Consider the following 144179-nt stretch of genomic DNA (forward strand, 5'->3'; position numbering starts at 1 on the left):
GATGATGAATAAATACTTCTATGAATAGGTAGTGTGTTAAAACACATTTCTGTTAATACTCTGTTCATTTTTCACATTTGTTTTTATTAGATGTGACCATACTTTTCCCTTAAAGCCACGCTCTATACGATACAAATCGTGATACTACATGATACTAACATTTCCCCTATACCCATCATGTAACAGCGATAGGTTTAGGCTGCTACATGATACTAACATTTCCCCTATACCCATCATGTAACAGTGATAGGTTTAGGCTGCTACATGATACTAACATTTCCCCTATACCCATCATGTAACAGCGATAGGTTTAGGCTACTACATGATACTAACATTTCCCCTATACCCATCATGAGGTAGCAACGTAGCTTATGAATGAAAGTTTAGAATGTAGTGGTCAAGTTCCTCAGTGCTCCGTTCCTCTCCTGGCTTCTTTTATATGCTGTTCTCCACTGTTTACGCTTCTCATTTTAATATTAATGAGTTAAAATGAATTGGAATAACAAGGTTTAAATTAATTATATATTTATTTCAATTCATTATACTGGACATTTCAATTTATATACAGAATCAGTCAGTGGGACTGAAATATTACCAGAGCTCAAGAATGACCCAAATACTGTTAGAATAGAAATGGTTTTCTCTGTCTGTTATTTTTTCACATCTAAATGTGGCCATACAACTCCCTTAAAGTGAAGGTAGCTAAATGTAACCACATGTAACATATGGATCTGCATTAGTATAGCATCACAAGTCCCAATGCAAAGTTACACCTCTCTTTTCTATTTTTCCAGTACATAAAACCCATCAGAATTCCAAAGAATGCCGAAGTCATGTCAGAATTGTTTTTTTTACAGGCTGTGAAGTAATATGGAGGACCTGGCTAGCCAGCCTATCCCCTACAATGTCAACTCTGACAGAAATATCTTCAAATAGATTACTTCAAATTAAACCAAATCGTGTGCACTCATGACTAGTGGTTGTCTGTCATAGTTGAAGTGTACCTATGATGAAAATGACAGGCCTCTCTCATCTTTTTAAGTAGGAGAACTTGCACAATTGGTGGCTGACTAAATACTTTTTTCCCCCACTGTATATATATTTATACACAGTGGGGAGAACAAGTATATGATACACTGCCGATTTGCAGGTTTTCCTACTTACAAAGCATGTAGAAAAGCATGTAGAAAAGCATGTAGGGGTCTGTAATTTTTCCAGCATGGAGTACACGTCCTGGTAATCCGTCTGGCCCTGCGTTGTGATCTGAGGACCCATACCAAACCTTTTCAGTCTCCTGAGGGGGAATAGGTTTTGTCGTGCCCTCTTTATATAGCCAAATTATTTTCACCCAGGAAGCTCGGGTAAACAGTGCACTGCTTACCACTACCAGGCCTGGAGTACATTTTGACTTTGTTGATACGAGCTTGTGTCAGCGCAGCGAGTTTAGCGCAGCGAGCTTGTGTCAGCGCAGCGAGCTTGTGTCAGGTCAGCGAGCTTGTGTCAGCGAGCTGTGCAGCTAACTGCCTATGTAACAGTATAACTTTAGACCAGGGACCCTCTGCACACATCCACAACAGCCACCCACGAAGCATCGTTACCCATCGCTCAACAAAAGCCGCGGCCCTTGCAGAGCAAGGGGAACCACTACTTCAAGGTCTCAGAGCAAGTGACGTCACCGATTGAAACGCTATTTAGCGCGCACCCCTAACGAAGCTAGCAGTTTCACATCCGCTACACCTTCAGATCAACCTATTGTGTGTATTGAACATTCATACTGGACAGTTTTACATATAGAGTAGCACCACCACCCATTCTCTTGAAGTCAAAGCCACAGTGTATTGTTGCTGTAGGAGTTTCTGATTAAACGAGAAGTGGCGGTATTAATCCTTTATGCGCAAATATTGATTTAATAACGATAATATCTTAGTTAACTTGAAGTCCCGTGATGATATATTGTGTGGTCCTCCCACTACGACTTGGGAAACCATGCAGTTTATTAGGCTACAGATTAAATAAATGATGAACTTCACAGGGTGGTGAAAGTGCATGTGTTGAGCTTGATGCTCCTTTCCAATACATTTTGAGGGTCTTCTTCTGGTGACATGATGATGATTGATGCTTGGTTGCCATTTGACAAATAAAATAATGTCGCTCTCATCCATAATAATCTCATCATGTAGGTAGCCTACCAACACTGTATATGTGAGCTGTTGGCTACAGTGCACGGGACAAGAGGACTTTTGCTATATAACTCAACGGTTTTTCAAAACCATCAGTAGAGTTGAAAATGCGATGGAAACCCATTTAACTTGCATTTTTCATTCAGTACATGGGAATTCAACAGGAAAACATTTTTTCCGTGCATTACGTCATCACGCAGACTTTTATCCGCAATAAATCTGTTTGATGCAAACATTTCCGGTGGGAAAATGTGTATATTGTTTTGTGCAGATTTGAGAATATTCACATGAAAATCTGTCGCAAATTACATGGAAATTTAGCTACTAAGGTGGATATTGATCCAACACCTGCCGCTTATTCAAACCAGCCCACTTGGCAAAGATCTCAGTTCAACATTGAGTTTCTCGTTACATTTCTTTGAAACGGATTTAGGTTGCAAGTTGGGTGAAACACAAAATGTCACCAGTCACTGGATTTAGGTTGCCAGTTGTGTGAAAATTAGATGGTTAATAAAAATACCTTACCTTTTTTACAAATCCAATCCGTTTTCCACATTGATCAAACATCATCACATGGATTTTTTTTTGTTTTTTTGTTTTGTTCAAATCAAATCATGTTATTGGTCACATACACATGGTTAGCAGATGTTTTTGGTCACATACACATGGTTAGCAGATGTTTTTGGTCACATACACATGGTTAGCAGATGTTATTGGTCACATACACATGGTTTGGCAGATGTTAATGGTCACATACACATGGTTAGCAGATGTTATTGGTCACATACACATGGTTAGCAGATGTTATTGGTCACATACACATGGTTAGCAGATGTTATTGTGAGTGTAGTGAAATGCTTATGCTTCTAAGTCCAACAGTACAGCAGTATCAAACAGATAATATCTAACAAATTCCACAACTAAACCTAATACACATAATCCAGTAAAGGAATGGGAAATATAGAAGTATAAAACATGGATGAGCAGAAACACAGCAGCTAAGATGCAATATATAGTGAAGAATAGATAGTGAAGGATACAGTATTTACAGTTGAAGCTAAAGATTACATACACTTAGGTTGGAGTCATTAAAACTCATTTTTCAACCACTCTACAAATGTCTTGTTAACAAACTATAGTTTTGGCAAGTCGGTTAGGACATCTGTGTTAATGACACAAGTCATTTTTCCAACAATTGTTTACAGACAGATTATTACACAATCCCAGTGGGTCAGAAGTTTACATACACTAAGTTGACTGTGCCTTTAAACAGCCTTGGAAAATTCCAGAAAATTATGTCTATAGCTTCTGATAGGCTAATTGACATCATTTGAGTCAATTGGAAGAGCACCTGTGTATGTATTTCAAGACCTACCTTGAAACTCAGTGCCTCCTTACTTGACATCATGGGAAAATAAATACAAATCTGCCAAGATCTCAGAAAAAAATGGTAGACCTCCACAAGTCTGGTTCATCCTTGGGAGCAATTTCCAAATGCCTGAAGGCGTCCTCTGGTCTGACGAAACAAAAATAGAACTGTTTGGACATAATGACCATCGTTATGTTCGGAGGAAAAAGGGGGATGCTTGCAAGCCGAAGAACACCATCCCAACCGTGAAGCACACAGGTGGCAGCATCACGTTGTGGGGGTGCTTCGCTGCAGGAAGGACTGGGGCACTTCACAAAATAGATGGCATCAATGGGTGAGGAAAATTATCTGAATATATTGAAGCAACATCTCAAGACATCAGTCAGGAAGTTAAAGCTTGGTCGCAAATGGGTCTTTCAAATGGACAATGATGCCAAGCATACTTCCAAAGTTGTGGCAAAATGGCTTAAGGACAACAAAGTCAAGGTATTGGAGTGGCATCACAACGCCCTGACCTTAATGCTATAGAAAACAGATCATTTTTACCCTTTTTAAAAATAGTTATAGGGGGAGGTCCGGGGGATGTCTGTCTTTGAAAGGGTCATTGTAATATTTAAGATGTCCCCTTTACTGATGACCTAAACCTAAAAGTCAAGGGGTCTGAATACTTTCCAAAGAAACTGTAAGTGATTGAGGAGAGAGGATAATTGCTATATTTTAATTACAATCATTGACCCATAAGGGACCACATGACCAAAGCAATGCGTGACCCATGCAGAATTAAAACAATATTCATCTTAATGAGAAATATAATCTAATAAACAAATGTTTGCATAACCAAAGACATGAAAACGGGTGGGAATATTGTATTTAGCTAGGATTTCATAAGGCCAGGAATGTCATTGAGAATAACAATAGACAACAGTTAATGTTGCTAGTTTAGGGATGAAGATAGTGAAGGTTTATCTATGTTAAGGATGTTTTTTAATTTGACGTGGAAACAACGTTTATTCAACCAGTGGGAGGCTTGTAAATGCCCACAGGAAAGTGGAATGAGGAACTCTTTATTGAGACAATCATGAAACAGCGATCTGTGGGTGAGTTGTAGTGGATATTATAATATAAGGATCTGCTGGAGTCCAAGTCAAATCAAGATTCTTTATTTCTGAGCTCAGAGAGAACAACAGAGTTTGGTATTTGGTATTTTACTAGGATCCCCATTAGCTGTTGCAAAAGCAGCAGCTACCCCTCCTGCGGTCAACACAAAACATGACACAATTGTCACGTAACTCGTCGGAAGGCATGGACCAAAGCGCAGCGTGGTAAGTGTTCATGATTTTTATTTAATCAAAAAACATTCGAACAAAATAACAAAGAGAAGAACGAACAGTTCTGTAAGGCAAATCAACTATACAGAAAACAACTACCCAAAAAACACAGGTGGAAAAAGGCTGCCTAAGTATGATTCACAATTAGAGACAACGATAGACAGCTGCCTCCGATTGGGAACCACACTCGGCCAAAAACAAAGAAATACAAAAACACAGAAAAAGGAACATAGAATGCCCACCCTAGTCACACCCTGGCCTAACCAAAATAGAGAATAAAAGCTTCTCTATGGCCAGGGCGTGACAGCCGCTCTGTTCTGGGCCAGCTGCAGCTTTACTAGGTCTTTCCTTGCAGCACTGGACCACACGACTGGACAATAATCAAGATTAGACTAAACTAGAGCCTGCAGAACTTGCTTTGTGGAGAGTAGTGTCAAAAAAGCAGAGCATCTCTTTATTATGGCTAGACCTCTCCCCAGCTTTACAACCATTGAATCTATATGTTTTGACCATGACAGTTTACAATCTAAGGTAATGCCAAGTAATTTAGTCTCCTCAACTTGTTCAACAGCCACACAATTCATTACCAGATTCAGCTGAGGTCTAGAACTTGAGGAATGATTTGTACCAAATACAATGCTCTTAGTTTTAGAGATGTTCAGGACCAGATTATTACTGGCCATGCATTCCAAAACAGACTGCAACTATTTGTTAAGGGTTTCAGTGACTTCATTAGCTATGGTTGCTGGTGCTTATATAGTTGAATCATCAGCATACATGGACACACATGCTTTGTTTAATGCCAGTGGCAGGCCATTGGTAAAAATAGAAAAGAGTAGAGGGCCTAGAGAGCTGCCCTGCGGTACATCACACTTCATATGTTTGACATTAGAGAAGCTTCCATTAAAAACCCTCTGAGTTCTATTAGATAGATAGCTCTGAATCCACATTATGGCAGAGGTTGAAAAGCCATAGCACAAACATTCTTAAACAACAGGTTATGGTCAATAATATCAAAGGCTGCACTGAAATCTAACAATAGAGCTCCCACAATCTTCTTGTTATCAATTTCTCTCAACCAATCATCAGTCATTTGTGTTAGTGCAGTACATGTTGAGTGCCCTTCTCTATAAGCATGCTGAACGTCTGTTGTTCTTTTGTTTACAGAGAAATAGAATTACATTTGGTAAAACACCATTTTTTTCCCAACAGGTTGCTAAGAGCTGGCAGCAAGCTTATAGGTCTGCTGTTAGAACCAGTAAAGGCCGCTTTACCACTCTTGGGTAGTGGAATTACTTTGGCTTCCCTCCAGGCCTGAGAACAAAGACCTTCCTCTAGGCTCATATTAAAAATATGTCAGATAGGAGTGGCTATAGAGTCAGCTACTGTCCTCAGTAGCTTTCCATCTAAGTTGTCAATGCCAGGAGGTTTGTCATTATTGATCGATAACAATTTTTCCACCTCTCCCACACTAACTTTACAAAATTCAAAACTTGCACTGCTTTTCTTTCATTATGTTTTTTTACAAGTTTTTTTCCATCATTCTTTATATCATTGATCTTGGCTTCATAATAAAGTTGATTATTTTTGTTGAGTTTGGTCACATAATTTCTCAATTTGCAGTACATAAAACAGCCAGCCAGATGTGCAGCCAGACTTATTAGCCACTCCTTTTGCCCCAACTCTTTCAAACATACAGTTTTTAAATTCCTCATCAATCCATGGAGCCTTAACATATCTAACAGTCAGTTTCTTAACAGGTACATGTTTATCAATAATTGGAAGAAGCAATTTCATCTGGTAAAAACAGGTAAACACATTATAAGGCAACAATATAAGACAACGGGAGCACTGTGTATGTTCTCTGATGAATTGTAAGAAAAATGAGATGTGAAATATCAATATACACGCTAAGAGAAGTAATTTCTCTCTCCTGTGTGGATTCTCGAATGACGTTTAAGTGATTGTTATGAGTAATATGTTTTCCCAAAGTCTGAGCTTTTGTAAGTCTTCTCCTCTGTGTCATGTTCTTTCAGGCTTCCTAAATGGGCAAAAGCTTTGCACCCTGGTAGGAGTGGTAATACATCTCCCCTCGGTGTATTTTCTCATGTCGTTTCAGGCTCCCTAACTGGTTAAAACACTTGCCACACTGGGAACAGTGGTAAGGCTTCTCCCCTGTGTGTACTGCTCGTGCTGTTTCAGGCCCCTGACTGGTTGAAACACTTGCCACACTGGGAGCAGGCTTCTCCCCTGTGTATGTATTCTCAATGTGAAACACTTTCAGATTCCCTTAAAACACTTTCCACACTGGGAGCAGTGGTAAGGCTTCTCCCCTGTGTGTATTCTCTCATGTTTCAGATTCCCTTTCACTGGGAGCAGTGTAAGGCTTCTCCCTAACATGTTTCAGATCTCCCTTAACTAAAACACTTTCCACACTGGGAGCAGTGGTAAGGCTTCTCCCTGTGTGTATTCTCTCATGGGTTTCAGGCAGTGGTAAGGCTTCTTCCCCTTCGTTTCAGGTCCTAACTGGTTAAAACACTTTCCACACTGGGAGCAGTGGTAAGGCTTCTCCCCTGTGTGTATTCTCTCATGTTGTTTCAGATTCCCCTAACTGGTTAAAACACTTGCCACACTGGGAGCAGTGGTAAGGCTTCTCCCCTGTGTGCTTTTTCAGATTCTGTGTCTGGGTTTCAGCTCCCATGTTAAAACACATGTTGTTTTTGGGAGCAGTGGTAAGGCTTCTCCCCTGTGACTCGGTTTCAGAACCGGTTAAAACACTTCCACACTGGGAGCAGTGGTAAGGCTTCTCCCCTGTGTGTATTCTCTCATGTTGTTTCAGGTTCCCACTAACTGTGTGTTACAAGGTCCCCCATTTACAACCCTTTCCACAGTGGGAGCACTGGTGTCTTCTTGCTGGTTTGGACGTCCCTGGCTCTGGTTCCACTGAGTCTGGTCTTTCTCCTGCCAAAGACAGTTTTAAAAGAAAAATAGATACCCGAATGAAACCTCCACATGATAAAACAACAGTGCTACGAGAGTAAATCCTAATCAGATCTCTCAATAACCTGAGGCCAGTTTTAACAAACTTAGTGTGATTTTAAAACAAATGTAGAGCTTCCTGGTGTTCACACTACTTGATTTATTCATCCTGTTTTACAAGTCAGAACACAAAAAAACAAAACAGTTCTTGGACACTGAAGACACAGACTTTGCTAGATTCCAATCGAGCAGGTGGTTCTAAATATATAACTTTCATAGCTGTATGATACAGAATGTGACCTACACACTTCCTTAAACATAAAATAACTAAATAAGTAATTTTGTGTAATAGTCAAAAACTTGTTTTTACATCGAAGACACAAAGCACATCAGTAACATCTCCCCGTTGTTGAAAGGGTTCGACACAATGTTTAAATGGCCCAATTTCTTATTTAGACGTTCACAGGTTTTCAACATTTTGACTATCGCTGATGTCATATTTTGGGTAAAGTAAAAAATAAGGTGAAATATTTGGAAAGATGTTCCCAAAACTGACAGTAACTACAATAAACAAATTATAAACGCAACATGTAAAGTGTTGATGTTTCATGAGCTGAAAAAAAAGATTGCAGAATGTTCTACATCCCTGTTAGTTAACATTTATTCTCTGCCAAGATAATCCATCCACCTAACAGGTGTGGCATATCAAGAAGCTGATTGAACAGCTTGATTATTACACAGGTGCACCTTGTGCTGGGGATAATAAAAGGCCACTCTAAAATGTGCCGTTTTGTCACACAACAATGCCACAGATGTCTCAGAGGGAGCGTGCAATTGGCATGCTGACTGCAGGAATGTCCATTTGTATATATATTTTTACATTGGAGACACAAAGCACACCAGTAACATTTGCCCGTTGTCGATAGGGTGGACACTGAGAAAAATTACAAGATTGTATTTATACTGTTTAGCCATCGAATAGCTTTGATGGGTACTCTCTCATCTGTGTCTATGGGACTGAGTTGGGCCTCTGGAGCTTGAGCTGACAATTGATTAATGACTTGCTGATAAAAACCTACAGCTGGTATTACATAGACAAGATTGTGTGTGTGTGTGGGGGGGTGTAACCGAGATAGCCTGGAGGATTACAACAAAATCCCTTATTGTTTTAAAAGTCATCCTGGCATCTGGGCTGGGTTGGGGGTTAAAACAACACCAGGTGCATATGACCACAGGATGAACCCAGGATGGCTTGTGATGCCCCCAATCAGCATGGGAGGGTTGGAACCAGCCCTGACTAAGCATTTATAAGAGCTCTGTTTTTCATTCAAGGTTAAGCTCTCAGCAACACACTCAAGCGTGTGGGGTCAAACGCTTCATTATTGCAATAATTAATCAATATTAAATAAAATGATTGTTTGAAGAAACTACAAAGTCTCTCTCAGTATACAAATTTCCATGACAACGCACCTGCTGTAAATATTTTATTTACATGTTCACAAACTTTCAACATTTTGACTATCACAAATGTCATGATATTTTGTGTAAAGTAAAAAAATAATTTTGGGGTAGATGTTGCTAAAGATATAAAACAACATGTAAAGTGTTGGTCCCATGTTTCATGAACTGAAATAAAAGACCCCAGTTTTTTCCAAATACTCAGCTTATTTGAAAAAATGTTGTGCACAAATTTGTTTACATCCCTGTTAGTAAACATTTATTCTCTGCCAAGATAATCCATCCACCTGACAGGTGTGGCATATCAAGCTGATTGAACAGCTTGATTATTACACAGGTGCACCTTGTGCTGGGGATAATAAAAGGCCACTCTAAAATGTGCCGTTTTGTCACACAACACAATGCCGCAGAATGTCTCAAGTTTTGAGGGAGCGTGCAATTGGCATGCTGACTGCAGGAATATCCACTAGAGCTGTTACCAGATAATTGAATGTTCAATTCTCTACCAGAAGCCGTCTCCAATGTCGTTTTAGAGAATTTGGCAGTATATCCAACTGGCCTCACAACCACAGACCACATATAACGACGCCAGACCAGGATAGAAAACACTGAAGTTTCTAAAACTGTTTGAATGATGCCTGTGAGTATAACAGAACTCATATGGCAGGCAAAACCATGAGAAGAAATCCAAACAGAAAGTGAGAAGTCGAATTTCAAAACAGTGCCTATTTAAATCCCTGATAGTTATGGATGTGCTTGCACTTCCTATGGCTTCCACTAGATGTCACCGTCTTTAGAACCTGTTTTGAGGATTCTACTATAAAGGAGGGGCTCATAGGAGCTATTTGAGTGAGTGGTCTGGCAGAGAGCCTGAGTCTCATGACGCGCGCTCCCGAGAGAGTTAAAATCAAATCAAATTTTATTTGTCACATACACATGGTTACCAGATGTTAATGCGAGTGTAGCGAAATGCTTGTGCTTCTAGTTCCGACGATGCAGTAATAACCAACGAGTAATCTAGCTAACAATTCCAAAACTACTACCTTATACACACAAGTGTAAAGGGATAAAGAATATGTACATAAAGATATATGTATGAGTGATGGTACAGAGCGGCATAGGCAAGATGCAGTAGATGGTATCGAGTACAGTATATACATATGAGATGAGTATGTAAACAAAGTGGCATAGTTCAAAGTGGCTAGTGATACATGCATTACATAAAGATGCAGTAGATGATATAGAGTACAGTATATGTATACATATGAGATAAATAATGTAGGGTATGTAAACATTATATTAAGTAGCATTGTTTAAAGTGGCTTGTGATATATTTTTCATCAATTCCCATTATTAAAGTGGCTGGAGTTGAGTCAGTGTGTTGGCAGCAGCTACTCAATGTTTACTTTCAGTGCAGCAAACTCTCTCCAGAAGTTCAGTGAGGATCTCTGAATGATCCAATGTTGACCTAAATGACTAATGATGATAAATACAATCCACCTGTGTGTAATCAAGTCTCCGTATAAATGCACCTGCACTGTGATAGTCTCAGAGGTCCGTTAAAAGCGCAGAGAGCATCATGAAGAACAAGGAACACACCAGGCAGGTCCGAGATACTGTTGTGAAGAAGTTTAAAGCCGGATTTGGATACAAAAAGATTTCCCAAGCTTTAAACATCCCAAGGAGCACTGTGCAAGCGATAATATTGAAATGGAAGGAGTATCAGACCACTGCAATTCTACCAAGACCTGGCCGTCCCTCTAAACTTTCAGCTCATACAAGGAGAAGACTGATCAGAGATGCAGCCAAGAGGCCAATGATCACTCTTGATGAACTGCAGAGATCTACAGCTGAGGTGGGAGACTCTGTCCATAGGACAACAATCAGTCGTATATTGCACAAATCTGGCCTTTATGGAAGAGTGGCAAGAAGAAAGCCATTTCTTAAAGATATCCATAAAAAGTGTTGTTTACAGTTTGCCACAAGCCACCTGGGAGACACACCAAACATGTGGAAGAAGGTGCTCTGGTCAGATGAAACCAAAATTGAACTTTTTGGCAACAATGCAAAACGTTATGTTTGGCGGAAAAGCAACACAGCTCATCACCCTGAACACACCATCCCCACTGTCAAACATGGTGGTGGCAGCATCATGGTTTGGGCCTGCTTTTCTTCAGCAGGGACAGGGAAGATGGTTAAAATTGATGGGAAGATGGATGGAGCCAAATACAGGACCATTCTGGAAGAAAACCTGATGGAGTCTGCAAAAGACCTGAGACTGGGACGGAGATTTGTCTTCCAACAAGACAATGATCCAAAACATAAAGCAAAATCTACAATGGAATGGTTCAAAAATAAACATATCCAGGTGTTAGAATGGCCAAGTCAAAGTCCAGACCTGAATCCAATCGAGAATCTGTGGAAAGAACTGAAAACTGCTGTTCACAAATGCTCTCCATCCAACCTCACTGAGCTCGAGCTGTTTTGCAAGGAGGAATGGGAAAAAATGTCAGTCTCTCGATGTGCAAAACTGATAGAGACATACCCCAAGCGACTTACAGCTGTAATCGCAGCAAAAGGTGGCGCTACAAAGTATTAACTTAAGGGGGCTGAATAATTTTGCACACCCAATTTTTCAGTTTTTGATTTGTTAAAAAAGTTTGAAATATCCAATAAATGTCGTTCCACGTCATGATTGTGTCCCACTTGTTGTTGATTCTTCACAAAAAATACAGTTTTATATCTTTATGTTTGAAGCCTGAAATGTGGCAAAAGGTCGCAAAGTTCAAGGGGGCCGAATACTTTCGCAAGGCACAGTAAATAAACAACTCCAGGTGAAAGACAAAGGCCATAGCTGTAATAAAATAACAAATTAACTGGCAAAGCAGCAGAGCGAGGCCCGCATCCAGCAACGTCCCAAGTCACGTTTTTGCAGCCGTTTCAGTACAGCACAACAGGGAGAGAGAGGGAGAGCAGCTGTTTCAGTACAGCACTACAGGGAGAGAGAGGGGGAGAGCAGCTGTTTCAGTACAGCACTACAGGGAGAGAGAGCGGGAGAGGGAAAAAAATCCAGTGGACTAGTTTTAATGTATGGAATCACTTAGGAGTTTCTGGATTTTGGGTAAACTTCTCCTTTAAAGCATCAGACACCATAGTAATTCATCATTAGATGCTACAGTCCTCCTTTAATTGGGATAGGGGGCAGCATTTTCACTTTTGGATGAAAAGCGTGCCCAGAGTAAACTGCCTCCTAATCAGTCCCAGGTGCTAATTTGTGCATATTATTAGTAGTACTGGATAGAAAACACTCTAAAGTTTCTAAAACTGTTTGAATGATGTCCGTGAGTATAACAGAACTCATATGGCAGGCAAAAACCTGAGAAAAAATCCAAACAGGAAGTGGGAATTCCGAGGTTTGTAGTTTTTCAACTCAGCCCCTATTGAAGATACAGTGGGATATTGGTTATGTTGCACTTCCTAATGCTTCCACTAGATGTCAACAGTCTTTAGAACGTTGTTTGATGCTTCTACTGTGAGGGGGGGCTGAATGAGAGGGGAATGAGTCAGAGGTCTGGCAAAGTGCCTTGGTCTTGTGACGCGCGGTCATGAGAGAGTTAGCTCTTGTTCCATTGCTTTTCTACAGACAATGGAATTCTCCAGTTGGAACATTATTGAACTTTTATGATAAAAACATCCTAAAGATTGATTCTATATATCGTTTGATATGTTTATACGACCAGTAATATAACTTTTTGGAATTTGTCCGATCTTTCCGCAGGAAGTTGCACGCGCGTTTCGATTTGTTTACCAAACGCTAACAAAAGGAGGTATATGGACATAAATGATGAACTTTATCGAACAAATCAAACATTTATTGTGGAACTGGGATTCCTGGGAGTGCATTCTGATTAAGATCATCAAAGGTAAGTGAATATTTATAATGCCATTTCTGACTAATGTTGACTGCGCAACATGGTGGATATTTCTTTGGCTGATTTGGGCTCTGAGCCCCGTACTCAGATTATTGCATGGTATGCTTTTTCCGTAAAGTTTTTTGGGGAATCTGACACAGCGGTTGCATTAAGGAGAAGTTTATCTAAAGTTCCATGCACTTGTATTTTCATCAACATTTATAATTCGTATTTCTGTAAATTGATGTGGCTCTCAGCAAAAACCACATGTTTTGGAACTACTGAACATAACACGCCAATGTAAAATGAGATTTTTGGAAATTAATATGCACTTTATCGAACAAAACATACATGTATTGTGTAACATGAAGTCCTGTGAGAGTCATCTGATGAAGATCATCAAAGGTTAGTGATACATTTTTATCTCTATTTGTGCTTTTTGTGACTCCTCTGGCTGGAAAAATGGCTGGGTTTTTCTGTGAGTTGATGGTGACCTACCATAATAGTTTGTGGAGCTTTCGCTGTAAAGCATTTTTTAAATCAGACACTGTGGCTGGATTAACGAGACTTGTATCTTTAAAGTGGTGCCTAATACTTGACTGTTTGAGGAATTTGATTTATGAGATATCTGTAAATTTGTATTTGGCGCCCTGCAATTTCATTGGCTGTTGGCGGCAGAACCCCGTTCCCATACAGATTAAGACTCCATAATGTGTCATCATTATATGCTACAGTCCTCCTTTAAGACTCCACAATGCTTCATCATTAGCTGTTACAGTCCTCCTTTAAGACTCCATCATGTTTAGAATGTGTCTGGAAGCGCTACTCTATTCTACTCTCATCCTTTCAGTTTTAATAATATTTAATAATAATGTAATAACAGGTAATAACTAACTTTAATAACTAGGGTTAATACCTGCCTGGCGCTCCAACAAAATATTTCTTTACCCCCCTCTAACAATACCGCTACAGAATTAGCATAGTAGGCCATGTAATTTAAGGTAATCTGAAATATTTAGGACTAACTTATTCCTTGCCACCCATTCTGAAACTCACTGCAGCTCTTTGTAAGTGTTGCTGTCATTTCAGTTGAAAAAAAAGCTGCATTGAAGTCTAGCAAAACTGCCCCAACAATATTTTAATCATCATCAATTTCTCTCAACCAATCAGTCATTTGTAAGTGCTATGCTTATTGAATGTCCTTCCCTATAAGCTGAAAGTATCAATTTGTTTACTGTAAAATAGCATTGTATCTACAACTAACTATTTTTTTCAAAAAATATAAGGGTTGGTAATAGGCTGATTGGTCGGCTATTTAAGCCAGTAAAGGGAGCTTTACTATTCTTGGGTAGTGGAATGACTTTAGCTTCCCTCTAGGCCTGAGGGCACACACTTTCTAGTAGGCTTAAATTAAAGACAAGGCAAATAGGAATGGCAATATTGGCCGCTATTATCCTCAATTTTCCATCCACGTTGTCAGACACCGGTGACATGTCATTGTTGATTTGTTTTCCAAAAATGTAATTGAAGACGCTCCAAAGATTTTTACTATCATCCTTCATGTAATTTATTTTTGTTTCATAGTGTAGTTTCTTCTTTTTATTCAGTTTAGTCACATGATTTCTCAATTTGCAATACGTTTGCCAATCAGTTATTCAGCCAGACCTATTTGCCATCTCTTTTGCCTCCCTCTTCATCATACCATTTTGTAATTCCTCATCAATCCACGTGGATTTAACAGTTTTTAAAGTCATTTTCTTAATGGGAGCATGCTTATTAGTAACTGGGATAAGCAGTTTCAAATGTGTCAAGGGCAGTGTCTGGTTGCTCATCATTACACACCACGGACCAACAAATATTATTTACATCAACAACATAGGAATCACTACAAAAAATGTATGACCTCTTACACACAATATTAGTCCCAGCCTTAGTAACGGTGTTTTTTCTAGACATGGCTACTATATTGTGATCACTACATCTGATGGATCTGGATGCTGCTTTAAAACCCATTTCTGCAGCATTAGTAAAGATATGATCAAAACATGTTGATGATTTCATTCCTCTACTGTTTGTAACTACCCTGGTAGGTTGATTGATAACCTGAACCAGGTTGCCAGCACTGGTTACAGTTTGAAGCTTTCTCTTGAGTGGGCAGCATGATCACAGCTTTCCTCCAGTATTAGTTAATTAATTAACAGTGTCTTGAGTTTAGTTTTCCTGTTCTACAGTCTAGTAAAGATAGGGGGGTTGACTGGGACAGCCAATGTAATATCCATAATGTTTTAAGGAAAAGTTTTTGGAAAACAAGCACCTTACATTGGATCATCTTGAAACTTTCTCTCTGAAGCTAACTTTCATCAAGGTTTTAATATGGTCTATTGGTTTCTCTCTTTTCATTGGCAGAATCCTTTTTCAGTGTTATGATATTCATAACATCCATATCCACCAGTCTATCTTCCTGTCAACTAACAGAACTCCACTGATTGTCCTGGTAACAGATACCAGTGGGCAGATCTATTGTATTTGTTCAAACTAAACTACAGCACTTACTTTGATGTGTCAAATCTGATCCTTTCATCTCTTCTCCTCCTCTCACAGTTCCACTCAGCCCCGTTGTTTTCCTGCAGTCCACCAGCAGCACAGACAATCTCTTCATACCCAGCAGTAAGGTGCTACCAGGAGAGGCACGACACATGGACTCCGGGAGGGTGGAAGGGCTAGCATTGTCCTGGTAACCATAAAGAGGAGACACAGACACACATCATTATGGATGCTGATGTCACTGTTGTCATAAAGTGCTCTACAGAAACCCAGCCCAGGCCCCGATAGAGCAAGCTGTATGCTAGACCAGACCAAGCTGTACCATCTGGTGTTCTGATCTGGAGAGACTCTTCTCAGCCTCGTCAGCATCAGGATGTTGTTGAGGCTCCCCAGAGGATCCACGATAGTCATGTCTCTCTCCTGTGTGAATGAGAACATCAAACAGATGGTAAACTTCTGATCATCTATTGCATGGGTGTCAAACTCTGGCCCGTGGGCCAAATTTGGCCCGCGGGGTAATTATATTTGGCCCGCGAGACAATACCAAATTACTACTAGAGCTGGCCCGCCGGTATTATACAGCGCATTCACCACTAATACTACGAATCCCATAATGCTCTGCTGTTTTCGCGCGCCAATCAGGACAGGACCCAGATACGCTCTCTCCTCTGTGACAGTAGTCATAGCAACATAGACGCTACAACTGTCAGCGAGCTAACCCTTCCCAAAAATGGCGAAAAGAAAGGCAGAAAACAGGAGCTTTCTGGACAAGTGGGAGGCAGAATATCTGTTTACATATGTAAAAGACAAACCTGTTTGTCTTGTTTGTGGAGTCAACGTGGCTGTAAGTAAGGAGTACAACATTAGACGACACTATGAAACGAAACACCATGACAAATACAAGGACCTGGACATGACTCAAAGGAGCCAGAAAGTTGAGGAGATGAAAAGAAGTTTGGTTTCACAACAGAATATGTTTAAAAAAGCCACATCACAAAGCGAGGCTGCTGTAAAGGCTAGTTATATAGTGGCAGCAGAGATCGCAAAATCAGCCCGGCCCTTTAATGAGGGAGAGTTCATGAAAAAGTGCATGATGAAGGTTTGTGACCTCGTATGCCCAGAGAAAAAACAAGCATTTTCAAACGTGAGCCTGAGCAGGAACACAGTAGCTGATCGCACATGTGATCTTGCCAATAATCTGTATGACCAGCTGATGGAAAAGGGAAAAGATTTTGTTGCGTTCTCCCTCGCTGTGGATGAGAGCTGCGACGCATCTGATACTGCTCAGCTGTCAGTCTTCATCCGTGGAGTGGACTCAAATCTGTGTGTTACGGAGGAGCTATTAGGATTCAAATCAATGCATGGCACAACCACAGGAAAGGAAGTCTTTGAGGAGGTTTCCAAATGTGTAACTGAAATAAAGCTGCCGTGGGATAAACTCGTTGGATTAACGACAGATGGTGCGCCAGCGATGTGCGGTAAAAAGAGTGGACTGGTGGGCATGGTTCGGGAGAAGATGCGGGAAGAGAACTGTGCAGGTGAGCTAACTGTTTACCACTGCATCATACATCAGGAAGCACTGTGTGCCAAAGCCCTAAAGATGGAACATGTTATGACCACAGTAACACAGGTAGTTAACTTTATAAGAGCCAAAGGTCTAAATCACCGCCAGTTTAAATCTTTTCTGGAGTAGTGTGGTTCGGAATACGCAGACGTGTCACACAGAGGTGAGATGGCTAAGCAGAGGAAAAGTACTGAACAGATGTTTCGAGCTGCGTGAGGAAATATGTCAATTCCTGGAAACCAAAGGGAAGGATACAGCAGAGCTCCGGGAGCAAAAGTTCCTGTGTGAGCTGGCCTTTCTCTGTGACACCTCGAGCCATCTCGATGCGCTGCACCTGCAGCTTCAGGGGCGGGGGCGCATCATCACAGACATGTACGCTGCAGTGAGGGCCTTCAAAACTAAACTGTGCCTGTGGGAGAATCAGATGCTGCAAGGAAACCCTTGCCATTTTCCCTGCTGCCAATCCATAAAAGCGCAGATCTCTACTGCCGTGTTCCCATGCGCACAGTTTGCTGAAAAACTCAGTGTTCTCGCCGCTGAGTTTAGCCGGCGATTTGCTGACTTCGATGCCCAGAAATGCAAGTTTGAACTGCTTAGTAATCCCTTCACAGTTGATGTGGAAAATGCACCAACCAACATCCAAATGGAGCTGATTGAACTCCAGTGCAACGACACGCTGAAGTCAAAGTATGATCCTGTGGGCGCCGCACAGTTTCCACGGTTCATCCCTGACACAATGCCTCAGCTCCGCACCCAAGCTGCTCAGATGCTCTCCATGTTCGGCAGCACTTATCTATGCGAGCAACTTTTCTCCTCGATGAAGATGACCAAAACAACTCACAGGAGACGTCTGACTGATGAACATCTTCGCTCGATACTGAGGATTTCTTCAGCTCAGAGCTTGAGCCCAGACATTGATGAACTAGCATCCAAGAAGAGATGCCAGGTATCTGGCTTGGGCACATCAGATTAGACCAGTGTGCAATAATTAACGTTTTCTTTATGCACTTTTTCTTGCTACAAGGCATGGGCTTGAATGGTTGATTGATTTATTATCATTTTATTTGTAAAATTATTAGCCAGTGGAAAAAGTTTATTTTGGTATTTAAATCAGAAGGCTGCAAATAGAAAAGAGGCATACAATTTTTATTTAAATTTGATTTATTTAATAAATGAATGCCATTGATGTGTTTTTTCATTTGAAATTCGATTTTGCATGTCTCCACTATTAAATTATATATTGTATGGTAATAAGCGATGCTTGTTCCATATTCAATGTTAAAGCAAAACTTGTTTGGGTCCATATTAAAAGGTTAATTTGTTCAATGTTGGCCCATGACTTTGTTCAGGTTTTACATTTTGGCCCACTGGGTATTTGAGTTTGACACCCCTGATCTATTGCAATCACAGAGTCTTACAAGAGGCATGAATATGTCTAAAAAGGGCCTAAAATGGCCACTTTCATCATGATTTCCGAAAATATTGTTTGTGATGCAAATGTAAAAGGCTCGTTCCACAAATTGGTTGGCTTTTGCATCCCATTGATCTTTTAAGTAGAAAATATGCACCAATATTGAATTTTAAAAGACTGTTATATTAGACGAGGTGCACTTTAATGTAGACCACATGGAGAATTCAATAAATCTAATTTAAAAGTCATAGTTTGTGGGGCATAGTTTGTGCCCCTGTTTAAGACAGTACTCACTGGTGTTAATCTGATATTCTGTCTCCTCTTTCACTCTCAAAACGTCTTCCTCCTTCACCTTTATTGAGATAGCATCCTCTTCCTCTCTAAACGGTTCTTTCTCTTCTTTCACTGTAACAGCCTCCTCTTCTTTCACTATAACAGCCTCCTCTTCTTTCACTGTAACAGCCTCCTCTTCTTTCACTATAACAGCCTCCTCTTCTTTCACTATAACAGCCTCCTCTTCTTTCACTATAACAGCCTCCTCTTCTTTCACTATAACAGCCTCCTCTTCTTTCACTATAACAGCCTCCTCTTCTTTCACTGTAACAGCCTCCTCTTCTTTCACTGTAACAGCCTCCTCTTCTTTCACTGTAACAGCCTCCTCTTCTTTCACTGTAACACCCTCCTCTTCTTTCACTGTAACACCCTCATCTTCCACGACAATGTTCAGTCCCAGAGCTTCTTTTTCCGTCCAGCAGACCACCTCTTCTTTAGCAAGGGAGGAGTAGTTTAGTGAACTCATGGTCAGGGATGTTAGCTAGTTAGTTAGCATTAGCGACTAGCCTAGTGCTAACCTCAGTATCAATCTTTAACACGTTTTCAAATTTAACAAGAACATTAGGTTAAAGGTCACCAGATGATAAGTAAACAAAGAAATGCGTTTAAAACACTGAGATTAGCTAATGTTCACAAACACGGTGTAAAGCGTCAATCTTCAGTTTTATGTTGGCTAGCAAGCTACCGAGGTGGTTGAAAGAGTAGCCGTGTTGTTGTTCCTGAAGAAGCGTCCCGTCCAGTCCATTATACGTCACGCAAGAAGCATCACCTGAAAGACGCCCATCGCCATCTGCTGACTGGAGTGGGTAACGCAGTTTGGAAACAATAGTTACTACACTTTTGTATTGGAAAGAACGTCATAATAATTTAACAATAAACTGATATATTTTCTCTTGCGTCTTACAAATAATACTTTCCTGTACACAGACGTAGAAGCTTAATATGAATATGTAGATGATGAATAAATACATCTATGAATAGGTAGTGTGTTAATATACATTTGCTCTGTTCATTTTCACATTCGTTTTTATTAGATGTGACCATACTATTCCCTTAAAGCCACGCTCTATAAGATACAAATCATCCTGTAAACAACAGAACAAATGCATCACATGCAAATAGCACTTGATTATCTGTAGTGCTTTACACTGAGTATACAAAACATTAAGAACACCTGCTCCTTCCATGACTTAGACTGACTAGATGAATCCAGGCTAAAGCTATGATCCCTTATTGATGTCACTAGTTAAATCCACTTCAATCCGTGTAGATGAAGGGGGGAGACAGGTTAAATAAGGAATTTTAAAGCCTTGAGACAAATGAGACATGGATTGTGCATGTGTGCCATTCAGAGGGGGAATGGGGAAGACAAAATAGTTGATACCTGTTAGGGATGATGCAGATTTTCGCAGCTTTTCGCAACTTTTTGTTAAAAATCGCACAACATTTCAACGTCCTGCTACTCATGCCAGGAATATAGTATATGCATATGATAAGTATGTGTGAGCCTTTGAACAGGGTATGGTAGTTGGTCTCAGGCGCAGGTTTGTGTCAAGAACTGCAATGCTGCTGGGTTTTTCCAGCTTCCCATGTGATTTGTTTTCTCATGAGCATGGCCTTATTTCTATTACAGCATATTGGATGACTGTCATTCATATTCCATTCACCCTGTTCAATGTAACAGCAACAGGTTTAGGCTACTATATGATACTAGAATTTTCCCTATACCCATCATGAGATTGCTACAACCTAGCCTATGAATGGAAGTTTAGAATGTAGGTGCACACAGGTCGAGATACATTTTTTAGGTGACAGACAGTGACACATGGACAGACAGTCGTGAAGACATCACCAACTAATCACCAACTAATTACCATGGTCCAAACACACCAAGACAGTCGTGAAGAGGGCACGACAACAACTTTTCCACCTCAGGAGAGTGAAAAGATTTGGCATGGGTCCCCAGATCCTCAAAACGTTCTACAGCTGCACCATCGAGAGCATCGGTTGCATCACCGCCTGGTATGGCAACTGCTCGGCATCTGACCGTAATGCACTACAGAGGGTTGTGAACATCACTGGGGTCAAGCTTCCTGCCATCCTGGACCTATATAAAGAAAGCCCAACAAATTGTCAGATACTCCAGTCACCCAAGTCATAGACTGTTTTCTCTGCTCCTGCACGTCAAGCAGTACCGGAGCGCCAAGTCTAGAACCAAAAGGCTTCTTAACAGCTTCTACCCCCAAGCCATAAGACTGCTGAACAATTCATTAAATGGCCACCGGACTATTTACATTGACCCCTCCATTTTGTTTTGTCCACTGCTGCTACTCGCTGTTTATTATCTATGAAATGTCACTTCACCCATACCTACATGTACAAACTACCTCGACTAATTTGTACCCCCGCACACTGACTCGGTACCAGTACCCCCTGTATATAGCCTTGTTATTGTTATTTTATTGTGTTACTTTTTATTATTTTTTACTTTAGTTCATTTGCTCAAATGTTCTTAACTCTTCTTGAACTCTACTGTTAAGGGCTTGTAAGTAAACATTTCACTGTAAGGTCTACACTTGTTGTATTCGGCGCATGTGACAAATAAAGTTTGATTTTATTTGACAAATTCAGGTATGTTTATCCTGTTTGTTTCTGTTTAAGAAACCTTTGTCAACAGATGTCTCTGAATGTCCTTGAGTGGCCCAGCCAGAGCCCGGATTTGAACCCGATGGAACATCTCTGGAGAGACCTGAAAATAGCTGTGTAGCGATGCTCCCCATCCAACCTGACAGACCTTGAGAGGATCTGCAGAGAAGAATGGGAGAAACATGAGGCTCCTGCTGCCCTCAAGGGCACATTTACATATTTTTCACCTAGTCGTCTCTGGGATTCAAACCAGAGACCTTTCAGTTACTGGCCCAACACAATTAACCGCTAGGCTACCTGCAGCAGGAGCCCCATGTTGACAGGAGAGCCCACCTTTATTTCTCCCTCATTATGAACATTCATATTGGTCAACAGTCCTACTGTGTGTATTGAACATTCATATTGGACAGCCTTACCTATAGAGTAGCACCACCACCCATCAGCCCATTCTCTTCTTGATGTCAAAGCTGCAGTGTATTGTTGCTATAGGAGTTTATGATTAATAATCCTATTTATTTCAAGCCCTACTAAGATGTCACCATACTATTCCTTTAAAGCCCCTCTGTCAGATATACATTTTATTTATTTATTTTATTTTTATTTCACCTTTATTTAACCAGGTAGGCAAGTTGAGAACAAGTTCTCATTTACAATTGCGACCTGGCCAAGATAAAGCAAAGCTGTTCGACACATACAATGACACAGAGTTACACATGGAGTAAACAAACATACAGTCAATAATACAGTATAAACAAGTCTATATACGATGTGAACAAATGAGGTGAGATAAGGGAGGTAAAGGCAAAAAAAGGCCATGGTGGCAAAGTAAATACAATATAGCAAGTAAAACACTGGAATGGTAGATTTGCAATGGAAGAATGTGCAAAGTAGAAATAAAAATAATGGGGTGCAAAGGAACAAAATAAATAAATAATTTAAATACAGTAGGGAAAGAGGTAGTTGTTTGGGCTAAATTATAGGTGGGCTATGTACAGGTGCAGTGATCTGTGAGCTGCTCTGACAGTTGGTGCTTAAAGCTAGTGAGGGAGATAAGTGTTTCCAGTTTCAGAGATTTGTGTAGTTCGTTCCAGTCATTGGCAGCGGAGAACTGGAAGGAGAGGCGGCCAAAGAAAGAATTGGTTTTGGGGGTGACGAGAGAGATATACCTGCTGGAGCGTGTGCTACAGGTGGGAGATGCTATGGTGACCAGCGAGCTGAGATAAGGGGGGACTTTACCTAGCAGGGTCTTGTAGATGACATGGAGCCAGTGGGTTTGGCGACGAGTATGAAGCGAGGGCCAGCCAACGAGAGCGTACAGGTCGCAATGGTGGGTAGTATATGGGGCTTTGGTGACAAAACGGATTGCACTGTGATAGACTGCATCCAATTTGTTGAGTAGGGTATTGGAGGCTATTTTGTAAATGACATCGCCAAAGTCGAGGATTGGTAGGATGGTCAGTTTTACAAGGGTATGTTTGGCAGCATGAGTGAAGGATGCTTTGTTGCGAAATAGGAAGCCAATTCTAGATTTAACTTTGGATTGGAGATGTTTGATATGGGTCTGGAAGGAGAGTTTACAGTCTAACCAGACACCTAAGTATTTGTAGTTGTCCACGTATTCTAAGTCAGATCCGTCCAGAGTAGTGATATTGGACAGGCGGGCAGGTGCAGGTAGCGATCGGTTGAAGAGCATGCATTTAGTTTTACCTGTATTTAAGAGCAATTGGAGGCCAAGGAAGGAGAGTTGTATGGCATTGAAGCTTGCCTGGAGGGTTGTTAACAGTGTCCAAAGAAGGGCCAGAAGTATACAGAATGGTGTCGTCTGCGTAGAGGTGGATCAGTGACTCACCAGCAGCAAGAGCGACCTCATTGATGTATACAGAGAAGAGAGTCGGTCCAAGAATTGAACCCTGTGGCACCCCCATAGAGACTGCCAGAGGTCCGGACAGCAGACTCTCCGATTTGACACACTGAACTCTATCAGAGAAATAAATAAATCATCAGAGTGGGAAACCAACTGACATGGAAACAATGTAGCAAATGTATCACTATCAGAGGGGTGTATTATGACATCATATAGAACTACTCAGACATTCCAAATATCACTTGATTATCAGAGGGGTGTATTATGACATCAGATAGAACTACTCAGACATTCCAAATATCACTTGATTATCAGAGGGGTGTATTATGACATCAGATAGAACTACTCAACCATTCTAAATCAGGCTTCATCCACATCATGAAGGTGGATATTGATCCAACCATTTCAAAAGTAATAACCGGGGTTGCTTCTCAGCCAAGGGTGTGGGCTCACTCACAATGTTGCCTAAGAACACAGCCATGAATAAAGAATGGTACCAACACATCCTCCGAGAGCAACTTCTCCCAACCATCCAGGAACAGTTCGGTGACGAACAATGCCTTTTCTAGCATGATGGAGCACCTTGCCATAAGGAAAAAGTTATAACTAAGTGGCTCGGGGAACAAAACATCGATATTTTGGGCCCATGGCCAGGAAGCTCCCCAGACCTTAATCCCATTGAAAACCTGTAGTCAATCCTCAAGAGGCAGGTGGACAAACAAAACCCCACAAATTCTGACAAACTCCAAGCATTGATTACGCAAGAATGGGCTGGGACAATTGCAACAATATCGAATGAACAATGAACACTTTTATTTTAACTGAATAGAATGCATATTATGGGCTTTTGATGGGTGTTCTTAAGGTGATTCCACAGGTTGGTGGTATTTTTTGATTTAGCCGTTGCTGACCCCATGCTTACATCTTTATCACAAATAGGACACCTTGCTTTCCCTGGTGCCAATTCCATGTAACCGTCCCACACTGGTGCTCTGCTTTTCTCTGCCATCTGTAAAACAAACACACACACACACACACACAGCTCTGAAGTGACAATGATACTGAAGAGTCTGCTTAGGAGACAAACACTCTCAACTGTTTGAATAAAAATAGTTGAAGTTACCTGTGATGAATGTTGAAAACAAAAACTGTCATTTCTATATGCAGGAAATCCTATTTTAATAATGGGCATGGTAAGAATTGACTACCAAAGTGCGAGTCATAATTCCCATGACACCTTCTAGCAACATCTGAAAAGCAGTTCCTTCATTCATTTATTCCATAGGATATTTTTAGATTCACTTCAAATAAGGTCTGTGTTTCGTGTAGGATTACACCACCTTGCCAATTTTATAACTGTGTATATATCCATAGGACAAGGTAACTCTGATCAATATTGGCTAAATATAAGTGAAGATCATTTTTTTGTAGAGTGGATTTATGAAAATATGTTGACAAACGTTACCTTATCCTAGTGAGATTTACATGGGTATCAAAACGCAGAGGTGGTTTAAGCACGAAACACAGACCTTATTGGAAGTAGATCAAGACATTCTCTATGGAAGACATGAACGGTAAAATAACGAAGGAACCCCTTTCAAGTTAAATAAAGGTGAAATAAATAAATAAAGTTCAGCCGCAAGTTATTACAGGAATTATAACGCATCGACTATTTCTCTCTAAACCACATACCTTTGACTATTACGAGTCTGCTGCTGCCTACCACCCCTCAGTCAGACGCTCTATCAAATATCAAATCATAGACTTAACTATAATAAAGACACCCGAAATACGAGCCTTAGGTCAAATCCCGAAACAAACACCTCGAAACAAAACGTTAATTCCGTTCCGTGTTTTATCTGACGGGTGGCATCCATGAGTCTAAATATGCCTGTTACATTGTACAACCTTCAATGTTATGTCATAATTACGTAAAATACTGGCAAATTATTTCGCAAAGAGCCAGGCGGCCCAAACTGTTGCATATGTTTACTGTTTACCCATATTTACTTTCTATCTCTTCTTGATTTTTAATCTGTTTATACCTTTCCGGAAACCTGCCTCACCCAATGTGATACGGAATCGCTATTATTTTTAATTTTTAGAACACACTCAAGAACCTCCAGAAGCTAACCAGCTAACTAGCTACAAGCTATTTAGTCATTGTTAACTTTTTTTCAACCTGGATAACACTCGCCAGTCCAGCTTCCCTGCCCCATCCACCGCTCCCTGGACACTGATCTCTTGGCTACATAGCTGATGCACTCTGGACTGTCCATTAATCACGGTACTCCATTCTGCTTGTTTATGTTTTATCTGTCGGCCCCGTTGCCTAGTCAACGCCATTTTACCTGCTGTTGTTGTGCTAGCTGATTAGCTGTTGTCTCACCTACTGTTTAAGCTAGCTTTCCCAATTCAACACCTGTGATTACTGTATGCCTCGCTGTATGTCTCTCTCAAATGTCAATATGCCTTGTATACTGTTGCTCAGGTTAGTTATCATTGTTCTAGTTCACAATGGAGCCCCTAGTTCTACTCTTCATACCCCTGATAACTCCTTTGTCCCACCTCCCACACATGCGGTGACCTCACCCATTACAACCAGCATGTCCAGAGACACAACCTCTCTCATCATCACCCAGTGCCTGGGCTTACCCCCGCTGTACCCGCACCCCACCATACCCCTGTCTGCGCACTATGCCCCGAATATATTCTACCATGCCCAGAAACCTGCTCCTCTTATTCTCTGTCCCCAACGCTCTAGGCGACCAGTTTTGATAGCCTTTAGCCGCACCCTCATACTACTCCTTCTCTGTTCCGCGGGTGATGTGGAGGTAAACCCAGGCCCTGCATGTCCCCAGGCACCCTCATTTGTTGACTTCTGTGATCGAAAAAACCTTGGTTTCATGCATGTCAACATCAGAAGCCTCCTCCCTAAGTTTGTTTTACTCACTGCTCTAGCACACTCTGCTAACCCTGATGTCCTTGCTGTGTCTGAATCCTGGCTCAGGAAGGCCACCAAAAATTCAGAGATTTCCATACCCAACTATAACATCTTCCTTCAAGATAGAACTGCTAAAGGGGGAGGAGTTGCAGTCTACTGCAGAGATAGCCTGCAAAGTAATGTCATACTTTCCAGGTCCATACCCAAACAGTTCGAACTACTAATTTTGAAAATTACTCTCTCCAGAAATAAGTCTCTCACTGTTGCCGCCTGCTACCGACCCCCTCAGCTCCCAGCTGTGCCCTGGACACCATTTGTGAATTGATCGCCCCCATCTAGCCTCAGAGTTTGTTCTGTTAGGTGACCTAAACTGGGATATGCTTAACACCCCGCCAGTCCTACAATCTAAGCTAGATGCCCTCAATCTCACACAAATCATCAAGGAACCCACCAGGTACAACCCTAACTCTGTAAACAAGGGCACCCTCATAGACGTCATCCTGACCAACTGGCCCTCCAAATACACCTCCGCTGTCTTCAACCAGGATCTCAGCGATCACTGCCTCATTGCCTGTATCTGCTACGGAGCCGCAGTCAAACGACCACCCCTCATCACTGTCAAACGCTCCCTAAAACACTTCTGTGAGCAGGCCTTTCTAATCGACCTGGCCCGGGTATCCTGGAAGGACATTGACCTCATCCCGTCAGTTGAGGATGCCTGGTCATTCTTTAAAAGTAACTTCCTTACCATTTTAGATAAGCATGCTCCGTTCAAAAAATGCAGAACTAAGAACAGATACAGTCCTTGGTTCACCCCAGACCTGACTGCCCTCGACCAGCACAAAAACATCCTGTGGCGGACTGCAATAGCATCGAATAGTCCCCGGGATATGCAACTGTTCAGGGAAGTCCGGAACCAATACACGCAGTCAGTCAGGAAAGCTAAGGCCAGCTTCTTCAGGCAGAAGTTTGCATCCTGTAGCTCCAACTCCAAAAAGTTCTGGGACACTGTGAAGTCCATGGAGAACAAGAGCACCTCCTCCCAGCTGCCCACTGCACTGAGGCTAGGTAACACGGTCACCACCGATAAATCCATGATTATCGAAAACTTCAATAAGCATTTCTCAACGGCTGGCCATGCCTTCCGCCTGGCTACTCCAACCTCGGCCAACAGCTCTGCCCCCCGGCAGCTCCTCGCCCAAGCCTCTCCAGGTTCTCCTTTACCCAAATCCAGATAGCAGATGTTCTGAAAGAGCTGCAAAACCTGGACCCGTACAAATCAGCTGGGCTTGACAATCTGGACCCCCTATTTCTGAAACTTTCCGCCGCCATTGTCGCAACCCCTATTACCAGCCTGTTCAACCTCTCTTTCATATCGTCTGAGATCCCCAAGGATTGAAAGCTGCCGCAGTCATCCCCCTCTTCAAAGGGGGAGACACCCTGGACCCAAACTGTTACAGACCTATATCCATCCTGCCCTGCCTATCTAAGGTCTTCGAAAGCCAAGTCAACAAACAGGTCACTGACCATCTCGAATCCCACCGTACCTTCTCCGCTGTGCAATCTGGTTTCCGAGTCGGTCACGGGTGCACCTCAGCAACACTCAAGGTACTAAACGATATCATAACCGCCATCGATAAAAGACAGTACTGTGCAGCCGTCTTCATTGACCTTGCCAAGGCTTTCGACTCTGTCAATCACCATATTCTTATCGGCAGACTCAGTAGCCTCGGTTTATCGGATGACTGCCTTGCCTGGTTCACCAATTACTTTGCAGACAGAGTTCAGTGTGTCAAATCGGAGGGCATGCTGTCCGGTCCTCTGGCAGTCTCTATGGGGGTGCCACAGGGTTCAATTCTCGGGCCGACCCTTTTCTCTGTATATATCAATGACGTTGCTCTTGCTGCGGGCGATTCCCTGATCCACCTCTACGCAGACGACACCATTCTATATACTTTCGGCCCGTCATTGGACACTGTGCTATCTAACCTCCAAACAAGCTTCAATGCCATACAACACTCCTTCCGTGGCCTCCAACTGCTCTTAAACGCTAGTAAAACCAAATGCATGCTTTTCAACCGATCGCTGCCTGCACCCGCATGCCCGACTAGCATCACCACCCTGGATGGTTCCGACCTTGAATATGTGGACATCTATAAGTACCTAGGTGTCTGGCTAGACTGCAAACTCTCCTTCCAGACTCATATCAAACATCTCCAATCGAAAATCAAATCAAGAGTCGGCTTTCTATTCCGCAACAAAGCCTCCTTCACTCACGCCGCCAATCTTACCCTAGTAAAACTGACTATCCTTCCGATCCTCGACTTCGGCGATGTCATCTACAAAATGGCTTCCAACACTCTACTCAGCAAACTGGATGCAGTCTATCACAGTGCCATCCGTTTTGTCACTAAAGCACCTTATACCACCCACCACTGCGACCTGTATGCTCTGGTCGGCTGGGCCTCGTTACATATTCGTCGCCAGACCCACTGGCTCCAGGTCATCTACAAGTCCATGCTAGGTAAAGCTCCGCCTTATCTCAGCTCACTGGTCACGATGGCAACACCCATCCGTAGCACGCGCTCCAGCAGGTGTATCTCACTGATCATCCCTAAAGCCAACACCTCATTTGGCCGCCTTTCGTTCCAGTACTCTGCTGCCTGTGACTGGAACGAATTGCAAAAATCGCTGAAGTTGGAGACTTTTATCTCCCTCACCAACTTCAAACATCAGCTATCTGAGCAGCTAACCGATCGCTGCTGCTGTACATAGTCTATTGGTAAATAGCCCACCCATTTTCACCTACCTCATCCCCATACTGTTTTTATTTATTTACTTGCTCTTTTGCACACCAATATCTCTACCTGTACATGACCATCTGATCATCTATCACTCCAGTGTTAATCTGCAAAATTGTAATTATTCGCCTACCTCCTCATGCCTTTTGCACACATTGTATATAGACTCCCCCTTTGTTTTCTACTGTGTTATTGACTTGTTAATTGTTTATTCCATGTGTAACTCTGTGTTGTCTGCTCACACTGCTATGCTTTATCTTGGCCAGGTCGCAGTTGCAAATGAGAACTTGTTCTCAACTGGCCTACCTGGTTAAATAAAGGTGAAATAAAAAAAAAAAAAAAAAAAAATGTAACAGTATAACTTTAGACCGTTCCTTCGCGGGCGTGAACCAGGGACCCTCTGTACACATCAACAACAGTCACCCACGAAGCATCGTTACCCATCGCTCCAAAAAAGCCGTGGCCCTTGCAGAGCAAGGGGAACTACTACTTCAAGGTCTCAGAGCAAGTGACGTCACCGATTGAAACGCTATTTAGCCTCACCCCCCTTTTGACCTCCTCCTTTTTCCGCAGCAACCAGTGATCCGGGTCACGGCACCAATATACCCTGAATCTGCGTGCACTGAACACAAGAGAAGTGACACAATTTAACCTGGTTAATATTGCCTGCTAACCTGGATTTCTCTTAGCTAAATATGCCGTTTTAAAAATATATACTTGCATATTGATTTTAAGAAAGGAATTTATGTTTATGGTTAAGTACACATTGGAGCAACGACAGTCGTTGATTGATTGTTTTTTATAAGATAAGTTTAATGCTAGCAAGCAACTTACCTTGGCTTACTGCATTCCATAACAGGCAGGCTCCTCGTGGAGTGCAATGTCATCAGGTAGTTAGAGTGTTGGACTAGTTAGCTGTAAGGTTGCAAGATTGAATCCCCCGAGCTGCCCCTGAACGAGGCAGAACGTTCCTAGGCCGTCATTGAAAATAAGAATGCTTTCCTATCTGACTAGTTAAATAAAGGTGTAAATAAATCAAATTAAAATATTGGCGCCCAAAAATGCCAATTTCCAATTGTATGAAAACTTGAAATCGGCCCTAATTAATCGGCCATTCCGATTAATCGGTCGACCTCTAATTAAAATGTTCCATTACAGAGTCTGTGAACATTTTCATGTCATTAAATCATCAGTGGGCTACAATGCAGATGTCAACAATGGAACAAATGCATCACATCCAAATATCCCTGTATTATCTGTAGTGCTGGAGGAATGACACACCCAGATAAACACACAGAGTTTAAAAAAGGACCATTTAAACACATGGAATCTGATCTACTCTATATTCAAACTGACATACTCCATATTCAATTCATGTTTTCTAATAAAAACATACAAATATATGTTTGAATATACGTTGTACAATTACATTTCATCTGGTATAAACAGGTAAACACATTGTCAATCAACAATATAAGACAACGGGGCCACTGTGTATGTTCTCTGACGAAGTCAATGTGAAGTGAAATATCAATATTCACACTAGAAGTAATGATTCTCTCCTGTGTGGATTCTCACATGACTTTTAAGTGACCGTGATGAGTAATATGTCTTCCCACAGTCTGAGCATTTGAAAGGCTTCTCCCCTGTGTGTATTCGCTCATGAGTTGTCAGCATTCCTGAGACCATGAGTTGTCAAAACTCTTTCCACACCAGGCGCAATGGTATGGCTTCTCCCCTGTGTGTATTCGCTCATGACATTTCAGTTGTCCTAAGCGGCTAAAACTCTTTCCGCACTGGGCGCAAAGGTATGGCTTCTCCCCAGTGTGTATTCGCTCATGAGATTTCATGTTTCCTAAGTGGTTAAAACTCTTTCCACACTGGGCACAATGGTATAGCTTCTCTGCTGTGTGTTTCCTCACATGTCTTTTCAGACTTCCTAACTTGGTAAAACTCTTTCCAATCTGGGAGCAGAGGTGTCGTCTTGCCGGTTTGGATGTCCCTGGTTCCTCCGGGTTTGTTTTTTCTCCTGCCAAAGACAGTGTTTATTTAAAGAGAGACCTGAATGAAACCTCTACATTATAAAACTAGCTGTATGATATAGAACACGACCTACACACTTCCTTAAACCTAAAATAGGTAAAGAAGTAATTTTGTGTGGAAGTCCAAAACTTAGAGACAGACACAAAGCACAGTAAGATCTCCCCATTGTGGATTTGGGAAGATGTTACAAAAACTATAAATACAACATGTAAAGTGTTGGACCCATGTTTCATGAGCTGAAAAAAAAGATCACAGAATTCTTCACTTATTCACAAAAGCTTCATTCTCTCAAATTTGGTGCATACATTTGTTTATAACCCTGTTAGTGAACATTTATCCTTTTACAAGATAATCTATCCTCCAGGTGTGGCATATCAAAAAGCTGATTAAACAGCATGATCATTACACAGGTGCACCTTGTGCTGGGGAGAATAAAAGGCCACTCTAAAATGTGCAGTTTTGTCACACAACACCACAGATGTCTCAAGTTTTGAGGGAGTGTGCAATTGGCATGCTGACTGCAGGAATATCTACTGGAGCTGTTGCCAGAGAATGTAATGTTAATATCTCTACCATATGCCGCCTCCAACGTTGTTTTAGAGAATTTGTCAGTACATCAGACCGGTCTCACAACCGCAGACCACATATTGGAATTTTCCAAACTGTTTAAAGGCACAGTCAACTTGGTGTATGTAAACTTCTGACCCACTGGAATTGTGGTACAGTGAATAGTGAATTATAAGTGAAATAATCTGACTGTAAACAATTGTTGGAAAAATTACTTGTGTCATGCACACAGTAGATGTCCTAACCGACTTGCCAAAACTATAGTTTGTTAAACTATACATTTTTGGAGTGGTTGAAAAACGAGTTTTAATGACTCCAACCTAAGTGTATGTAAGCTTCCGACTTCAACTTTATGTCCATCTTCTCAAGGGTCTGTTTCACAAGGTCCACAAAGTCCTGTCCAGTCGATGACTCAGTCAATGACCGCAATGAGTCTCTCGTGGACAACATCAGTGACATATCGCAGAACTACTGCACACTGGTCTTTGGATGTTAAATCCTGTGTTGTGCCCATTTGTACTGAGAACATCCCCGCTGAGAACATCCCTGCCTTTCTCACTTCAACAGCAATTGTCTGCTGAATCGACATTCTGATGACTTCAATTACTTTATTTGCTGTTTTGGGCAAAATAATCAAATGGATTTTCAGTGCTTTCGCTGTCCCTTTCTATTTCCCTGTACTGGGCACTGAACCTCTCTCTCTCTCTGAACATCTGGTTGCTCTGAACCTCTCTCTCTCTCTGCACATCTGGTTGCTCTGAACCTCTCTCTCTCTCTGCACATCTGGTTGCTCTGACATCTGGTTGCTCTCTCTCTCTGCACATCTGGTTGCTCTGAACCTCTCTCTCTCTGCACATCTGGTTGCTCTGAACCTCTTCTCTCTCTCTCTGCACATCTGGTTGCTCTGAACTCTCTCTGCACATCTGCTCTGAACTCTCTCTCTCTCTCTGCACATCTGGTTGCTCTGAACTCTCTCTCTCTCTGCACATCTGGTTGCTCTGAACTCTCTCTCTCTGCACATCTGGTTGCTCTCTCTCTCTCTGCACATCTGGTTGCTCTGAACCTCTCTCTCTCTCTGCACATCTGGTTGCTCTGAACCTCTCTCTCTCTCTGCACATCTGGTTGCTCTGAACCTCTCTCTCTCTCTGCACATCTGGTTGCTCTGAACCCTCTCTCTCTCTGCACATCTGGTTGCTCTGAACCTCTCTCTCTCTGCACATCTGGTTGCTCTGAACCTCTCTCTCTCTCTGCACATCTGGTTGCTCTGAACTCTCTCTCTCTCTGCACATCTGGTTGCTCTGAACCTCTCTCTCTCTGCACATCTGGTTGCTCTGAACCTCTCTCTCTGCACATCTGTTGTTGCACATCTCTGAACCTCTCTCTCTCTGCACATCTGGTTGCTCTGAACTCTCTCTCTCTCTCTCTGCACATCTGGTTGCTCTGAATCTGGTTGCTCTGAACCTCTCTCTGCACATCTGGTTGCTCTGAACATCTCTCTCTCTCTGCACATCTGGTCTGCTCTGAACCTCTCTCTGCACATCTGGTTGCTCTGAACCTCTCTCTCTCTCTCTGCACATCTGGTTGCTCTGAACCTCTCTCTCTGCACATCTGCTCTGCACATCTGGTTGCTCTGAACCTCTCTCTCTCTCTGCACATCTGGTTGCTCTGAACCTCTCTCTCTCTCTCTCTGCACATCTGGTTGCTCTGCAGAATGAGATTAACATTGTAAATAACCTACACTTAAACGTGTATTACTTGTGCAAGTCATCGATTGTATGCCCCCAGATTACAGTCCTACTGATAATCTCATAAAGCACATATTAATCTAAAATCCCCCAAAAAAGCCTAGATGTTTAGGTTTGTGCTCTTAAGTTGTACCGGAAGGTTCCTGCTCTGAGTCTGACTCTGACCACCATCTCCAGTTCAGCAGGATCACCTGAAGCTCTAGTGCTGCTGCTTCCTTCCTTCCTCCACCTTTGCAAAGAAAATACTCTTGTCATACTCACTATCATTAGTGTATCAGTAGGCTACATTAATACATTGCAGGGAAAAATTGGAGAGACCCGATGTCCTTTTTGGCACGTGGACACTGCAACGAGAGCGTGAGAGTCGTGCCTGATGCATGGATTCTGCATCAACTCATTTCTGCTCGCTATATTAACGCTGGTCAAGTTGACCATTCATGGCAGGCCAAAACGACCCTCAGGCCAAAACGACCCTCAGGCCAAAACGACCCTCAGGCCAAAACGACCCTCAGGCCAAAACGACCCTCGGGCCACCAGGAAATGTCCCGGGGCTCCCGACGGCAAGTCTGCTGTCAGGAGTTTTGCTTGCCTGTTCTAGAGTCTTGTAAAGATAGGAGTTTGACTGGGACAGGCAATGTAACATCCATAACGTTCTCAGGAAAAGGTTTTGTAAAACAAGCCCCTTACATTGGATCATCTTGAAACTTTCTCTCCAAAGCTAACTTTCATCAAGGTTTTATATGGTCTATAATTGGTTTCTCTCGAAAGCTAACTTTCATCAAGGCTTTATATGGTCTATTGGTTTCTCTCTTTTCATTGGCAGAATCCTTTTTCAGTGTTATGATATTCATAACATCCATATCCACCAGTCTATCTTCCTGTCAACTAACAGAACTCCACTGGTTGTCCTGGTAACAGATACCAGTGGGCAGATCTATTGTATTTGTTCAAACTAAACTACAGCACTTACTTTGATGTGTCAAATCTGATCCTTTCATCTCTTCTCCTCCTCTCACAGTTCCACTCAGCCCTGTTGTTTTCCTGCAGTCCACCAGCAGCACAGACAACTTCTTCATACCCAGTAGTAAGGTGCTACCGGGAGAGGCATGACACGGGGACTCTGGGTGGGAGGAAGGCCTAGCGTTGTCCTGGTAACCATAAAGAGGGGACACAGACACATATCATTATGGATGCTGATGTCACTGTTGTCATGAAGTGTTTTACAGAAACCCAGCCCAGACCCCGATAGAGCAAGCTGTATGCTAGACCAGACCAAGCTGTACCATCTGGTGTTCTGATCCGGAGAGACTCTTCTCGGACTCGTCAGCATCAGGATGTTGTTGAGGCTTCTTCCCAGAGGATCCACCATAGTCATGTATCTCTCCTGTGTGAACAGGGCCTAAAATGCAAGTGTAAAAGGGTAGTTCCACAAAATGGGTGCCTTTTGCATCCCTTTGATATAAGTTTTAAAAAAAATTTTAAAGCCTGTTGTATTAGATGATGTGTGATTTAATGTTGACCACATGGATAATTAAATAAATCTAATTTGAAAGTCCCAGAAATATATCTACCAAACTGAAACTTCAACAATTCCTACAGTACTGAACAACATATTCAAGTGTAGAACTTCAGTAGAATGCCCCTTTAAAACCCCACATTAGTTCAACAACGGCATAGTTTGTGTCCCTGTTTAAGACAGTACTCACTGGTGTTAATCTGATATTCTGTCTCCCCCTCTTTCACTCCCAAGACGTCTTCCTCCTTCACCTTTATTGAGACAGCATCCTCTTCCTCTCTAAAAGGTTCTTCCTCTGTTTCCTCAATAACATCATCTTCATCTTCCACGACAATGTTCAGTCCCAGAGCTTCATTCTCCATACAGCAGACCTCCTCTTCTTTAGCAAGGGAGGAGTAGTTTAGTGAACTCATGATCAGGGATGTTAGCTAGTTAGCATTAGCGACTAGCCTAGTGCTAACCTCAGTATCAATCTTTAACACGTTTGCAAATTAAACAAGCAAATTAGGTTAAAGTTAACCAGTTGACACGTCAACTGAACTGTGTGTACAACACTGAGATTAGCTAATGTACATTAACATGGTCTAAAGCGTCAATGTTTCAGTTTTATGTTGGCTAGCAAGCTACCGAGGTGGTTGAAAGAGAAGAGAAGCTGTTCCTGAAGAAGCGTCCGTCCAGTCCATTATACGTCACGCAAGTAGCATCACCGGAAAGACGCTCATCGCCATCTGCTGACTGGAGTGGGTGACGCAGTTTGGAAACAATAGTTACGACACTACACTTCTGTATTGGAAAGAACGTTATAATAATTTAACAATAAGCTGATATATTTTCTCTTCCGTCCTGTACACAGACGTAGAAGCTTAATATGAACATGTAGATGATGAATAAATACTTCTATGAATAGGTAGTGTGTTAATACACATTTGCTCTGTTCAATTATTTACATTCGTTTTTATCTAGTTTTTATCTAGATGTGACGGTACTCTTCCCTGAAAGCTACGCTCTTTAAGATACAAATCATCCTGTAAACCACACTTTTTCTCCATCCCTAACAAACACAGCTGATTAATCAAACTGCATTCTAAACTGAAGAGCATGATTTGGTGATTATTGGAGTCTGGTGTGTTAGCTGGGGCTGGGGTAAAACTGTGACACTAATCAGGCCCTCGAGGACTGGAATTTCCCAACCCCGCTGTAAACAAGAGAGCAAATGTATCACATGCAAATAGCACTTGATTATCAGAGGTGTGTATTATGACATCAGATAGAACTACTCAGACATTCCAAATATCACTTGATTATCAGAGGGGTGTATTATGACATCAGATAGAACTACTCAGACATTCCAAATCCAAATCCGGCTTCATCCATATCATGAAGGTGGATATTGCTCCAATCATTTCCAAAGTAATGACCGGGCTGATGGAAACAGGATATGCTTTTACAATTTTATAAATGAAGACAGACAATTTGTTGGTTTGTTTAACATGGTGGGTCTTTTTGTGTCAGTAAAAATGAATAAGTGAGAAATGGCAGTGGAAACTCCTTTATGCGCAAATATTTATATAATAACCATCATATCAAAGTTAAACGTGGAGTCACGTGATGAAATGTTGATTGTTCCTCCCACTACGATTTGGGAAACCATGCAGTTTATTAGGCTACAGATTAAATAAATGATGAACTTCACAGGGTGGTGAAAGTGAAGGTGTTGAGCTTGATGCTCCTTTCCAATACATTTTGATGGTCTTATTCTGGTGACATGATGATTGATGCTTGGTTGCCATTTGACAAATAAAATAATATCTCTCTTATCCATAATAATCTCATCATGTAGGTAGCCTACCAACACTGTATATGTGAGCTGTTGGCTACAGTGCACGGGACAAGAGCACTTTTGCTATATAACTCAACGGTTTTTCAAAACCATCAGTAGAGTTGAAAATGCGATGGAAACCCATTTAACTTGCATTTTTCATTCAGTACATGGGAATTCAACAGCAAAACTTTTTTCCGTGCACTACTTCATCACGCAGACTTTTGTCCGCAATAAATCTGTTTGATGCAAACGTTTCCCGTGGGAAAATGCGTATATTGTTTTATGCAGATTTGAGAATATTCACATGAAAATCTGTCGCAAATTGCATGGAAATTTAGCTACTAAGGTGGATATTGATCCAACACCTGCTGCTTATTCAAACCGTCCCACTGGGCACAGACATCAGTTCAACATCTAGTTTCTATTTACATTTCTTTGATTCGTCAACTAAAGTGAATTCAACATGAAATCTACACAAAATGTCCACCGTCATTGGATTTAGGTTGCCAGTTGGGTGAAACACAAAATGTCACCAGTCACTGGTTACCAGTTGTGTGAAAATTAATAAAATACCTTTTGTAGATGGATTTTACGAATCCAATCCGTTTTCCACATTGATCAAACATCATCACATGGATTTGTTTTGTTCAAATCAAATCAAATCAAATGCTAATGGTCACATACACATGGTTAGCAGATGTTATTGGTCACATACACATGGTTAGCAGATGTTATTGGTCACATACACATGGTTAGCAGATGTTATTGGTCACATACACATGGTTAGCAGATGTTTTTGGTCACATACACATGGTTATCAGATGTTATTGGTCACATACACATGGTTAGCATATGTTATTGGTCACATACACATGGTTATCAGATGTTATTGGTCACATACACATGGTTAGCAGATGTTATTGTGAGTGGAGTGAAATGCTTATGCTTCTAGATCCGACAGTGCACTCATTTTTCAACCACTCTACACATTTCTTGTTAACAAACTATAGTTTTGGCAAGTCGGTTAGGACATCTGTGTTAATGACACAAGTCATTTTTTCAACAATTGTTTACAGACAGATTATTTCACAATCCCAGTGGGTCAGATGTTTACATACACTAAGTTGACTGTGCCTTGAAACAGCCTTGGAAAATTCCAGAAAATTATGTCATAGCTTTCGTAGCTTCTGATAGGCTAATTGACATCATTTGAGTCAATTGGAAGAGCACCTGTGTATGTATTTCAAGACCTACCTTGAAACTCAGTGCCTCTTTACTTGATATCATGGGAAAATAAATACAAATCTGCCAAGATCTCAGAAAAAAATGGTAGACCTCCACAAGTCTGGTTCATCCTTGGGAGCGATTTCCAAATGCCTGAAGGCGTCCTCTGGTCTGATGAAACAAAAATAGAACTGTTTGGCCATAATGACCATCGTTATGATCGGAGGAAAAAGGGGGATGCTTGCAAGCCGAAGAACACCATCCCAACCGTGAAGCACACAGGTGGCAGCATCATGTTGTGGGGGTGCTTCGCTGGAGGAAGGACTGGGGCACTTCACAAAATAGATGGCATCATGGGTGAGGAAAATTATGTGAATATATTGAAGCAACATCTCAAGACATCAGTTAAAGCTTGGTCGCAAATGGGTCTTCCAAATGGACAATGACGCCAAGCATACTTCCAAAGTTGTGGCAAAATGGCTTAAGGACAACAAAGTCAAGGTATTGGAGTGGGCATCACAACAACCTGACCTTAGTGCTATAGAAAACAGATCATTTTTACCCTTTTAAAAATAGTTATAGGGGGAGGTCCGAGGGATGTCTGTCTTTGAAAGGGTCATGTAATATTTAAGATGTCCCCTTTACTGATGACCTAAACCTAAAAGTCAAGGGGTCTGAATACTTTCCAAAGAAACTGTAAGTGATTGAGGAGAGAGCATAATTGCAATATTCTAATTAAAATCATTGACCCATAAGGGAACACACGACCAAAGCAATGCGTGACCCATGCAGAATTAAAACAATATTCATCTTAATGAGAAATATAATCGAATAAACAAATGGTTGCTGGTGGGAACATCAACATTGTATTTAGTCAGGATTTCATAAGGCCAGGAATGTCATTGAGAATAACAATAGACAATAGTTAATGTTGCTAGTTTAGGGATGAAGATAGTGAAGGTTCATCAATGTTAAGGATGTTTTTTTAATTTGATGTGGAAACAATGTTTATTCAACCAGTGGGAGGCTTGTAAAAGCCCACAGGAAAGTGGAATGAGGAACTCTTCATTGAGACAATCATGAAACAGCAATCTGTGGGTGAGTTGTAGTGGATATTATAATATAAGGATCTGCTGGAGTCCAAGTCAAACCAAGATTCTTTATTTCTGAGCTCAGAGAGAACAACAGAGTTTGGTATTTTACTAGGATCCCCATTAGCTGTTGCAAAAGCAGCAGCTACCCCTCCTGGCTAGACCTCTCAACACAAAACATGAATCTATATGTTTTCATGACAGTTTACAAGGCATGGACCAAAGGTAATGCCAAGTAATTTAGTCTCCTCAACTTGGATTCAGCCACACATTCATTAACAAGATAACAGCTGAAGAATGAACAGTTTTGTAACCAAATCAACTTAGTTTTAAAGAAAACAACTACCCAAAAAGACTGCACACTCTTTGTGGAAAAGGGTTTCAGTGACTTCATTAGCTGTGGTTGCTGGTGACAGCTGAATCATCAGCATACATGGACACACATGCATTGTTTAAAAACAAGGCCATTGGTAAAAATAGAAATAAAGAAACTGGAAGCTGCCCTGAGTCATCACACTTCATAACCAAATTAGAGAATCCAAAAAACCCTCTGAGTTCTATTAGATAGATAGCTCAGAAACATTCAAGCTGAGGTTGAAAAGCCACAGCACAAACATTCTTAAACAACAGGTTATGGTTTTATCAAAGGCTGCACTGAAATCTAACAATAGAGCTCCCACAATCTTCTTGCATACTGATATCTACACACATTAAATCCATTTCTCTCAACCAATCATCAGTCATTTGTGTTAGTGCAGTACATGTTGAGTGTTGTCTCTATAAGCATGCTGAAAGTCTGTTTGTTCATTTGTTCATTTACAGAAATATAGCAGCATATTTGTTCAAAGATTTTTCCAACAGTTTGCTAAGAGCTGGCAGAACTTCCAGTCTTACTTTACCACTCTTGGGTAGTGGATTAATTTGGCTTCCCTCCAGGCCTGAGAACAAAGACTTTCCTCTAGGCTCATGTAAAAAATATGACAGATAGGAGTGGCTATAGAGTCAGCTACTGTCCTCAGTAGCTTTCCATCTAAGTTGTCAATGCCAGGAGGTTTGTCATTATTGATCGATAACAATTTTTCAATACTTGCACTGCTTTTCTTTCATGATGTTTTTTTACATCATTCTTTATATCATTGATCTTGGCTTCTTAATAAGTTTATTATTTTTGTTGAGTTTGGTCACATAATTTCTCAATTTGCAGTACGTAAGCCAGCCAGATGTGCAGCCAGACTTATTAGCCACTCCTTTTGCCCCAACTCTTTCAAACATACAGTTTTTAAATTCCTCATCAATCCATGGAGCCTTAACATTTCTAACAGTCAGTTTCTTAACAGGTACATGTTTATCAATAATTGGAAGAAGCAATTTCATCTGGTAAAAACAGGTAAACACATTATCAGTCAACAATATAAGACAATGGGAGCACTGTGTATGTTCTCTGATGAGTTGTGAGTCAATGAGATGTGAAATATCAATATACATGCTAAGAGAAGTAATTTCTCTCTCCTGTGTGGATTCTCTAATGACGTTTAAGTGATTGTTATGAGTAATATGTTTTCCCAAAATCTAACCTTCTGTAAGCCTTCTCCTCTGTGTCTCATGTTCTTTCAGGCTTCCTAAATGGGCAAAAGCTTTGCATCCTGGGAGGAGTGGTAATGCATCTCCCCTGTGTGTATTATCTTGTGCTGTTTCAGGGTCCCTAACTGCTGGTTAAAACACTTGCCACACTGGGAGCTTCTCTCCTGTATGTAGTGTTTTTCAGGATCCCCTTCTGAAACACCCTGGGAGCAGTGGTGTGTATTCTTTCGTGTTTTTTTTGCCCAGGTGACTTTCCACACTGGGAGCATTGGTAAGGCTTCTCCCCTGTGTGAATTTTCTCATGGGCTTTCAGGTGTCCTTTCTCGCTATACATCTTTTCACATTGCGAGCAATGGTAAAACATCGTTTGTTAAAACCCTTTCCACACTGGGAGCAGTGGTAAGGCTTCTCCCCTGTGTGTATTCTCTCGTGCTGTTTCAGAGCTCCCTGACTGGTTGAAACACTTTCCACACTGGGAGCAGTGGTAAGGCTTCTCCCCTGTGTGTATTCTCTCATGTCGTTTCAGACCCCCCAAATCATTAAAACCCTTTCCACACTGGGAGCAGTGGTAAGGCTTCTCCCCTGTGTGTATTCTCTCGTGTCGTTTCAGCTTCCCCAAATCTTTACAAAACCCTTTCCACACTGGGAGCAGTGGTAAGGCTTCTCCCCTGTGTATTCTCTCGTGTCGTTTCAGCTTCCCCAAATCGTTAACACCCTTGCCACACTGGGAGCAGTGGTAAGGCTTCTCCCCTCTGTGTATTCTCTCATGTCGTTTAAGCTCACTTAAGTGGTTACAACCCTTTCCACAGTGGGAACACTGGTGTCTTCTTGCTGGTTTGGACGTCCCTGGCTCTGGTTCCTCTGAGTCTGGTCTTTCTCCTGCCAAAGACAGTGTTTTTTAAAATAGAGACCCGAATGAAACCTCCACATGATAAAACGGCCTTGCTACGAGGGTAAATCCTAATCAGATCCCTCAATAACCTAAGGCCAGTTTTAACAATCTTAGTGTGATTTTAAAACAAATGTTGTAGAGTTTCCTGGTAATTACTGACAATGTTTACACTACTTATTTATTCATTCTGTTTTCGTCAGAACACAAAAAACTAAACAGTTCTAGGACACTCAAGACACAGACGTCACTGGATTCCAATCGAGCAGGTAGTTCTAAATATATAACTTTAATAGCTGTATGATACAGAATGCGACCTACAGTCATGGCCAAAAGTTTTGAGAATGAAAAATATTAATTTGCACAAAGTTTGCTGCTTCAGTGTCTTTAGATATTTTTGTCAGATGTTACTATGGAATGCTGAAGTATAATTACAAGCATTTCATAAGTGTCAAAGGCTTTTATTTACAATGACATGAAGTTGATGCAGTGTCAATATTTGCAGTGTTGACCCTTCTTTTTCAAGACCTCTGCAATCCGCCCTGGCATGCTGTCAATTAACTTCTGGGCCACATCCTGACTGATGGCAGCCCATTCTTGCATAATCAATGCTTGGATTTTGTCAGAATTTGTGGGTTTTTGTTTGTCCACCCGCCTCTTGATGATTGACCACAAGTTCTCAATGGGATTAAGGTCTGGGGAGTTTCCTGGCCATGGACCCAAAATACTGATGTTTTGTTACCCGAGCCACTTAGTATCACTTTTGCCTTATGGCAAGGTGCTCCATCATGCTGGAAAAGGCATTGTTCGTCACCGAACTGTTCCTGGATGGTTGGGAGAAGTTGCTCTCGGAGGATGTGTTGGTACCATTCTTTATTCATGGCTGTGTTCTTAGGCAACATTGTGAGTGAGCCCACACCCTTGGCTGAGAAGCAACCCTACACATGAATGGTCTCAGGATGCTTTACTGTTGGCATGACACAGGACTGATGGTTGCGCTCACCTTGTCTTCTCCGGACAAGCTTTTTTCCGGATGCCCCAAACATTCGGAAAGGGGATTCATCAGAGAAAATGACTTTACCACAGTCCTCAGCAGTCCAATCCCTGTAACTTTTGCAGAATATCAGTCTGTCCCTGATGTTTTTCCTGGAGAGAAGTGGCTTCTTTGCTGTCCTTCTTGACACCAAAAGTCTTCGCTTCACTGTGCGTGCAGATGCACTCACACCTGCCTGCTGCCATTCCTGAGCAAGCTCTGTACTGGTGGTGCCCCGATCCCGAGCCCTTTTTGTGCAAAGCAATGAGGACGGCACATGTTTCCTTGCAGGTAACCGTGGGTGACATATGAAGAACAATGATTCCAAGCACCACCCTCCTTTTGAAGCTTCCAGTTTTGGGGGGGACTCAGTTCAATTGCATGGAAAATAGGGACTTTGCAATTAATTGCAATTCATCAGAACACTCTTCATAACATTTTGGAGTATATGCAAATTGCCATCATATAAACTGAGGCAGCAGATTTGGTTAAAATTAACATTTGTGTCATTCTCAAAACTTTTGGCCACGACTGTACACACTTCCTTAAACATAAAATATGTAAATAAGTAATTTTAAGTGGAAGTCCAAAACTTGTTTTTACGTCCAAAACACAAAGCACATCAGTAAAATCTCCCCGTTGTTGAAAGGGTTCGACACCTGCTGTTTTAGTGGCCCAATTTCTTATTTAGACGTTCACAGATTTTCAACATTTTGATTATCACTGATGTCATATTTTGGGTAAAGTAAAAAATAAGTGAAATATTTGGAAAGATGTTCCTAAAACTGATAGTAACTACAATAAACAAATTATAAAACGCAACATGAAGTGTTGGATGTTTAATGAGCTGAAAAAAAGGATTGCAGAATTTTTTACATCCCTGTTAGTTAACATTTATTCTCTGCCAAGATAATCCATCCACCTGACAGGTGTGGCATATCAAGGAGCTGATTGAACAGCTTGATTATTACACAGGTGCACCTTGTGCTGGGGAAAATAAAAGGCCACTAAAATGTGCAGTTTTGTCACAATGCCACAGATGTCTCAGAGTGGGCGTAAAATTGGCATGCTGACTGCAGGAATGTTCATTTTTATATATATTTTTTTACATTGGAGACACAAAGCACATCAGTAACAAGACAAGGTCCTGAAAAAGATCCGTACATTTTTTTGCTGAGTTTATTTTGTATATGTTGAAAAGTGTTTTTTTCTCAAACATAAACAAACAACTCCAGGTGAAACACAAAGGCCATAGCTGTAATAAAATAACAAATTAACTGGCAAAGCAGCAGAGCGAGGCCCGCATCCAGCAACGCCACGAGTCACGTTTTTGCAGCCGTTTCAGTACAGCACTACAGGGAGAGAGAGGGAGAGCAGCTGTTTCAGTTACAGGGAGAGAGAGGGAGAGCAGCTGTTTCAGTACAGCACTACAGGGAGAGAGAGGGAGAGCAGCTGTTTCAGTACAGCACTACAGGGAGAGAGAGGGAGAGCAGCTGTTTCAGTACAGCACCACTAGCAGCTGTTTTACAGCACCACAGGGAGAGAGGGAGAGCAGCCGTTTCAGTACAGCACTACAGGGAGAGAGAGGGGGAGAGCAGCCGTTTCAGTACAGCACCACAGGGAGAGAGAGGGGGAGAGGGAAAAAATCCACGGGACTAGTTTCAATGTATGGAATCACTTAGGAGTTTCTGGATTTTGGGTAAACTTCTCCTTTAAAGCATCAGACTCATTAGACTACAGGTTAAGCTTAAATTTGGTGTATTGCACTTGTGAATGCATGAAAGTTACATATTTCAAAAAAATCTTTTTGAATTTCGCGCTCTGCCTTTTCAGCGGAATGTTATCCATTAGAAGTTAAGACCCCATAATGTTTCATCATTAGATGCTACAGTCCTCCTTTAAGACTCCATAATGTTTCATCATTAGGTTCTACAGTCCTCATTTAAGACTCTATAATGTTTCATCATTAGGTGCTACAAGCCTCCTTTAAGACTCCATGTTTAGAATGTGTCTGGAAGCGCTACTCTATTCTACTCTCATCCTTTCAGTTTTAATAATATTTAATAATAATAATGTTATAATAGGTAATAACTAACTTTAATAACTAGGGTTAATACCTGCCTGGCGCTCCAACAAAATATTTCTTTACCCCCCTCTAACAATACGCTACAGAATTAGCATAGTAGGCCATGTAATTTAAGGTAATCTGAAATATTTAGGACTGACTTATTCCTTGCCACCCATTCTGAAACTCACTGCAGCTCTTTGTTAAGTGTTGCTGTCATTTCAGTTTCCGTGGTAGCTGACGTGTACAGTGTTGAGTCATCCGCATACAGACACACACTGGCTTTACTCAAATGTCGTTGGCATGTCGTTGGTAAAGATTGAAAAAGGTAGGTGCCAAACAGCTGCCCTGGGGAATTCCTGATTCTACCTTGATTGGATTTAACCGTTTTTACAGTCATTTTCTTAATGGGTGCATGCTTATTAGTAACTGGGATAAGCAGTTTCAAATGTGTCAAGGGCAGCGTCTGGTTGCTCATCATTACACACCACGGACCAACAAATATTATTTACATCAACAACATAGGAATCACTACAAAAAAATGTATGACCTCTTATACACAATATTAGTCCCAGCCTTTGGAACTGTGGTTTTTCTAGACATGGCTACTATATTGTGATCACTACATCTGATGGATCTGGATACTGCTTTAAAACCCATTTCTGCAGCATTAGTAAAGATATGATCAAAACATGTTGATGATTTCATTCCTCTACTGTTTGTAACTACCCTGGTAGGTTGATTGATAACCTGAACCAGGTTGCCAGCACTGGTTACAGTTTGAAGCTTTCTCTTGAGTGGGCAGCCTGATCACAGCTTTCCTCCAGTATTAGTTAAATAGATCATCTTGACATTTTTTCTCTGAAGCTAACTTTCATCAAGGTTTTATATGGTCTATTGGTTTCTCTCTCTTCATTGGCAGAATACTTCTTCAGTGTTATGATATTCATAACATCCATATCCATAAGTCTATCTTCCTGTCAACTAACAGTACTCTGCTGGTAGTCCTGGTAACAGATACCAATCTATCTTCATGTCAACTAACAGAACTCTGCTGGTTGTCCTGGTAACAGATATCAGTGGGCAGATCAATTGTATTTGTTCAAACTAAACTACAGCACTTACTTTGATGGGTCAAATCTGATCCTTTCTTCTCTTCTCCTCCCCTCACAGTTCCACTCAGCCCCGTTGTTTTCCTGCAGTCCACCAGCAGCACAGACAACCTCTTCATACCCAGCAGTAAGCCAATACCGGGAGAGGCACGACACGGGGACTCCGGGAGAGAGGAAGGGCTACTGTTGTCCTGGTAACCATAAAGAGGGGACACAGTCACATGATGATATGGATGCTGATGTCACTGTTGTCATAAAGTGCCTTGCAGAAACCCAGATCCCGATAGAGCAAGCTGTATGCTAGTGTAACAGAATAACTTTAGACCGTCCCCTCGCCCATACCCGGGCGCGAACCAGGGACCCTCTGCACACATCAACAACAGTCACCCTCGAAGCATCGTTACCCATCGCTCCACAAAAGCCACGGCCCTTGCAGAGCAAGGGGAACTACTACTTCAAGGTCTCGTTGATTGAAACGCTATTTAGCGTGCACCGCTTACTAAGCTAGCCGTTTCACATCCGTTACACTAGACCAGACCAAGCTGTATGCTAGACCAGACCAAGCTGTATGCTAGTCTAGACCAAGCTGTACCATCTGGTGTTCTGATCTGGAGATACTCTTCTCTGCCTCATCAGCATCAGGATGTTGTTGAGGCTCCCCAGAGGATCCACGATAGTCATGACTCTCTCCTGTGTGAACGAAAACATCAAACAGATGAACTTATGACCATCTACTGCAATCACAGAGTCTTACAAGAGGCATGAATATGTATTTAAAAAAGTGCCTATAATGGCAACTTTCATCGTGATTTCTTAAAATATTGTTTGTGTTGCAAATGTAAAAGGGTCGTTCCACAAAATGGGTGCCCTTTGCGTCCCTTTGACAATTTAAGTAGAAATTATGCACCAATGTTGAATTCTGAAAAGCCTGTTTTATGAAGTGCACTTTAATGTGGACTACGTGGATATTTCAATAAATCTAATATAAAAGTCTAAATATATGTACCAATGACGGATTGCACCTTTAACAATATATTGAGTACTGAACAACATATTAAAGTGTAGAACTTCAGTAGAATGCCTCTTTAAACCCCACATTAGTTCAAGAAATGCATAATTTGTGCCCGTTTTTAAGTCAGTACTCACTGGTCTTAATCGAATTTTCAGCCTCATCCCTTTTCACTCCCAAAACGTCTTCCTCCTCCCCTTTAATTGAGATAGCCTCCTCTTCCTCTTTTACTCCAAAAGGTTCTTCCTCTTCTTTCAATGTTATGGCATCTTCCTCTTTTTTGATTCTGAAAGCTGCTACCTCCTCCTCTTCCACAACCTCTTTCCCATATTCCTCTTTCACTGTAATATCATCCTCTTCTTCTTTCAATGTGATAGCCTCCTCTTCCTCCCTTTTCATCCTGAAAGCTTCTTCCTCTCCTTTCATCAGAGCTTCTTTCTCCGTCGAGATTAGTGAGCTCATGTTTCGGGCGACTAGCCTAGTGCAGTATCAATTTACCACATTAGCTAATTTAACAAGCAACCTACGTTTCAATGAACGAGTAGATATGTAAACAGAATTGTGTTTAAAACACTAAGAATAATATACACAATATGTGTCTTAAACGCTTCAATGTTTCGGTTTAATGTTCGCTAGTAAACCACCACGTTGGTTAAATCAGAAGCCTTTTGTCGCTGTTGAAGAAACCTCCAGTTCCGTCCACTAGATTGTACGTCACGCAAGAAGCATCACCTGAAAAACTCATATCGCCATCCGCTGACTGGAATGGGTAACGCAGTTTGGAAAAATATTAATTACAATGTTTATTCTGGCAAGCAATGTCATCAGAAGTAATTTTAAAACAAATTAAATTATGTTTTCCTCTTCCTTCTTACACCAATACTTTCCTCCAGGATTGGCCGGCCCATTAGGCAGGATTAGGTGACAGATTGACGAGGGTGGCATAAATTACTTTACTCAACATATTGTGCAGCTTTCTGTTGAGGGATCTTTTTATGGGGGGGTGCCCTTTTTGTTGACACTTCACACACATGGTTATGGGCTTAACAAAGACACCAGTAGCATGTCAGATATAGTTTAAATGTATTTGAGTTTGCATCCCAATATGAAACTTCAAATACATCACAGAAGACTGAAATGTAACAAAACGACTATTGTATTTAATGAACTGTACACTGAGATGCTCAGTTGGTCAACATTCCCCTCCAGTGATTCCCCAACATCAGGTCAACATGCGCCCCACAAATGGAGCAGATATCTTATACCAGTCCTTCTTTATAGACATGTATCCATAACAAGGCTGTTTTCTATAGTGTCCATTTCTTAAACATCTTTATTTTCATGCAAATAACTTGTCAAAAAGCATTTTTATGACCAAATTCACATTCTTTAGTGTAGACAGTAGTTTCCTCATGTTGTTTTCATGAATGTTTGAGATGAGGTCCCCTAATGGTCAAAAACCTCTTCAAGTAGAAGTACGTTTATAACACAGAATATCTTACAGGTGGACCCTCTCTCACTCTCTCTCATCATGTCACAAGCTGTCAGGCTCCCAGAGGCAGGGCAATAAAAGGCCCCAGCTCACTCAACTGCCCCTCCCTCTCCAACAGCCATCAACCCAGAACATCCTGAAGACAGAACATCTAAAAGATCATCTGGGAATCCTTTCTTCCTCATGGAGCTTTTTGAAAGTGAGTTCAATTTTCAATGTTTGTTCAGTGCCTTCGTAAAGTATTCAGACACCTTTACTTTTTCCACATTTTGTTATGATACATATGATGCCCTCTTCAAAAATGTATTAATTACATTTGTTCCTCATCAATCTACACACAAAACCAAATAATAATTTAATTTACCACAAGTGGACTCCAATCAAGTTGTAGAAACCCCTCAAGACTGATCAATGGAAACAGGATGCACCTGAGCTCAATTTGGAGTCTCATATCAAAGGGGTCAGTTTGTTATATCTGGAGTACTTCTCCTGTCCTATCCGGTGTCCTGTGTGAATTTAAGTATGCTCTTTCTAATTTTCTCTTTCTCTCTTTCTTTCTCTCTCTCAGAGGACCTGAGCCCTAGGACCATGCCTCAGGACTACCTGACATGATGACTCCTTGCTGTCCCCAGTCCACCTGGCCGTGCTGCTGCTCCAGTTTCATCTGTTCTGCCTGTGATTATTATTATTTGACCATGCTGGTCATTTATGAACATTTGAACATTTTGGCCATGTTCTGTTATAATCTCCACCCGGCACAGCCAGAAGAGGACTGGCCACCCCACATAGCCTGGTTCCTCTCTAGGTTTCTTCCTAGGTTTTGGCCTTTCTAGGAAGTTTTTCCTAGCCACAGTGCTTCTACACCTGCATTGCTTGCTGTTTGGGGTTTTAGGCTGGGTTTCTGTACAGCACTTTGAGATATCAGCTGATGTACGAAGGGCTATATAAATACATTTGATTTGATTTACGTAAATAAGCTTTCTTTTTTTTATACATTTTTTTATACATTTGAAAAATGTCTAAAAGCCTTTTATCGCTTCATCATTATGGGTTATTGTGTGTAGATTGATGAGGAAATGTTTAATTTAATCCATTTTAGAATAAGATGTAACGGGGTCTGAATACTTTCCAAAGGCATTGGAAGTGATTGAGGAGAGAGCATCATTACTATATTCTAATTAAAATCATTGACACATAAGAGAACACCTGACCAAAGCCAGGCGTGACCCATATAGAATTAAAACAACATTATTCTTAATGAGAAATATAATCTAACAAACAAATGTTTGCTTAATAACCAAAGACATGAAAACTGGCACCAACATTGTATTTAGCTAGGATTTCATATGGCCAGGAAGGTCATTGAGAATAACAATAGACAATAGTTATTGTTGCTAGTTCAGGGATGAAGATAGTGCAGGTTCATGAATGTTAAAGATGTGTTCACAGTGTGGATGTTGACAGAGGGGGATTCGAACCCCAAAGTAATAGTGGTACAAAATATTATAAAGGTCATTTAACATTTTCGGTTTCGGGGAAATAACTTTATGGAAACCACTATTCACACTGTGTACAGACATAGAAAACCATCACATCAAGGAGGTGTAACAGTGATGAATGACTATTCAATGGACAACAGTAGTCTTCTGTAACAAGCAATATCTGGTAAATATGTTTACTGTAGTTCAGATAGAGCCTGATCAGCAGACTGTAGTTCAGATAGAGCCTGATCAGCAGACTGTAGTTCAGATAGAGCCTGATCAGCAGACTGTAGTTCAGATAGAGCCTGATCAGCAGACTGTAGTTCAGATAGAGCCTGATCAGCAGACTATAGTTCAGATAGCGCCTGATCAGCAGACTGTAGTTCAGATAGAGCCTGATCAGCAGACTGTAGTTCAGATAGAGCCTGATCAGCAGACTGTAGAGTTCAGACTGAGTTCAGAGCCTGATCAGCAGACTGTAGGGTAGAGCCTGGCAGACTGTAGTTCAGATAGAGCCTACACAGAAGTTGATAGAGCCCGATCAGCTGCAGACAGATGCATACAGAGCAGGTAACAGTTTATTTTGACAAAACAATATTGTTAATGTAAACAATATAGTTGTTTATTAGACATTCTAACATATAACACAATGCCGAGGTACTAAAGATTTTATACAACATTTGAACAACAATTTCGACCACCCCTGGGTTATGATGTATATGACATTCTAACAACAATTTGACCACCCCTGGGTTATGATGTATATGACATTCTAACAACAATTTGACCATTTGATGTATATGACATTCTAACAACAATTTGACCACCCCTGGGTTATGATGTATATGACATTCTAACAACAATTTGACCACCCCTGGGTTATGATGTATATGACATTCTAACAACAATTTGACCACCCTGGGTTATGATGTATATGACATTCTAACAACAATTTGACCACCCCTGGGTTATGATGTATATGACATGACAAGATACACTGGCTACTTTAGGCATCTTTTTTTAATGACATGTTTATAATCCAAAAGTATGTTTTTAGAGGGGAGGGAAATACTGTTTATGTTAAACTGTAGAGAACAAGAACCTTTGGTGAATCAAGGAGTCCCTGATATTTTACATACTACACATGTCCAGAAGGCTGGTTCTGGTTCCGTACTGTGGTACTACACTATTACACTGTTATGTACTACTAATGTACTAGTATCTAAGAGGATAAGGAATATCTACAAGGGGAACATGTACACAATATAACACATTACCAAAGCATCTAAGGATGCAAACACTGACACTGACATTGTATTATGTTGTGTGACTCTGACATTGTATTATGTTATGTGACTCTGACTCTGACATTGTATTATGTTATGTGACTCTGACTCTGACATTGTGTTATGTTATGTGACTCTGACTCTGACATTGTATTATGTTATGTGACTCTGACTCTGTATTGTGTTATGTGACTCTGACTCTGACATTGTGTTATGTTATGTGACTCTGACTCTGACATTGTGTTATGTTATGTGACTCTGACATTGTATTATGTTATGTGACTCTGACATGGTATTATGTTATGTGACTCTGACATTGTGTTATGTTATGTGACTCTGACATTGTGTTATGTTATGTGACTCTGACATTGTGTTATGTGACACTGACATTGTATTGTGTTATGTGAATATAAATATATATATATAAATATAAATATATACAGTTGGTTTACAAAGTCAGAGTCTGGAATATAATTATATACAGTTTGTTTACAGTGTATATGATGGTGTGTCTAGACATTATGGACCGTATATTAATATAAAAGGTGTGTACAGCAGTAGTTATATAGGATGAGCCTTGACTAGAATACAGGGTGGAGTACTGGGTGGTTGATAGCTAGTAACAGTGACTAAAGTTCAGGACAGGGTACTGTGAGCAGGCCGGCTTGAGGTGACTATTTAACAGTCTGATGACCTGGAGATAGACCACACATTAACCACACAACAAGTATTGTGGTGGCAGCATCATGTTATGGGTATGCTTGTCACCGGCAGGGACTGGGGAGTTTGTCAGGATCAAAATAGATATGAAAGGAGCAAAGCCCAGGTAAAAAGTTAAAGGAAAACCGACCTCAGTCGTCTGAAAACCTGTTTCCATCACATCTGTTGTGAGTTTTTTATAAGGTATGACTTTACACACATAACATTTGGTTAATCAAGCAAAATACAGCCTAATTTTTTTCTAATCAGGAAGCTCCGGTAAACAGTGGTTGTTGTACACTGCTGCCACCACAAGGCCTGGAGGGGATTTTTACTTTGTTGATAGCTAGCTACTGTGTGGACAAAGACGTAGCAGCTAGCTAACTGGCTACCGATCAACCTATTGTGTGTATTGAACATTCATATTGGACAGCCTTACCTGTAGAGTAGCACCACCAGCCATCAGTCCATTCTCTTCCTGACGTCAAATGGAAACAATGGAGCAAATGCATCACATGGAAATATCACTTGATTATCAGAGGAGTGTATTATGACATCAGCTAGAACTACTCAGACATTCTAAATATCACTTGATTATCAGACAGTGTATTATGACATCAGATAGAACTACTCAGACATTCCAAATCAGGCTTCATCCATATCATGAAGGTGGATATTGATCCAACCATTTCAAAAGTAATGACCGGGCTGACGGAAACAGGATATGCCTTTCCAATTTTATAAATGCAGGCAGACAATTTGTTCGTTCGTATGACATGGTGGGGTCTTCATGTGTCAGTTAACATGTATAAGTGAGAAATGGAGGTGGGAACTCCTTTCTGTGCAAATATTTATATAATAACCATCACATCTTAGAGCTGCTGACTACAGTCCACGGGACAAGAACACGTTTTCTATTTCACGCAACAGTTTTAAAAACCATCAGTAGAGTTGAAAATGCGATGGAAACCAATTTAACTTGTATTTTTCATTCGGTACATGAGAATTTAACAGCAAACGTTGTTTTGAAAATGTTTATGTTTTATGCAGGTTCTAGAATATTCACATGGAAATCTGTCGCAAATTGCATGGAAACTTAACGAAGGTGGATATTGATCCAACACCTGCCCCGTATTCAAACCAGCCCACTGGGCACAGACGTCACTTGAACGTCTAGTTTCTATTTACATTTCTTTGAGTCCTCAACTAAAGTGAATTCAACATGAAATCAACACAAAATGTCACCTGTCATTAGACAAGCCCACTGGTGTCAGTTAAACATCTAGTTTCTATTTACATGTTACATAAAGTCAATTCAACATGAAACCAACAAGGGATTTAGGTTGCCAGTTCGGTGAAAAAAAAAAAAAACCTGATGTTCATGGCTTTTTACAAATCCAATCAGTTTTCCACATTAATCAAACATCACATGGATTTATTTAGTTGAAATTACATGGAAACAACATTTATTCATACAGTGGGAGGCTTGTAAATGACCCCAGGAAAATAAAACAAAGAACTCTTCATTGAGACAATGATAAACAGCAATCCGTGGGAGAGTTGTGGTGGATATTATAAAATAAGGATCTGCTGGAGTACAAGTCAAACCAAGATTCTTTATTTCTGAGCTCAGAGAGAATAACAGAGTTACACAGCGCAGTGTAGACAGTCTGAATTCTGAAGCATTGGGTGATGAGCACATATCTTTACCGTTTCCTGTTCCTGGGAGGGACATTATTCATACAAGGGCACAGGTGCAGCTGGTCTGCAACACAGGATGATATTCCCAGGAACAGGAGATTATAATAGGACAGTTTCACATGGTTAGTCACATACTCAGATATGTGGACACATACAATTAACATTTTGCATTACAGACACTGTGAACATTTTAACGTCATTAAATCATCAGTGGGCCACAATGAAAATGTAAACAATGGAGCAAATGCATCACATCCAAATATCCCTGTATTATCTGTAGTGCTGGAGGAATGACATCCCCAGATAAACACACAGAGTTTAAAAAAGGACCATTTAAACACATGGAACCTGATCTACTCTATATTCAAACTGACATGATCCATATTCAATTCATATTTTCTAATAAAAACACACAAATATATGTTTAAGAATACTTTGTACAATTCAATTTCATCTGGTAAAAACAGGTAAACACATTCTCAGTCAACAATATAAGACAATTGGAGCACTGTGTATGTTCTCTGATGAATTTTAAGTCAATGTGATGTAAAATATCAATATTCACACTGGGAGAAGTAATTATTCTGTCCTGTGTGGATTCTCACGTGACTTTTAAGTGACTGTGATGAGAAATATGTCTTCCCACAGTCTGAGAATTTGTAAAACTTCTACCCTGTGTGTATTCTCTCATTTTTTCTCCAAGAAACCTTTCTGTTTAAATCTTTTTTCACACTGGCAACACCCCTGTGTGTTTTCTCTCATGTTTTTTCAGATCCCCTGACTGGTTGAAGCACTTTCCACACTGGGAGCAGTGGTAAGGCTTCTCCCCTGTGTGTATTCTCTCGTGTCTTTTCAGGCTCCCTAACTGGTTAAAACTCTTCCCACACTGGGAGCAGTGGTAAGGCTTCTCCCCTGTGTGTATTCTCTCGTGATGTTTCAGGGACCTTATTAGGTTAAAACACTTGCCACACTGAGAGCAGTGGTAAGGTCTCTCTCCTGTGTGTATTCTCTCATGATTTTTGAATTCCCCTAAATGGTTAAACGTCTTTCCACACTGGGAGCAGTGGTACGGTTTCTGCCCTGTATGTATACGCTCATGATATTTGAGGGCGTGTAACCGATTAAAACTCTTCCCACACTTGGAGCAGTGGTAAGGCTTCTCCCCAGTGTGTATTATCTCGTGTTGCTTCAGGGCCCCTAACAGGATAAAACACTTGCCACACTGAGAGCAGCGGTAAGGTTTCTCCCCTGTGTGTATTCTCTCGTGTATTTTCATGTTACCTGCCTGGCTAAAACTCTTTCCACACTGGGAACAGTGGTAAGGCTTCTCCCCTGTGTGTATTCTCTCATGTAGTTTCAGCTTCCCCAAATCGTTACAACCCTTTCCACACTGGGAGCAGTGGTAAGGCTTCTCCCCTCTGTGTATTCTCTCGTGTCGTTCCAGCTTCCCCAAATCATTAAAACGCTTTCCACACTGGGAACACTGGTGTCTTCTTGCTGATTTGGACGTCCCTGGCTCTGGTTCCTCTGAGTCTGGTCTTTCTCCTGCCAAAGACAGTGTTAAAAAAAAGAGACCCAAATGAAACCTCCACATGATAAAACAACATTGCTACGAGTAAATCCGAATCAGATCTCTCAATAATCTGAGGCCAGTTTTAACAATCTTAGTATGATTTTAAAACAAATGTAGAGCTTCCTGGTAATTACTGATATGTTTACACTACTTATTTTATTCATCCTGTTTTACAAGTCAGAACACAAAAAACTAAACAGTTCTAGGACAAAGACGTCGCTGGATTCCAATCGAGCAGGAAGTTCTAAATATATAACTTTCATAGCTGTAAGATACAGAATGCGACCTACACACTTCCTTAACTTCTTCGATATAAGGGGCGCTCTTAATTTTTGGACAAAAAAACGTTCCCGTTTTAAACAAGATATTTTGTCACAAAAAGATGCTCGACTATGCATATAATTAACAGCTTTGGAAAGAAAACACTCTGACGTTTCCAAAACGGCAAAGACATTGTCTGTGAGTGCCACAGAACTAATGCTACAGGCGAAACCAAGATGAAATTTCATACAGGAAGTGCCCCAGATTTTGAATGCGCTGTGTTCCAATGTCTCCTTATATATATATATATTTTTTTAACCTTTATTTAACTAGGCAAGTCAGTTAAGAACAAATTCTTATTTTCAATGATGGCCTAGGAACAGTGGGTTAACTGCCTGTTCAGGGGCAGAACGACAGATTTCTACCTTGTCAGCTCGGGGGTTTGAACTTGCAACCTTCCGGTTACTAGTCCAACACTCTAACCACTAGGCTAAGCTGCCGCCCCGTGGCTGTGAATGCGCCAGGAATGAGCCTACACTTTCTGTCGTTTCCCCAAGGTGTCTGCAGCATTGTGACGTATTTGTAGGCATATCATTGGAAGATTGACCATAAGAGACTACATTTACCAGGTGCCCGCTTGGTGTCCTCCGTCGAAATTATTGCGTAAGGAGAAACCAAACTGCCACAAATGATTTATCATCGAATAGATATGTGAAAAACACCTTGAGGATTGATTCTAAACAACGTTTGCCATGTTTCTGTCAATATTATGGAGTTAATTTGGAAAAAAGTTTGGCGTTGTAATGACTGAATTTTCAGTTTTTTTTCTTAGCCAAACGTGATGAACAAAACGGAGCGATTTCTCCTACACAAATAATATTTTTGGAAAAACTGAACATTTGCTATCTAACAGAGTCTCCTCATTGAAAACATCCGAAGTTCTTCAAAGGTAAATGATTTTATTTGAATGCTTTTCTTGTTTTTGTGAAAATGTTGCCTGCTGAATGCTAGGCTTAATGCTATGCTAGCTATCAATACTCTTACACAAATGCTTGTGTAGCTATGGTTGAAAAGCATATTTTGAAAATCTGAGATGACAGTGTTGTTAACAAAAGGCTAAGCTTGTGAGCAAATATATTTATTTATTTCATTTCATTTGCGATTTTCATGAATAGTTAATGTTGCATTATGGTAATGAGCTTGAGGCTATAATTAAGCTCCCGGATACGGGATTGCTCGACGCTAGAAGTTAAACATAAAATAACTAAAGAAGTAATTTTGTGTGATAGTCAAAAACTTGTTTTTACATCAAAGACACAAAGCACATCAGTAACATCTCCCCGTTGTCGAAAGGGTTTGACACAATGTTTAAATGGCCCAATTTCTAATTTAGACGTTCACAGGTTTTCAACATTTTGACTATCGCTGATGTCATATTTTGGGTAAAGTAAAAAATAAGGTGAAATATTTGGAAAGATGTTCCGAAAACTGATAGTAACTACAATAAACAAATTATAAACGCAACATGTAAAGTGTTGGATGTTTCATGAGCTGAAACAAAACATCCATGTTAGTTAACATTTATTCTCTGCCAAGATAAACCATCCACCTGACAGGTGTGGAATATCAAGAAGCTGATTGAACAGCTTGATTATTACACAGGTGCACCTTGTACAGGGGATAATAAAAGGCCACTCTAAAATGTGCAGTTTTGTCACAACAATGCCACAGATGTCTCAAGAGGGAGCGTGAAATTGGCATGCTGACTGCAGGAATGTCCATTTTTCTATATTTTTTTACATTGGAGAGAGACACAAAGCACATCAGTAATATTTGCCCATTGTCGATAGGGTGGACACTGAGAAAAATTACAAGATTGTATTAATACTGTTTAGCCATCGAATAGCTTTGATGGGTACTCTCTCATCTGTGTCTATGGGACTGAGTTGGGCCTCTGGAGCTTGAGCTGACAATTGAATCATGACTTACTGATAAAAACCTACAGCCGGGTTGGGGGGTTAAAACAACACCAGGTGCAGATGACCACAGGATCAACCCAGGATGGCTTGTGATGCCCCCCGATCAGCATGGGAGGGGTGGAACCAGCCCTGACTAAGCATTTATAAGAGCTCTGTTTTTCATTCAAGGTTAAGCTCTCGGCAACATACTCAAGAGTGTGGGGTCAACAGCTTCATTATTTCAATAATTAATCAATATTAAATAAAAAATGATTGTTTGAAGAAATGACAAAGTCTCTCTCAGTATACATGAATTTCCACGACAACGCCCGCTGCGTCAATTTCTTTTATTTAGACTTTCACAAATTTTGTACATTTTGACGATCACAAATGTCATGATATTTTGTGTAAAGTAAAAATAATTTTGGGGTAGATGTTGCTAAAAAATATATAAAACACAACATGTAAAGTGTTGGTCCATGTTTCATGAACTGAAATAAAAGACCCCAGAATTTTTCCATAAGCAAAGATGCTTATTTCTCAAAAATATTGTGCACAAATTTGTTTACATTCCTGTTAGTGAACATTTCTCCTTTGCCAAGATAATTAATCCACCTGACAGGTGTGGCATTTAAATGTAAAGTCCATAGATTAGGGCCTAATTTATTCCTTTACAATGACTGACTAAAATTAACTGTAAATCGTTGAAATTGTTGTTTATATTTTGGTTCAGTATACACACACAGTGCATTCATTAAGGATCCAGACCCCTTCAACTTTTTCATATTTTGTTACATTTCAGCATTATTCTAAAAATCTTAGTTTTTCCCCCTCGCCAAACTAAACTCAGCAAAAAAAAGAAACATCCTCTCACTGTCAACTGCGTTTATTTTCAGCAAACTTAAGATCGATCCAACAGGTCCCAGACGTGCTCAATGGGATTGAGATCCGGGCTCTTCGCTGGCCATGGCAGAACACTGACATTCCGAACAAAACATAAATGTATTGAGTGATGAAGATTATCAAAGGTTAGTGATTAAACCCTTTCCAATGAAGATCAGTGATGTTATTTGGAATTTTACAAATAATCTTCGAAAGACAAGGTCCTGAAAAAGATCCGTAATTTTTTTTGCTGAATTTATTTTGATATGTTGAAAAGTGTTTGTTTTTTCTCAGACATAAATAAACAACTCCAGGTGAAAGACAAAGGCCATAGCTGTAATAAAATAACAAATTAACTGGCAAAGCTGCAGAGCGAGGCCCGCATCCAGCAACGTCCCAAGTCACGTTTTTGCAGCTGTTTCAGTACAGCACTACAGGGAGAGAGAATCCACGGGAAAAAGTCCACGGGACAAGTTTCAATGTATGGAATCACCTAGGAGTTTCTGGATTTTGGGTAAACTTCTCCTTTAAAGCATCAGACTCCATAGTAATACATCATTAGATGCTACAAGCCTCCTTTAAGACTCCATAATGTTTAATCATTAGATGCTACAGTCCTCCTTTAACAAAAGGAGGTATTTGGACATAAATGATGGACTTCATCAAACAAACAAAAAACATTTATTGTGGAACTGGGATTCCTGGGAGTGTATTCTGATGAAGATCATCAAAGGTAAGTGAATATTTATAACGCTATTTCTGACTCCACAACATGGCGGGTATCTGCATGGCTTGTTGTTGTGTCTGAGCGCCATACTCAGATTATTGCATGGTTTGCTTTTTCCGTAAAGCTTTTTTGAAATCTGACACAGCGGTTGCATCAAGGAGAAGTATATCTATAATTCTGTGCATAATACTTGTATCTTTTATTAAAGTTAATATGAGTATTTCTGTAAATTGACGTGGCTCTCTGAAAATTCGCCGGATGTGTTCGAGGCACAACATAACTGACCATAAAGCGCCAATGTAACCTGAGATTTTTGGATATATATATGAACTTTTTCGAACATAACATACATGTATTGTGTAACATGAAGTCCTATCTGATGAAGATCAAAGGTTAGTGATTAATTTTCTCTCTATTTTTGCTTTTTGTGACTCCTCTCTTTGGCTGGAAAATGGCTGTGTGTGTTTTTGTGACGAGGCTCTGATCTAACATAATTATATTAACAACAGGTTAAGCTTAAATTTGGTGTATTGCACTTGTGAATGCATGAAAGTTACATATTTCAAAAAAATATTTTTTAATTTTGCGCTCTGCCTTTTCAGCAGAATGTTAGCCATAAGAAGTTCAAACTCCATAATGTTTCATCATTAGATGCTACAGTCCTCCTTTAAGACTCCATCATGTTTAGAATGTGTATGGAAGCGCTACTCTATCTATTCTACTCTCATCCTTTCAGTTTTAATAATATTTAATAATAATAATAATAATGTTATAATAGGTAATAACTAACTTTAATAACTAGGGTTAATACCTGCCTGGCGCCCCAACAAAATATTTATTTTCCCCCCTCTAACAATACCGCTACAGAATTAGCATAGTAGGCCATGTCATTTAAGGTAATCTGAAATATTTAGGACTAACTTATTCCTTGCCACCCATTCTGAAACTCACTGCAGCTCTTTGTTAAGTGTTGCTGTCATTTCAGTTTCCGTGGTAGCTGACGTGTACAGTGTTGAGTCATCCGCATACAGACACACTGGCTTTACTCAAATGTCGTTGGCATCTTTGATGAAAACCTGCTCCAGAGCAGAACCTGCTACTTGAACAGAGTTCTGAGTAGAGGGTCTGAATACTTAAGTAAATGTAATATTTCAGTTTTGTATTTTTTTTTTAAAATGAATTTGCAAAAATATCAAACAAAAATGTTTTTGCTTTGTCAGTATGGGGTATTGTGTTTTTAGAATAAGGCTGTAACCTAAGAAAACGAGGAAAAAGTCACGGGGTCTGAATACTTTCCGGAGGCACTGTACTCTCCGATGCCAAGTCTAGGATCATCCCTCAGTGGTCCCCACTCTACTCACTGTATGTGTAGTGATGTCCAGTCAGTAGAACCTCATGAAGGTTCATCACCACAACATGCATCATTACAGATCTCTTGAACAGAGATGCCTTTGAACAAGGCCTATGATGTAGCCATACCTCTGGTGGATTGAGCCATCAAGCCCTCCGTAGGTGTCAGATCCTTGCTGCTATAGAACCTCATGAAGGTATGGGGGTGGAACTCATTATACGGATGTAATGGCTAAAGTAAAAAGGTTTTAAACAAGATAAATCTCATTTCTATTCTTTCCAGCGGCTCCAACAGCGGAAATGGCCTCAAGCACAAGATAAAAATCCCAGGATGGGACTAGCTGTTTGGGTACCGGGAGTAGGTGACCCTTCATAAAACAACAGATCAGGGGGTTCCACTGTATCGTTGTTGCAGCCTAAATGACCAAATACACCTTTAGAGTTGAAAAGGCTTCCCTTCGTCAGAAAGCAGCTCTGTTTTAGACTGATAGACTTTAGACTGATTTGTTTCTGATCTCAGCATCTGTTAAATGCACAGACCCCTTATTGTGCTGTAGTGAGTGTGTGGCTCTAGCACTCTGAATAGAGTTCATTATCAAGGAGGACGGTCACGTGTGTTGAGAAGCAGAGGATCACTAGTTTGAGTCCAGTATGGGGACAGTGGAGGAAACTAAACTGTTAGCAGCACACTGTCGTCAGTTACATATGAAATCAATAAAGTTAGTAATTTCCAAATGAAACCATGTTCTTTAAGGTCTATATGTTGGAGTTCAGGCTTTATTTGACCTGTTAGAGTAGGAAATTAAATTAATTTTGTCCATTACAGAGATGGAGGCCAAGACAACAAAAAAATAAGCTTGTTTTAAAATATATATTTGCCATGTTTAACAAGTCCTGTAGATCAGATGTTAATGAAGCAATACAGACCACATTGAAGTGTCTGGAGTTTAGTTTGTATGTTCTACAGTCTGGTAAAGATAGGGGGGTTGACCGGGACAGACAATGTAACATCCATACTGTATTTAGGGAATTTTTCTGGAAAACAAGCACCTTACATTGGTTCATCTTGAAAACTTTCTTTCTAAATCTAACTTTCATCAAGGTTTTATATGGTCTATTGGTTCCTCTCTAAAGCTAACTTTTATCAAGGTTTATATGGTCTATTGGTTTCTCTCTTTTCATTGGCAGAATCCTTTTTCAGTGTTATGATATTCATAACACCCATTTCCACCAGTCTATCTTCCTGTCAACTAACATAACTCTGCTGGTTGTCCTGGTAACAGATACCAGCCTATCTTCCTGTCAACTAACATAACTCTGCTGGTTGTCCCAGTAACAGATATCAGTGGGCAGATCAATTGTATTTGTTCAAACTAAACTACAGCACTTACTTAGATGAGTCAAATCTGATGCTTTCTTCTCTTCTCCACCTCTCACAGTTCCACTCAGCCCCGTTGTTTTCCTGCAGTCCACCAGCAGCACAAACAGCCTCTTCATACCCAGCAGTAAGTTGCTACCGGGAGAGACACGACATGGGGACTCCGGGAGAGAGGAAGGGCTAGCGTTGTCCTGGTAACCATAAAGAGGGGACACAGACACATATCATTATGGATGCTTATGTCACTGTTGTCATGAAGTGCTTTACAGAAACCCATCCCAGACCCCGATAGAGCAAGCTGTATGCTAGTCCAGATCAAGCTGTACCATCTGGTGATCTGATCTGGAGAGACTCTTCTCTGCCTCGTCAGCATCAGGATGTTGTTGAGGCTCCCCAGAGGATCCATAATAGTCATGTCTCTCTCCTGTGTGAAAAAGAACATCAAACAGATAGTTAACTTATGACCGTCTATTAAAATCATAGGGTCTTAGACGAGGTATTAATATCTCTAAACAGGGCCTAAAATGCAAATGTTAAAGGGTAGTTCCACAAAATGGGTGCCTTTTCCGTCCCTTTGATATTTTAAGTATAAATTATGCTCCAATATTGCATTTTAAAAGCATGTTATACTAGATGAGATGCACTTTAATGTAGACCACATGGAGATTTTAATAAATCTAATTTAAAAGACCCCAAAATATATGTACCAAAGGCAGATTGACCCTTTAACAATTTATACAGTACGAAACAACATATTCAAGTGTAGAATTCCATTAGAATGCCCCTTTAAAACCCCACATTAGTTCAACAACTGCATAGTTTGTGCCCCTGTTTAAGACAGTACTCACTGGTGTTAATCAGATATGCTGTCTCCTCCTCTTTCACACTCAAAACGTCTTCCTTCTTCACCTCTTCTGCGATAGCATCCTCTTCCTCTCTAAAATGTTCTTCCTCAATAACATCATCTTCTTCTTTCACGACAATGTTCAGCCCCAAAGCTTCATTCTGCAGACAGCAGACCTCTTCTTTAGCAAGGGAGGAGTAGTTTAGTGAACTCATGGTCCGGGATGTTAGAATTAGCGACTAGCCTCGTGCTAGGCTCAGTATCAATGTTTAACAACTTTGCAAATTGAACAAGCAAATTACGTTAAAGTTAACCAGTTGATACGTCAAATGAACTGCGTTTACAACACTGAGATTAGCTAATGTACATTAATAATGTCTAAAGCGTCAATCTTTCGGTTTTATGTTGGCTAGCAGGCTACCGAGGTGGTTGAAAGAGATGGCGCCTTGTTGTTCCTGAAGAAGCGTCCCGTCCAGTCCATTATACGTCACGCAAGAATCATCACCTGAAAGACGCCCATCGCCATCTGCTGGCTGGAGTGGGTAACGCAGTTTGGAAACAATAGTTATTACACTTTTTGTATTGGATAGAGCATCATAATAATTTAACAATAAGCTGATATATTTTCTCTTACGTCTTACAAATAATTATTTCCTGTACACCGAAGTAGAAGCTTAATGGATTTGTAAATGATGAATAAATACTTCTATGAATAGGTTGTGTTTTAATACACATTTGCTCTGTTCATTTTTCACATTCGTTTTTATCTAGATGTAACGGAACTAATCCCTTAAAGCTACGCTCTTTAAGATACAAATCATCCTGTAAACCAGGGGTGGGCAACTCCAGTCCTCGGGGCCTGATTGATGTCACACCTTTTCTCCATCCCGCAAACACCGCTGATTAATCAAACTGCATTCTAAACTGAATATCATGATTAGGTGATCATTGGAGTCTGGTGTGTTAGCTGGGGCTGGGGTAAAACTGTGACACTAATCAGGCCCTCGAGGTCTGGAATTTCCCAACCCCGCTGGAAACAATAGAGCAAATGCATCACATGCAAATAGCACTTGATTATCTGTAGTGCTTTACACGGAGTCTACAAAACATTAAGAACACCTGCTCCTTCCATGACTTAGACTGACTAGATGAATCCAGGCTAAAGCTATGATCCCTTATTGATGTCACTAGTTAAATCCACTTCAATCAGTGTAGATGAAGGGGAGGAGATGGCTGAAATAAGGATTTTAAAGCCTTGAGACAAATGAGACATGGATTGTGCATGTGTGCCATTCAGAGGGGGAATGGGGAAGACAAAATAGTTAAGAGCCTTTGAACAGGGGATGGTAGTTGGTCCCAGGCGCAGGTTTGTGTCAAGAACTGCAATGCTGCTGGGTTTGTCCAGCTTCCCATGTGATTTGTTTTCTCATGAGCATGGCCTTATTTCTATTACAGCATATTGGATGACTGTCATTCATATTCCATTCACCCTGTTCAATGTAACAGCAACAGGTTTAGGCTACTATATGATACTAGAATTTTCCCTATACCCATCATGAGATTGCTACAACCTAGCCTATGAATGGAAGTTTAGAATGTAGGTGCACACAGGTCGAGATACATTTTTTAGGTGACAGACAGTGACACATGGACAGACAGTCGTGAAGACATCAGCAACTAATTATCATGGTCCAAACACACCAAGACAGTCGTGAAGACATCACCAACTAACATCAGCAACTAATTATCATGGTCCAAACACACCAAGACAGTCGTGAAGAGGGCACGACAACAACTTTTCCACCTCAGGAGAGTGAAAAGATTTGGCATGGGTCCCCAGATCCTCAAAAAGTTCTACAGCTGCACCATCGAGAGCATCCTGACTGGTTGCATCACCGCCTGGTATGGCAACTGCTCGGCATCTGACTGTAATGCACTACAGAGGGTTGTGAACATCACTGGGGTCAAGCTTCCTGCCATCCTGGACCTATATAAAGAAAGCCCAAAAAAATCAGATACTCCAGTCACCCAAGTCATAGACTGTTTTCTCTGCTCCCGCACGTCAAGCGGTACCGGAGCGCCAAGTCTAGAACCAAAAGGCTTCTTAACAGCTTCTACCCCCAAGCCATAAGACTGCTGAACAATTAATGAAATGGCCACCTGGACTATTTACATTGACCCCTCCATTTGTTTTGTACACTGCTGCTACTCGCTGTTTATTATCTATGAAATGTCACTTCACCCCTACCTACATGTACAAACTACCTCGACTAACCTGTACACCCGCACATTGACTTGGTACAAGTACCCCCTGTATATAGCCTTATTATTGTTATTTTATTGTGTTACTTTTTATTATTTTTTACTTTAGTTCATTTGCTAAAATTTTCTTAACTCTTCTTGAACTCTACTGTTAGTTAAGGGCTTGTAAGTAAACATTTCACTGTAAGGTCTACACTTGTTGTATTCGGCGCATGTGACAAATAATGTTTGATTTTATTTGACAAATTCAGGTATGTTTATCCTGTTTTTTTCTGTTTAAGAAACCGTTGTCAACAGAATCGGCAGAATGAATACACCACAGTTCACTTTCATAACAGACACGTTGTATTCCTTCTCACCTTTTCCCTTCGCTTCTGGACTGCAATGCACAACACATCAGCTGTATGTGAGCAGGAAAGAAAACATTTACAAGCCAAACCATATCATAACTGAAACACACAGCTTACATTGTTGTCACCATATTAGCTAAAATAACATCATAGTCAACAGAGCTAATAGAACTAACGCGTTAGTAAACCTGCTACAATCATGCAGTAACGTTACAGTGTACAGTCAGTAAGCAGTTTAGCATTTACATTGGTGGGCCCCGGTGGCAATACATTTATAAAACCAAAAGCTTACCTTGACTTGACACAATTGTGGGAAACATTGGAGTCAACGTGTGCCAGCATCCCTGTGGAACGCTTTGGACACCTTGAAGAGTTCATGCCCCACACGAATTGAGTCTCTTCTGAGGGAAAGGGGGAGGTTCCTAGTCCATATTAGGACGTTTTTTTTCCTGTAAATGTCTGGTATGATCAGTGTATATATAAAAAGAAAATATTGCATGACCAAAAGCACAATTCTATTTTTTTTAATAGACTAGAGTACAAGCATATGTGTGTTCTCTCAAGAGCTTTAAGTAGCCTATATTTGATGTGATATTTTCCCTTGGAGACAGGATTGCGATTGTTTGGTTCACTTCTGGGGAAGTGAACCAAACAGTATTGAAGGTCCCCATCATTCTTAAAAGGAAGAAGTTTGAAACAACCAAGACCCTTCCTACTGCTGGCTGCTCCAACAAAACAAACAATCGGGGGAGAAGGGCCTTGGTCAGGTAGGTGACCAAGAACCCAATGGTCACTCTGACAGAGCTCCTCTGTGGAGATGGGAGAACCTTCCAGATGGACAACCATCTCTGCATCACTCCACCAATCAGGACTTTATGGTAGAGTGGCCAGACGGAAGCCACTCCTCAGTAAAAGGCACATGAAAGCCTGCTTGGAGTTAGCCAAAAGGCACCTAAAGGACTCTCACACCATGAGTAACAAAATTCTCTGGTCTGATGAAACCAAGATTGAACTCTTTGGCCTGAATGCCAAGCATCACGTCTGGAGGAAACCTGGCACCATCCCTACGGTGAAGTGTGGTGGTGGCAGTAACATGCTGTGGGGATATTTTTCAGCAGCATGGACTGGGAGACTCGTCAGGATCAAGGGAAAGATGAACGGAGCATTGTTGAAAACTTGCTCCAGAGCACTCAGGACCTCAGACTGGGGCAAAGGTTAACCTTCCAATAGGACAACGACCCTAAGCACAAAGCCAAGACAACTCAGAAGTGGCTTTGGGAGATGTCTCTGAATGTCCTTGAGTGGCCCAGCCAGAGCCCGGATTTTAACCCGATCGAACATCTCTGGAGAGACCTGAAAATAACTGTGTATCGATGCTCCCCATCCAACCTGACAGACCTTGAGAGGATCTGCAGAGAAGAATGGGAGAAACATGAGGCTCCTGCTGCTCTCAAGGGCACATTTACATATTTTTCACCTAGTCGTCTCTAGGGTTCAAACCAGAGAACTTTCAGTAACTGGCCCAACACCATTAACCGCTAGGCTACCTGCAGCAGGAGTCCCATGTTGACAGGAGAGCCCACCTTTATTTCTCCCTCATTATGAACATTCATATTGGTCAACAGTCCTATTGTGTGTATTTAACATTCATATGGGTCAACAGTCCTATTGTGTGTATTTAACATTCATATGGGACTGTAGCAGCTAGCTAACTGGCTACTGATCAATCTATTGTGTGTATTGAACATTCCTATTGGACAGCCTTACCTATAGAGTAGCACCACCACCCATCAGCCTGTTCTCTTCTTGATGTCAAAGCTGCAGTGTATTGTTGCTATATGAGTTTATGATTAATAATCCTATTTATTTCAAGACACACTAAGATGTCACCATACTATTCATTTAAAGCCCCACTGTCAGATATAAATCATCAGAGTGGGAAATTCCAACTGACATGGAAATAATGGAGCAAATATATTACGATCAGAGGGGAGAAGCATAACCAGAGAAGCATTTTCCTGTGGTCTCTTGTGTGCACATAGGGCAGAATTCCCTTACAGACTATGCAAACAATTTGGGATTTTCAACACATTCATGTTTCTTATAAAAAGAAGTGATACAGTCAGTCTCTCCCCAACTCTTAGCCAAGAGAGACTGGCATGCATAGTATTTATATCAGCCTTCTGATTACAATTAAGAGCAAAACAAGCCACTCTGTTCTGGGTCAGCTGCAGCTTAACTAGGTCTTTCCTTGCAGAACTGGACCACACGACTGGACAATAATCAAGATTAGACTAAACTAGAGCCTGCAGAACTTGCTTTGTGGAGAGTAGTGTCAAAAAGCAGAGCATCTCTTTATTATGGCTAGACCTCTCCCCATCTTTACAACCATTGAATCTATATGTTTTGACCATGACAGTTTACAATCTAAGGTAATGCCAAGTAATTTAGCCTCCTTGTTCAACAGCCACACAATTCATTACCAGATTCAGCTGAGGTCTAGAACTTGAGGAATGATTTGTACCAAATACAATGTTCTTAGTTTTAGAGATGTTCAGGACCAGTTTATTACTGGCCACGCATTCCAAAACAGACTGCAACTCTTTGTTAAGGGTTTCAGTGACTTCATTAGCTGTGGTTGCTGGTGCTTAAATGGTTGAATCATCAGCATACATGGACACACATGCTTTGTTTAATGGAGTGGCAGGTCATTGGTAAAAAAATAGAAAAGAGTAGAGGGCCTAGAGAGCTGCCCTGCGGTACATCACACTTTATATGTTTGACACTAGAGAAGCTTCCATTAAAAACCCTCTGAATTCAATCAGATAGATAGCTCTGAACAGAGGTTGAAAAGCCATAGCACAAACATTCTTAAACAACAGGTTTTGGTCAATAATATCAAAGACTGCACTGAAATCTAACAATAGAGCTCCCAATCTTCTTATCATCAATTTCTCTCAACCAATCACCAGTCATTTGTGTCAGTGCAGTACATGTTGAGTGCCCTTCTCTATAAGCATGCTGAAAGTCTGTTGTTCATTTGTTTACAGAGAAATAGCATTGTATTTGTGCCCTTCTTTTTTTACATTTTTTTCATCATTCTTTATATCATTGATCTTGGGTTCATAATAAAGTTTATTATTTTTGTTGAGTTTGGTCACATCATTTCTCAATTTGCAGTACAGATGTGCAGCCATACTTATTAGTCACTCCTTTTGCCCCATCTCTTTCAAACATACAGTTTCTAAACTCCTTATCAATCCATGGAGCCTTAACAATTCTAACAGTCAGTTTCTTAACAGGTACATGTTTATCAATAATTGGAAGAAGCAATTTCATCTGGTAAAAACAGGTAAACACATTAGTGGTAAGGCTTCTCTCCTGTGTGTATTCTCTGATGTTGTTTCAGGGGCCCTAACTGGTTAAAACACTTTCCACAATGGGAGCAGTGGTAATGCTTCTCAACTGTGTGAATTTGCTCATGGGCTTTCAGGTATGCTTTCTGGTTAAAGCTCTTTACACACTGCGAGCAGTGGTAAGGCTTCCCCCTGTGTGTAATCTCTCATGAGCTTTCAGGTTTCCTTTCTGGTTAAAACTCTTTCCACACTGCATGCAGTGGTAAGGCTTCTCCCCTGTGTGAATTTTCTCATGAGTTTTCAGGTTTCTTTTATGCCGAAAACTCTTTCCACACTGCATGCAGCGGTAAGGCTTCCCGCTTGTGTGTATTCTCTCATGAGCTTTCAGGTTTGCTTTCTGGTTAAAACTCTTTCCACACTGGGAACAGTGGTAAGGCGTCTCCCCTGTGTGTATTCTCTCATGTCGTTTAAGCTCATTTAAGTGGTTACAACCCTTTCCACAGTGGGAACACTGGTGTTGTCTTGCTGGTTTGGACGTCCCTGGCTCTGGTTCCTCTGAGTCTGGTCTTTCTCCTGCCAAAGACAGTGTTTTTTAAAATAGAGACCCGAATGAAACCTCCACATGATAAAACGGCCTTGCTACGAGGGTAAAGCCTAATCAGATCCCTCAATAACCTAAGGCCAGTTTTAACAATCTTAGTGTGATTTTAAACAAATGTTGTAGAGTTTCCTGGTAATTACTGATAATGTTTACATTACTTATTTATTCATTCTGTTTTCGTCAGAACACAAAAAACCTAAACAGTTCTAGGACACTCAAGACACAGACATCACTGGATTCCATCGAGCAGGTAGTTCTAAATATATAACTTTCATAGCTGTATGATACAGAATGCGACCTACAGTCATGGCCAAAAGTTTTGAGAATGAAAAATATTAATTTCCACAAAGTTTGCTGCTTCAGTGTCTTTAGATATTTTAGTCAGATGTTACTATGGAATGCTGAAGTATAATTACAAGCATTTCATAGGTGTCAAAGGCTTTTATTTCCAATGACATGAAGTTGATGCAGAGTCAATATTTGCAGTGTTGACCCTTCTTTTTCAAGACCTCTGTAATCCACCCTGGCATGCTGTAAATTAACTTCTGGGCCACATCCTGACTGATGGCAGCCCATTCTTGTATAATCAATGCTTGTAGTTTGTCAGAATTTGTGGGTTTTTGTTTGTCCACGCGCCTCTTGATGATTGCCCACAAGTTCTCAATAGGATTAAGGTCTGGGGAGTTTCCTGGCCATGGACCCAAAATATTGACGTTTTGTTACCCGAGCCACTTAGATATCACTTTTGCCTTATGGCAAGGTGCTCCATCATGCTGGAAAAGGCATTGTTCATCACCGAACTGTTTCTGGATGGTTGGGAGAAGTTGCTCTCGGAGGATGAGTTGGTACCATTCTTTATTCATGGCTGTGTTCAACATTGTGAGTGAGCCCACTCCCTTGGCTGAGAAGCAACCCCACACATGAATGGTCTCAGGATGTTTTACTGTTGACATGACACAGGACTGATGGTTGCGCTCACCTTGTCTTCTCCGGACAAGCTTTTTTCCGGATGCCCCAAACAATCGGAAAGGGGATTCATCAGAGAAAATGACTTTACCCCAGTCCTCAGCAGTCCAATCCATGTAACTTTTGCAGAATATCAGTCTGTCCCTGATGTTTTTCCTGGAGAGAAGTGGCTCCTTTGCTGCCCTTCTTGACATCAAAAGTCTTCGCTTCACTGTGCGTGCAGATGCACTCACACCTGCCTGCTGCCATTCCTGAGCTCTGTACTGGTGGTGCCCCGATCCCGCAGCTGAATCAACTTTAGGAGACGGTCCTGGCACTTGCTGGACTTTCTTGGGTGCCCTGAAGCCTTCTTCACAACAATTGAACCGCTCTCCTTGAAGTTCTTGATGATCTGATAAATGGTTGATTTAGGTCCAATCTTACTGGCAGCAATATCCTTGCCTGCAAAGCCCTTTTTGTGCAAAGCAATGATGACGGCACGTGTTTCCTTGCAGGTAACCATGGGTGACAGATGACGAACAATGATTCCAAGCACCACCCTCCTTTTGAAGCTTCCAGTTTTGGGGGGGGGGGATTCAGTTAATTTGCATGGCAAAGAGGGACTTCATCTGAACACTCTTCAGAACATTCTGGAGTATATGCAAATTGCTATCATACAAACTGAGGCAGCAAACGTTGAAAATTAACATGTGTCATTCTCAAAACTTTTGGCCACGACTGTACACACTTCATTAAACACAAAATAAGTTAATAAGTAATTTTAAGTGGAACTCGAAAACTTGTTTTTACGTTGAAAACACAAAGCACATCAGTAAAATCTCCCCGTTGTTGAAAGGGTTCGACACCTGCTGTTTTAGTGGCCCAATTTCTTATTTAGACGTTCACAGATTTTCTACATTTTGACTATCGCTGAAGTCATATATTGGGTAAAGTAAAAAATAAGGTGAAATATTTTGGGTAAGATGTTCCTAAAACTGATAGTAACTACAATAAACTAAATATAAACGCAACATGTAAAGTGTTGGATGTTTAATGAGCTGAAAAAAAGCAGAATTTTTTACATCCCTGTTAGTTAACATTTATTCTCTGCCAAGATAATCCATCCACCTGACAGGTGTGGCATATCAAGAAGCTGATTGAACAGCTTGATTATTACACAGGTGCACCTTGTGCTGGGGATAATAAAAGTCCACTCTAAAATGTGCAGTTTTGTCACACAACAATGCCACAGATGTCTCAGAGGAAGCGTGCAATTGGCATGCTGACTGCAGGAATGTCCATTTTTATATATTTTTTACATTGGAGACAGACACAAAGCACATCAGTAACATTTCCCCGTTGTCGATAGGGTGGACACTGAGAAAAATTACAAGATTGTATTAATACTGTTTAGCCATCGAATAGCTTTGATGGGTACTCTCTCATCTGTGTCTATGGGACTGAGTTGGGCCTCTGGAGCTTGAGCTGACAATTGATTCATGACTTACTGATAAAAACCTACAGACAGGTTGGGGGGTTAAAACAACACCAGGTGCAGATGACCACAGGATGAACCCAGGATGGCTTGTGATGCCCCCCGATCAGCATGGGAGGGGTGGAACCAGCCCTGACTAAGCATTGATAAGAGCTCTGTTTTTCATTCAAGGTTAAGCTTGAATGAAAAATATAAAACATGCATTACCTTTGACAAGCTTCTTTTGTTGGCACTCCAATATGTCCCAAAAACATCACAATTGGTCCTTTTGTTCGATTAATTCCGTCCATTTATATCGAAAATATCCATTTATAAAGCGCGTTTGATCCAGAAAAAACAGCTTACAAAAACACAACGTCACTACAAAATATTTCAAAAGTTGCCTATAAACTTTGCCAAAATATTTCAAACTACTTTTGTAATACAACGTTTGGTATTTTTAAACGTTAATAATCGATCAAATTGTAGACAGGGCAATCTGTATTCAATACAGGAACAAAAAGAAACCAGCACTTTGCTTTTCACGTCTTGCGCAACTCACAAAAGTGTCCCCAGTTCCGAGTTGGCCTACTTCTTCATAGCACAAAGGAATAACCTCAACCATATTCCAAAGACTGGCGACATCGTGTGGAAGCGGTAGGAACTGAAAATAGGTTCCTATTAAATATCCAATGGCAAAGACAATTTAGTGAACAGAGAGGGGGAAAAAGAAAGAAATCGGAACAGTTAGTCCTCTGGGTTTTGCCTGATACATAAGTTCTCTTATACTCACAGACATGATTCAAACAGTTTTAGAAACTTCAGAGTGTTTTCTATCCAAATATATGAATAATATGCATATCTTATATTCTTGGCATGAGTAGCAGGAAGTTGAAATTGGGCATGCTATTTATCCAAAAGTGAAAATTCTGCCCCCTAGCTTTAAGAGGTTAAACCTTTTATGGCTGCGATCCCCGTACAGGGATCAACATCAGGGGAAATTTCAGGGTGACAACTAAAAATACAACTTCGTAACATTAAACATCCTTGAAAATGCAAGTGTCTTACATCCTTCAGAAGATTACGATCTTGGTAATCAAACTACATTTTCCGATTTAAAATAGCTATTACAGAGAACAAATACCATGCTTTTGTTTGAGAAGAGCAATCAACAACAAAAACATTTTCCGCCATGACATTCCCATCTGAAAGTAAAATTATGACTTACATTCTGATATCTTGCTCTTATTTCTCTTCCTGGGGGTCCCAGTGATCAAATGAAGTCCCGTTCAATTTTTATAAATCGAAACATTTTGTAACCCGTTTGTGCCGTGAATTCCATCTCTATCATTTTTTTCCGGAGCATTCAACGTAATTACACACGGTGAACAATCGTTTATCTAGTCGTGGTTGGTTTCAGTGCATTCCTCTGGATGTTTGCAACACAGCCAAACGTCATTGTTTTTTTTTTTGCTGTGAGTATTGACCGAAGTGAACTGATTTGAAGACAACGAGCAATGACTACCTTGCGCACCAATAATTTTAGTTGACTGTATTTCTGCCCAATGACCACTGATCTTTTTGAAATCTAGCTAGATAGCCAATGAGCTGAGGTAAATGCCAGTATGTAATGGTTTTGGTTTGGACCACCATTCCTTGTTTGTAAATGCATAACGAACTCCATTCTCACCTTGACTATCAGAGGAGTTGCTGTGACGCTTGTTTACGTGCAGCAGTATTTTGTATTTTCAACGATTTCATTGAAGACATCAAGGCAAATAAATCAGGAAAAGTGAAGTCAGTCTAAAGTGAAAGTGAAAAAGTGAAAGTGAGAGATTTTTTGTTTGAGGAATCTTTGAGTGTTATGATTCAAACAGGAGCTGAGGAGCTCTTTCGGCAAGGACAGGACGTACTTCTGGACGGGTAAGTGCTAATGCCGTTTTATGAAATATAAATATATATATTTTGCAATTAAATGTGTGGTTTGTTTGTTTGGGTATGTGTGTATATATGTATAAGTGTGTATATGTATATATATATATATATATATATTCCATGTCAGATATATACACTGCTCAAAACAAATAAAGGGAACACTAAAATAACACATCCTAGATCTGAATGAATGAAAAGTTCTTATTAAATACTTTTTCAAATCACACAAAAATTATCAATGGAAATCAAATTTATCAACCCATGGAGGTCTGGAGTCACACTCAAAATTAAAGTGGAAAACCACACTACAGGCTGATCCAACATCCTTAAAACAAGTCAAAATGAGGCTCAGTAGTGTGTGTGGCCTCCACGTGCCTGTATGACCTCCCTACAACGCCTGGGCATGCTCCTGATGAGGTGGCGGATGGTCTCCTGAGGGATCTCCTCCCAGATCTGGACTAAAGCATCCGTCAACTCCTGGACAGTCTGTGGTGCAACGTGGCGTTGGTGGATGGAGCGAGACATGATGTCCCATATGTGCTCAATTGGATGGGGAACTGGCGGGCCAGTCCATAGCATGAATGCCTTCCTCTTGCAGGAACTGCTGACACACTCCAGCCACATAAGGTCTAGCATTGTCTTGCATTAGGAGGAACCCAGGGCCAACCGCACCAGCATATGTTCTCACAAGGGGTCTGAGGATCTCATCTCGGTACCTAATGGCAGTCAGGCTACCTCTGGCGAGCACATGGAGGGCTGTGCGGCCCCCCAAAGAAATGCCACCCCACACCATGACTGACCCACCGCCAAACCGGTCTTGCTGGAGGATGTTGCAGGCAGCAGAACGTTCCCCACGGCATCTCCAGACTCTGTCACGTCTGTCACATGTGCTCAGTGTGAACCTGCTTTCATCCGTGAAGAGCACAGGGCGCCAGTGGCAAATTTGCCAATCTTGGTGCTCCCTGGCAAATGCCAAACGTCCTGCATGGTGTTGGGCTGTAAGCACAACCCCCACCTGTGGACGTCGGGCCCTCATACCACCCTCATGGGTCTGTTTCTGACCGTTTGAGCAGACACATGCACATTAGTGGCCTGCTGGAGGTCATTTTGCAGGGCTCTGGCAGTGCTCCTCCTTGCACAAAGGCGGAGGTAGCGGTCCTGCTGCTGGGTTGTTGCCCTCCTACGGCCTCCTCCACGTCTCCTGATGTACTGGCCTGTCTCCTGGTAGCGCCTCCATGCTCTGGACACTACTCTGACAGACACAGCAAACCTTCTTGCCACAGCTCGCATTGATGTACCATCCTGGATGAGCTGCACTACCTGAGCCACTTGTGTGGGTTGTAGACTCCGTCTCATGCTACCACTAGAGCACCACCAGCATTCAAAAGTGACCAAAACATCAGCCAGGAAGCATAGGAACTGAGAAGTGGTCTGTGGTCACCACCTGCAGAACCACTCCTTTATTGGGGGTGTCTTGCTAATTGCCTATAATTTCCACCTGTTGTCTATTCCATTTGCACAACAGCATGTGAAATTTATTGTCAATCAGTGTTGCTTCCTAAGTTGACAGTTTGATTTCACAGAAGTGTGATTGACTTGGAGTTACATTGTGTTGTTTAAGTGTTCCCATTATTTTTTTGAGCAGTGTATATTTTCCATTTTTTATTCAAATGGAATGGAGTAGAACAGCAAACACACACATGGCCACTGCGCCTGCTACTCCTCTCCATTTCCATATGAAATAGCCATTGGGTGCTGTCGGGGGAGGGCAGGCCCACAACAATGGCCGGAGTTGAATGAAACAGCACTTCACCTTAGTGACTGTTCCCTCTGCTCTATACAATACATTTCTGTTTATTTTATGTGATGATAAAAGGCTCTTACAATACAAACATTTGTTTTTAAAAGTTTCCTTTTACAGTGATAGCGACTCCGACTGGGAGCCCCAGGTGCCAAGCTGCCCGCTCTACCTCTGCCCCCAGTGGTGTTCATATGCCACAGTTCATTACTGCAGGCATGACTGTGCCTCAGGGCCAAAAGGGCACAGCATGGAGGCGTCGTTGTGTTCTGTGTCGCATGACCTGCAACACTTGTTCAGTTTGTCTCTGCTTTACATCAGAAAGAGACAGCCTTGGGACATGGCACAGGCAGCAAAATATTGTGTAGAGGACTTCCAAAGGGTGTACTGTTTTTTAAAAATATTTTTTTTTAAATATTTTTTTGTAACAATTTTTTTCGTGTGTGTGTTAGAATCGTTACAAAATCTATTTTATTTGTTCAACCTAAACTCCAGCACTTACTTCGATGAGTCAAATCTGATCCTTTCTTCACTTCTCTCACAGTTCCATTCAGCCCCGTTGTTTTCCTGCAGTCCACAAGCAGCACAGACAACATCTTCATACCCAGCAGTAAGGTGCTACCGGGAGAGGCATGACACAGGGACTCCGGGAGGGAGGAAGGGCTAGCGTTGTCCTAGTAACCATAAAGAGGGGACACAAACACATATCATTATGGATGCTGATGTCACTGTTGTCATGAAGTGCTTTACAGAAACCCAGCCCAGACCCCGATAGAGCAAGATGTATGCTGGACCAGACCAAGCTGTACCATCTGGTGTTCTGATCTGGAGAGACTCTTCTCTTCCTCGTCAGCAGGATCAGGATGTTGTTGAGGCTCCCTAGAGGATCCACAATAGTCATGTCTCTCTCCTGTGTGAATGAGAACATTAAACAGATGGTAAACTTATGATCTACTATTGCAATCACAGAGTCTTACAAGTGGCATGAATATGTCTAAAAGGGCCGAAAATGCAAACTTTCACATGATTTTGTAAAATATTGTTTGTGATGCAAATGTAAAAGGGTCGTTCCACAAAATGGTTGGCTTTTGCATCCCTTTGATATTTTAAGTAGAAAATATGCACCAATATTGAATTTTAAAAGCCTGTTATATTAGATGAAGTGCACTTTAATGTAGGCCACATGGATAATTCCATTAATCTAATATAAAAGTCACAAAAATATACATACCAATGACGGATAGCACCTTTAACAATTTATTCAGTACTGAACAACATATTAAAGTGTAGAACTTCAGTAGAATGCCTCTTTCAAACCAACCCCACATTAGTTCAAGAAATGCATATTTTGTGCCCGTTTTCAAGTCAGTACTCACTGGTGTTAATCGGATCTTCAGCCTCCTCCTCTTTCACTCCCAAAACGTCTTCCTCCTCCTCTTTAATTGAGGTAGCCTCCTCTTCCTCTTTTACTCCAAAAGGTTCTTCCTCTTCTTTCAATGTTATGGCATCTTCCTCCTTTTTCATTGTTAAAGATTCTACCTCCTCTCCTACTCTGACAACCTCTTTCCCATCTTCCTCTTTCACTGTAATAACATCCTCTTCTTCTTTCAATGTGATAGCCTCCTCTTCCTCCTTTATCATCCTGAAAGCTTCTTCCTCTCCTTTCATCAGAGCTTCTTTCTCCGTCGAGATTAGTGAGCTCATGCTCCGGGCGATTAGCCTATTGCAGTATCAATTTAACACATTTGCAAATTTAACAAGAAAATTACGTTTAAATGACCCAGTAGATAGGAAAACAGAATTATATTCAAAACACTACGAGTAATATACACAAGATTGGTCTAAAGTGCTCCAATGTTTCGGGTTTAAATTCGCTAGCAAACATCCGCGTGGTTGAATAGGTAATCTATTGTCGTGTTGAAGCCTCCTGTCCCGTCCACTAGATTATACGTCACGCAGGAAGCATCACCTGTAAAACTCACATCGCCATCTGCTGACTGGAGCGGGTAACGCAGATTGGAAAAGCATTCATTACATTGTTTATTCTGGCAAACAATGTCATAAGAAATCATTTAAAAATAACCAGCTGTTATGTTTTCTCTTCCTTCTTATAGCAAATACTTTCCTCCAGGATTGGCCTGCACATTAGGCAGGATTAGGTGACAGATTGACGAGGGTGGCATAAATTGACCAAGGTTTATCGGTAACAACACATAATAACACCTCAAATAAAGCTGCCCCAAAACAATGAAAACTTCCCTCACCCAGCGGCATATGGGCTATTTAGGTGAGTGTTGGTGTTGCCACATAAAGCAGAGCCCACTTTGCAAAAGGCAACATGGACAGATAGGACTCTACCTGTGTAGAGCACATGCCCTTTTGCCCTTCCTGTCTCTAAAGTGCCCTTTTGTGTGGTGATATAATTTGTATTCATTTTTTGTCATAGTTATTCTAAACCCTCTGCCTGCAAATCGTCATTAAATTATCCTGATTTGTATTTTCCTTAAAGTTTCTGAAGATGAAACAGCCCGGAAATGCCTCTGTCTGAGTGCATTTGTCTACCACTATGTGTAGCTGTTAGCGGTGATGCTGATGACAACCATCAGAAAATGTCTTAGATTTTTCTCAGACTTCAAAAGTGGTCTCCTGATGTGGTTTAAGTGTTGTTGTGGACTTATAACATCCAATGTTGTTGTTTTCTATTAACAGTGTAATTTAAAGAGAAAAACTGAAAAACAGGGACAAATTAGAAACCTGGAAAAACTAAACAGAGAAAACATAATTTTCTAATTCAAAATTTAATGGAACAAAAAACAGAATTAGGTAAAAAAATAAAATGGATTTGATAGGGTCCTAAATATTCTATACATTTTCTCTCATTACTGTATTATCTAGGGATAGTGTAGAGTAACAGCTGTTTCCTGAAGTGACCTTTAACCTCCCTGCTCCTCAATACTTCTTCCACTGGATCAAAGCTTCAGCCAATGAGGATACATGATAGTGGCAACACATGGAGGTGGGTTGGATATAGTCATGGTAGGTTACATGATAGTGACAACACATGGAGCTGGGTTGGATATAGTCATGGTAGGATACATGATAGTGACAACACATGGGGTGGGTTGGATATTTTAAATTTTACCTTTATTTAACCAGGCAAGTCAGTTCAGAACAAATTTATATTTTCAATGACGGCCTAGGAACAGTTGGTTAACTGCCTGTTCAGGGGCAGAACGACAGATTTGTACCTTGTCAGCTCGGGGGTTTTGAACTTGCAACCTTCCGGTTACTTGTCCAACGCTCTAACCACTAGGCTAACCTGCCGCCCCAGGATATAGTCATGGTAGGATACATGATAGTGTCAAATCAAATCAAATGTATTTATATAGCCCTTCGTACATCAGCTGATATCTCAAAGTGCTGTACAGAAACCCAGCCTAAATCCCCAAACAGCAAGCATTGCAGGTGTTGAAGCTACGTTGGCTAGGAAAAACTCCCTAGGACAGTGCACCGTCGAGCCATACTCCCAAGTACTTGTATGAGGTGACTACCTCAAGCTCTAAATCCTCAGAGGTAGTAATCACACCTGTGGGAAGAGAGGCATTCTTCTTACCAAACCACATTACCTTTGTTTTGGAGGTATTCAGAACAAGGTTAAGGGCAGAGAAAGCTTGTTGGACACTAAGAAAGCTTTGTTATAGATCATTTAACACAAAATCCGGGGAGGAGCCAGCTGAGAATAAGACTGTATCAAATCAAATCAAATTTATTTATATAGCCCTTCGTACATCAGCTGATATCTCAAAGTGCTGTACAGAAACCCAGCCTAAAACCCCAAACAGCAAGCAATGCAGGTGTAGAAGCACGGTGGCTAGGAAAAACTTCCTAGAAAGGCCAAAACCTAGGAAGAAACCTAGAGAGGAACCAGGCTATGAGGGGTGGCCAGTCCTCTTCTGGCTGTGCCGAGTGGAGATTATAACAGAAAATGGCCAAGATGTTCAAATGTTCATAAATGACCAGCATGGTCAAATAATAATAATCACAGGCAGAACAGTTGAAACTGGAGCAGCAGCACGGCCAGGTGGACTGGGGACAGCAAGGAGTCATCATGCCAGGTAATCCTGAGGCATGGTCCTAGGGCTCAGGTCCTCCGGGAGAGAGAAAGAAAGAGAGAAAGAGAGAATTAGAGAGAGCATACTTAAATTCACACAGGACACCGGATAATACAGGAGAAGTACTCCAGATATAACAAACTGACCCTACCCCCTGACACATAAACTAATGCAGCATAAATACTGGAGGCTGAGACAGGAGGGGTCAGGAGACACTGTGGCCCCATCCGATGATACCCCCGGACAGGGCCAAACAGGAAGGATATAACCCCACCCACTTTGCCAAAGCACAGTCCCCACACCACTAGAGGGATATCTTCAACCACCAACTTACCATCCTGAGACAAGTCCGAGTATAGCCCACAAAGATCTCCGCCACGGCACAACACAAGGGGGGGCGCCAACCCAGACAGGAAGATCACATCAGTGACTCAACCCACTCAAGTGACGGACCCCTTCTAGGGACGACATGAAAGAGCACCAGTTGGCCAGTGACTCAGCCCCTGTAATAGGGTTAGAGGCAGAGAATCCCAGTGTAAAGAGGGGAACCGGCCAGGCAGAGACAGCAAGGGCGGTTAGTTGCTCCAGAGCCTTTCCGTTCACCTTCACACTCCTGGGCCAAACTACACTCAATCATATGACCCATTGAAGAGATGAGTCTTCAGTAAAGACTTAAAGGTCGAGACCGAGATTGCGTCTCTCACATGGGTAGGCAGACCATTCCATAAAAATAGAGCTCTATAGGAGAAAGCCCTGCCTCCAGCTGTTTGCTGAGAAATTCTAGGGACAATTAGGAGGCCTGCGTCTTGTGACCGTAGATATAGTCATGGTAGGATACATGATAGTGACAACACATGGAGGTGGGTTGGATATAGTCATGGTAGGATACATGATAGTGACAACACATGGAGTTGGGTTGGATATAGTCATGGTAGGATACATGATAGTGGCAACACATGGAGTTGGGTTGGATATAGTCATGGTAGGATACATGATAGTGACAACACATGGAGTCGTGGTTGATATAGTCAGGGTAGGATACATGATAGTGACAACACATGGAGTAGTGTTTGATATAGTCATGGTAGGATACATTATAGTGAGAACACATGGAGTTGTGGTTGATATAGTCATGGTAGGATACATGATAGTGACAACACATGGAGTAGGGTTGGATATAGTCATGGTAGGATACATGATAGTGGCAACACATGGAGTTGGGTTGGATATAGTCCCATATCTATTGGGTGAAATTCCACAGTGTGCCATCACAGCAGCAAGATTTGTGACCTGTTGCCACGAGAAAAGGGCAACCAGTGAAGAACACACACCATTGTAAATACAACCCATATCTATGCTTGTTTATTTTATCTTGTGTCCTTTACCATTTGTACATTGTTAAAACACTGTATATATATATATAATATGACATTTGTAATGTCTTTATTGTTTTGAAACTTACTGTAAATACTGTAGTTCAGATAGAGCCTGATCAGCAGACTGTAGTTCAGATAGAGCCTGATCAGCAGACTGTAGTTCAGATAGAGCCTGATCAGCATACTGTAGTTCAGATAGAGCCTGATCAGCAGACTGTAGTTCAGATAGAGCCTGATCATCATACTGTAGTTCAGATAGAGCCTGATCAGCAGACTGTAGTTCAGATAGAGCCTGATCAGCAGGGTGGGCAATACAGTACACAACTGTATCGTCTGCAGACAGATGCAGGTAACAGTTTATTTTGGCAAAACGACATTGTTAATGTAAACAATATAGTTGTTTATTAGACATTCTAACATATAACACAATGCCTAGGTACTAAAGATTTTATATGCAACATTTGAACAACAATTTGACCACCCCTGGGTTATGATGTATATGACATTCTAACAACAATTTGACCACCCTGGGTTATGATGTACAGTGCCTTGCGAAAGTATTCGGCCCCCTTGAACTTTGCGACCTTTTGCCACATTTCAGGCTACAAACATAAAGATATAAAACTGTATTTTTTTGTGAAGAATCAACAACAAGTGGGACACAATCATGAAGTGGAACGACATTTATTGGATATTTCAAACTTTTTTAACAAATCAAAAACTGAAAAATTGGGCGTGCAAAATTATTCAGCCCCTTTACTTTCAGTGCAGCAAACTCTCTCCAGAAGTTCAGTGAGGATCTCTGAATGATCCAATGTTGACCTAAATGACTAATGATGATAAATACAATCCACCTGTGTGTAATCAAGTCTCTGTATAAATGCACCTGCACTGTGATAGTCTCAGAGGTCCGTTAAAAGCGCAGAGAGCATCATGAAGAACAAGGAACACACCAGGCAGGTCCGAGATACTGTTGTGAAGAAGTTTAAAGCCGGATTTGAATACAAAAAGATTTCCCAAGCTTTAAACATCCCAAGGAGCACTGTGCAAGCGATAATATTGAAATGGAAGGAGTATCAGACCACTGCAAATCTACCAAGACCTGGCCGTCCCTCTAAACTTTCAGCTCATACAAGGAGAAGACTGATCAGAGATGCAGCCAAGAGGCCCATGATCACTCTGGATGAACTGCAGAGATCTACAGCTGAGGTGGGAGACTCTGTCCATAGGACAACAATCAGTCGTATATTGCACAAATCTGGCCTTTATGGAAGAGTGTCAAGAAGAAAGCCATTTCTTAAAGATATCCATAAAAAGTGTCGTTTAAAGTTTGCCACAAGCCACCTGGGAGACACACCAAACATGTGGAAGAAGGTGCTCTGGTCAGATGAAACCAAAATTGAACTTTTTGGCAACAATGCAAAACGTTATGTTTGGCGTAAAAGCAACACAGCTCATCACCCTGGACACACCATCCCCACTGTCAAACATGGTGGTGGCAGCATCATTATTGTTAAAACACTGTATATATATATATAATATGACATTTGTTTTGGGCCCTGCTTTTCTTCAGCAGGGACAGGGAAGATGGTTAAAATTGATGGGAAGATGGATGGAGCCAAATACAGGACCATTCTGGAAGAAAACCTGATGGAGTCTGCAAAAGACCTGAGACTGGGACGGAGATTTGTCTTCCAACAAGACAATGATCCATAACATAAAGCAAAATCTACAATGGAATGGTTCAAAAATAAACATATCCAGGTGTTAGAATGGCCAAGTCAAAGTCCAGACCTGAATCCAATCGAGAATCTGTGGAAAGAACTGAAAACTGCTGTTCACAAATGCTCTCCATCCAACCTCACTGAGCTCGAGCTGTTTTGCAAGGAGGAATGGGAAAAAAATTTCAGTCTCTCGATGTGCAAAACTGATAGAGACATACCCTAAAAACGACTTACAGCTGTAATCGCAGCAAAAGGTGGTGCTACAAAGTATTAACTTAAGGGGGCTGAATAATTTTGCACGCCCAATTTTTCAGTTTTTGATTTGTTAAAAAAGTTTGAAATATCCAATAAATGTCGTTCCACTTCATGATTGTGTCCCACTTGTTGTTGATTCTTCACAAAAAAATACAGTTTTATATCTTTATGTTTGAAGCCTGAAATGTGGCAAAAGTTCGCAAAGTTCAAGGGGGCCGAATACTTTCGCAAGGCACTGTATATGACATTCTAACAACAATTTGACCACCCCTGGGTTATGATGTATATGACATTCTAACAACAATTTGACCACCCCTGGGTTATTATGATGTATATGACATTCTAACAACAATTTGACCACCCTTGGGGTATGATGTATATGACATGACAAGATACACTGGCTACTTTAGGCATCTTTTTTAATGACATGTTTATAATCCAAAAGTATGTTTTTAGAGGGGAGGGAAATACTGTTTATGTTAAACTGTAGAGAACAAGAACCTTTGGTGAATCAAGGAGTCCCTGATATTTTACATACTACACATGTCCAGAAGGCTGGTTCTGGTTCCGTACTGTGGTACTACACTATTACACTGTTATGTACTACTAATGTACTAGTATCTACAGGTGGAACATGTACACAATATAACACATTACCAAAGCATCTGAGGATGCAAACACTGACTCTGACATTGTATTATGTTACGTGACTCTGACATTGTATTATGTTATGTGACTCTGACATTGTGTTATGTTATGTGACTCTGACATTGTATTATGTTATGTGACTCTGACATGGTATTATGTTATGTGACTCTGACATGGTGTTATGTGACTCTGACATGGTATTATGTTATGTGACTCTGACATGGTATTATGTTATGTGACAGTAGCATAAGTTTACAGTACCAGTCAAACGGTGGACACACCTGCTCATTGAAGGGTTTTTCTTTATTTTTTACTATTTTCTACATTATAGCATAATAGATGAAGACATCAAAACTATGAAATAGCAGTGAAGTCCTATTACCAGTCAGATAGGAAGTAGCAGTGAAGTCCTATTACCAGTCAGATAGGAAGTAGCAGTGTCAACACTGCCAAGTGGCTGGGATGTCCTCCACTGAGTCCACAGTCCTCTCCACCATAAACACCATCTGTTGTCTGCACACCTCTGACCACAGATCAAATCAAATGAAATTAAATGTTATTGGTCTCATACACACATTTCTCTGATGTTATCGCAGGTGTAGCGAAACAGTGCAGTAATATCTAACAAAACAACACATGCAAATCCCCACAATTTCTTTTAAGAAATGGATGAAGAAATATTGAGAAATAGTAGACCGAGCAATGTCAGAGTATGGAATATAAATATACAGTTTGTTTACAATGTATATGATGGTGTGTATAAACATTATGGACCGTATTTTAATAGGAAAGGTGTGAACAGCAGTAGTTATATAGGATGAGCCTTGACTAGAATACAGGGTGGAGTACTGGGTGGTAGACGGCTAGTAACAGTGACTAAAGTTCAGGGCAGGGTACTGGGCAGAGGCCGGCTAGAGGGGACTATTTAAGTCTGATGACCTGGAGATATACCACATATTAACCACACAATAAGTATTGTGGTGGCAGCATCCTGTTATGAGTATCCTTGTCACTGGCAGGGATTGGGGTTTGTCAGGATCAAAATAAATATGAAAGGAGCAAAGCCCAGGTAAAAAGTTAGAGGGAAACCCACCTCAGTCTTCTGAAAACCTGTTTCCATCACATCTGTCTTGAGTTTTTGTATAAGGTATGACTTGACTCAAATAAAAACTTTGGATGGAAATGTGGTTAATCCGGTAAACAGTGGTTGTAATGCACTGCTGCCACCACCAGGCCTGGAGTCCATTTTGACTTTGTTGATAGCTAGCTGCTGTGCGGACAAAGATGTAGCAGCTAGCTAACTGGCTAGCAATCAACCTATTGTGTGTATTGAACATTCATATTGGACTTGCATTTGTAAGGCTTCTCACCTGTGTGCAGTTTCATGTGTTCTTTCAGCTTTCCTGAATGGTTAAATCTCTTTCCACAGTGGGAGCAGTGGTAGGGCTTCTCCCCGGTGTGTATTCGCTCATGAGCTTTCAGGTTTCCTAACTGGGTAAAACGCTTTCCACACTGGGAGCAGCAGTAAGGCTTCTCTCCTGTGTGTATTCGCTCATGAACTTTCAGGCATCGTAAATGGGTAAAATGCTTTGTGCACTGGGAGCAGTGGTAAGGCTTCTCCCCTGTGTGGACTCTCTCGTGACTTTTAAGTGACTGTGATGAGTAATATATCTTCCCACAATCTAAGCATTTGTAAGGTTTCTCACCTGTGTGTACTCGCTCATGAGCTTTCAGGTTTCCTAACTGAGTAAAACTCTTTCCACACTGGGAGCAGCGGTAAGGCTTCTCCCCTGTGTGTATTCGCTCATGAGCTTTCAGGCTTCCTAAATGGGTAAAACGCTTTGCACACTGGGTGCAGTGGTATGGCTTCTCCCCTGTATGTATTCGCTCATGACCTTTAAGGGTTCGTAGCAATTTGAAACTCTTTCCACACTGGGAGCAATGGTGTGGCTTCGCTCCTGTGTGTGTCCGCTTATGTCTTTTCAGGCTTTCTAACTTGGTAAAACTCTTTCCAATCTGGGAGCAGAGGTGTCGTCTTGCTGGTTTGGACGTCTTTGGTTCCTCCAAGTTTGGTTTTCCTCCTGCCAAAGACAGTGTTAATTATTGTGTGGAAGTCCAAAACCTTCGGGTTTTTTTACTACATGAATATTGAAAAATATAAACATGAATATTGAAAACAAATGTTTGCATTATTTTTAAATAGTTGAACATAATATACTTTAAGGGTATATCAGTTCCAGGATCTCTGCCAGTGTTAAAGTTATGGGCCATTTTATACAGAGAAATTAGCAAAGTAGGCCATGTAATTTAAGGTTACCTAACATAACCCCTGTTCTATGATATTATAAGCCTCGTTAGTGGTGTGGGGACTGTGCTTTGGCAAAGTGGGTGGGGTTATATCCTTCCTGTTTGGCCCTGTCCGGGGGTGTCCTCGGATGGGTCCACAGTGTCTCCTGACCCCTCCTGTCTCAGCCTCCAGTATTTATGCTGCAGTAGTTTATTTGTCGGGGGGCTAGGGTCAGTTTGTTATATCTGGAGTACTTCTACTGTCCTATTCGGTGTCCTGTGTGAATCTAAGTGTGCGTTCTCTAATTCTCTCCTTCTCTCTTTCTTTCTCTCTCTCGGAGGACCTGAGCCCTAGGACCATGCCCCAGGATTACCTGACATGATGACTCCTTGCTGTCCCCAGTCCACCTGGCCGTGCTGCTGCTCCAGTTTCAACTGTTCTGCCTTCTTATTATTCGAACATGCTGGTCATTTATGAACATTTGAACATCTTGGCCATGTTCTGTTATAATCTCCACCCGGCACAGCCAGAAGAGGACTGGCCACCGCACATAGCCTGGTTCCTCTCTAGGTTTCTTCCTAGGTTTTGGCCTTTCTAGGGAGTTTTTCCTAGCCACCGTGCTTCTACACCTGCATTGCTTGCTGTTTGGGGTTTTAGGCTGGGTTTCTGTACAGCACTTTGCGATATCAGCTGATGTACGAAGGGCTATATAAATAAATTTGATTTGAATTTGATTTGGTTAGGGGCGGAGTCTAGGGAGATCCAGTCAAACAACGTCAATCGAGCAACGGCCAATAGCAGACCATGCCACTTCCATATAAGGGACATAGCCGCTCCCGTCTTCCATGTGTGAAAGGTAACCTGGTGAAAATCATAGAATCTATTTTAAGTTCTCTTTCAATGACTCGTTAGTCTTTCACTTTCGGGATAGAGTCAACTACCATAGAGCTCATATATTCTCCGATGCCAAGTCTAGACAGGATCATCCCTCAGAGGTCCCCACTCTACTCAACGTATGTGTAGTGATGTCCAGTCAGTAGAACCTCATGAAGGTTCATCACCACAACATGCATCATTACAGATCTCTTGAACAGAGATGCCTTTATCCTTGCTACTATAGAACCTCATGAAGGTATTTTTTTATTTGTATTTAAACTTTTTTTTGTGTGTTGAGAAGTAGAGGATCACTAGTTTGAGTCCAGTATGGGAACAGGAACAATGGAGGAAACTAAACTGTTAGCAGCACACGGGCGTCAGTTACACATGACATCAATGAAGTTAGTAATTTCAAAATTAAGACATGTTCTGTTAAGGTCTATATGTTGGAGTCCCCCCCCCCAAAAAATAATGCTTTTCATTCAATCAAATTTCATAGCTTTTAGAAAAGGCTTACAGAACTTGTTTTAAAATACATATACCTTGATGAAGACAGCTTGGCTGTCAAAACGTTGGATATTTTTGCATCTGAGCTCCTAGAATGTGATCTGAGCTCCTAGAATGTGATCTGATCTCCTAGAATGTGATCTGAGCTCCTAGAATGTGATCTGAGCTCCTAGAATGTGATCTAAGCTCCTAGAATTGTGATCTAAGCTCCTAGAATGTGATCCGATCTCCTAGAATGTGATCCGATCTCCTAGAATGTGATCCGATCTCCTAGAATGATCTGAGCTCCTAGAATGTGATCTGAGCTCCTAGAATGTGATCCTGTGATCTAAGCTCCTAGAATGTGATCTGAGCTCCTAGAATGTGATCTGAGCTCCTAGAATGTGATCCGATCTCCTAGAATGTGATCTGATCTCCTAGAATGTGATCTGAGCTCCTAGAATGTGATCTGAGCTCCTAGAATGTGATCTGAGCTCCTAGAATGTGATCTGAGCTCCTAGAATGTGATCTGATCTCCTAGAATGTGATCTGAGCTCCTAGAATGTGCGGTTCTCCTTTATTTTCAAGTCTTCTACTCAGCACCTCGACCAAAATAGGTTTGCGTGTCTTTTTCTTCTAGATGAAAATATACATTTGCCATTTTTAACGAGCTGTAGATCAGATCTGTAGATCAGATGTTAATGAAGCAATACAGACCACATTGAAGTGTCTGGAGTTTAGTTCTAGAGTATTGTAAAGATAGGGGGGTTGACTGGGACAGGCAATGTAACATCTATGTTTTTAGGAAAACATGAACCTTACATTGGATCATCTTGAAACTCTCTCTCTAAAGCTACCTTTCATCAAGGTTTTATATGGTCTATTGGTTTCTCTCTTTTCATTGGCAGAATCCTTTTTCAGTGTTATGATATTCATAACATCCATATCCACCAGTCTATCTTCCTGTCAACTAACAGAACTCCACTGGTTGTCCTGGTAACAGATACCAGTGGGCAGATCTATTTCATTTGTTCAAACTAAACTACAGCACTTACTTTGATGAGCTAAATCTGATCCTTTCTTATCTTCTCCTTCTCTCACAGTTCCACTCAGCCCCGTTGTTTTCCTGCAGTCCACCAGCAGCACAGACAACCTCTTCATACCCAGCAGTAAGGTGCCACCGGGAGAGGCACAACAAGGAGACTCCAGGAGGGAGGAAGGGCTAGCGTTGTCCTGGCAACCATAAAGAGGGGACACAGACACATATCATTATGGATGCTGATACCACTGTTGTCATGAAGTGCTTTACAGAAACCCAGCCCAGACCCAGATAGAGCAAGCTGTATGCTAGACCAGACCAAGCTGTATGCTAGACCAGACCAAGCTGTACCATCTGGTGTTCTGATCTGGAGAGACTCTTCCCTGCCTCGTCAGCATCAGGATGTTGTTGAGGCTCCCCAGAGGATCCACCATAGTCATGTCTCTCTCCTGTGTGAACGAGAACATCAAACAGATGGTAAACATATGATCTACTATTACAATCACAGAGTCTTACCAAAGGCATGAATACTTCTAAAAGGGCCTAAAATGGCCACTTTCATCATGATTTTGTAAAATATTGTTTGTGATGCAAATATAAAAGGGTCGTTCCACAAAATGGTTGGCTTTTGCATCCCTTTGATATTTTAAGTAGAAAATATGTGCCAATATTGCATTTTTAAAAGACTTATATTAGATGGGGAACTTTAATGTAGACCACATGGATAATTCAATAAATCTAATTTAAAAGTCCCCAAAATATATGTACCAACTGCAGATTGAACATTTAACAATTTATAGAGTACAAAACTTATTCAAGTGTAGAACTTCAGTAGAATGCCCCTTAAAAACCCCACATTAGTTAAACAACGGCATAGTTCGTGCCCCTGTTTAAGACAGTACTCACTGGTATTAATCTGATATTCTGTATCCTCCTCTTTCACCTTTATTGAGACAGAACCTTTTAGAGAGGAAGAGGATGCTATCTCTTCTTTCACTGGAACAGCCTCCTCTTCTTTCACTATAACAGCCTCCTCTTCTTTCACTACAACAGCCTCCTCTTCTTTCACTACAACAGCCTCCTCTTCTTTCACTGTAACAGCCTCCTCTTCTTTCACTGTAACAGCCTCCTCTTCCACGACAATGTTCAGTCCCAGAGCTTCTTTCTCCGTCCAGCAGACCACCTCTTCTTTAGCAGGGGAGGAGTAGTTCAGTGAGCTCATGGTCAGGGATGTTAGCTAGTTAGCATTAGCGACTAGCCTAGTGCTAACCTCAGTATCAATCTTTAACACGTTTGCAAATTGAACAAGCACATTAGGTTAAAGGTCATCAGTTGATAAGTCAACAGAAATGTGTTTAAAACACTGAGATTAGCTAATGTACACAAACACGGTGTAAAGCGTCAATCTATTATTTTCATGTTGGCTAGCAAGCTACCGAGGTGGTTGAAAGAGTAGCCGTGTTGTTGTTCCTGAAGAAGCGTCCCGTCCAGTCCATTATACGTCACGCATGAAGCATCACCTGAAAGACGCCCATCGCCATCTGCTGGCTGGAGTGGGTAACGCAGTTTGGAAAATAGTTACTACACTTTTGTATTGGAAAGAATGTCATAATAATTTAACAATAAGCTGATATATTTTCTCTTACAAATAATACCGTCCTGTACACAGAGGTAGATCTTAATATGAATATGTGGATGATGAATAAATACATCTATGAATAGGTAGTGTGTTAATAAACATTTTTTACATAAGGTTTAATATAGATGTGACCATACTATTCCCTTAAAGCCACGCTCTATACGATACAAATCGTCCTGTAAACAACAGAACAATGCATCACATGCAAATAGCACTTGATTATCTGTAGTGCTGTACACTGGGTAGACAAAACATTAAGAACACCTGCTCCTTCCATGACATAGACTGACCAGGTGAATCCAGGCTAAAGCTATGATCCCTTATTGATGTCACTAGTTAAATCCACTTCAATCAGTGTAGATGAAGGGGGGAGTTAGGTTAAATAAGGAATTTTAAGCCTTGAGACATGAGACATGGACTGTGCATGTGTGCCATTCAGAGGGTAAATGGGGAAGACAAAATATTTAAGTTACTTTGAACGGGGTATGGTAATAGGTGCCAGGCGCACCAGTTTGTGTCAAGAACTGCAACGCTGCGGTTTTTCAGCTCAAGTTTCCCATGTGTACCAAGAATGGTCCACCACCCAAACAGTGGTGGTCAGTGCCATTTAAGATGAGGGAGGATAATTTTGTTTTTCATGAGTCACCGATTGTATACTATGTATTTTTTATTAGCAAAGTAATAAATGGCAAATGCAACTTTTGTATATACGGGCTCTCTGTAATACCACGCAGGGCAGAACAGAGAACTGACAAGATGTATGTAAACAGTATTCTTATACTGTGATGGACATAGTTCCAACCCGTCTGTTGGCCTATCACAGTAGAGGTTGGGCGTGGTTTAAATTTGCTCAGCCTATTGCAGACGCTCAGGCGGGTCCCCGCCTCTTGGCGCTTCTTGGAGTCCTCCCTCCGTCGATGTATAGATTCTTACTGTTCTGGTATCGCAGCCTAGTTATAACAGTTGCTCAGTTCCTCATTCCTTACTACACCATATTGGATGACTGTCATTCATATATAATATAACAGCAATAGGTTTAGACCACTACATGATACTCACATTTTAATTATTATTTGGTGACGTGATTATCTTTACTATAGTTTTATCGTCATCATTTATCATTGGGAAGCATTGAAGACAATGGGCCAGCATCCTGTGGAAAGCTTTCGACACCTTGTAGAGTCCATGCCCCGACGAATTGAGGCTGTTCTGAGGGGAAAAGGGGAGGGTCCAACTCCATATTAGGAAGGTGTTCCAAATGTTTGGTATAATCAGTGTATATATCTGCCATTTAGCAGACACTTTTATCCAAAGGGATTTGCAGTCATGTGTGCAAACACTTTACATATGGGTGGTCCCAGGAATCAAACCCACTACCCTGGTTTTACAAGCACCATACTCTACCAACCGAGCTACAGGACCACAAGGAATGATCAAGGAATGACGCAGATAAACTGTCTGATCTTCATTCCTACAGCCTTCATCTCCGTCCCTGAAGTCTCTTCACTGTCTGATCTTCATTCCTACAGCCTTCATCTCCGTCCCTGGAGTCTCTTCACTGTCTGATCTTCATTCCTACAGCCTTCATCACCGTCCCTGGAGGTTCTTCGCTGCACATCAGACAAGTTCTGAAGAGTTGCAGAAGCTGTACTTCATCTCCTTGTTAGGAGCAGAGTTTCAGCCTCTCTGAAATTATCAAAGGTAAGACCCAGGTGCAGACAGTGACCCAGGTGCAGACAGTGACCCAGGTGCAGACAATGTCGAAATTACCTTTATTACTCGAAAATGGGCAGGTAAAAGGACAGGTCGAGGGTCAGGCAGAGGTCAGCAATCCAGATAGGTGGGGCAAAGGTGCAGAACGGCAGCCAGGCTCAGGCAGAGGTCAGTAATCCAGATGGGTGGGGGTGGAGACAACCACAAAGACAGAGAACACAGGTATGAATACACAGGGACAATGGGCAACACCTGGAGAGGGGTGGAGACAACCACAAAGACAGGTGAAACAGATCAGGGTGTGACAGCAATACATCAACAGCACAAAGTTAATGTTACTATGTGCAGTAATGTGTAACCAATAAGAAACCTGTCCCTTTCCACTTGTCTATTATCTTTGTTTAGAAATAGTCATTTGTGATGACTTACTGATGCTTCTAGTGTGTCTCCTCAATGAAGAGAGCTGCGTGACCATGTGACACCATCCTTGATGTGGGGAAGAGTGTTGGACAGGCACATCCTGTTACTGTTAAGACACCTGGCCAGCTGAGTGCAGGTGGGCTCTCCTGTCAACATGAGGCTCATACCATGGACAGATTTTTCACCTAGTGTTACGTCTCTTGGAAGAGGGAACGCAACACCCTGCTACAACGCAACTCCCCGTGGAGTGAAAAAGCTATGGGATTGTAGATGTGAGTAAGGATGACAAAGGCAGATCATTTATTGCTTCCTTCACACGGTCATTTTGGGGAAAAGGGGCTGAACTGAATCAAAGAAAGTAAATGTCAAAGCCCCTCTCCTACCTTACCTGCCTACCCACTACTTACCTAACTTAGCACCACCTGGTGCGCTAACCAAAATACAGGGGGGGGTGGTCCACCCAGGTCTTACCTAGTGTGCATAGACAGTAAATACTACGGGTTATGTATGCTCATAGGCCTCTTGCCTAAGCACTCCTTAGGTGCCTTCCCCTTCCCCCCTGGGAACAAATTAAACAGAATAATACAAACGTAAGTAAACAATTTCAAGAATCAAAAACACTGTGCCCTATTGGTACACATATACTTTAGATCAGCAGCTACAAAATACTTAACAAAAACCTCTGAGCAACAACCAACACAAGACATATCAATGAGCAACAACCAACACAAGACATATCAATCAGCAACAACCAACACAAGACATATCAATCAGCAACAACCAACACAAGACATATCAATCAGCTCTCTCCAAACAAAGGAACACTTGCTTTTCTAGCTTCAGAAGGAATCGGTAATTGTAGACAGCTGTTTCTGACGCCAATCATCAATGGGGCCGACCAATCAGCTGCTTAGAAGAATCCAGGAAGCCATTTCCTGAAATACAAACCCATAACACACAGAAACTGGGGAATGTAACACCAAGTCGTCTCTGGGATTCAAACCAGAGACCTTTCAGTTACTGGCCCTGCAGCAGGAGTCCCATGTTGACAGGAGAGCCCACCTTTATTTCTCCCTCATTATGAACATTCATATTGGTCAACAGTCCTACTGTGTGTATTGAACATTCATATTGGTCAACAGTCAACCTATTGTGTGTATTGAACATTCATATTGGACAGCCTTACCTATAGAGTAGCACCACCATCCATCAGCCCGTTCTCTTCTTGATGTCAAAGCTGCAGTGTATTGTTGCTATAGGAGTTTATGATTAACAATCCTATTTATTTCAAGCCCCACTAAGATGTCACCATACTATTCATTTAAAGCCCCTCTGTCAGATATAAACCATCCGAGTGGGAAACCAATTGACATGGAAACAATGGAGCAAATGTATCACTATCAGAGGGGTCTATTATGACATCAGAGAGAACTACTCAGACATTCCAAATATCACTTGATTATCAGAGGGGTGTATTATGACATCATATAGAACTACTCAGACATTCCAAATATCACTTGATTATCAGAGGGGTGAATTATGACATCATATAGAACTACTCAGACATTCCAAATCAGGCTTCATCCATATCATGAAGGTGGATATTGATCCAACCATTTCAAAAGTAATGATGGAAACAGGATATGCCTGTACACTTTTCTAAATGCCTCCAGAAGATTTGTTGGTTTGTTTAACATGGTGGGTCTTTTTGTGTCAGTAAAAATGAATAAGTGAGAAATGGCAGTGGAAACTCCTTTATGCGCAAATATTTATATAATAACCATCATATCAAAGTTAACTTGGAGTCACGTGATGAAATGTTCATTGGTCCTCCCACTGTGACTTGGGAAACCATGCAGTTTATTAGGTTACAGATGAAATAAATTATGAACTTCACGGGTGGTGAAAGTGGAGGTGATGAGCTTGATGCTCCTTTCCAATACATTTTGATGGTCTTATTCTGGTGACGTGATGATCGATGCTTGGCTGCCATTTGACAAATAAAATAATATCTCTCTTATCCATAATAATCTCATCATGTAGGTAGCCTACCAACACTGTATCTGTGAGCTGCTGGCTACATGCCAAGAGCACGTTTGTTATATAACTCAATGGTTTTTCAAAACCATCAGTAGAGTTGAAAATGCGATGGAAACCCATTTAACTTGCATTTTTCATTCAGAACATGGGAATTCAACAGGAAAACATTTTTTTCCGTGCACTACGTCATCACGCAAATACTTTTATCCGCAATAAATCTGTTTGATGCAAACATTTCCGGTGAATGCGTATATTGTTTAATGCATAGGTGAATTTAACAACAGACGTTATTTTGTTGTGCACTACGTCATCACGCTCAGCATTTTATCCACAATAAGTCTGATGGAAACATGCATATATTGTTTGAAGCAGATTGGAGAATATTCACATGAAAATCTGTTGCAAATTGCGTGGAAACTTAGCAACTAAGGTGGATATTGATACAACACCTGCCGTATATTCAAACCAGCTCACTGGGCAAAGAAGTCAATTGAACGTCTAGTTTCTATTTACATTTCTTTGAGTCCTCAACTAAAGTGAATTCAACATGAAATCTACACAAAATGTCACCTGTCATTGGATTTGGGTTGCAAGTTGGGTGAAAAATAAATATAAATACCTGATGTTGATGTCTTTTCACAAATCCAATCAGTTTTCCACATTGATCAAACATCACATGGAATTATTTTGTTGAAATGTGGAAACAAAGTTAATTCAACCAGTGGGAGGCTTGTAAATGACCCCAGGAAAGTAAAACAAAGAACTCTTCATTGAGACAATGATAAACAGCAATCTGTGGGAGAGTTGTGGTGGATATTATAAAATAAGGATCTGCTGGGGTCCAAGTCAAACCAAGATTCTTTATTTAATCCGTGGGCGAGTCAGTGTACATTTTCATGTCATTAAATCATCAGTGGGCAAACGATGCAAATGTGAACAATGGAGCAAATGCATCACATCCAAATATCACTTGATTATCTGTAGTGCTGGAGGAATGACACACCCAGATAAACACACACATGGAGTTTAAAAAAGGACCATTGGACACATGGAATCTGATTTACTCTGTATTCAAACTGACATACTCCATATTCAATTAATATTTTCTAACAAAGACATACAAATATATTTTAGAGTATATTTTTTACAATTGAATTTCATTTTATATGGTATAAACAAGTAAACACATTCTCAGTCAACAATAGAAGACAATGGGAGCACTGTGTATGTTCTCTGATGAACTTAAAGGTGATGTGAAATATCAGTTTACACACTAGGAGAAGATATTTTTCTGTGGATTCTCACATGCCTTTTAAGTGACATTTGTAAGGTGTGTATTCGCTCATGAGCTTTCAGCTTTCCTAACTCCGTAAAACTCTTTCCACACTGAGCACGATGGTATGGCTTCTCCCCTGTGTGTATTTCGCTCATGATATTTCATGTTTCCTAACTGGTTAAAACTCTTTCCACAATGGGTGCAATGGTATGGCTTCTCCCCTGTGTGAATTCGCTCATGAGATTGTAGGTTTCCTAACAAGCTAAAACTCTTTCCACACTGTGCGCAATGGAAAGGCTTCTCACCTGTGTGTATTCTGTCATGTCTTTTCAGGTTTCCTAAATGGTTAAAACTCGTTCCACACAAGGCGCAATGGAAAGGCTTTGCTTTGGTGTGTGTCCTCTCATGTCTTTTCAGGCTTCCTAACTTGGTAAACTTAGTTCCACACTGAGAGCAGTGGTAAGGCTTATCCCCTGTGTGTATTTGTTCATGAGATTTCATGTTATCTAACTTGTTAAAACTCTTTCCACACTGTTCGCAATGGTATGGCTTCTCCCCTGTGTGTATTCGCCTATGAGCAATTAGGCTTCCTAAGCGGTTAAAACTCTTTCCACAATGTGAGCAGTGGTAAGGCTTCTCCCCGGTGTGTATTCGGCTGTGAGCTTTCAGGCTTCCTAACTGGCTAAAACTCTTTCCACAATGGGAGCAATGGTAAGGCTTCTCCCCTGTGTGTATTCGCTCATGAGCTTTCAGGCTTCCTAACTTGATAAAACTCTTTCCACACTGAGAGCAGAGGTGTCGTCTTGCTGGTTTGGACGTCTCTGGTTCCTCCGAGTTTGGTTTTCCTCCTGCCAAAGACATTGTTTATTTAAAGAGAGACCAGAATGAAATCTCCACATGATAAAACTGCCTTGCTATGAGGTTTAATCCAAATCAGATCCCTCAATAACCTGAGGCCAGTTTTCAAACATTTCATAATTTAAAACAATCTTTGTGTGATTTTAAAACAAATCATGTTGAAGAGCTTCCTGGTAATATAGTTACATTACTCATTCAGTTTTAGTAGTCATAACACAAAACACAGTTCTATCACACTCAAGACACAGACATAGCCGGATTCCTATCAAGCAGGTGGTTCTAAATATATAACTTTCATAGCTGTATGATACAGAATGTGACCTACACACTTCCTTAAACCTAAAATAAGTAAAGAAGTCATTTTGTGTGGAAGTCAAACACTTGTTTTTTACATTGGAGACAGACACAAAGCACCTCAGTAACATCTCCCTGTTGTCTCAAGGGTTTGACACGCTGTTCACAAATGTTTAACATTTTGAATAATCACTAATGTCATGATATTTTGGGTAAAAATAATGAAATATTTGATGTATATAAAAGAAAAATATTAATATTTTTTACCCCCCTTTTCTCCCCAATTGTTGTCAATTGGTGGTTACAGTCTTGTCTCATCGCTGCAACTCCCGTACGGATTCGGGAGAGGCGAACGTCAAGAGCCAACCCGGAAGCCAGCCGCACCAAGGTGTCGGAGGAAACACTGTACACCTGGCAACCGTGTCAGCGCGCATGCGTCCGGCCCACCACAGGAGTCACTATAGCGCGATGGGACAAGGACCGACCGGCCAAAACCTCCCCCAGCCCGGATGACGCTGGGACAATTGTGCGTCGCCTCATGGCTCTCCCGGTCGTGGCCGGCTACGACACAGCTGGGTATTGAACCAGAATCGGTAGTAACACAGCTAGCACTGCGATGCAGTGCCTTAGAACGCTGCGCCACTCGGGAGGCTGCATTTATATTTCTGTTCAGTCAAAAGTTTGGACACACCTACTCATTCAAGGGTTTTTCTTTATTTTTGCTATTTTCCACATTGTAGAATAATAGTGAAGAATCCAAAAATCCAAATATATTATATATTTGAGCTTCTTCAATGTAGCCCCCCTTTGCCTTGATGACAGCTTTGTACGCTCTTGGCATTCTGTCAACCAGCTTCACCTGAAATGCTTTTTTCAACAGTCCTGAAGGAGTTCCAACATATTCTGAGCACTTATTGGTTGCTTTCTTTGGTTGCTTTCTTCTTTCTATCTCAAATGGGTTGAGGTCGAGTGATTGTGGAGGCCAGGTCATCTGATGCAGCATTCAATTACTCTCCTTGGTCAAATAGCTCTTACACAGCCTGGAGGTGTGTTTTGGGTCATTGTCCTGTTGAAAAACAAATGATAGTCCCACTAAGCCCAAACCAGATGGGATGGCGTCTCGCTGCAGAATGCTGTGGTAGCCAACCTGGTAAAGTGTGCCTTGAATTCTAAATAAATCACTGACAGTGTCACCAGCAAAGCACCCTCACACCATCACACCTCCTCCTCCACGATTCACGGTGGGAACCACACATGCGGAGATCCTCTAATTCACCTATTCTGCGTCTCACAAAGACACGGGGATCGGAACCAAAAATGTCACATTTGGATTCATCAGACCAAAAGGACTGATTTCCACCAGTCTAATGTCCATTGCTCGTGTTTCTTGGCCCAAGCAAGTCTCTTCTTATTATTATTGGTGTCCTTTAGTAGTGGTTTCTTTACAGCAATTCACGCAAGTCTCCTCTGAACAGTTGATGTTGAGATGTGTCTGTGAAGCATTTATTTGGGCTGCAATTTCTGAGGCTGGTAACTCTAATGAACGTATCCTCTGCAGCAGAGGTAACTCTGGGTCTTCCTTTCCCGTGGCGGTCCTCATGAGAGATAGTTAACTCTAATGAACGTATCCTCTGCAGCAGAGGTAACTCTGGGTCTTCCTTTCCCGTGGCGGTCCTCATGAGAGATAGTTAACTCTAATGAACGTATCCTCTGCAGCAGAGGTAACTCTGGGTCTTCCTTTCCCGTGGCGGTTCTCATGAGAGCCAGTTTCATCACAGCTCTTGATGGTTTTGGCGACGGCACTTGAAGAAACTAAAAGTTCTTAACATTTTCCGAATTGACTGACCTTCGTGTCTTAAAGTAATGATGGACTGTCATTTCTCTTTGCTTATTTGAGCTGTTCTCTCCATTATATGTACTTGGTCTTTTACCACATAGGGCTATCTTCAGTATACCAACTTATATCAACTTTTAACAGGGCACATATGTTAATTGAAAGGCATTCCAGGTGACTTCCCCATGAAGCTGGTTGAGAGAATGCCAAGACTGTGCAAGGCAAAGGGTGGCTACTTTGAATAATTTGTTTAACACTTTTTTGGCTACTATATGATTCCATGTGTGATATCCATGTATCATAGTTTTGATGTCTTCACCATTATTCTACAATGTAGAAAATAGTAAAAATAAAGAAAAACCTTGAATGAGTAGTTGTGTGTCCTAACTTTTGACTGGTAGTGTATATGGTCGATTCTGTGGGAAAGTCAACCTGAACATGTGTAACGGAGGTGAAAACGTGCCGTAAACTCACTCCACAGCTACCTTGAAACGTCACAGATGGAGCAAGTACCAACTGGTACCTTTTCTATAGCTCCATCGGTTCATTGTCAAGGAGAGTGGTCACATGTGATGAGAAGCAGAGGATCACTAGTTTGAGCCCAGTATGGGGACAGTGGAAGAAACTAAACTGGTAGCAGCACACTGGCGTCGGTTACATATTAAATCAATAAAGTGAGTCATTTCCAAATGAAACCATGTTCTTTAAGGTCTATATGTTGGAGTTCAGGCTTTATTTGACCTGTTAGAGTAGGAAATTAAATTAATTTCGTCCATTACAGAGATGGAGGCCAAGTCTCACAAGAAAAGCTTTTCATTCAATCATATTGCATAGCTTTTAGAAAAGGCTTACGGAGCTTGTTTTATTTAATATATTTGAGTCATTTTTAACAAGTTCTGTAGATCAGATGTTAATGAAGCAATACAGACCACATTGAAGTGTCTGGAGTTTGTTTGCCTGTTCTACAGTCTTGTAAAGAACGGGGGGGTTGACTGGGACAGGCAATGTAACATCCATAATGTTTTAAGGAAAAGTTTTTGTAAAACAAGCAGCTTACAATGGATCATCTTGAAACTTTCTCTCCAAAGTCAACTTTCATCAAGGTTTTATATGGTTTATTGGTTCCTCTCTTTTCATTGGCAGAATCCTTTTTCAGTGTTATGATATTCATAACATCCATATCCACCAGTCTATCTTCCTGTCAACTAACAGAACTCTGCAGTTTGTCCTGGTAACAGATACCAGTGGGCAGATCTATTGTATTTGTTCAAACTAAACTACAGCACTTACTTTGGTGAGTCAAATCTGATCCTTTCTTCTCTTCTCCTCCTCTCACAGTTCCACTCAGCCCGTTGTTTTCCTGCAGTCCACCAGCAGCACAGACAACCTCTTCATACCCAGCAGTAAGGTGCTACCGGGAGAGGAACGACACGGGGACTCCGGGAGGGAGGAAGGGCTAGCGTTGTCCTGGTAACCATAAAGAGGGGACATAGAGATATATCATTATGGATGCTGATGTCACTGTTGTCATAAAATGCTTTACAGAAACCCAGCCCAGACCCCGATAGAGCAAGCTGTATGCTAGACCAGACCAAACTGTACCATCTGGTGTTCTGATCTGGAGAGACTCTTCTCTGCCTCGTCAGCATCAGGATGTTGCTGAGGCTCCCCAGAGGATCCACAATTGTCATGTCTCTCTCCTGTGTGAATGACAACATCAAACAGATGGTAAACTTATGACCATCTATTGCAATCATAGACATTCAGATCTAAAATAGACTCTAAAATGTAAAAGAGTCGTCCCACGAAATGGGTGACTTTTATGTTTTTTTTTAAATATTTTAAGTAGAAATTACACACCAATATTGAATTTTAAAAGCCTGTTGGCAGCAGGTAGCCTAGTGGCAAGATTAACGGGTTGCAAGATCGAATCCCCGAACAAGGTAAAAAAATCTGTCATTTTGCCCCTGAACAAGGCAATTAACCCACTGTTTCTAGGACGTCATTGAAAATAAGAATTAGTTCTTAACTGACTTGCCTAGTTAAATAAAGGTCAAATAAAATAAAAGATGAGGGAACTTTAATGTCGACCACATGGAGAATTCAATACATCTAATTTAAAAGACCCAATAATATATGAACCAATGGCAGATTGACCCTTTAACAATTTATACAGTACTGAACAACATATTCAAGTGTAGAACTTCAGTAGAATGCCCCTTTAAAACCCCACATTAGTTCAATAACTGCATAGTTTGTGCCCCTGTTTAAGACAGTACTCACTGGTGTTAATCTGATATTCTGTCTCCTCCTCTTTCACTCCCAAAACGTCTTCCTCCTTCACGTTTATTAAGATAGCATCCTCTTCCTCTCTAAAAGGTTCTTTCTCTTCTTTCACTATAACAGCCTCCTCTTCCTCCTTTTTCATTCTGAAAGATTCTTTCTCCTCTTCTTTACCAGGGGAGGAGTAGTTCAGTGAGCTCATGGTCAGGGATGTTATCTAGCTAGGTAGCATTAGCGACTAGCCTAGTGCTAACCTCAGTAACGTTATATTCAACACGTTTGCAAAATGAATAAGCAAATTAGGTTAAAGTTAACCAGTTGATACGTCACCAGAAAAGTGTTTAAAACACTGACGTACAACGCTAATGTACAATAACATGGTCTAAAGCGTGAATCGTTCAGTTTTATGTTGTCTAGCAAGCTACCGAGGTGGTTGAAAGAGTAGCCGTGTTGTTCCTGAAGAAGCGTCCCGTCCAGTCCATTATACGTCACGCAAGAAGCATCACCTGAAAGACGCTCATCGCCATCTGCTGGCTGGAGTGGGTAACGCAGTTTGGAAACAATAGTTACTACACTTTTGTATTGGAAAGAACGTTATAATAATTAAACAATAAGATGATATATTTTCTCTTACGTCTTACAAATAATACGTTCCTGTACACAGACGTAGACGCTTAATATGAATATGTGGATGACTAATAAATATGTCTATGAATAGGTAGTGTGTTAATATACATTTGCTCTGTTCATTTTCACATTTGTTTTTATCTAGATGTGACCATACTATTCCCTTAAAGCCACGCTCTATAAGATACAAATCGTCCTGTAAACAACAGAACAAATGCATCACATGCAAATAGCACTTGATTATCTGTAGTGCTTTACACTGGGTAGACAAAACATTAAGAACAACTGCTCCTTCCATGACTTAGACTGACTAGATGAAAATCCAGGCTAAAGCTATGATCCCTTGATGATGTCACTAGTTAAATCCAGTTCAATCAGTGTAGATGAAGGGGAGGAGACAGGTTAAATAAGGATTTTTACACCTCGAGACAATTGAGGCATAGATTATGTGTGTGTGCCACTCAGAGGGTGAATGGGGAAGACAACATATTTAAGTGTCTTTGAACAGGGGATGGTAGTAGGTGCCAGGCGCACCGGTTTGTGTCAAGAACTGCAACGCTGCTGGGTTTTCAGCTCAACAGTTTCCCATGTGTACCAAGAATGGTCCACCACCCAAACAGTGGCGGTCAGTGCCGTTTAAGATGAGGGAACCATTTTGTTTTTCATGGGCCTTATTTTTACTACAGTATGTTGGATGACTGTCATTCATATTCCATTCACCCAGTTCAATGTAACAGCGATAGGTTTAGACCACTACATGATTCTCAGATGTTCCCTATCATGAGGTAGCTACAACCTAGCCAATGAATGAAAGTTTAAAACATACAGTATATCACAAAAGTTTTTAAAATTTTTGTAAAATATTAGGGGTGTACTCACTTTTGTTGCCAGCGGTTTAGACATTAATGGCTGTGTGTTGAGTTATTTTGAGGGGACAGCAAATGTACACTGTTATACAAGCTGTACACTCATTACTTTACATTTTAGCCAAGTGTCCTTTCTTCAGTGTTGTCACATGAAAAGATATACTCAAATATTTACAAAAATGTGAGGGGTGTTCTCACTTTTGTGATATACTGTATATGCACACAGGTCGAGAGAAACATGTCCATTCCGCCTTGCACACTCTTTCTTGCATCTTGCTGAAATATAGGGTGTAACCATTAGTCAAACAGTTTCAAACAAGAGATTCTATTGGACAAATTCAGGTATGTTCATTCCGGTTTTGTTTCGTTTAAGTAACGTTTGTCAACAGAATCGTCGGAATGAATACACCCCTGATCACGTGTAAACACAGTTCACTTTCATTACAGCCACGTTATATTCCTTCTCTCCTCCTCTCACCTTCTCCCTTTGCTTCTGTACTTCAATGCACGACACATCAGCTGTATGAGACCAGGCAAAAAAAACTTTCCAAGCCAAACCATTTCATAACTGAAACACACAGCCTACATCGTTGTCATCATATTAGCTAAAGTAACATCATAGTCAACAGAGCTAATAGAACTAACGGGTTAGTAAACCTGCTACAATCATGCAGTAACGTTACAGTGTACAGTCAGTAAGCAGTTTAGCATTTACATTGGCGGGCCCCGTGGCAATAAATTAGTAAAACCAAAGGCTTACCTTGACTTCTCTGATCCTTTCATTGGTTGGACAACATGTCAGTTCATGCTGCAAGAGCTCTGATAGGTTGGAGGACATCCTCCGGAAGTTGTCATAATTACTGTGTAAGTCTATGGAAGCCTTGAGAACCATAAACCTCCTAGGTTTTGTATTGTAGTCAATGTACCCAGAAGAGGACGCAAAATAGTATGTTTTAATCAATTATTTTGTGACGTGATTATATTTAGTATAGTTTTATCTAAAAAGGATAACTTTTGAAATGTATTATAATTTTTATTTTTCTGAAAATCACTGAGGTTGGTGCTCCCCTTCCTCCTCTGAGGAGCCTCCACTGCACCCAAAGGACATCCAGCCAACTTGACACAATTGTGGGAAGAATTACAGACAACATGGGCCAGCATCCCTGTGGAAAGCTTTCGACACCTTGTAGAGCCCCGACGAACTGAGGCTGTTCTGAGGGAGAAAGGGGAGGATCCAACTCCATATTAGGAAGGTGTTCCAAATGTTTGGTAGAATCAGTGTACATTGAAAATAAAAGAGAGCCGCACACTCTAAGAGCTCAGATGCAAAAATGTAATACCAACGTTTCGACAGCCAAGCTGTCTTCATCAGGGTATAATCACAAACACTGCGGGATGACTCGTTTATATAGTGTCAAAAGACACAGGTGTCTGTAATCATGGCCAAGAGTGGCCTAATATCATTGGTTAATAATCAAATATTAAAATGTCATACAAAGAACAGCATACAAACAACAAATGGATATAGCATACGATCATAGATTAATTTAACTACACAAGTTTACAAACAATTACAATGGCAAAGTCACAATAGTCACAAGAATGGCTTCAGATCAAAGTCTACGTTGAGACCGAAGGGCGCAAGTGTCTTTAAATTAAAGATCCAGGCAGCCTCTCATTTTAACAATAAATGATCAAGGCCACCCCCTCTCCTAGGGAGGGTGACATGTTCGATGCCAATATAACGCAGAGACGAAATCGAGTGGCCTGCCTCCAAGAAGTGGGCCGCAACTGGATAAGTAACGTTTTTACACCTAATGGTGCTACGATGCTCTGAGATACGTACTTTTAATTCGCGCTTTGTTTTACCTACATAATTTTTACCACAAGGACAAGTTATAAGATAAATAACTGCCTTAGTGGAGCAGCTAATAACACCTTTTATTGGGATCGATTCCCTGTTTGTGGGTGTTTGAAGGATCTACATTTACAAGTGCCATTGCATTGAGCACAGCCATTACATTTGTAATTTCCATCCAGTAGGGGCGCAAATAGACGTTGTTCAGGAATATCTTGGGGTGGTAAATCAGAGTTTACCAATTGATCTCTGAGATTTCTGCCCCGCGAGAATACGACCAAGGGAAGGTCCGAAAACACATTACCGAGACTATCATCGGATTTTAGGATGTGCCAATGTTTGAACAATTCCCTTAATTTGTTCAGAGCACTTTGAATAGCGGGTAGTTAGAACGCAAGAATGCGTCTTTTTGCGAGACTGACCTTGAAAAAGGTCATGTCTCGTTTTGTTTTGAATTTTCTCAATGGCAATATTAATCTGATCATTCTTGTAGCCCGTCTCCTTGAACTTTCTTTGCATCTCAGCCATATTTCTGTCGAAATCGGATTGTTTTTTGCAAATTCTTTTGATTGGACAGAATTGGCTGTAGGGCAAACTATTTTTCAAGGGAAGTGTAGTGACAGCTATCAGCCCTCAACAAACTGTTACGATCAGTAGGCTTCCTGTAAAGATCAGTGTATAAAACATTATCTTCACACAAGATCAGAAGATCAAGAAAACTGATTTGATGTGTATCAGATTGCATAATAAATCTCAGATGCTCAGAACAGGAGTTAAGAAAAGCATGGAAGGCCTGGAGCTGTTTGGCATCACCCCTCTATAGAACAAAAATATCATTAATATACCGTTTCCACATAATGATGTGAGGCAAGAAAAACTTTTTGAGAGGAATCAGTGTACATATCTGCCATTCAGCAGACACTTTTATCCAAAGGGATTTGCAGTCATGTGTGCAAACACTTTACATATGGGTGGTCCCAGGAATCAAACCCACTACCCTGGTTTAAGAAGCACCATACTCTACAAACTGAGCTACAGGACCACAAGGAATGATCAAGGAATGACGCAGATAAAACACACACACACACACACACACACACACACACACACACACACACACACACACACACAACACACACACACACACACACACACACACACACACACACACACACACACACACACACAGCCTTAGTTTGAAAAATACAATTTAATCAAAGACCGTAACATTGAAACTGACATACTCCATATTTAGTTCAAATCAAATGTTATTTGTCACATCAATACAACAAGTGTAGACCTTACTGTGAAATGCTGAATACAACAAGTGTAGACCTTACTGTGAAATGCTCACTGACAAGCCCTTAACCTTAACCAAAATTGATACTATTCTAAACCTTCTGCCTGCAAGTTGTCGTTATTTTCCTTCAAGTTTCTGAAGAGGAAACAGCCCAGAAATGCCCTTGTCTGAGTGCATTTGTCTACCACTATGTGTAGCTGTTAGAGATGATGCTAATGATCCACTATGTGTAGCTGTTAGCGATGATGCTAATGATCCACTATGTGTAGCTGTTATAGATGATGCTAATGATCCACTATGTGTCGCTGTTAGCGATGATGCCTATGATCCACTATGTGTAGCTGTTAGCGATGATGCTAATGATCAACTATGTGTAGCTGTTAGCGATGATGCTAATGATCCACTATGTGTAGCTGTTAGCGATGATGCTAATGATCCACTATGTGTAGCTGTTAGATGATGCTAATGATCCACTATGTGTAGCTGTTAGCGATGATGCTAATGATCCACTATGTGTAGCTGTTAGAGATGATGCTAATGATCCACTATGTGTAGCTGTTAGCGATGATGCTAATGATCCACTATGTGTAGCTGTTATAGATGATGCTAATGATCCACTATGTGTAGCTGTTAGCGATGATGCTAATGATCCCCTATGTGTAGCTGTTAGCGATGATGCTAATGACAACCATCTTCTGGTTGATAGAAAAGCTTTCCCAAAAACCTTGTCAATTAAATGTTAACTACAAAGTAGTCTATGCCTCCATGGCAGAATGATATCATATGTGTGTATATATATATATATATATATATATATATAGAGAGAGAGAGAGAGAGAGAAGGTAATCAGGGAGGTAATGGAGTCCAGGTGAGTCTGTTGACGAGCAGGTGCGTGTAATGATGACAGGTGTGCACCATAATGAGCAGCCAGACGACCTCGAGGCCGGAGAGAGAGACACATGACAACACGTTTTCTGTCTATGAAGGAATAAATGGTAGTCAGGATATAGAACACAAAACAAGAAAAAGGTCATTTTACCCCCATTAATAACCTTTTACTGCAGGGGGCTAAATCAGGGGCACGTCCATTAATAACCTTTTACTGCAGGGGGCTAAATCAGGGGCACGTCCATTAATAACCTTTTACTGCAGGGGGCTAAATCAGGGGCACGTCCATTAATAACCTTTTACTGCAGGGGGCTAAATCAGGGGCACGTCCATTAATAACCTTTTACTGCAGGGGGCTAAATCAGGGGCACGTCCATTAATAACCTTTTACTGCAGGGGGCTAAATCAGGGGCACGTCCATTAATAACCTTTTACTGCAGGGGGCTAAATCAGGGGCACGTCCATTAATAACCTTTTACTGCAGGGGGCTAAATCAGGGGCACGTCCATTAATAACCTTTTACTGCAGGGGGCTAAATCAGGGGCACGTCCATTAATAACCTTTTACTGCAGGGGGCTAAATCAGGGGCACGTCCATTAATAACCTTTTACTGCAGGGGGCTAAATCAGGGGGGGCACGTCCATTAATAACCTTTTACTGCAGGGGGCTAAATCAGGGGCACGTCCATTAATAACCTTTTACTGCAGGGGGCTAAATCAGGGGCACGTCCATTAATAACCTTTTACTGCAGGGGGCTAAATCAGGGGCACGTCCATTAATAACCTTTTACTGCAGGGGGCTAAATCAGGGGCACGTCCATTAATAACCTTTTACTGCACGTCCATTAATAACCTTTTACTGGGGCTAAATCAGGGGCACGTCCATTAATAACCTTTTACTGCAGGGGGCTAAATCAGGGGCACGTCCATTAATAACCTTTTACTGCAGGGGGCTAAATCAGGGGCACGTCCATTAATAACCTTTTACTGCAGGGGGCTAAATCAGGGGCACGTCCATTAATAACCGTTTACTGCAGGGGGCTAAATCAGGGGCACACCGAGAGTTTTCTTGGTAGTCTTAAACAAATCTACTGTGAAACAAAAGTATCCACATCAAAAAAGAAGACAGCAGTACTGGGTCAGATATAGATTCCATCTATTTATATTTGAGTTTGCATCCCAATATGACACCTTAAATAAACTCAGCAAAAAAAATAAACTTCCCCTTTTTCAGGACCCTTTATCTCTTTCAAAGATCATTCGTAAAAATCTTAGACAAAGCAATATTGTTAATGTATATAATAGTTGTTTAATAGACATTCTAACAACAATTTGACCACCCCTGGGTTATGATGTATATGACATTCTAACAACAATTTGACCACCCCTGGGTTATGATGTATATGACATTCTAACAACAACCCCTGGGTTATGATGTATATGACATTCTAACAACAATTTGACCACCCCTGGGTTATGATGTATATAACATTCTAACAACAATTTGAACCACCCCTGGGTTATGATGTATATGACATGACATGATACACTGGCTACTTTAGGCATCTTTTTTAATGACATGTTTATGATCCAAAAGTTTGTTTTTAGAGGGGAGGGAAATACTGTTTATGTTAAACTGTAGAGAACAAGAACCTTTGGTGAATCAGGGAGAGAGAGAGAGAGGCAGAGAGAGAGAGAGAGAGAGAGAGAGAGAGAGAGAGAGAGAGAGAGAGAGAGAGAGGCAGAGAGAGAGAGAGGCAGAGAGAGAGGAGAGAGAGAGAGAGAGAGAGAGAGAGAGGCAGAGAGAGAGAGAGGCAGAGAGAGAGAGAGAGAGAGAGAGAGAGAGAGAGGCAGAGAGAGAGAGGAGAGAGAGAGAGAGAGAAAGAGAGAGGCAGAGAGAGAGAGGCAGAGAGAGAGGCAGAGAGAGAGAGAGAGAGAGAGGAGGCAGAGAGAGAGAGAGAGAGAGGCAGAGAGAGATCAGCGAGTCCCCGATTTCTTAAATACTACACATGTCCAGAAGGTTGGTTCTGACAAATGCATTTCAAAGTTTAAATCACATAAATCCAACACCATCACGTGGATTTGTTTTGTTGAAATGACGTGGAAACAAAGTTAATTCAACCAGTGGGAGGCTTGTAAATGACCCCAGGAAAGTAAAACAAAGAACTCTTCATTGAGACAATGATAAACAGCAATCCGTGGGAGAGTTGTGGTGGATATTATAAAATAAGGATCTGCTGGAGTCCAAGTCAAACCGAGATTCTTTATTTCTGAGCTCAGAGAGAATAACAGAGTTACACAGCGCAGTGTAGACAGTCTGAATTGCTGAAGCAGTGGGTGATGGGCACATATCTTTATAGTTTCCTGTTCCTGGGAGGGACTTTATTCATACAAGGATGCAGGTGCAGCTGGTTTGCAACACAGGATGATACTCCCAGGAACAGGAGATTATAATAGGACAGTTTAACAAGGTTAGTCATACTCAGTTATGTGTGACACATATAATTAACATTTTACATTACAGAGTCTGTGATACATTTAATTTCAAATGCATCACATCCAAATATCACTTGATTATCTGACCATTTAAACACAAGGAATCTGATCTACTCTTTATTCAAACTGACAAACTCCATGTTCAATTCATGTTTTCTCCCCTGTGTGGACTCTCACATGTCTTTTAAGTGACTGTGATGAGTAATATGTTTTCCCACAGTCTGAGCATTTGTAAGGCTTCTCCCCTGTGTGTATTCGCTCATGAGCCATCAGGCTTCCTAACTCGCTAAATCTCTTTCCACACTGGGAGCAGTGGTAAGGCTTCTCCCCTGTGTGTATTCTCTCATGTTTTTTCTGATTACTTAAGTGGGTAAAACGCTTTCCACACTTGGAGCAGTGGTACGGCTTTTCTCCTGTATGCATTCTCTCGTGTATTTTCAGGCTCCATAATGTTGTAAAACTCTTTCCACACTGGGAGCAGTGGTACGGCTTTTCTCCTGTATGTATTCTCTCGTGAATTTTCAGTGTCCCTATCGTTGTAAAACTCTTTCCACACCGGGAGCAATGGTAAGGCTTCTCACCTTTGTGTAATCTCTCAGGCCGTTTCAGGTCCCTCAACTGGTTACAACCTGTTCCAAACTGGGAACAGTGGTAAGGCTTCTCCCATGTGTGTATTCTCCCATGTTGCTTCAGGTGTCCTTTCTGGTTAAAACTCTTTCCACATTGAGAGCAGTGGTAAGGCTTCTCCCCTGTGTGTATTCTCTCGTGTGTTTTCAGGTTACATAACACAGTAAAACTCTTTCCACACTGGGAGCAGAGGTAAGGCTTCTCCCCTGTGTGTATTCTCTCATGTTGTTTCAGGTCCCTTAACCCGTTACAACCCGTTCCACACTGGGAGCAGTGGTAAGGCTTCTCCCCTGTGTGTATTTTCTCATGTTGGTTCAGGTGTCCTTTTTGGTTAAAACTCTTTCCACACTGGGAGCACTGGTGTCGTCTTGCTGGTTTGGACATACCTGGCTCTGGTTCCTCCGAGTCTGGTCTCTCTCCTGCCAAAAACAGATTGCTTATTTAAATAGACCTGAATGAAACCTCCACATGATAAAATAGCCTTGCAACAAGGGAAAATCCGAATCAGATCCCTCAATAACCTATAGCCAGTATTAACAATCTTGTTGTGATTTTAAAACAAATGATGTTGTAGAGCTTCCTGGTAATTACTGATAATATGTTTACATTACTTATTATTCTTTCTGTTTTAGAAGTCAGAACACAAAGAACTAGACATTACTTATTTTATTAATTCTGTTTTTACAAGTCAGAACACAAAAAAAACGAAACAGTTCTAGGACACTGAAGACACAGACGTCACTGGATTCCAATCGAGCAGGTGGTTCTGAATAAATAACCTTCAGAGTTGTATGAACAGTTGTATGAACAGAATGCGACCTACACACTTCCTTGAACCTAAAATAAGTAAAGAAGTCATTTTATGTGAAAATCCAAAACATTACGTGGAAGGGTTTCGACACGCTATTTAAATGGCCCAATTCATTTAGACGTTAACACATTTTCAACACTTTGACTGTCACTGAAGTCATGACATTTTGGGTAAAGTAAAAAAATAAGGTGAAATATTTTGGGGAAATGTCTATATATATATAAAAATATATTTGTAACAATAACAATACTGAATGAACACTTATTTTAACTTAATGTAATACATAAATAAAATCTATTTAGTCTCATAAATAAATAAATAGGAATTATGAGACTATTTCTCTCTATACCGTTTGTATTTCATATACCTTTGATTATTGGATGTTCTTATAGGCACTTTAATATTGCCAGTCTAATCTCGGGAGTTGATGGGCTTGAAGTCATAAACAGCGCTGTGCTTCAAGCATTGCGAAGAGCTGCTGGCAAACGCAGAAAAGTGCTGTTTGAATGAATGCTTACGAGCCTGCTGCTGCCTACCACCACTCAGTCAGACAAAGAAATGGTCTTTACACAGTTCGCAATGAGCCAGGCGGCCCAAAATGCTGCATATACCCTGACGCGAATGTGCTTTTGTTAAATCATCACCCGTTTGGCGAAGTAGGCTGTGATTCGATGATAAATTACCAGGCACCACATTGATTATATGCAACGCAGTACAACTATGTGTAGTTAACTAGTGATTATGTTAATATTTATATTCTAGATTCAGGAAACTTCTCCTTTAAAGCATCATTGAGAAATAATGAATTGAAGTTGGAACATCTGTAACATTTGTAGACTAGCGGGTAATAAGAATGTTGGGCCAGTAAACTAAAGTTCTCCGGTTCGAATCCCCACGACGCCAAGTAGTAAAAATCCTCCTTTAAGATCATTAGATGCTACAGTCCTCCTTTAAGACTCCATAATGTTTCATCATTAGATGCTACAGTCCTCCTTTAAGACTCCATAATGTTTCATCATTAGATGCTACAGTCCTCCTTTAAGACTCCATAATGTTTCATCATTAGATGCTACAGTCCTCCTTTAAGACTCCATAATGTTTCATCATTAGATGCTACAGTCCTCCTTTAAGACTCCATAATGTTTCATCATTAGATGCTACAGTCCTCCTTTAAGACTCCATAATGTTTCATCATTAGATGCTACAGGCCTCCTTTAAGACTCCATAATGTTTCATCATTAGATGCTACAGTCCTCCTTTAAGACTCCATAATGTTTCATCATTAGATGCTACAGGCCTCCTTTAAGACTCCATAATGTTTCATCATTAGATGCTACAGTCCTCCTTTAAGACTCCATAATGTTTCATCATTAGATGCTACAGTCCTCCTTTAAGACTCCATAATGTTTCATCATTAGATGCTACAGTCCTCCTTTAAGACTCCATAATGTTTCATCATTAGATGCTACAGTCCTCCTTTAAGACTCCATAATGTTTCATCATTAGATGCTACAGTCCTCCTTTAAGACTCCATAATGTTTCATCATTAGATGCTACAGTCCTCCTTTAAGACTCCATAATGTTTCATCATTAGATGCTACAGTCCTCCTTTAAGACTCCATAATGTTTCATCATTAGATGCTACAGTCCTCCTTTAAGACTCCATAATGTTTCATCATTAGATGCTACAGGCCTCCTTTAAGACTCCATAATATTTGAAGAATCTAGGTATAGTGTACTGTAGCTATTATATATAGATAGAAACGCTTTTGCATTTAATCATATTTCATGGCTTTTAGAAAAATCTTACGGAGCTTATTTTAAATATATATATTTGCAATTTTTAATAAGTTCTGGAGATCAGATGTTAATTTTTATTTTTTTAAATTTTATTTCACCAGGTAGTTGAGAACAAGTTCTCATTTACAACTGCGACCTGGCCAAGATAAAGCAAAGCAGTTTGACACATACAACAACACAGAGTTACACATGGAATAAAACAAACATACAGTCAATAATACAGTAGAAAAACAAGTCTATATACAATGTGTGCAAATGAGGTGAGATAAGGGAGGTAAAGGCAATAAATAGGCAATGCTGGCGAAGGACATACAGTATAGCAATTAAACACTGGAATGGTAGATGTGCTGCAGATGATGAAGAATGTGCAAAGTAGAAATACTGGGGTGCAAAGGAGCAAGATAAATAAATAAATACAGTAGGGGAAGAGGTAGTTGTTTGGGCTATTTACATATGGGCTATGTGCAGTGATCTGTGAGCTGATCTGACAGCTGGTGCTTAAAGCTAGTGAGGGAGATAAGTGTCTCCAGTTTCAGTGATTTTTGTAGTTCGTTCCAGTCATTGGCAGCAGAGAACTGGAAGGAGAGGCGGCCAAAGGAGGAATTGGCTTTGGGGGTGACCAGTGAGATATACCTGCTGGAGCGCCTGCTACGGGTGGGTGCTGCTATGGTGACCAGCGAGCTGAGATAAGGTGGGCTTTACCTAGCAGAGACTTGAAGATGACCTGGAGCCAGTGGGTTTGGCGATGAGTATGAAGCGAGGTCCAACCAACGAGAGCGTACAGGTCGCAGTGGTGGGTAGTATATGGGTCTTTAGTGACAAAACGGATGGCACTGAGATAGACTTCATCCAATTTGTTGAGTGGAGTGTTGGAGGCTCTTTTGTAAATGACATCGCCGAAGTCGAGGATCGGTAGGATGGTCAGTTTTATGAGGAGGGTATGTTTGGCAGCATGAGTGAAGGAGGCTTTGTTTGCGAAATAGGAAGCAAATTCTAGATTGAATTTTGGATTGGAGATGTTTGATGTGAGTTTGGAAGGAGAGTTTACAGTCTAACCAGACACCTAGGTATTTATAGTTGTCCACATATTCTAAGTCAGAACCGTCCAGAGTAGTGATGCTGGACGGGCGGGCAGGTAGCGATCGGTTGAAGAGCACGCATTTACTTGTATTTAAGAGCAGTCAGAGGCCACGGAAGGATAGTTGAATGGCATTGAAGCTCATCTGGAGGGTAGTTAATACAGTGTCCAAAGAAGGGCCAGAAGCATACAGAATGGTGTCGTCTGCGTAGAGGTGGATCAGGGAATCACCAACAGCAAGAAAGAAGCAATACAGACCACACTGAAGTGTCTGGAGTTTAAGTAGCCTGTTCTAGAGTCTTGTAAAGATAGGGGGTTGACTGGGACAGGCAATGTAACATCCATCATATTTTGAGAAAATGTTTTTGTAAAACATGCACCTTACATCAGATCATCTTGAAACTTTCTCTGTAAAAGCGAATTTTCATCAAGGTTTTATATGGTCTATTGGTTTCTCTCTAAAGCTAACTTTCATCAAGGTTTTATATGGTCTATTGGTTTCTCTCTAAAGCTAACTTTCATCAAGGTTTTATATGGTCTATTGGTTTCTCTCTGAAGCTAACTTTCATCAAGGTTTTATATGGTCTATTGGTTTCTCTCTAAAGCTAACTTTCATCAAGGTTTTATATGGTCTATTGGTTTCTCTTTGAAGCTAACTTTCATCAAGGTTTTATTTGGTCTATTGGTTTCTCTCTTTTAATTGGCAGAATCCTTTTTTACTGTTATGATATTCATAGCATCCATATCCACCAGTCTATCTTCCTGTCAACTAACAGAACTCTGCTGGTTGTCCTGGTAACAGATACCAGTCTATCTTCCTGTCAACTAACAGAACTCTGCTGGTTGTCCTGGTAACAGATACCAGTGGGCAGATCTGTTGTATTTGTTCAAACTAAACTAAAGCACTTACTTTGAGTTAAATCTGATCCTTTCTTCTCTTCTCCTCCTCTCACAGTTCCACTCAGCCCTGTTGTTTTCCTGCAGTCCACCAGCAGCACAGACAACCTCTTCATACCCAGCAGTAAGGTGCTACCGGGAGAGGCATGACATAGGGACTCCGGGAGGGAGGAAGGGCTAGCGTTGTCCTGGTAACCATAAAAAGGGGACACAGACACATGTCATTATGGATGCTGATGTCACTGTTGTCATGAAGTGCTTTACTGAATCCCATCCCAGACCCAGACAGAGCAAGCTGTATGCTAGACCAGACCAAGCTGTATGCTAGACCAGACCAAGCTGTATGCTAGACCAGACCAAGCTGTACCATCTGGTGTTCTGATCTGGAGAGACTCTTCTCTGCCTCGTCAGCATCAGGATGTTGTTGAGGCTCCCCAGAGGATCCACGATAGTCATGTCTGTCTCCTGTGTGAACAAGAACATCAAACAGATGGTAAACTTATGATCTTCTAATGCAATCACAGAGTCTTACTACAAGATGCATGAATATGTCTAAAAAGGGCCTAAAATGGCCACTTTCATCATGATTTTATAAAATATTGTGTGATGCAAATGTAAAATGGTGCCTTTTGTGTCGCTTTGATATTTTAAGTAGAAATTACGCAGCAATATTGAATTTTATATTAGATGAAGTGCACTTTAATAAATCAATTCAATAAATCTAATTTAAATCTCCCAAAAACACATGTACCAATGGCAGATTGAACTAACAATTTATACAGTACTGAACAACATATTCAAGTGTAGAACTTCAGTAGAATGCCCCTTTAAAACCCCACATTAGTTCAACAACTGCATAGTTTGTGCCCCTGTTTAAGACAGTACTCACGGGTGTTAATCAGATATTCTGTCTCCTCTTCTTTCACTCCCAAAACGTCTTCCTCCTTCACCTTTATTGAGACAGCATCCTCTTCCTCTCTAAAAGCTTCTTCCTCTCTTTTCACTGTAATATCCTCCTCTTCTTTTATCATTCTGAAAGATTCTTCCTCTCTTTTCACTGTAATATCCTCCTCTTCTTTTATCATTCTGAAAGATTCTTCCTCTCTTTTCACTGTAATATCCTCCTCTTCTTTTATCATTCTGAAAGATTCTTCCTCTCTTTTCACTGTAACACCCTCCTCTTCTTCTACTTCCACGATGTTCAGTCCCAGAGCTTCTTTCTCCATAGAGTAGACCTCTTCTTTAGCAGGGGAGGAGTAGTTTAGTGAGCTCATGGTCAAGGATAGTTAGTTAGCATTAGCGACTAGCCTAGTGCTAACCTCAGTATCAATCTTTAACAAGTTTGCAAATTGAACAAGCACATTAGGTTAAAGTTAACCAGTAGACACGTCAACCGAAATTAGTTTAAAACACTGAGATTAGCTAATGTACAATAACATGGTCTAAATAATCAATCTTTCAGTTTTATGTTGGCTAGCAAGCTACCGAGGTGGTTGAAAGAGAAGCCGTGTTGTTGTTCCTGAAGAAGCGTCCCGTCCAGTCCATTATACGTCACGCATGAAGCATCACCTGAAAGACGCCCATCGCCATCTGCTGGCTGGAGTGGGTAACGCAGTTTGGAAACAATAGTTACTACGCGTTTTGTATTGGAAATAAAGTCATAATAATTTAACAATAAACTGATATATTTTCACTCACGTCTTAGAACTAATAAGATTTGATTTAAGAATTTCCTGTACACAGACGTAGATCTTAATATGAATATGTAGATGATGCATAAATACTTCTATGAATAGGTAGCGTGTTAATACACATTTTCTCTGTTCATTTTTCACAGTCGTTTTTATCTCGATGTGACCATACTCTTCCCTTAAAGCCAAATAGCACTTGATTATATGTAGTGCTATACACTGAGTATACAAAACATTAAGCACACCTGCTCCTTCCATGACTTAGCCTGAATTAATCTAGTCAATCTAAAGCTACGATCCCTTATTGATGTCAGTAGTTAAATCCAATTCAATCAGTGTAGATGAAGGGGGAGGGAGACAGGTTAAATAAGGAATTTTAAGCCTTGAGACAAATGAGACATGGATTGTGCATGTGTGCCATTCAGAGGGTGAATTGGGAAGACAAAATATTTAAGTGCCTTTGAACAGGGTATGGTTGTAGGTGCCAGGCACACCGGTTTGTGTCAAGAACTGCAACACTGCTGGGGTTTTCAGCTCAACAGTTTCCCAAGTGTAGAAAGAATGGTCCACCACCCAAACTGTGGCGGTCAGTGCCATTTAAGATGAGGGAGGACCATTTTGTTTTTCATAAGCATGGCCTTATTTCTACTACAGCATGTTGGATGACTATCATTCAACTATCATTTATATTCGATTCACCCTGTTCAATGTAACAGCTATAGGTTTAGGCTACTACATGATTCTCAAATGTTCCCTTTACCAATCATGAGTTTGCTACAACCTAGCCTATGAATGAAGTTTACAACATAGGTGCACACAGGTCAGTGACAGTGACACATTCAATACCACCTTGCATACTCTTGCCTGCATCTAGCTGATGTCGTGGGTAATCATTAATCCAGCAGTTGCAAACAAGAGTTTCTATTGGACAAATTCAGGTATATTGTAACCCCGTTTTGTTCCGTTTAAGAAACTTTGTCAACAACAATCGGCACATGAATACACCGCTGATCACACGAGAACACAGTTCACTTTCATAACAGCCACGTTGTTTTCCTTCTCATGCCAAGCTGCACCATCTGGTGTTCTGATCTGTAGAGACTCTTCTCTGACTCGTCAGCATCAGGATGTTGTTGAGGCTCCCCAGAGGATCCATGATAGTCGTGTCTCTCTCCTGTGTGAATGAGAACATCATAGATAGTAAACTTATGATCTTCTATTACAATCACAGGGTCTTACATTAGGTATTAATATGTCTAAAAAAGGACCTAAATTGACCACGTTAATTATGCTTTTTTTTATATATTGTTTGTGATTGATTCAATGTAAAAGGCTCGTTCCACAAAATGTGTTCCGTTAAAAGCCTGTTATATTAGATCAAGTGCACTTTAATATAGACCACGTGGGGAATTCAATCAAAATCATTTACAAGTCCTAAAAATATGTACCAATGGCAGATTGGCCCCTGAACAATTCCGACAGTGTAGAACTTCAGTTGAATGTCCCTTTGAAACACCACATTATTTCAAGAACTGCATAGTGCCCCTGTTTTTAAGACAATACTCACTGGTGGTAGTCTGATCTTCAGTCTCCTCCTCTTTCACTCCCAAAACGTCTTCCTCCTCTTTAATTGAGATAGCCTCCTCTTCCTCTTTTACTCCAAAAGGGTCTTCCTCTTCTTTCAATGTTACGGCATCTTCCTCCTTTTTGATTCTGAAAGCTTCTACCTCCTCCTCTTCCACAACCTCTTTCCCATCTTCCTCTTTCACTGTAATATCATCCTCTTCTTCTTTCAATGTGATAGCCTCCTCTTCCTCCCTTTTCATCCTGAAAGCTTCTTCCTCTCCTTTCACCAGACCGTTCTCCGTCGAGATTAGTGAGCTCATGTTCCGGGCGATTAAGTATCAATGTAACACATATGCTAATTTAACAAGCAAATCACGTTTAAATTAACTATATGAGGTAAACAAAAGTATGTTCAAAACACAAAGATGAATATACACAAGGTTGGTCTTAAATGCTTCAATTAACCAGGACCTCAGCGACCCCTTGCCTGGAAAAAAATGTACTTTAATCCATTGATAACACCAGCTGATGTGGTTTTGGGTGTCTTTGCTATTTCAATGTATCTTGAGTAGTAATCTACCACTAGCAGATAAGTGTCATTTTTCCAATAGAACATATCCGCCCCTACCTTTTGCCATGGCCGTTTTGGCAGCTCCGTTGCCATCATTGGCTCCGGATGACAAGGTTGACATTTTGTACAGACCTCACACTGGGCCACAAGCTTGGCAATCTGAGTACTCAGACCAAGCCACCACACTGACTGTTGAGCCCTCAGTCTGCATTTGGCTATCCCCCATGTAACTATCCGTTGTCCTTTCATGAGAAGGTCTCCATTACAGTGGAAGTCACTTTGGTGCACCCAATAGGGCTTCAGCAGTTGAGGCAGTTCTGGGCCATCCCTTTTTGCACTGCTGCACTATCTGTTGGCAGATGTGGTCTTGTTGTTGCTCCTCTGCAATCTGCTGCCGTTGTCGCGTGTCTTTATTTTAGATCATACTACAGTTTCGGTTTATTTTCGATTGCGAACTACCACGTAATTGAATCTGTTGTCGCTGTTGAAGAAACCTCCCGTACCGTCCACTAGAAATATACGTCACGCAAGAAGCATCACAGGGGAGCGTTATCTCGCTCGTCCAGGCAACATTGAGGGTTAGGTGGTTAACAGTCTAATATTGGCTATCAATTCAGAAAGAAACTAACTATAACTTGTTTTAGCAACAGGATACGTTTAGAGTTCGTTTTTGTAAAGTTGAATGGGAAGAACACGACAAAGACAATAGTAAACGGAATATCCAAGTCTCACAGAACACGGCAGACATGCCAGCTAGCCACAACGAGAACCAGATCAGCATGGATACACAAGAAGCCGCGAACTCAAGCAAGAGAAAGAACAAAACTGACCAGGATTAAATCCTTGCAACCTCTTTACCTCAGACCCCAATTAAAAAATCCACCGGTGAAAAAAGAGGCCATTTCCATGTCTGAACTTTTCTCTGCAATCCAGTCCCTGTCAACTAAAATAGACACCACGCTCTCCAAAGTGTCCATCATAGTCCGCTACTCATAATTGTGAGCGAGAACAAGGAAAATATAACGTTCCTAGAGAATGAGTTGGAAGAAACTGCAATCCCAAAATAATGAGCTGTGTGAGAATGTAGCTGAACGTCAAAGGTACTCTCGCAGGTAGAATCTGAAAATCCAAGGTGTAAAAGAGAGAGAGGATATTAGGGATGCAGTCATTCATATCCTGGGAAAGGTGGCTTTGTGCATCAAAGACAGGCTAAGAGATGTGGTACATCGACATGGGAAACGAAGATCTGATGGACCCCCTCGCAATATCATATTGCGCTTAACTCTGCACCATTACAGGGACATCATCTGGAGAATGGCAAAGGGGAACACGTTTCTGGACGAGAAGAAGAAGCTCTGATACCGCAGGATCAGGTTGCCAGATAGAAACTTTGGCCGCTTATACAGAAGGCGCGACAAGAGGGAAAGAAGGATGGGTTCAAGGGCCAACACGCGATTATCGAAGGAAGAATGATTACTGGGTAACTCTGTTGACATTAACCAAACTGGAACTGTGAGTACTGCCAAGAGTACAGTTAATGTACTGCCATGAGTAAATGTACTGTTTGAACTTCAACTGATGAACACTTGCCAACTAAAAAAAAAGGAAGTAAATTTGTTATACGGGTTGTTAAAGGTTAACCACCTCAGCTGAGCGTAGTTTTCCGTCGGAGTAATCCTCTAAAGGTTCATTGTTTGTTTTATTGTTCACATTACTACTTCTGTTATCTAGTTTGTGTTATTTCTTTTTTAATGCAGGAGTTCGTTTTCAACTCAATATCCTTAGTCTGAATGCCAGGGGTTTGAGAGATCTTACAAAAAGGAAAGCCTTATTTTTATATTGTAAACGCAGATGTTGTCCTTCTTCAGGAAACTCATTTAGGTGAAAGTGATTTGAGATGTTGTGAATCACAACGGGTAGACACATGGCCTATTTCAGTCATGGATCAAATCATTCTGCTGGTGTTTTGACACTTATTCACAAGTTTAAAGGTGACGTTCTAGAATCCACATCTTCACAAGTTTAAAGGTGACGTTCTAGAATCCACATCTTCACAAGTTTAAAGGTGACGTTCTAGAATCCACATCTTCACAAGTTTAAAGGTGACGTTCTAGAATCCACATCTTCACAGGATGGGAGATGGGTTACAGTAACTGTTAAACTCGACAATGCTATTTTCATCATCTGTAATGTATACGGACATAACTCACATGCTCCTAATAAGACCCCTTTTACCTAATTTACCAGGGAAAGTACAGGATTTAAGCAACAAATACTCTAGAGGCTTTTCTAATTATTTCAGGGGATTTTAATGAAACACCTGATGCATCTGTTGATCGTTTTCCTCCTAGAACGAGTCAAAGCCTTCAAAATAGCAATATCATCACTACATTATGCATGGTTCTCTGTGTCGATGATGCCTGGTTTTATTTCACTCCGGATGCAAAGGGACCAACAAAACTACGTCACGTAAATCTAGAATAGATTTATTCCTAATTTCCCCTTTTATGTTACAATTTGTTATAGATGTAGATTATCAGTTGGCTCCCTTTTTTCTGATCATTACTTGATTTCCCCTGAATTTACAAGCTACTAAAAAATCAACAGGTACTGGAGGATATTGGAAATGAAACAACACACTTCTTAAAGATACTGATCTCATTGAAAACACTTCTTAAAGATACTGATCTCATTGAAAACACTTCTTAAAGATACTGATCTCATTGAAAACACTTCTTAAAGATACTGATCTCATTGAAAACACTTCTTAAAGATACTGATCTCATTGAAAACACTTCTTAAAGATACTGATCTCATTGAAAACACTTCTTAAAGATACTGATCTCATTGAAAACACTTCTTAAAGATACTGATCTCATTGAAAACATCACATCGTTAAAGATATGTTTTGCAAGAAAAGACTTGGGTCAGGTGGCTTTCCACAAGCTTCCTACAATAAGTTGGGTGAATTGTGGCCCATTCCTCCTGACAGAGCTGGTGTAACTGAGTCAGGTTTGTAGGCCTCCTCGCTCGCACACACTTTTTCAGTTCTGTCCACAAATGTTCTATAGGATTGAGGTCAGGGCTTTGTTGTCTTGACTTTGTTGTCCTTATTAAGCCATTAAGCCATTTTGCCACATCTTTGGAAGTATGCTTGGGGTCATTGTCCATTTGGAAGACCCATTTGCGACAAAGCTTTAACTTCCTGACTGATGTCTTGATGTTTCTTCAATATATCCACATCATTTTCCTACCTCATGATGCCATCTATTTTGTGAAGTGCATCAGTCCCTCCTGCAGCAAAGCACCCCCACAACATGATGCTGCCACCCCCGTGCTTCACGGTTGGAATGGTGTTCTTCGGTTTGCAAGCCTCCCCCGTTTTCCTCCAAACATAACGATGGTCATTATGGCCAAACAGTTTCATCAGACCAGAGGACATTTCACCAAAAAGTACAATCTTTGTCCCCATGTCCAGTTGCAAACCGTAGTCTGGCTTTTTTATGGCGGTTTTGGAACAGTGGCTTCTTCCTTGCTGAGCGGCCTTTCAGGTAATATAGGACTCGGTTGATATAGGACTTGTTTTACTGTGGATATAGATACTTTTGTACCTGTTTCCTCCAGCATCTTCATAAGGTCCATTGCTGTTGTTCTGGGATTGATTTGCACTTTTTGCACCAAAGTACGTTCAGCTCTAGGAGACAGGACTGATCTCCTTCCTGAGCAGTATGATGGCTGCGTGGTCCCATGGTGTTTATGCTTGCGTACTATTGTTTGTACAGATGAACGTGGTACCTTCAGGCGTTTGGAAATTGCTCCCAAGGATGAACCAATTTTTTTTCTGAGGACTTGGCTGATTTCTTTTGATTTTCCCATGATGTCAAGCAAAGAGGCACTGAGTTTGAAGGTAGGCCTTGAAATACATCCACAGGTAGACCTCCAATTGACTCAAATGATGTCAATTAGCCTATCAGAAGCTTCTAAAGCCATGACATCATTTTCTGGAATTTTCCCAGCTGTTTAACGGCACAGTCAACTTAGTGTATGTACATTTCTGGAATTGTGATACAGTGAAATAATCTGTCTGTAAACAATTGTTGTAAAAATTACTTGTGTCATGCACAAAGTAGATGTCCTAACCGACTTGCCAAAACTACATTATGTATTGTTACACCATGTAGGAGCAGTATAGATATCTCTGCTTATTATGATATTATATGTTTGTTTGACTGATTTCCAAATGTTTTATTATGGTTTCATTTGACTGTGCAAGTCCGTTAAGAACAAATTCTTATTTTACAATGACAGCCTACCCCAGCCAAACCCTGCCCTGACCTGGGCCAATTGTGTGCCGCCTAATGGGACTCCTGATCATGGCCGATTGTGATACAGCCCGGGATCGAACCAGGAACTAGAGACGCCTCTAGCACTGAGATGCAGTGCATTAGACCGCTGCGCCACTCGGGACTCAATATATGCACCTATTAACACATGCTTCTGTTTGTACATTTCCATTTAACATTTAACTCTTTAATTAAATAAATGACAAATTAACCTTTTGTCTGAAAATAAAGTGCATCGTATTTTCCTAAACTGCGTTACCCACTCTGGTCAGCAGAAGGCGAATGACGTATTCCAGGCAATGCTGCCTGTGTGACGTCTAATCTAATGGACGGGAAGTTTCTTCAACCACAACTGCGACCTCAGTAGCTTTGCTAGCCAACGTAGCGGAACATTTCAGCCCTTTGTACGTTTTTGGTTATTATTAGCTACCATTTTAAACACACGTCTGTCGTATCTACTAGTTACCCCTTTTAATATCACATTTACGTTGGTGTTGGTCAGCTAGCTGTCTGGTTAAGGTAGCAGTAGCTATAGGTTAGTCGCTAATGCTAACATCCCCGACAATGACTTCAAAAAGCTACCACACCTCCGCTGAAGAGGAGGACTGCTGGACGGAGAGAAACGCTCTCGTGAAAGAGGAAAGGGAAGAGGAGGCTGTCACTGTTAAACAAGAAGTAAAGGACGAGGCTGTTACAGTGAAAGACGTTTCAGTGAAAGAGGAGGGGGAAGATAAACAAGAGGGTGCAGTTTTTACAGTGAAAGAGACGACTGTCACGGTGAAAGAAGAGGAAGACGTTTTTGGAGTGAAGGAGGATGCGGAGATTACTGTCACATTGGAGGAGGAAGAAGAGCAGAATGGAGATCTGATTAACACCAGTGAGTAGTGTCTTTAAACAAAGGGGCACAAACTCTGCAGTTGTTGAACCGATGTCCCTGAATATCTCTTTCTGCTGAACTGATGTTATTTTGAAGGGTCATTCTACTGAAGTTAAGGACATTAAAGTTGTGATTTTGAGTGCAAATGTAATCTCACAGAATGCACAGACAATATAAATACAATGTTTGATGTGTTTGTCTGTAGTACCCCTTGGGCTGAGTGTATACCCAGGGGAGGCAGGGTAGCCTAGTGGTTAGAGCGTTGGACTAGTAGCCGGAAGGTTGCAAGTTCAAACCCCCGAGCTGACAAGGTCTGTCGTTCTGCCCCTGAACAGGCAGTTAACCCACTGTTCCTAGGCCGTCATTGAAAATAAGAATTTGTTCTTAACTAACTTGCCTAGTTAAATAAAGGTAAAAAAATATATATTTAAAAAATACCCAGGAAATCAGAATTCTAAATATTGGCATGTTGGAGACATAAAACAAATACGTTACATGAAATCAACAAGCTTTTTGGGGAGAATTAACATATTAGCAAAAGTCTGTGGTCGATTATGTGGGAAGGTCAACTTGAGAAATGCACAAATTAAGTTCATTTCCAAATGAAACCACATAAATTATTATCCTTTGTGATTTTGGTAATGAGGCCCCTTTATCTACTTTCCCAGAGTCGGATGAACTCATGGCTATAATTTGTATGTCTCTGCGAGTAGTTTTGAAGGGAGTTGCTAACCAGCAGGAAGTCTGTGGGTGTTTGCTAGCCGCGTCTTCCTGTTTTTAGCTGATAGGAATAGAACCCAGTGTGGTTGTCTGCTGCAATAGTCTATCCATGACAAGTTGTGCATTCTGAGATGTCGTTCTTTGTCGCCCGCACGATTCTTGCCGTTCTACTTTGACCTCATCAACGAGGCAAGTCAGTTAAGAACAACCTCTTATTTACAATGACGGCCTACCGGGGAACAGTAGGTTAACTGACTTGTTCAGGTGCAGAATGACAGATCTTTACATTTTCTACTCGGGGATTCAATCTTGCAACCTTTCTGTTTCTAGTCCAACGCTCTAACCACTAGGCTACCTGCCACCCACTTACACCTGGGTTACTCATCCAACGCTCTAACCACGGGGCTACCTGCCACCCCTTACACCTGGGTTACTCATCCAATGCTCTAACCACTAAGCTACCTGCTGCCCACTTACACCTGGGTTACTGGTCCAACGCTCTAACCACTAGGCTACCTGCCACCCGCTTATACCTGGGTTACTAGTCCAAGGCACTAACCATGAAGCTACCTGCCACCCACTTACACCTGGGTTACTAGTCCAACACTCTAACCATGAGGCTACCTGCCACCCCCTTACGCCTGGGTTACTAGTCCAGCGCTCTAACCACGAGGCTACCTGCCACCCACTTATACCTGGGTTACTAGTCCAACGCTCTAACCACGAGGCTACCTGCCACCCCTTACACCTGGGTTACTAGTCCAACGCTCTAACCACTAGGCTACCTGCCGCCCACTTACACCTGGGTTACTAGTCCAACACTCTAACCACTAGGCTACCTGCCGCCCACTGACACCTGGGTTACTAGTCCAACGCTCTAACCACTAGGCTACCTGCCACCCACTTACACCTGGGTTTACTAGTCCAACGCTCTAACCACTAGGCTACCTGCCACCCGCTTATACCTGCGTTACTAGTCCAAGGCTCTAACCATGAAGCTACCTGCCACCCACTTATACCTGGGTTACTAGTCCAACGCTCTAACCATGAAGCTACCTGCCACCCACTTACACCTGGGTTACTAGTCCAACGCTCTTACCACTAGGCTACCTGCCACCCACTTACACCTGGGTTACTAGTCTAATGCTCTAACCACTAGGCTACCCGCAGCCCTTTGACCTCATCAACGAGCTCTTTTCGCCCACAAAGGACTGCCGCTGACTGGATTCTGTTTTTGTTTGTCACACCATTCTATTGTAAACCCTAGATACTGTCATGCGTGAAAAACCCAGGAGGCTGTTTCTGAGACACTGCATCCGGCCCCCATGGTACTGACGACCATACGACGCTCAAAGTCTCTTAGGTCACTTATTTTCCCATCCTAACGTTCAATCGAACAATAACTGATTTCATTGATGCCTGTCTGCCTGCTTTATATAGCAAGCCACGGCCACACTGTCTGTAGGAGCGATTTTTGTGAACACGGTGGTGTACCTAATAAACTGGCCAGTTTGGATATAATAAAACACCAATAAGTTAAATGTTTTTTTAATGTGATTTTTAGGCCATATAGCCCAGCCCTACCTATAATTATGCAAACCTAAGGTACTACTACTTAACATTCCAAATGTAAAGAAATGTGTTGTTATAGATTTTAATCAAGAAATATTTACGATCTGAATGTCCGTCTGTCTGTAACGTCCATAACGGAGGGTGTAGCGCCCACAGCGGAGGGTGTAGCGCCCACAGCGGAGGGTGTAGCGCCCACAGCGGAGGGTGTAGCGCCCACAGCGGAGGGTGTAGCGCCCACAGCGGAGGGGTGTAGCGCCCACAGCGGAGGGTGTAGCGCCCACAGCGGAGGGTGGCGTGTAGCGTCCACAACGGCAGTGTAGCATCCACAGCGGAGGGTGTAGCGTCCACAGCGGAGGGTGTAGCGTCCCAGCGGAGGGTGTAGCGTCCACAGCGGAGGGTGTAGCGTCCACAGCGGAGGGTGTAGCGTCCACAGCGGAGGGTGTAGCGTGTAGCGTCCACAACGGCAGGTGTAGCATCCACAGCGGAGGGTGTAGCGTCCACAGCGGAGGGTGTGTAGCGTCCACAGCGTCCACAGCGGAGGGTGTAGCGTCCACAGCGGAGGGTGTGTTGTGTCTTTGAAATCATTAAACTGAAGATGAATCTTTATAAAAAAATCTCTGTAATTATTATTATTACATGATTAAACTACTTAATCGTGTAACTGTAATTAACTAGAAAGTTGGGGCACCAAGGAATATATTCAGATTAAAGTTATAATTTTCCTAAATAACTTTAAGATATTTTAATATCTGATCAATTAGTCTTCTTATAAATTAATTATTCTTTACCTCACGTTAGTCTCATTCTGAACGTCATAAATTGTTGGTTATCTGCATGAACCCAGTCTTCACTATGAGTCATCCATACATCAATTGTCTTAAATAATTTATTTACTAACTAAATAAATCACAGAAATGCATAAACAAACAACCGATATAGTTACAAGGAAATGATAGCGGATGTGCCCTAGTGTGCTAAACCGGTATCGCGGCTTGGTGGACAAAAGGGAAATGGGGGTCGACTGAGATAAGACACTACAAAGTTGATAATTATAACAATTGAAATGCTAATCCTTTGCACATGAACGCTCAACCATTCGGGAATAATTGCAATCCATATATATATTTACGCTCGGTGTGTCGCCAAGATCTCTCTCTCTCTGCCGTGGTTAGAATGGATAGTTCAGAGTAACATTCAGCAATGTCGTTATAGAATAGATGTTTTGGCGGTTGTCGGTCTTTGCGTTCAATGATACCGAATTCCTAGCTGCAGACCAGTAATTAGTATCAAAGATTTGTTCTTATTCTGTCGGTTAGATAGTCTAAGAGTTTAACCACGTGGTTAAGAATTCAGCTAGAGAAATGCATGGTCTCTACTCAAAACCTTAGCCCTCTGTGATGAGGTACTGGTCTGAAACCTTAGCCCTCTGTGATGAGGTACTGGTCTGAAACCTTAGCTCTCTGTGATGAGGTACTGGTCTGAAACCTTAGCCTCATGATGAGGTACTGTTGGTAGCCCTCTGGTCTGAAACCTTAGCCCTCTGTGATGAGGTACTGGTCTGAAACCTTAGCCCTCTGTGATGAGGTACTGGTCTGAAACCTTAGCCCTCTGTGATGAGGTACTGGTCTGAAACCTTAGCCCTCTGTGATGAGGTACTGGTCTGAAACCTTAAATCTCTGTGATGAGGTACTGGTCTGAAACCTTAGCCCTCTGTGATGAGGTACTGGTCTGAAACCTTAGCCCTCTGTGATGAGGTACTGGTCTGAAACCTTAGCCCTCTGTGATGGTACTGGTCTGAAACCTTAGCCCTCTGTGATGAGGTACTGGTCTGAAACCTTAGCCCTCTGTGATGAGGTACTGGTCTGAAACCTTAGCCCTCTGTGATGAGGTACTGGTCTGAAACCTTAGCCCTCTGTGATGAGGTACTGGTCTGAAACCTTAGCCCTCTGTGATGAGGTACTGGTCTGAAACCTTAGCCCTCTGTGATGAGGTACTGGTCTGAAACCTTAGCCCTCTGTGATGAGCTACTGGTCTGAAACCTTAGCCCTCTTGTGGTTATCGAGGTATAAGCTGGTCGCAAGATAAATTCCCGAGGTGGGGTTTTTATTCAGAACATAGAAAAGGGCTGGTCCCGTGACACCAGACACCAGCTCCTGGGGGCGGGCCAATGACACCAGACACCAGCTGGTCCCATGACACCAGGTCATGTCTGTGCTCCTGGGGGCGGGCCAATGACACCAGACACCAGCTGGTCCCATGACACCAGGTCCTGTCTGTGCTCCTGGGGGCAGGCCAATGACACCAGACACCAGCTGGTCCCATGACACCAGGTCCTGTCTGTGCTCCTGGGGGCAGGCCAATGACACCAGACACCAGCTGGTCCCATAACACCAGGTCATGTCTGTGCTCCTGGGGGCGGGCCAATGACACCAGACACCAGCTGGTCCCGTGACACCAGACACCAGCTGGTCCAGTGACACCAGACACCAGTTGGTCCAGTGACACCAGACACCAGCTGGTCCAGTGACACCAGACACCAGCTGGTCCCGTGACACCAGACACCAGCTGGTCCCGTGACACCAGACACCAGCTGGTCCCGTGACACCAGACACCAGGTCCTGTCTGTGCTCCTGGGGGCGGGCCAGTGACACCAGACACCAGCTGGTCCCATGACACCAGGTCCTGTCTGTGCTCCTGGGGGCGGGCCAATGACACCAGACACCAGCTGGTCCCATGACACCAGGTCCTGTCTGTGCTCCTGGGGGCGGGCCAATGCCACCAGACACCAGCTGGTCCCATGACACCAGGTCCTGTCTGTGCTCCTGGGGGCAGGCCAATGACACCAGACACCAGCTGGTCCCATGACACCAGGTCCTGTCTGTGCTCCTGGGGGCGGGCCAATGACACCAGACACCAGCTGGTCCCATGACACCAGGTCATGTCTGTGCTCCTGGGGGGGGCCAATGACACCAGACACCAGCTGGTCCCATGACACCAGGTCATGTCTGTGCTCCAGACACCAGCTGGTCCCATGACACCAGGTCATGTCTGTGCTCCTGGGGGGGGGCCATTGACACCAGACACCAGCTGGTCCCATGACACCAGGTCCTGTCTGTGCTCCTGGGGGGGGCATTGACACCAGACACCAGCTGGTCCCATGACACCAGGTCCTGTCTGTGCTCCTGGGGGTGGGCCAATGACACCAGACACCAGCTGGTCCCGTGACACCAGACACCAGGTCCTGTCTGTGCTCCTGGGGGCGGGCCAGTGACACCAGACACCAGCTGGTCCCATGACACCAGGTCCTGTCTGTGCTCCTGGGGGCGGGCCAATGACACCAGACACCAGCTGGTCCCATGACACCAGGTCCTGTCTGTGCTCCTGGGGGCGGGCCAATGACACCAGACACCAGCTGGTCCCATGACACCAGGTCATGTCTGTGCTCCTGGGGGCGGGCCAATGACACCAGACACCAGCTGGTCCCATGACACCAGGTCATGTCTGTGCTCCTGGGGTAGGCCAATGACACCAGACACCAGCTGGTCCCATGACACCAGGTCCTGTCTGTGCTCCTGGGGGCGGGCCAATGACACCAGACACCAGCTGGTCCCATGACACCAGGTCATGTCTGTGCTCCTGGGGGTGGGCCAATGACACCAGACACCAGCTGGTCCCATGACACCAATGACACCAGACACCAGCTGGTCCCATGACACCAGGTCATGTCTGTCCCAATGGGGGCTGGGTGACACCAGACACCAGCTGGTCCCATGACACCAGGTCCTGTCTGTGCTCCTGGGGGGGGCCAATGACACCAGACACCAGCTGGTCCCATGACACCAGGTCCTGTCTGTGCTCCTGGGGGCGGGCCAATGACACCAGACACCAGCTGGTCCCATGACACCAGGTCCTGTCTGTGCTCCTGGGGGCGGGCCAATGACACCAGACACCAGCTGGTCCCATGACACCAGGTCCTGTCTGTGCTCCTGGGGGGGGGCAATGACACCAGACACCAGCTGGTCCCATGACACCAGGTCCTGTCTGTGCTCCTGGGGGCGGGCCAATGACTTAGTGAAACTTTAAACAGAAATACACTTCTCTCACATCAACATCATTACATAGCATCACATTGTTTCACAAATAGTTTCATCTCTACTCATTCATTTTATACCCACAATTAGATGCAAGCCTCACAACTGAGACTCTTGTATAAACAGGGTTATGGTAATGTGGCTGTATTGTCTCTCATGAGTTTCACAAAATTGTACCAAACGGACCAGTTCGTAGCTGGCTACCTCACCGACCTTTTATACATTCTCCAGAACAGGAATATTGATCAGTTCTCGAGTTCTGTGAGGTGGAAGAAATTCCTTTGTTCTCTCTATGAAAACTCACTCTCTCTTATACTCTGGCCATGAGGAGAGAATCTCCTACAGGATTTTATGACCTGCCTAACAGAGCCTGGTGTAGGGAGTATAGAGAGAGGGGGGATGGTGCTCGCTGTACCCAAAGAGGGCAACGTCATGACAGGTGTACCGTCCATAACGAAGGTTGTATCGTCCATAACCCTTGTTTTCCTCTCTGAATTAATAATGGAAATCACAATCTTAAAAAATTGATGTTTTTGTGTTCAGCCAAGCCTTTCCTTCGATATGCCTATCCATGTTATAACTAACACGCTTATTTTTAGAGAACATTAACAATGAAGAGACACTCACCGGCCAATTTATTAGGTACACCCATCTAGTACCAGGTCAGATCTTCCTTTGCCTCCAACCCTAGACACTGTCAGGCGTGAAAAGCCCAGGAGGCCGTTTCTGAGACACTGGATCAGGCCCGCCTGGCACTGATAACGACGCTCAGTCTCTTAGGTCACTTGTTTTGCCCATCTACTTAAAAATATGCCAAATGTAAGCCAATGTGTTATGATAGATTTGAATCAAGAAATATTTAAGATCTGAATGTCTGTCCGTCTGTAACATCCATAACGGTTGTTTTCCTCTCTGATGTAATAATGAAAATCACAATCTTAAATGTTTTTGGTTTGTGTTCAGCCAAGCCTTTCCTTCGATATGCCTATCCATGTTATAACTAACACTGGGGGACAGCTGTGAGTGGAGGAACAAGCTCTGAGAGCTCTTTCAAAAAGCCATGAAATATGGAAAGTCTTTTTTGAGACTTTCCCTCCTACTGTAATGGCTGAAATACATGTAATTTCCGACTTAAACTTTTAAAATGAATCCTGAATTCCAATATATATATACATTAAGGATAGTTGTGAATGTGGCATTGTTTCAGTTAGGGAAATGTGGTGCCAGACAACGTGACAATTAGGTATATGTTTTCAAAATGGATACTGCCTCCAGCTCACATTGCAAGTCTGCCTACCGTTGAATGGGAGGTGCGCTTGAATTACCAGTTGAGAAATACCAATTGTAGATCTTTTTAATTGTAATTATTATTATTATTATTTTTCATGTGATTGCATTTAGAATTGTTGCTCAGTGTCTGGGTTTATTAAAGCAGATGGTTCACTCCAGCAGCAACAAGCTGGTTAAAGAGCAGAAGCAGGCTCTCAGCAACAGCTCTGGTTCCGTTCATAGGCTCTCTGTCTGACAGGTGATATTCCGTTGATAGGCTCTGTATGCTCTCTGTCTGACAGGTGATATTCCGTTCATAGGCTCTGTATGCTCTCTGTCTGACAGGTGATATTCCGTTCATAGGCTCTGTATGCTCTCTGTCTGACAGGTGATATTCCGTTCATAGGCTCTGTATGCTCTCTGTCTGACAGGTGATATTCCGTTCATAGGCTCTGTATGCTCTCTGTCTGACAGGTGATATTCCGTTCATAGGCTCTGTATGCTCTCTGTCTGACAGGTGATATTCCGTTCATAGGCTCTGTATGCTCTCTGTCTGACAGGTGATATTCCGTTCATAGGCTCTGTATGCTCTCTGTCTGACAGGTGATATTCCGTCCATAGGCTCTCTGTCTGACAGGTGATATTCCGTTCATAGGCTCTGTATGCTCTCTGTCTGACAGGTGATATTCCGTCCATAGGCTCTGTATGCTCTCTGTCTGACAGGTGATATTCCGTTCATAGGCAGTATGCTCTCTGTCTGACAGGTGATATTCCGTCCATAGGCTCTGTATGCTCTCTGTCTGACAGGCTCTGTATGCTCTCTGTCTGACAGGAGATATTCCGTCCATAGGCTCTGTATGCTCTCTGTCTGACAGGCTCTGTATGCTCTCTGTCTGACAGGCTCTGTATGCTCTCTGTCTGACAGGCTCTGTATGCTCTCTGTCTGACAGGAGATATTCCGTCCATAGGCTCTGTTTGCTGTGCGCGTGTGATAAGACACTTGACGACTAAAGAAAATACACACACGTGGCAATTTCGTTCCGCTAAATGATGCAAATTTACCCATAGACTGACAGGTTGAATGCATTAACATTGACGGGTATCTCCATGAGCAAAATAATGCTTTTTATTAGTTATGTTTAAAAATAATACATGTGTAATGTTCAATTTGGCTGGCGGCAATTATATTTATTACCTCGAGTCTGCGACTCTTTTGAGCAAAACAAGTATTGAGACAATGCTCACTTGTATCCCAACTGCCACTTGTCAATATTCCAAAATTCTAAACATTCTAAACCCATTCGTGACCATTTTGTGTCTGGCTGCCTGTTTTGTGAAATTGTTCGCAATCAAACACTGCCAGACAGTCTCTCACTCTGGTAGTAGATATAGTGAGAAAGTTGTAAATAACTAAATGTGTCTGAAGCCAGTGACTTGATAAGCTGATTTGTATCATGGCTGCTCAATGTGTCTACCTATTTTCTAGCTTCATTTACAAATAACATTGGAATTTAGCTAGCTAGCAAGGCACTGATAAACAGTGAATTTAGCTAGCTAGCAAGGCACTGATAAACAGGGAATTTAGCTAGCTAGCAAGGCACTGATAAACAGGGAATTTAGCTAGCTAGCAAGGCACTGATAAACAGGGAATTTAGCTAGCAAGGTACTGATAAACAGGGAATTTAGCTAGCAAGGTACTGATGAATTTAGCTAGCTAAACTGATAAACAGGGAATTTAGCTAGCTAGCAAGGCACTGATGAATTTATAAACAAGGCACTGGAATTTAGCTAGCTAGCAAGGCACTGCAGGGAATTTAGCAAGGCACTGATAAACAGGGAATTTAGCTAGCTAGCAAGGCACTGATAAACAGGGAATTTAGCTAGCTAGCAAGGCACTGATAAACAGGGAATTTAGCTAGCTAGCAAGGCACTGATAAACAGGGAATTTAGCTAGCTAGCAAGGTACTGATAAACAGGGAATTTAGCTAGCTAGCAAGGCACTGATAAACAGGGAATTTAGCTAGCTAGCAAGGCACTGATAAACAGGGAATTTAGCTAGCTAGCAAGGCACTGATAAACAGTGTGTAGCAGCTTGTGCTTTATTAACAGTAGTTTGACAGCTTGCTGGTGATGATGTTATAAACGTGTTCTCAGAAATCGGTCCGTCGTAACTTACTGTATGCACTGCACTGCACTGACTAGTTTTCCATGCACATTTTTTAACATGAGAAATACTGAACCAAACACCTTAGCTGGATGTAAAATTATGTGACGAAGACCTTAGCAAAAACGTACAAATCTAGCTTAGATTCATTCTGACTAGCCTATTTTAAGGAAGTGGTAGTGGCTATCTTGTTGCTATGGTGAATTTGGAGCAACAGTAACTGCCAGGGTATGATTTTCAACATAACACTCACACATTGAAACCACACCCCCAACCACATCCCCAAGACCCAAATCACATTTTTCATAATGAGCACCAGAAAACACATGTGGAATTGCTGCGTTCAGTCCTCCTTTAAAGCTACAAAGAGTGTGGGGGGTGGGAGGCGGCTTACTTTTCGAGATGACACTTTGTTTCCAGCTGTTGTACTGCTTGTCTTTGTCCTAGTGATTAACTTGGCCTCAGGTTATTGAGGGATCTGATATTCAACCTCACAGGAATACAGTTTTATCATGTGGCGGTTTCATTCAGGGCCGTATTCATTTGTGCACACCGTAGCAAAATGTTTTTCAATGGAAAGCAGAAACAAGCATTTCTTATTGGACAAGTTCCGCTAGTCGTCCCTCCCCATTTCGGCCTGTTTGCTTGTGTTTAGTTTCTAGTGAATACAACCTTGATCTCTCTGTTAAAATAAACACTCTGTCTTTGCCAGGAGAGAGACCAGACTCAGAGGAACCAGAGACGTCTGAACCAGCAAGACGACACCACTGCTCCCAGTGTGGAAAAAGTTTTACCCAATTACGGACACTGAAGGTGCATGGAAGAATACACACTGGAGAGAGGCCCTACCAATGTTCCCAATGTGGAAAGAGTTTTGCCCTGTTAGAGAGCCTGAAAATACATAATAGAATACACACAGGAGAGAAGCCTTACCAATGCTCCCAGTGTGGAAAGAGATTTTCACAGTTAAGTTGCCTGAAATCACATGAGATAATACACACAGGAGATAAGCCTCACAAATGCCCTCAATGTGGTAATACTTTTAAGCGGTTAAGTAACCTGAAGGACCATAAAAGAGTACACACAGGAGAAAAGCCTTACCACTGTATCCATTGTGAAGAGCGTTTTAGCTGGTCAAGGCAACTGAAAGCGCATGAGAGAACACACACCGGAGAGAAGCCCTACCAATGTTCCCAGTGTGGAAAGAGTTTTACCCAGCTAGGGAGCCTGAAAATACATAATAGAATACACACAGGAGAAAAGCCTTACCAATGCTCCCAGTGTGGAAAGAGATGTAAACGGTTAAGTTGCCTGAAATCACATGAGATAATACACACCGGAGATAAGCCTCACAAATGCCCTCTATGTGGTAGTACTTTTAAGCGGCTAAGTAACCTGAAGGAACATGAAAGAGTGCACACAGGGGAAAAGCCTTACCACTGTTTCCAATGTGAAAAGAGTTTCAGCACGTTAAGGCAACAAAAAGAGCATGAGAGAACACACACTGGAGAGAAGCCCTACCAATGCTCCCAGTGTGGAAGGCGTTTTAACCGCTTAAGTAACCTGAAATCTCATGAGTGGACACACAGGAGAGAATCCACATCACTGATCTGTGTGGAAATAGTTTAACCTCATCAGGCTTCCTGAAGATTCATGAGCAAAGCCTTTCCGCTGCTCCCAGTGTGGAATGACATTTACCTGGTTAAGGCAACTGAAATCACATGAAAGAATCCCACACGAGAGAGAAATGTTATGAATGCTCTCAAGTGTAGAAAGATATTTACCCAGTTTAGGCACCTGAAAGACCGAGGTTACCCTCTCAGCGGAGAAGCCTTACCCATGCTCCCAGTGTGGAGAGCGATATTTCACACATAATTACAATTCATGATGTAACAGACACATTGCTCCCACACTTGTTCTCATCTTTTACTGAAAATATGTGTTTTGTCATTTTGTTTATGCTCTTATTTCCATATGAAATCAAATTGGAGAAAACCTACTCAAAATACATTAGTATGTTTTTGTTTTTTTAAATCCCAAAACATGAATTGAATATGGAGTGTGGCAGTTTTTATGTAGATTATGTACGCACACACACTGTGATTAAATAGTCTTTTTTTTTTACTCTGACTCTGTTTTTTGTGGGTTTTTTAAATGAGTGTTATATGTTGTTAATTGAGTGCTATATGTTGTGAAGCCCACTGGCTCCAGGTCATCTACAAGACCCTGCTAGGTAAAGCTATATGTTGTTAAGGGTGATCTACTGTTTACATATGTGATGGATATGTATCTTAGAGAATGTGGCATTAAAGCCCCCATTCAGTCTTTGTGTTTATTTTTAAATATTTCTCCAAAATGTATTTTTAATAACCATTTTCCTGAGAGACAAATAACTTTGGGACTTGTGGGGACAGCTGAGGACCTCGTTCCCTCTTCTATCCTTCTTCTCGGTTTCTGGATCAGGTCTTGTAGGGACAGCTCAGGATCTCGTTCCCTCCTCTATCCTTCTTCTCTGTTTCCAGATCAGGTCTTGTATGGACAGCTCAGGATCTCGTTCCCTCCTCTATCCTTCTTCTCTGTTTCCAGATCAGGTCTTGTAGGGACAGCTCAGGGCTTTGTTCCGTCGTCTGGGTTTCCAGATCAGGTTTGGGGTTGGACAAGGGTGAGGGGCATTGTAGTTCATGGTTTCTTGTTGTCTTTGGCTTGACTTCATGAAAACAAACTGTATTTGGTTTAAAATATGTAAAGAAGATAATAAAAATAAAGAGGGGGTAGGATTGGATACAGGATATGAACCTGGTTTAGGGGTAGGGTTGGGTACAGGATATGAACCTGGTTTAGGGGTTGGGTACAGGATATGAACCTGGTTTAGGGGTAGGGTTGGGTACAGGATATGAACCTGGTTTAGGGGTTGGGTACAGGATATGAACCTGGTTTAGGGGGTAGGGTTGGGTACAGGATATGAACCTGGTTTAGGGGTTGGGTACAGGATATGAACCTGGTTTAGGGGTAGGGTTGGGTACAGGATATGAACCTGGTTTAGGGGTTGGGTACAGGATATGAACCTGGTTTAGGGGTAGGGTTGGGTACAGGATATGAACCTGGTTTAGGGGTTGGGTACAGGATATGAACCTGGTTTAGGGGTTGGGGGAGGGTTGGGTACAGGATATGAACCTGGTTTAGGGTTGGATACAGGATATGAACCTGGTTTAGGGTTGGATGTACAGGATATGAACCTGGTTTTTAGGGGTTGGGTACAGGATATGAACCTGGTTTAGGGGTTGGGTTACAGGATATGAACCTGGTTTAGGGGTTGGGTTGGATACAGGATATGAACCTGGTTTAGGGGTAGGGTTGGGATACAGGGGTTGGGGGTTACAGGATATGAACCTGGTTTAGGGGTAGGGTTGGATACAGATATGAACCTGGTTTAGGGGTTGGATACAGGATATGAACCTGGTTTAGGGGTAGGGTTGGATACAGGATATGAACTTGGTTTAGCGGTAGGGTTGGGTACAGGATATAAACCTGGTTTAGGAGTAGGGCTGGGTACAGGATATAAACCTGGTTTAGGAGTAGGGTTGGGTACAGGATATAAACCCGGTTTAGGGGTAGGGCTGGGTACAGGATATAAACCTGGTTTAGCGGTAGGGTTGGGTACAGGATATAAACCTGGTTTAGCGGTAGGGTTGGGTACAGGATATAAACCCGGTTTAGGGGTAGGGCTGTGTACAGGATATAAACCTGGTTTAGCGGTAGGGTTGGGTACAGGATCTAAACCTGGTTTAGCGGTAAGGTTGGGTACAGGATATAAACCCGGTTTAGGGGTAGGGCTGGGTACAGGATATGAACTCGGTTTAGTGTAAGGGTTTAGGGGTAGGTTTAGGTCCATGATATGAAGCTGGTTGAGAGAATGCCAAGAGTGTGCAAATCTGTCATCAAACATTTCTAAAAAACCTGTTTTCGCTTTGTCATTATGGGGTATTGTGATGTCATTATGGGGTATTGTGTGTAGATTGATGATGGGAAAGAAATATTTGATCCATTTTAGAATACGGCTGTAACGTAACAAAATGTGGAAAAAGTCAAGTAGTCTGAATACTTTCCGAAGGCACTGTACATCTACATGATGTATTGTTACACCATGTAGGAGCAGTATAGACCTAGTCTGTTCATTATATACATCTACATGATGTATTGTTACACCATGCAGGAGCAGTATAGACATTTCTGCTTATTGTGATATTATCTGTTTGTTTGACTGATTTTCTAAATTATTATAATGGTTTCATTTAACCTTTCTTTAACTAGGCAAGTCAGTTAAGAACCAATTATTGTTTTACAATGAAGGTCTACCCCGGCCAAACACCCCCCCTAACCGGGACGACGCTGGTCCAATTGTGCGCCGCCCTATGAGACTCCCGATCATGTCCGGTTGTGATACAGGCCGGGATCGAACCAGGATCTGTAGTAGCTAGAGGCCTGAAATACGCCATTAGCCATCTGCTGACTAGAGTGTGTAACGCAGTTTAGGAAATGAATATGTATTTGATTTATTTTCATTTATTTCGTAAAATAATCATATTAAATGAAAACGTACAAACAGAAGCATGTGTTAATCGGTGCTGGTCTTGAGTGAGTGCCTTAGATCGCTGTACCACTCGGGAGCCGTCACTCAAGACCAGCACCGATTAACACATGCTTCTGTTTGTACGTTTTCATTTAACATTATTATTTTACGAAATAAATGAAAATAAATCAAATACATATTCATTTCCTAAACTGCGTTACCCACTCTGGTCAGCAGATGGCTAATGGCGTCTTTCAGGCAATGTTGCCTGTGTGACGTCTAATCTAATGGACGGGAAGTTTCTTCAACCACAACTGCGACCTCGGTAGCTTTGCTAGGCGACGTAGCAGGAACATTTGAGCCCTTTATACGCTTTCGGTGTTTATTCGCCACTCTGTTTTAAACACATTTCTGTCGTATCTACTAGTTACCCCTTTTAATATCATACGTACGACAGCTTGCTGTCTGGTTAAGGTAGCAGTAGCACTAGGCTAATTGCTAATGCTAACTAGCTAACATCCCCGACCATGAGTTCAAAAAGCTACCACACCTCCGCTGAAGAGGAGGACTGCTGGACGGAGAGAAACGCTCTCGTGAAAGAGGAGAAGGAAGAAGAGGCTGTCACAGTTAAACAAGAAGTAAAGGATGAGGCTATTACAGTGAAAGAGGAAGACGTTTCAGTGAAAAAGGAGGAGGAAGTTAAACAAGAGGGTGCCGTTTGTACAGTGAAAGAGGAGACGACTGTCACGGTGAAAGAAGAGGAAGACGTTTTTGGAGTGAAGGAGGAGGGGGAGATCACTGTCATACTGGAGGAGGAAGAAGAGCAGAATGGAGATCTGATTAACACCAGTGAGTAGTGTCTTTAAAAAAAGTCTACTGATACCTGTAGACTTCCAGCCATTGTGCTAACGCTAGTTAGCAATTGGCTTGCAAAACTACCTCTAAATTCCTTCATACAGGACACAGAGACATACAAATGGTATCCACAAGTTCATCTGACTCTGGGGAAGTAGCTGAAGAGCCCCAGTGGCAAAATCACAAATCAGCCATTTTAACGTCTGTATTTAGGATTTCAGGCTTTATTTGAAACGTTTAGGGAGGAAATTGCCTGAATTTTGACCATTTGACCATTACCTTGTTATATTTCATGGCTTTTAGAAAGGGCTCAGAGAGCTTGTTTTTTCCACTCACAGCTTTCCTCCAGTATTAGTTAAGATGTTAATGAAGCAGTACAGGCCACATTTTACAGTGCAGTTTTGTTTGTGTGTTCTTTTGTCTTGTAAAGAGAGGGAGGAGGGGGTGACGGAGAGGAAATGTTTTTGTAAAACCTGCAGCATACATCGGATCATATTAACTTCATCTCTATAGAGAACTTTCATCAAGGTTTTTACATGGTTTATATTGGTTTCTTTCCTTTCAGTTGACTTTTTCAGCACTATGATATTCCTAACATCCATAAGCATTTGTTGATATCTTGAAAAATGATGTGTTCTGGCTAAGAAGAGAGAGCGAGAGAATCTTAGCCAGAACACATCATTTTTCAAGACATCAACAATTGCTTGTGGTTGTTAGGAATATCATATATATATTTATATATATGCTGAAATAAATTTCTCATTGTTTATCAACTATCTGTGAAATAGTCCTGTAGTATTTATTTTTCTTCAATTTATTCTTGAGATTATTGCATAAAAGCAGGTTAAACTATATAAACTTATATAAACTATATAAACTTATGGTTGTGGAAGGAATGTATTTATCCTCGGTATAATTTCACAAGCCCTGAATTCATTAGATTATTGATGACTGTTTGAAATGCAGTGTATTTGACCTTTGAATTGTACGTCAAAGCTTATTTTTAGAGAACATTAACAATGAAGAGACACTCACCGGCCAATTTATTAGGTACACCCATCTAGTACCGGGTCAGATCTTCCTTTGCCTCCAACCCTAGACACTGTCAGGCGTGAAAAGCCCAGGAGGCCGTTTCTGAGACACTGGATCAGGCCCGCCTGCCACTGATAACGACGCTCTGCCCATCTACTTAAAAATATGCCAAATGTAAGCCAATGTGTTATGATAGATTTGAATCAAGAAATATTTAAGATCTGAATGTCTGTCCGTCTGTAACATCCATAACGGTTGTTTTCCTCTCTGATGTAATAATGAAAATCACAATCTTAAAATGTTTTTGGTTTGTGTTCAGCCAAGCCTTTCCTTCGATATGCCTATCCATGTTATAACTAACACTGGGGGACAGCTGTGAGTGGAGGAACAAGCTCTGAGAGCTCTTTCAAAAAGCCATGAAATATGATCGACCGAAAAGCCTTCTTTGAGACTTGCCCTCCTACTCTGTAAGGGCCAAAATGCATGCAATTTCCTACTTAATTATGAATGTGGCCATTACAGAAATCATATTTAGATTAGGATTATGGTCATTAATATTAACAGAACATGCAACTCCTGTATTGAAGCAGCCAACAAAACATCCTTTTAAAACATTTTGCCAAAATGCAATTCGCAGGAAAACACCATTGTTAAACATCTCCGTCAGGAACTTAGAAAGAGACCTAAAGATGCCTGGGCTGCTAATATGACGAGGACTGTGTTAATCGAGGACTGTGTTTAATTAATGATTGTGGACATCGAAAGACAGAACAGGTGCCAAATGCTGACCAATAGGAACCTATGAAATAGGCCTAATTGACTCCACCTTTCTATTGTCTGATTGTTGGCTACTGACTCATTGTTTCATAATGAGCACCAGAAAAACACTTATGGAACTTGGCCTCAGGTTTATTGAAGGATTTGATTTGGATTAAACCTAATAGGAAGACAGTTTTTATCATGTGAAGGTTTCATTCAGGGTCGTATTCATTCGTGAACACCGTTTCGTTTTAGTTCCGAGTGAATACGACCCTGATCTCCCTGTTAAATTAAACCCACGGTTTGTCTTTGGTAGGAGAGACACCAGACTCAGAAGATCCAGAGCAAGAGACGTCTGAACCAGCAAGACGACACCACTGTTCCCACTGTGGAAAGACTTTTACCCAGTTACGGACACTGAAGGTGCATGAAAGAATACACACTGGAGAGAAGCCCTACCAATGTTCCCAGTGTGGAAAGAGTTTTACCCAGCTAGGGAGCCTGAAAATACATAATAGAATTCACACCGGAGAGAAGCCTTACCAGTGCGCCCAGTGTGGAAAGAGATGTTCACAGTTAAGTTGCCTGAAATCACATGAGAGAATGCACACAGGAGACAAGCCTCACAAATGCCTTCAATGTGGTAATACTTTTAAGCGGTTAAGTAACCTGAAAGAACATCAAAGAGTACACACAGGGGAAAAGCCTTACTACTGTTTATATTGTGAAAAGCGTTTCAGCTGGGTAAGGCAACTGAAAGAGCATGAGAGAACACACACCGGAGAGAAGCCCTACCAATGCTCCCAGTGTGGAAAGAGTTTTACCCAGTTCGGGAGCCTGAAAATACATGGGAGAATCCACACAGGCGAAAAGCCTTTCCAATGTTCCCAGTGTGGAAAGAGTTTTAACCGGTTAGGTAACCTGAAATCACACGAGAGGACACACAAAGAAGAAGAGCCACATCACTGCTCCCAGTGTGGAAAGAATTTTACCTCATTACGCTTCCTGAAGAATCATGAGCAAAGACACACTGGGGAAAAGCCTTTCCCCTGCTCCCAGTGTGGAATGACATTTACCTGGTTACGGCAACTGAAATCACATGAAAGAATCCACACATGAGAGAAATGTTACGAATGCTCCCAGTGTAGAAAGATATTTACCCAGTTCAGGCACCTGAAAGACTGAGGTTACACACACAGGGGAGAAGCTTTACTCATGCTCCCAATGTGGAGAGTGATTTTTCACATACTTACAATTCATGAGGTAACACGCACATTGAGGTAACACACTTCTCATCCTCAATTCATGAGGTAACACGCACATTGAGGTAACACACTTCTCATCCTCAATTCATGAGGTAACACGCACATTGAGGTAACACACTTCTCATCCTCAATTCATGAGGTAACACGCACATTGAGGTAACACACTTCTCATCCTCAATTCATGAGGTAACACGCACATTGAGGTAACACACTTCTCATCCTCAATTCATGAGGTAACACGCACATTGAGGTAACACACTTCTCATCCTCAATTCATGAGGTAACACGCACATTGAGGTAACACACTTCTCATCCTCAATTCATGAGGTAACACGCACATTGAGGTAACACACTTCTCATCCTCAATTCATGAGGTAACACGCACATTGAGGTAACACACTTCTCATCCTCAATTCATGAGGTAACACGCACATTGAGGTAACACACTTCTCATCCTCAATTCATGAGGTAACACACTTCTCATCTTATACTGAAAAGTGGTGCTTTGTGGTTTTGTTTATGCTCTTTTTTTCCATATGAAATCAAATTGGAGAAAACCTACTCAAAAATATATTTGTATGTTTTATGTTTTTAAATCCCAAGATATGAATTGAATATGGAGTGTGTCAGTTTTTATGTAGATTCTATGTACACTCTCTGTGATTAAATAGTCTTCTTTTTTTTACTCTGGCTCTGTGTGTTTTTCTGTGTGTGTTGGGGATGTGGAACGCCGTTGGGGTCTTTGGGTGTCAAAAAAACACTTTGAGGTGTCATAAGCTTGTTGACCAATCAGGACCTGAATATGACTGCACTTGTCACGTAATAATTTAACACATTTATACATTTTTTTCCCCATAGTTATTACACATTGATTACATGATCACTCGTATTTCATATGCTATGATGCTGGTAAAGTTCTCTCGCGCACCTACAGTGCAGGTCATTAAAAAAAGCTAGCTAGCTCATGGATGCTAACAATGTTCTTCCCCCCAAAACATAGCAAAACGACATCTGTTTCAGTAGCTATATAGTTAGCTAGCTAACTATAAAGCTAGGTGTCATCATCTAAAATAACCCTAATTTATAAGACAGTTTTTATTTGATTAATGGTGTTCGGACCCATCTATGTGAAGCTAGCTACAATAAGGATTAGCTAAATAGTGGACTTTGCGGTTAGCCTTCAAAATAAAAGTATGTAATTGACAGTGATGCAAATGAATACAAATAGTGGAATTGTGCCATAATTGAATAGATCATGCTAAACGAGGTTAGAATGTTATATAAAGTCAACAAAAGACAATTTGTTAATTTGACAAAAATCTGTTTTAATCACACTGGATGTATTAGACTTTAGAATTGCATTGGGGACATACTTATTTCACTGTACAGCCTTACCTATGGAGTGTGGCTCAATGACATGGGGTATCAGTCTACTCAGTGACACCCAGAGAACATTAGTGTCGTCGCTCTTATTGCGGGACTCAAACCACTGTGAATTGAGCCACATTTATTGTCAACCTACGTGTATTGAACAATTTTCCATAGGAAAAACAATGCAACGTGGATGTTGGAGTCTGAGGAAAAAAAGTATTTGGATACTGAGTCGACTGATACCCCATTTCATTAGTCCGCAATCCAACCTTGTTTAACATTATCTCGTCTAAATATGGCACGATTCCACTAATTGGAACCTTCTGCGTCACTTTCCATGAAGGACCTTCATCTTGAAGGCAAACTGCAAATTCCACTGTTGTGGCTAGCTTCATAACATGTAACCCCGCTAGTTTTTTTTTTCATGAACTGAAGTTCAATAGCCTTGCAGAAGCACCTCCAGATCATCACTGATCCTCCACAAAATGTCACAGTGGTTGCGAGACACTGGCTTGTAGGCTTCTCCAGGTCTCACCCCCACTGTGAAATTTGGTGGAGGATCTGGGGGTGCTTCTGCAAGGCTGGAATCGAGCAGATTTTATATTTGTGAAGGACGCATGAATCATGCCACGTACAAGGTTGTCCTGGAAGAAAACTTGCTTCCTTCTGCTCTGACAATGTTCCCCAACTCTGAGGGGTTGTTGTTTTCTCCAGCAGGACAATACTCCACACAGCCAGGTCAATCAATGTGTGGATGGAGGACCACCAGATCAAGACCCTGTCATGGCCAGCCCAGTCTCCAGACCTAAACCCCATTGAAAACCACCAGATCAAGACCCTGTCATGGCCAGCCCAGTCTCCAGACCTGAACCCCATTGAAAACCTCTGGAATGTGATCAAGAAGAAGATGGATGGTCACACGCCATCAAACAAAGCCGAGCTGCTTGAATTTTTGCGCCAGGAGTGACATAAAGTCACCCAACATCAATGTGAAAGACTGGTGGAGAGCATTTTTATTATTATTTTTATTACACCTTTATTTAACCAGGTAGGCAAGTTGAGAACAAGTTCTCATTTACAATTGCGACCTGGATGCCAAGACGCATGTAAGCTGTGATTGAAAATCAGGGTTATTCCACCAAATATTGATTTCTGAACTCTTCCTCAGTGAAAACATTTGTATTGTGTTGTTTTAAAAATGAATATGAACTCATTTTCTTTGCATTATTTGAGGTCTGACGACACTGCATCTTTTTTTTGTTATTTTGACTAGTTGTCATTTTCTGCAAATAAATGCTCTAAATTAGAATATTTTTATTTGTAATTTGGGAGAAATGTTGTCAGTAGTTTATAGAATAAAACAAACATTTTCATTTTACCCAAACACGAACCTATAAATAGTAAAACCAGAGAAACTGATAATTTTGCAGTGGCTGTATGTATTGGTACACCATGTAGGAGCAGTATAGACCTAGTCTGTTCATTATATACATCTACAATGTATTGTTACACCATGTAGGAGCAGTATAGACCTAGTCTGTTCATTATATACATGATGTATTGTTACACCATGTAGGAGCAGTATAGACCTAGTCTGTTCATTATATACATCTACATGATGTATTGTTACACCATGTAGGAGCAGTATAGACCTAGTCTGTTCATTATATACAT

General features: G+C 41.4%; 9 protein-coding genes across 10 annotated transcripts in view; 2 read left to right on the forward strand and 7 right to left on the reverse strand.

The window, feature by feature from the left end:
- The window catches only part of LOC112267388 (gastrula zinc finger protein XlCGF17.1-like), a 24728-nt gene extending 5517 nt beyond the window's left edge, over positions 1-19211 (reverse strand). Inside the window, exons 1-3 of the mRNA XM_042315240.1 lie at positions 19039-19211; positions 16092-16189; positions 15779-15956 (exon numbers count right to left, since the gene is read on the reverse strand). Coding sequence (XP_042171174.1) covers positions 15779-15956; positions 16092-16094 — 181 coding nt within the window. The 5' untranslated portion in view covers positions 16095-16189; positions 19039-19211. The remainder of the gene's footprint in view (positions 1-15778; positions 15957-16091; positions 16190-19038) is intronic.
- A 5167-nt stretch (positions 19212-24378) lies between these two features.
- Positions 24379-35975, reverse strand: LOC112257048. 2 transcript variants are annotated; one of them, XM_042315242.1, is made up of 4 exons: positions 35394-35971; positions 34971-35086; positions 34658-34835; positions 24379-24596 (listed from the first exon to the last, which is right to left on the reverse strand). In XM_042315242.1, exons 1-4 carry the CDS (start codon positions 35614-35616, stop codon positions 24517-24519), a joined length of 597 nt encoding a protein of 198 aa, XP_042171176.1. In that variant the 5' UTR covers positions 35617-35971; the 3' UTR covers positions 24379-24516. The 2 variants fall into 2 exon arrangements, with proteins under 2 accessions (XP_042171176.1, XP_042171175.1); XM_042315241.1 differs by lacking the exon at positions 24379-24596 and adding an exon at positions 33592-33916 and having other exon boundaries at positions 35394-35975.
- A 4735-nt stretch (positions 35976-40710) lies between these two features.
- LOC121844765 (zinc finger protein 436-like) lies at positions 40711-47755 on the reverse strand. Its single transcript, XM_042315237.1, has 5 exons — positions 47167-47755; positions 46613-46710; positions 46034-46211; positions 41374-41800; positions 40711-40714 (listed from the first exon to the last, which is right to left on the reverse strand). Exons 1-5 carry the CDS (start codon positions 47489-47491, stop codon positions 40711-40713), a joined length of 1032 nt encoding a protein of 343 aa, XP_042171171.1. The 5' UTR covers positions 47492-47755.
- Positions 47756-53405: 5650 nt separating this feature from the next.
- LOC112242358 (zinc finger protein 658B-like) lies at positions 53406-89735 on the reverse strand. The gene is made up of 12 exons (XM_042315232.1): positions 89092-89735; positions 88537-88634; positions 88202-88379; positions 84868-85578; positions 83939-84020; positions 76922-77102; positions 76218-76292; positions 75925-76056; positions 62666-62900; positions 62144-62241; positions 61831-62008; positions 53406-55233 (listed from the first exon to the last, which is right to left on the reverse strand). The coding sequence occupies exons 1-12, from the start codon at positions 89405-89407 to the stop codon at positions 54416-54418; spliced, it is 3102 nt and encodes a 1033-aa protein (XP_042171166.1). The 5' UTR covers positions 89408-89735; the 3' UTR covers positions 53406-54415.
- On the reverse strand, positions 68323-77311 carry LOC112239084 (zinc finger protein with KRAB and SCAN domains 1-like). Its single transcript, XM_042315239.1, has 4 exons — positions 76759-77311; positions 76192-76292; positions 75885-76056; positions 68323-69202 (listed from the first exon to the last, which is right to left on the reverse strand). Exons 1-4 carry the CDS (start codon positions 77084-77086, stop codon positions 68790-68792), a joined length of 1014 nt encoding a protein of 337 aa, XP_042171173.1. The 5' UTR covers positions 77087-77311; the 3' UTR covers positions 68323-68789.
- A 5108-nt stretch (positions 89736-94843) lies between the features above and the next one.
- LOC112242357 (zinc finger protein 239-like) lies at positions 94844-96134 on the reverse strand. The gene has a single exon (XM_024410293.2). The coding sequence runs from the start codon at positions 96132-96134 to the stop codon at positions 95340-95342; it is 795 nt and encodes a 264-aa protein (XP_024266061.2). The 3' UTR covers positions 94844-95339.
- A 12189-nt stretch (positions 96135-108323) lies between these two features.
- Positions 108324-115401, reverse strand: LOC121844766 (zinc finger protein 260-like). The gene is made up of 4 exons (XM_042315238.1): positions 114679-115401; positions 114157-114254; positions 113803-113977; positions 108324-109622 (listed from the first exon to the last, which is right to left on the reverse strand). Exons 1-4 carry the CDS (start codon positions 115061-115063, stop codon positions 108724-108726), a joined length of 1557 nt encoding a protein of 518 aa, XP_042171172.1. The 5' UTR covers positions 115064-115401; the 3' UTR covers positions 108324-108723.
- A 6848-nt stretch (positions 115402-122249) lies between these two features.
- Positions 122250-134978, forward strand: LOC112241857 (zinc finger protein 501). Its single transcript, XM_042315234.1, has 2 exons — positions 122250-122837; positions 133366-134978. The coding sequence occupies exons 1-2, from the start codon at positions 122507-122509 to the stop codon at positions 134280-134282; spliced, it is 1248 nt and encodes a 415-aa protein (XP_042171168.1). The 5' UTR covers positions 122250-122506; the 3' UTR covers positions 134283-134978.
- A 2480-nt stretch (positions 134979-137458) lies between these two features.
- LOC112241855 (zinc finger protein 239-like) lies at positions 137459-141824 on the forward strand. The gene is made up of 2 exons (XM_042315235.1): positions 137459-138072; positions 140186-141824. Exons 1-2 carry the CDS (start codon positions 137751-137753, stop codon positions 140986-140988), a joined length of 1125 nt encoding a protein of 374 aa, XP_042171169.1. The 5' UTR covers positions 137459-137750; the 3' UTR covers positions 140989-141824.
- The last annotated feature ends 2355 nt before the right edge of the window (positions 141825-144179 follow it).

This window comes from Oncorhynchus tshawytscha, unplaced genomic scaffold (assembly GCF_018296145.1).
Source record: "Oncorhynchus tshawytscha isolate Ot180627B unplaced genomic scaffold, Otsh_v2.0 Un_contig_2917_pilon_pilon, whole genome shotgun sequence".
Taxonomy (NCBI): Eukaryota; Metazoa; Chordata; class Actinopteri; order Salmoniformes; family Salmonidae; genus Oncorhynchus; species Oncorhynchus tshawytscha.

What these genes read in the sequence shown, in the direction of transcription:
- LOC112257048 (XM_042315241.1), bottom strand. Translation starts at nt 35,616, where the DNA reads ATGAGTTCACTAAACTACTCCTCCCTTGCTAAAGAAGAGGAGGTCTGC. An exon ending in AGAATATCAGATTAACACCA is followed by an intron (nt 35,087 to 35,393) that starts GTGAGTACTGTC and finishes CTTGCATTTTAG; the next exon opens with GCCCTGTTCACACAGGAGAG. An exon ending in ATCAGATTTGACACATCAAA is followed by an intron (nt 33,917 to 34,657) that starts GTAAGTGCTGTA and finishes TTCTTTGCAAAG; the next exon opens with GTGGAGGAAGGAAGGAAGCA.
- LOC121844765 (XM_042315237.1), bottom strand. Translation starts at nt 47,491, where the DNA reads ATGAGCTCACTAATCTCGACGGAGAAAGAAGCTCTGATGAAAGGAGAG. An exon ending in CCAGATCAGAACACCAGATG is followed by an intron (nt 46,212 to 46,612) that starts GTACAGCTTGGT and finishes TATGGTTACCAG; the next exon opens with GACAACAGTAGCCCTTCCTC. An exon ending in ATCAGATTTGACCCATCAAA is followed by an intron (nt 41,801 to 46,033) that starts GTAAGTGCTGTA and finishes TGTCTTTGGCAG; the next exon opens with GAGAAAGACCAGACTCAGAG.
- LOC112239084 (XM_042315239.1), bottom strand. Translation starts at nt 77,086, where the DNA reads ATGAGCTCACTAATCTCGACGGAGAAAGAAGCTCTGATGAAAGGAGAG. An exon ending in TGAAGATCCGATTAACACCA is followed by an intron (nt 76,293 to 76,758) that starts GTGAGTACTGAC and finishes TCATTCACACAG; the next exon opens with GAGAGAGACATGACTATTGT. An exon ending in CCAGATCAGAACACCAGATG is followed by an intron (nt 76,057 to 76,191) that starts GTACAGCTTGGT and finishes TATGGTTACTAG; the next exon opens with GACAACGCTAGCCCTTCCTC.
- LOC112242358 (XM_042315232.1), bottom strand. Translation starts at nt 89,407, where the DNA reads ATGAGCTCACTGAACTACTCCTCCCCTGCTAAAGAAGAGGTGGTCTGC. An exon ending in CCAGCCACTTGGCAGTGTTG is followed by an intron (nt 77,103 to 83,938) that starts ACACTGCTACTT and finishes ATACTGCAATAG; the next exon opens with GCTAATCGCCCGGAGCATGA. An exon ending in TGCTGACGAGGAAGAGAAGA is followed by an intron (nt 76,057 to 76,217) that starts GTCTCTCCAGAT and finishes TATGGTTACTAG; the next exon opens with GACAACGCTAGCCCTTCCTC.
- LOC112242357 (XM_024410293.2), bottom strand. Translation starts at nt 96,134, where the DNA reads ATGTCTTTGGCAGGAGGAAAACCAAACTCGGAGGAACCAGAGACGTCC.
- LOC121844766 (XM_042315238.1), bottom strand. Translation starts at nt 115,063, where the DNA reads ATGAGCTCACTAAACTACTCCTCCCCTGCTAAAGAAGAGGTCTACTCT. An exon ending in AGAATATCTGATTAACACCC is followed by an intron (nt 114,255 to 114,678) that starts GTGAGTACTGTC and finishes TTGTTCACACAG; the next exon opens with GAGACAGACATGACTATCGT. An exon ending in AGGATCAGATTTAACTCAAA is followed by an intron (nt 109,623 to 113,802) that starts GTAAGTGCTTTA and finishes TGTTTTTGGCAG; the next exon opens with GAGAGAGACCAGACTCGGAG.
- LOC112241857 (XM_042315234.1), top strand. Translation starts at nt 122,507, where the DNA reads ATGCTAACATCCCCGACAATGACTTCAAAAAGCTACCACACCTCCGCT. An exon ending in TGGAGATCTGATTAACACCA is followed by an intron (nt 122,838 to 133,365) that starts GTGAGTAGTGTC and finishes TGTCTTTGCCAG; the next exon opens with GAGAGAGACCAGACTCAGAG.
- LOC112241855 (XM_042315235.1), top strand. Translation starts at nt 137,751, where the DNA reads ATGAGTTCAAAAAGCTACCACACCTCCGCTGAAGAGGAGGACTGCTGG. An exon ending in TGGAGATCTGATTAACACCA is followed by an intron (nt 138,073 to 140,185) that starts GTGAGTAGTGTC and finishes TGTCTTTGGTAG; the next exon opens with GAGAGACACCAGACTCAGAA.